The 134194-nt window shown below is 54.7% G+C and overlaps 10 protein-coding genes, 2 long non-coding RNA genes and 1 other non-coding gene across 36 annotated transcripts in view; 7 read left to right on the forward strand and 6 right to left on the reverse strand.

Moving 5' to 3' along the window:
• Positions 1-4870: 4870 nt before the first annotated feature.
• On the forward strand, positions 4871-12480 carry PTOV1 (PTOV1 extended AT-hook containing adaptor protein). The gene is made up of 13 exons (XM_061389088.1): positions 4871-5234; positions 7674-7811; positions 7928-8010; positions 8080-8137; positions 8215-8322; positions 9469-9624; positions 9968-10054; positions 10142-10215; positions 10303-10360; positions 10511-10615; positions 11804-12001; positions 12084-12154; positions 12357-12480. Exons 1-12 carry the CDS (start codon positions 5064-5066, stop codon positions 12093-12095), a joined length of 1248 nt encoding a protein of 415 aa, XP_061245072.1. The 5' UTR covers positions 4871-5063; the 3' UTR covers positions 12096-12154; positions 12357-12480.
• Positions 6832-18768, reverse strand: PNKP (polynucleotide kinase 3'-phosphatase). Its single transcript, XM_061389095.1, has 18 exons — positions 18645-18768; positions 18112-18533; positions 17698-17861; positions 17006-17052; positions 16365-16667; positions 15905-15984; positions 15770-15827; positions 15581-15688; positions 15209-15280; positions 14421-14469; positions 14253-14323; positions 14070-14162; positions 13898-13994; positions 13760-13821; positions 13470-13579; positions 13305-13392; positions 13161-13222; positions 6832-13072 (listed from the first exon to the last, which is right to left on the reverse strand). The coding sequence occupies exons 3-18, from the start codon at positions 17846-17848 to the stop codon at positions 12955-12957; spliced, it is 1569 nt and encodes a 522-aa protein (XP_061245079.1). The 5' UTR covers positions 17849-17861; positions 18112-18533; positions 18645-18768; the 3' UTR covers positions 6832-12954.
• Positions 18769-19181: 413 nt separating this feature from the next.
• AKT1S1 (AKT1 substrate 1) lies at positions 19182-27406 on the reverse strand. 4 transcript variants are annotated; one of them, XM_061389109.1, is made up of 5 exons: positions 27315-27406; positions 22879-23264; positions 21768-21845; positions 21503-21672; positions 19182-20190 (listed from the first exon to the last, which is right to left on the reverse strand). In XM_061389109.1, the coding sequence occupies exons 2-5, from the start codon at positions 23255-23257 to the stop codon at positions 20047-20049; spliced, it is 771 nt and encodes a 256-aa protein (XP_061245093.1). In that variant the 5' UTR covers positions 23258-23264; positions 27315-27406; the 3' UTR covers positions 19182-20046. The 4 variants fall into 4 exon arrangements, with proteins under 4 accessions (XP_061245093.1, XP_061245090.1, XP_061245092.1 ...); XM_061389106.1 differs by lacking the exon at positions 27315-27406 and adding an exon at positions 26664-26732; XM_061389108.1 differs by lacking the exon at positions 27315-27406 and adding an exon at positions 26137-26719.
• A 238-nt stretch (positions 27407-27644) lies between these two features.
• TBC1D17 (TBC1 domain family member 17) lies at positions 27645-36997 on the forward strand. 2 transcript variants are annotated; one of them, XM_061389089.1, is made up of 17 exons: positions 27645-27810; positions 28254-28352; positions 28565-28639; positions 29966-30089; positions 30836-31043; positions 31485-31596; positions 31690-31848; positions 32179-32307; positions 32398-32501; positions 32945-33039; positions 33432-33548; positions 33644-33744; positions 33827-33926; positions 35204-35301; positions 35454-35570; positions 36058-36144; positions 36235-36997. In XM_061389089.1, exons 1-17 carry the CDS (start codon positions 27790-27792, stop codon positions 36445-36447), a joined length of 1959 nt encoding a protein of 652 aa, XP_061245073.1. In that variant the 5' UTR covers positions 27645-27789; the 3' UTR covers positions 36448-36997. The 2 variants fall into 2 exon arrangements, with proteins under 2 accessions (XP_061245073.1, XP_061245074.1); XM_061389090.1 differs by lacking the exons at positions 27645-27810; positions 28254-28352 and adding an exon at positions 30536-30635.
• Positions 36998-37266: 269 nt separating this feature from the next.
• Positions 37267-71337, reverse strand: IL4I1 (interleukin 4 induced 1). Of its 3 annotated transcripts, XM_061389091.1 has the most exons (9): positions 71248-71337; positions 47401-47526; positions 45508-45713; positions 41708-41946; positions 40940-41052; positions 40172-40373; positions 39088-39156; positions 38616-38752; positions 37267-38246 (listed from the first exon to the last, which is right to left on the reverse strand). In XM_061389091.1, exons 3-9 carry the CDS (start codon positions 45542-45544, stop codon positions 37283-37285), a joined length of 1761 nt encoding a protein of 586 aa, XP_061245075.1. In that variant the 5' UTR covers positions 45545-45713; positions 47401-47526; positions 71248-71337; the 3' UTR covers positions 37267-37282. The 3 variants fall into 3 exon arrangements, with proteins under 3 accessions (XP_061245075.1, XP_061245077.1, XP_061245076.1); XM_061389093.1 differs by lacking the exons at positions 45508-45713; positions 47401-47526; positions 71248-71337 and adding exons at positions 42045-42085; positions 42286-43783; XM_061389092.1 differs by lacking the exons at positions 45508-45713; positions 47401-47526; positions 71248-71337 and adding an exon at positions 42045-43783.
• On the forward strand, positions 45713-46879 carry LOC133230970 (uncharacterized). 2 transcript variants are annotated; one of them, XR_009731002.1, is made up of 2 exons: positions 45713-46413; positions 46596-46879. It is a non-coding gene; the product is annotated as an uncharacterized LOC133230970 (long non-coding RNA). The 2 variants fall into 2 exon arrangements; XR_009731001.1 differs by having other exon boundaries at positions 46651-46879.
• NUP62 (nucleoporin 62) lies at positions 48699-71337 on the reverse strand. Of its 3 annotated transcripts, XM_061389097.1 has the most exons (3): positions 57848-62200; positions 55439-55694; positions 48699-51281 (listed from the first exon to the last, which is right to left on the reverse strand). In XM_061389097.1, the coding sequence occupies exon 3, from the start codon at positions 51217-51219 to the stop codon at positions 49657-49659; it is 1563 nt and encodes a 520-aa protein (XP_061245081.1). In that variant the 5' UTR covers positions 51220-51281; positions 55439-55694; positions 57848-62200; the 3' UTR covers positions 48699-49656. The 3 variants fall into 3 exon arrangements, with proteins under 3 accessions (XP_061245081.1, XP_061245080.1, XP_061245082.1); XM_061389096.1 differs by lacking the exons at positions 55439-55694; positions 57848-62200 and adding an exon at positions 71248-71337; XM_061389098.1 differs by lacking the exon at positions 57848-62200 and having other exon boundaries at positions 55439-57256.
• ATF5 (activating transcription factor 5) lies at positions 71233-75740 on the forward strand. Of its 3 annotated transcripts, XM_061389103.1 has the most exons (4): positions 71233-71322; positions 72594-72890; positions 74421-75027; positions 75269-75740. In XM_061389103.1, exons 2-4 carry the CDS (start codon positions 72713-72715, stop codon positions 75288-75290), a joined length of 807 nt encoding a protein of 268 aa, XP_061245087.1. In that variant the 5' UTR covers positions 71233-71322; positions 72594-72712; the 3' UTR covers positions 75291-75740. The 3 variants fall into 3 exon arrangements, with proteins under 3 accessions (XP_061245087.1, XP_061245086.1, XP_061245089.1); XM_061389102.1 differs by having other exon boundaries at positions 74421-75740; XM_061389105.1 differs by lacking the exons at positions 71233-71322; positions 72594-72890 and adding an exon at positions 72900-73755 and having other exon boundaries at positions 74421-75740.
• A 9628-nt stretch (positions 75741-85368) lies between these two features.
• Positions 85369-91656, forward strand: SIGLEC11 (sialic acid binding Ig like lectin 11). Of its 2 annotated transcripts, XM_061386127.1 has the most exons (9): positions 85372-85623; positions 85696-86076; positions 86239-86526; positions 86729-86776; positions 87255-87512; positions 87611-87904; positions 88116-88212; positions 88718-88784; positions 90776-91656. In XM_061386127.1, exons 1-9 carry the CDS (start codon positions 85578-85580, stop codon positions 90965-90967), a joined length of 1671 nt encoding a protein of 556 aa, XP_061242111.1. In that variant the 5' UTR covers positions 85372-85577; the 3' UTR covers positions 90968-91656. The 2 variants fall into 2 exon arrangements, with proteins under 2 accessions (XP_061242110.1, XP_061242111.1); XM_061386126.1 differs by having other exon boundaries at positions 85369-85623; positions 85696-86526.
• A 1974-nt stretch (positions 91657-93630) lies between these two features.
• Positions 93631-129596, reverse strand: VRK3 (VRK serine/threonine kinase 3). Of its 10 annotated transcripts, none has more exons than XM_061386146.1 (15): positions 129459-129596; positions 128164-128226; positions 122939-123072; positions 121308-121481; positions 120856-121050; positions 111799-111863; positions 110485-110551; positions 108832-108916; positions 108455-108560; positions 106025-106117; positions 103142-103274; positions 101669-101789; positions 98147-98205; positions 95184-95332; positions 93631-93999 (listed from the first exon to the last, which is right to left on the reverse strand). In XM_061386146.1, the coding sequence occupies exons 3-14, from the start codon at positions 123069-123071 to the stop codon at positions 95184-95186; spliced, it is 1380 nt and encodes a 459-aa protein (XP_061242130.1). In that variant the 5' UTR covers position 123072; positions 128164-128226; positions 129459-129596; the 3' UTR covers positions 93631-93999. The 10 variants fall into 10 exon arrangements, with proteins under 10 accessions (XP_061242130.1, XP_061242133.1, XP_061242129.1 ...); XM_061386149.1 differs by lacking the exon at positions 129459-129596 and adding an exon at positions 129134-129249 and having other exon boundaries at positions 121308-121457; XM_061386145.1 differs by lacking the exon at positions 129459-129596 and adding an exon at positions 129134-129237.
• On the reverse strand, positions 97621-97693 carry TRNAG-CCC (transfer RNA glycine (anticodon CCC)). Its single transcript has one exon. It is a non-coding gene; the product is annotated as a tRNA-Gly (tRNA).
• On the forward strand, positions 112286-117134 carry LOC133229636 (uncharacterized). 2 transcript variants are annotated; one of them, XR_009730582.1, is made up of 2 exons: positions 112286-112523; positions 114157-117134. It is a non-coding gene; the product is annotated as an uncharacterized LOC133229636 (long non-coding RNA). The 2 variants fall into 2 exon arrangements; XR_009730583.1 differs by having other exon boundaries at positions 114995-117134.
• A 154-nt stretch (positions 129597-129750) lies between the features above and the next one.
• The window catches only part of ZNF473 (zinc finger protein 473), a 12677-nt gene continuing 8233 nt past the window's right edge, over positions 129751-134194 (forward strand). Inside the window, exons 1-2 of one of the 2 annotated variants that reach the window (XM_061386138.1) lie at positions 129751-129889; positions 133600-133803. The gene's annotated coding sequence lies outside the window, so the exon portion shown is untranslated. The remainder of the gene's footprint in view (positions 129890-133599; positions 133804-134194) is intronic. The other variant, XM_061386139.1, reaches the window with a different exon arrangement.

A 134194-nucleotide genomic window follows, 5' to 3' on the forward strand; every position in this document is an offset into this window, starting at 1 on the left:
AGTGCATGGTAGAGTGTCAGTAATCACAGGTGCTTTGTGCTACAGAAGGTCTCTAGAACTTGCTCTGCCTTATTCTGTAGATTACTTTATCTGACAATGTATCTTGCAGGTTATACCAGGGCAAAAAACCTTATATCCTTTTTTTTTTTTTTAATGGACCATTTTTAAAGTCTTTATTGAATTTGTTACAATATTGCTTCTGTTTTATGTTTTGGTTTTTTGGCTGCAAGGTATGCGGGATCTTAATAACTCCTGGACCAGGGATCAAACCTACACCTGCTGTGTTGGAAGCACGGGGTCTTAACCTCTGGACCATCAGGGAAGTCTCTTATCCATTTGTATGGCTGCATAGTACTCCCCCGAGGAATGCCATCATTTTCTCAGTCGGTCTCTTACTGGTTATGTAGAATGTTTCTGGTCTTTTGGGGTGCCCATTTTATTTTTATTTTTTAGCAGGGTGCCCATTTTAAACTGTGACCAAACTGCCCCCTCCAAAAAATATGTGGCATGTCAGTGATTGTACCAACTCATTTCTTGCCAGTTCACCAGTGTGAATGATACTGCAATCGAAGAGGCTGGGCAGGACACAGCCATCTCAAGGCACCTTGCTTCTGAAGGCAAGGAGAAAGCCCTCTGGGCTTTGAGATGGCTGAAGTCTGAGTTTTTCCAATGTGGGAGTGTTCAAACAGTGGGTGTGGGGGGCAGCTGTGGACTGTTGGTTTCCCCATCTGCAGAATGAGGTAATAAGGTGGTCACCCTCATGGCCTAGTGTGTAAGGGTTCAGTGAGCTAAGACATTTATTATTATTATTGCTTTTTCAAGGATGATTTATTTTTAAAAAAAATTTTATATTTTTGGCTGCACCGCACACAGCATGCAGGATGTTAGTTCCCCAACCAGGGGTTGAACCTACACCCCCTGCAGTGTAAGCCCAGAGTCTTAACCACATCAGGGAAGTTTCTCCAAGAATGATATATTTTTAAATTAAGTTTTACAGGCAGGTACCAGCTCTGACAACCAGTCAGCCTCCCAGTTCTCATTCTGTGTCACATGCTTGTATAAACTGCACCCATAAACCATAAAAAGTAATTTATCATTTCCAATTCTTTTTAAAAAGTGACAGGAGAACCTAAAGACACTTACTAAGCAAACTGAAGGGTGGACTTTCCTAGGTTTTTATGAGCTTTTCCGTTTAATCATTTACAGTTACTTTGCTTGCGATTCATCTGGCAGCATTTTTTTAAGGCAACTCACTTTTATTCTTTCCAATGCAGGCAACACGCTTTGCATACAAACAACTCTTTGAATATTTGATTCATTTGATAGAGTGAAGTTATTAACTGAGGCTTAACTGGCATAAACAAGTTTGGTAACAGACAGCTACTCCTCAGGAAGTGTACAGCTTAACAGTTGGGAGCAGAATTGCTTCGTCATAATAGTAGCCAGCTAGGCTGGGCAGATTTTACAGATACGATGAACCATGTCTTCCAAATCGGCAAACTGGGTAAGCTAGATGGTTTCAGAGAGCTGTATTGTACTAGTTACAGTAATTACTAATAGAATTTCACCCTGTGTTTTCACTTCTCACTCTGAAATGTTGCCATTTTGCTCATGCTGGAGTGGACCCTGGCACACCTTTCTCCATGCTTATACAAAATCCTAGGGGTTCATACCAAGACATTGTCCTGATGGGATCTGAAGTATGAGAAGGCATCAACTAGGTGGAACGCAGAAGAGATCAGTCTAGAGACAGCAGCAGGGGTCCCACCATGTGGGGCCTTAGAGGAAGAGTTTGTAGTTAATTCTAAGGGCACTCGGAAGCCATTGGAGTCTTTTTTTAAAAAAACATTTTCTTTTGTATTTCTATTTATCTTCGGCTGCACTGGGTCTTCATTGCTTTGTGCGGGCTTTCTTTAGTTGCGGTGAGCGGGGGCTGCTCTTCGTTGCGGTGCACAGGCTTCTCACTGCGGTGGCTTCTCGCTGCAGAACACGGGCTGTAGGTGTGGGCTTCAGTTGTTGCAGCACACAGCCTCAGTAGTTGTGGTGCACGGGCTCAGTTGTTCTGCGGCATTGTGAAATCTTGCCCGAACGGGGATCAAACCCGTGTCCCCTGCATTGGCAGGAGGACTCCCATCCACTGTGCCACCAAGTAAGTCTCATTGGAGTCTTTTGATGAGTGGAATGAAAGTTAAGGTGACAAGAGCTAAAAGGCTGTTACCCATGCAAGAGATCATAATGGCTTGTACTAAGAATAGTGAGAACTGAGGATTTAGGGAGATTAAGGAGAAGGAGGAGACTTCTGTCCCTACGATTTGCCTTCCTACTACCAGCAGTGAGGTCTCCTGACATAGTCCAGCCTTTGGAGATAACTGTTGATATCTAGCTGGCTGTCTGGGTCCAGAGAGTAGTGATTCCCTATTTGGCCACAATCCAGGTCAGATTTGGGGCTCAGGTTGGGGCTCCAATATGACCTTACCTGGGGCTTCTCCTCCCATCTGATTGCTCCTCATAGATCTGAACTCTAAAGGGATGGAGTGTCCCAGCCTCTGTACACACACACCTCCTCATGATGTCATTCATTCTCATGAAACACTGAAGGTTCTCAAAGTTGTATCTCTAGACCTTCCCCCATTTACACTGTTTAGTCAACATTGCAAATGTACCACATAGATACAGAAACACATTAAGGAAGAGAAGGGGACTTCTGTCCCTATGATTCTCCTTTCTACTGCCAGCAGTGGGGTCTCCTGACATAGTCAGGCCTCTGGAGGTAACTGTTGATATCTAGCTGGCAGTCTGGGTCCAGAGAGTAGTGATTCCCTCTTTGGCCACAATCCAGGTCAGATTTGGAGTTCCATCTCCGCCCACCCCACCCTGCTCCTCCCACAGTTATTTCCCTTTCATGAAATGACACCTCTACAAGCAAAACCCTTGAAATCACTTCTCCCTCTCACTTTCACTCCCCACATAAGTCCTCTGGGTTTCAGCTTGAAAATAAATTGTGAAAGTGTGGCCATACTCCCTGTGATCTAAGCCACCTGTGACTCTCAGCTGGCTTATTGCCATAGTCTCTTATCTGCCCTCCTGCTCCACTAGTCCTTACCTCATATTCAACACAGCAGCTGGAGGGATCTTTTTAAAAAAAGATGTTACTATTTCAAAAGTTTGCATATGGTAAGAATTGCAAATAATCTACAAGAACGAACTGAGTCTCCTTTTCATGTCTTTGACTCTTCCATCTGCTGTCTTCTCTCCTCAGAGGTGACTCTGGATCCAGCTTCTTCTGTAGACTTGTAGAGACACTGTGGGCATGACTCTATGCATTTGTGAATGATTTGTTTAAAATGTAAATGAGACTTTGTCACTTCCTTGATAAAAACCTTTTGATGGTTCCCCAGCAAAGTGAGACTAAAATCCAAATTCCATCGTGAGGCTATAGGACCCGGCTTGTGGCACCTGGCCATTCTGCTTCCTCAGCTCTCCTTCACCCTCACTCTGCTCCAGTCGTGCTGCCCCCCACCTCCCCCCACCCCCCGGTTCCCTTGCATTCTCAGGATTTGCGCCCTGGCTGGTCCCTCATCTTAGCACACTCTTGCAGCCTATGTGGACTTGCAGGCTGCCTAAAGGTCACTTTGCTGAGTTCTCACGGTCATCATCATCCCATCCCCCATAAATAGTGTGCATTTGCTCTATTTGTAACACATCACAAAATGCGATTATTTATTTTCTCCAGTGGGGCTGGTCTCTTTGGTCACCACAATTGGTGCCCAGCACAGAACTGGAAATGGCACTAATAATGATTTTAAAAGGAGAAAAACTATCATTTACGTCGTCACTGTGCCAAATACCGATCTAATGGTTTATCAACTCATTTGATTCTCATAGCCATTTTAGGGATAGCTAATATCCACATTTAAGAAACAAGGAAACTGAAGCAAGAAATGTTATACACAAGAACTAGCATGTGAATCGGAGAAGGCAATGGCACCCCACTCCAGTACTCCTGCTTGGAAAATCCCAAGGACGGAGGAGCCTGGTAGGCTGCAGTCCATGGGGTCGCGAAGAGTCGGACACGACTGAGCGACTTCACTTTCACTTTTCACTTTCATGCACTGGAGAAGGAAATAGCAACCCACTCCAGTGTTGTTGCCTGGAGAATCCCAGGGACGGGGGAGCCTGGTGGGCTGCCGTCTCTGGGGTCGCACAGAGTCAGACATGACTGAAGCGACTTAGCAGCAGCAGCAGCAGCAGCAGCATGTGAATACGCAGTCCTTTAATCTCAGTGAATGAGCGAATCAATGAATGGCCCTGAGTGCCGAGTGGCAAGGAGAAGAGGGAGGCGGGCGGAGCCTAGGTCGCGGGAGCCAATGGGCACGCAGCTATGGGACCGCCGGCTCCGCCCAAGCCGCGCGGAGGCCGCTGGGAGTTGTGGTCCCTCGCCCGCCTGGCCACGTCACTGCCTTGAAACCCTAAGTCCTCTCCTGAGTTTCTGGAACGATCCGTATTTCCGAACCTCTAGGTCGGTTCCCTTGCCTCCAGGCCTATTATTCCTTCCTCCCTCTGTTTCTGACGCGTCCCGACGTAGTCTCCCGGTTCCGCCGCCCGGCATGCCCCCCCAGGCCTGGAGCCCGCTTAGTATCACCCTCTACGTTCATTCCCCGCCTCCCGCCCCGTCTCCCTTCGGTGTGGCCTCCCAGTCCCGCCCCCTGAGGTGGTTTCTTTCACGTCCTCTCAGCCCCTCCATTTCGTGCGCGTGCGGCCCACGGCCCCGTCCAATTGCCGAGTTCCCCGCCCCACACACCCTTTCCCTGGCACCCCCCCTCCGCCCCGTTTGGTACGCCCCGGCCACGCCCCCTCGCGGACGCGGTTGGTACGCGCCGCGCTCCCCTGCTCGCCGCAGTGGTTCGGCCGCGGCGACCCCTCTCCGGAGGCGCGTCCCCTGCGCTTGGTACAGCCCGGCCCGTCTCCCCCGGAGCCGCGCGCCCGCGCCCCTCAGTCGGCGCAGCCCGCAGCCCCCCGTGCGGCCCGTGGCAGCCCCCCAGCCCGCTCGGCCCGCGCCCGCCATGGTCCGTCCGCGCCGCGCCCCGCACCGCTCCGGCGCTGGGGGCCCCCTCGGGGGTCGAGGCCGCCCCCTGCGGCCCTTCACGGCGCGCGCCGCCCGCTCGCGCTCCTGGCCGGCCAGCCCTCGGGGACCGCAGCCGCCACGGATCCGGGCTCGCTCGGCCCCTCCCATGGTGAGCCCCCCGCCCTTTTTCCAGAGCTTTCCACGGCCCCGCCCCCGCCGGCCCCTCCCCCGGGCTGGTGTCTTTGTCCCCCGGCTCCCACCCCCTCGGGGGTTTCTCCGGTGACCCGAAGGGTGGTCCCGCCTGGGACCCGGTCCCCCCGTGAAACCCCCTGGGTGGTACGCGCCGGGCTCTCCCCTTTGTTTCGCGTTCGGGATGGGGTGGCGGGGGTGGGGTACGGGGGTGGCAAGGGCTCAAATTACTGCTGACTCCGCGGCCTGATTCGAACGCTGGGTGGGGGGCGGGCGGACGGTCGGCATGTACTGTTGTTTTTCCAATTGGAAAGTTGCTCTCTCTCCGCGCAGGGAAGCTGGAGATGGGGGAGGAGCGGGGGGCGCTGGCGGGGGGCCCCGCGTCTCGCAGTCGGGCGCCCAGGTGTTGCCCCCGGGGGCGTTCAGCAGGGCGCCCGTGGCGTGTGCGCCCGGGGTTCGTTTGCGCGCTTGCCCAGGTGTGGGATGTCCCCACTGATCACGGCAAGCCCAGATCTTAAACATAAACATAGCTTCGCAGGGACGCTAAGTTAGACACGCTTCCCCAGACCCACAACCTGTACATACTTCTCAAAAATCTTCCTAAGGTTTTTGGGGCGGTAAATTCACACATCCCAACGTTAAAAATCACGCACAGCTAAACTGTGACACGCTTGCTCAGATGCGCCGTTTACCCTAACCTGGGGCTAATTAATAAATACCCTGCCTCACCGTTGTACGTGGCGGGGACCTGTGGCAGCTGCACACCAGCCTTGAGCAGGTTTTCTTGATGTTAAGAGTCAGATGCCCGGACTCTGAACACCTCTCTGCTCTTAAACATCACCCTTGACTCCATTGCTTCCCAGTTTCTTAGCGTTCATGTCCTCTTGTTCACAAGCGTCTCCTGGGTCCTTAAACGTGCGTCCTAAGGCTTTTATCTTTTTTCAAGTACTAAAAAGGCTTCGTATGCAGTGACTAGCAAAACACATGTGGGAGGTACAGCCAGTTTACATGCACACCTGTCCAGATGTGAGATTTCCTTTTAGGATTGCATTTAGGTCTAGTCCTTAAACGTGACCCTCCACCTTGATGCTCATCCTGCATTCGTTGAGAGCTGGGCTTAAGCTTCTCTGATCTTCACCCCCCAGATTAAAGCGTGGTTAGTCTGATGGCTAGAAATACGGCGGAGTTTAAACAGGTGTCCCTGGTGCTCACATGACCCAGGTCCTTAAGTGCGTTTGTCTGGATCCCAAGGGCTTCTACAATTGTGTGATCTAACTAGTTTCTTGGATGTTATGGGCTCTGGCCGTGGTGCCTACGCACCCAGGGCTCCGACGGTCTATCTCCATCTCAGGAACACACACCACCATGTTCTTAGAGCGGGAAGCCCTCTGCCTTTCTTCCTGATCTCACTGGATTGTCTGAATCCCAGAACCACCTGCCCACACGGAGAGCACGCTTGGCTCAGATTTCTTTGCCTTTTAAGCTCTTGCGAAATATAGTTTTTCCTGTCTCATATTCTGGGGCAGAAGACACCTGTGTGCTTTATAGGAAATTTGGAAAAAAATACTCATTAGTAGTAAGATGAAAATAACCACTTTTATTTTTTCTGGCTGCCTGGAGGCGCCTACTAGAGAGGTTTTCGAGAGTTTCTTGCTGCCCCGCAGTCCAAAACTCCCCCTTGTTTGTTTTGAGATGTTTTTGGTGTGTGTGTGTTTAGAGATGACGGGATAGTGCCCCACGAGTAGGATGTGTCCTGCTTGGCTTCGTTCTGCCAACATTGTGGTGTGCTGCAGATGCTCTCAAGACACTGTGTTTGGGAGAACCTCCGTTTGTCGCTGGCTCCCGGTTCCCAGAGTTCTGTTCTCTGTGCTTCCGGTCGCTTCCTCCCGCCTCCCCAGGGTCAGCCTGAAGTGGCTGCAGACTGGGCTGCGTGAGGGAGGGCTGGAGCCCGCCTGGCGGGAGCCGGGGGAGAGCCTGGATTCTCTCTCCAGGGCCGGGGGAACCGTGGAAGAGAGTTCTGTGCTTGGGCGGGATGGGGCAAGCTGGTGTGCGTCTGGCTGTGTGTCGTGGGGTGTTCTGAGAGTCGTATCTCAATAGAGGGACCCAAAATTGATGATCCTGGGAGGATGAGTGGGGCGCATCTCTTGAAGGGGAGGGCATGGCAGGCCAGGGCAGAGCCTGGCCCGAGCAAAGGCTGAAGGGGAAGCAGCTGGTCGCTTTCAGGGACCAGCGTTGAGAGGACAGGCAGGCCGGGCAGAAAAGGACGTGGGGGCCACCCAGTCTGAGTGTCAGCTCTGGAAGAAAGGGTTTGGAGACTGCCTGGGGCAATTTGCCGCAGGGGGCCTGGGGTCTGGAGGTTGGGGTGTCCCTTCTGGGGTGTGTGGGGGCAGCTCCTCAATTGCCTCCCCCTCTCCCGCAGCAAGGTGCTCGGGTCTTTGGGGCCCTGGGCCCCATCGGGCCCTCCTCGCCTGGACTCGCCCTCGGGGGCCTGGCCGTTGGTGAGCACCGGCTCAGCAACAAGCTGCTGGCCTGGAGCGGTGTCCTGGAGTGGCAGGAGGTGAGCACCCGCGGCCTGCGAGTCTGCAGGGTGGGGGCTGATCTGGGGGTCCCGCAGGTAGGCAGCCAGCCCGTACAGCTGGGCTGTGTCCAGAGACCCCTCTGCCCCCACCACAGAAGCGCAGACCCTACTCGGACTCCACCGCGAAGCTGAAGCGGGCCCTTCCCTGCCAGGCCTACGTGAACCAGGGCGAGAACCTGTAAGTGCGGGCAGGGTGCGAGGGTGGGTGGCGGAGGGGGTGCGCCCTCCTGACCCTCTCCTCCTGCAGGGAGACTGACCAGTGGCCGCAGAAGCTGATCATGCAACTGATCCCGCAGCAGCTGCTGGTGAGACCCCACCCTTACCCGCCCCGGCCACGAGCACCTGCCCAGCCCTGACCCTGCTGCCCCCATGTCGCCCCCAGACCACCCTGGGCCCCCTGTTCCGCAACTCCCAGCTGGCGCAGTTCCACTTCACCAACAGAGACTGTGACTCCCTCAAGGGGCTCTGCCGGGTCATGGGCAACGGCTTCGTGAGTGGGGCAGGGGTGATGGGGGCGGGTGGGGACAGAGGCCCTGGGAACACCGTGGTGACCAAGTAAAGTGGTAGGCAGAGCTCTGCTGGGACAATCGAGGCAGGTGGCAGGGTCCGGGGAGACCTCCGGGGGCATCCCCCGTCCCTGTGAACTGGGGTCTCACTGCTTAGAGGGGACAGCAGAGGAACCCAGCTCTCCGCCAGGCCAGGCCGTGGCGGGCATGGAGCACAGGAGCAAAGGGAGGGGCCTGGGCCCGCCCTCCGCCGAGCCAGGAGCTTGTTGGGGCCACAGCCCCTGGCAGGGACCTGGAAGTGGGGGTGATGGGAAAGAGCTGGAACAGGGAATAGTTCTTATCTGCGGTCCCCTAGGGGGAGCCAGGGCATTTGTGTAAAACCGAGGCAGTGGTCTGAGAGTAGTGGGTGCTCAGTAAACTCGAGCTGGTGAGGTTGTTAAGAGTCAGGGTTCAGACATAGCTGGCGTGGGCACGTTTCCAGCAGCTGCCCAAGGGAAGCTGCCCAGAGGGCTCTGCTCTGGGGTCCCTCCAGCCCCCGCCCCTCTGGGACAGCCTGCCTCGCGGCTGCGGTCTTCGGGGACGCTGTGCGGGCCTCCCTGTCTTCGTGGGATGGACAGGTGTGGGGGGTCTCTCCTGCCTGGTTCAGCACTGTTTGCTGAGAGCGCGCCTGCTGCACCCCGGTGGGGACAGGGACGCCTATGGGGCTCAGGTTCTCCTGCAGTCCCACCAAGGAGGCAGTAGCTTCTCACGCAACAGGCGTTTACGTGGCACTTGCTGTGGGCACTGTTGTTACGCCATTGTACAGATCGGGTAACTGAGGTGCAGAGGTGACTTGCCTTGGGTCAAAGCTAGGAGGACGCAGAGCTGGGTCTGCTCCCCGGCTCTGGTCTGGCGTCTCCCCCCGGTGTGGTGGCCTCTGTCCGCTGGGCCCAGGCTCCCGGGACAGGGCCGGCCTGGGGTGGGGGGCGGGCGTGGGAGATGGAGCCCTCTCAGGACCCTCACCCCCCAACATGGGGCCCCTGTCCTGACCCCAGATCACCGTGGGGCCGACACCGAGGTGCGGGTTCTTAGGCCGCGGTGGCCCTGGTCCCTTGGAGGGTTTCTGCCCCTTGATGCCCGCCCTCCCGCAGGCGGGCTGCATGCTCTTCCCGCACATCTCCCCATGCGAGGTGCGCGTGCTCATGCTGCTGTACTCGTCCAAGAAGAAGATCTTCATGGGCCTCATCCCCTACGACCAGAGCGGCTTCGTCAACGCCATCCGGCAGGTCATCACCACCCGGAAACAGGTGTGCCCTGGGGCTGCCACTCACCCTGAGGCTCTGCAGGGCCGGGGGGCACAGGGAGCTGGACGGGCTGGCGGGCACAGCAGTCTGGCAGGACGGGGTGTGTGCGCACCATGCTCCCACCTCATCAGCGGTTCACAGCGTCCCCTTCACCTGAAAGTGTCCCAGCCGAGGGCACGGGGGCAGCGGGGCTGGGCCAGCACTGGGGAGTCCTCTAGGCCTGTGGGCAGCCTGGAAACACAAGCCCGGCAGGGGTCCGAGGCGGGGCTGAGCCTTGGGGCAGCCTCCAGGTTCCCAGGCTCCTCTGGGGAGCCTGGGGCACCAGCCCACCTGTCTCCTCCCACAGGCAGTGGGACCTGGCGGCGTGGCAGGCCCCGTCCAGATCGTCAACAACAAGTTCCTGGCGTGGAGCGGAGTCATGGAGTGGCAGGAGGTGAGGCCAAGGGGACCTTGGGACCAGTGCTTCGTCACTGACCCAGGGCGCCTTCCACTCCTGACCTGAGCCTCTTCCCCCCAAAAGCCCAGGCCTGAGCCCCACAGCCGGTCTAAGCGGTGGCTGCCCTCGCACATCTATGTGAACCAAGGGGAGATCCTGTGAGTGGTGGGCAGGGGGCGGGGCTGGAAGGCGGGGGCGGGGCTGGAGGGAGCCCCGCCTCCTGAACTGCAGGCGTGTCACCGCAGGAGGACCGAGCAGTGGCCGAGGAAGCTGTACATGCAGCTCATCCCGCAGCAGCTCCTGGTGAGCGGGGAGGGGCGCCTGCCTCCACCCCCGGGCGGGGGTGGGGGTGCTGCAGGCCTGGCTTCGAGGGGGTCACAGCCGGGGTGAGGTGCGGGGTCGCCGGGTGGCCACCGGGTGGGGGCCTCATGAAGCCGCCCCTGGGCCCTGCAGACCACGCTGGTGCCGCTCTTCCGGAACTCCCGCTTGGTGCAGTTCCACTTCACCAAGGACCTGGAGACGCTGAAGAGCCTGTGCCGGATCATGGACAATGGCTTTGTGAGTGGGGCGGGCCGCGCGCCGGGCTGACGACCCCAAACAGAGCGACTCGGGGCGCAGAAACCGAAAGGAGACGGAGGGGAGGTTCCCCCAGAACCAGCCCTGGGGAAGCATGCAGTGCTGTTTGCGTGGACATCACTTGTCCTGACCCCGGTTCACAGATGGGGAAACAGGCTCAGAGGCTGTGCCCGCACGTGCGGGGCCTCTGGGTCCTGCTCGCTGTCTGGGTTAACCCCTGCTTCCAGGCCCTTACCTGCCCCGTGTCCTCGCCCTTCCCTGGGTCGGGGTCTGTCTTCCTCCAGCCCGCGCTCTTAGCCCCGGGTCTCATCTGCTGCGCGTCTCAATTGGTCCCTCTGCTCTGCAGGCCTCAGTCTCTCCCTCTGGGAAGCAAGGGTGTTGGGCTCCTGAAGCCACAGCTGTCCGTGTCTGCTTTTGGGTGTTTGCTCTACTGGGTCCGGCTGTCCTAGCTCAGCATTTCTTTCTAAATCAGCTGAAGGCATCATAGTCGTGCTTCAGTGCCTTTGAGGGGCTGGTTGTGTATGCCTTTTGTGGTAAATAAGAGTTGAAAAGCTCAGAGTTCCCTCAGGGAGACCTTACTGTGAGCACCCCTGCAGGCTCTCAGCTCCGGTGGGTGCTGGGAGCGCCTTCCCCTGGCCCTGTCACCGCTGGTCCCCGTGGTGGCGCACAGCCAACGGCGGCACAGCCTCTTCTGGGGGCCCGCGGGGCCTCAAGCTCTCAGCCTGGGAGATAGGGATGGTGACGCCCGGGCCTGCAGAGGGCGAGGATCCGGTGAGATGGGTCGGGAGGCGCTTGGTACCTGTGGGTGCTGTGGTGCTGAGCCACGGGGTGCGTCACCTGCCCAGCCTCCTTGCTCTCGACTGCCTCTAGGGTTTCCCCAGTGGAGGCCGCCCTGGGGCCCCGCTGTCTCTCCCCTAGTGTGGGGTGGCTTGTGTGCGGTGCTGTCCATCACGGCTGTGGCTGGTCCTGGGTGCTCGCCCAGTCGGCGTGGGGGTCACAGGATCACCGGAGCGTGCTGGGAGGACCCTCGGGCAGGCGCTTCTGTCTCAGGTCCCCTCCTGAGAGTGGTGACAGGCTTGGGGACAGCCGGAATGCTCTGTCCTCTGGACACGGGCTCTCAAGGGAAGGAGTGCGCTGAGGGCTGGCTGTGACCGCTCTCTGCGCCGCCAGGCGGGCTGCGTGCACTTCTCCTACAAGGCCTCCTGCGAGGTCCGCGTGCTCATGCTCCTGTACTCCTCGGAGAAGAAGATCTTCATTGGCCTCATCCCCCACGATCAGAGCAACTTCGTCAACGGCATCCGGCGCGTCATCGCCAACCAGCAGCAGGTGCTGCAGCGGAACCTGGAGCAGGAGCAGCAGCAGCGAGGGGTGAGGGCCCCCCTCGCTGTGCCCCTTCTCCCCAACCCGCCCCGGCCCGCGGCTGACTCCTCCCTACTGTCCTTCCCCACAGATGGGAGGGTAGTGGGCCCCCCTGGGGCCGGGCCTCTCCAGGAGTCACAGATGAGGCCCCTGCGAAGACTGGTGAGTGGCAGCCGGCCCAGGGCAGGAGGGCCCCGTGGACACGCCTGCTGTTGGGAGGTGGTGTGACCCTGGCTTACAGGAGATGAGAGAGGGAGAGGCCTGCCCGCCCCCGCTGAGCCCCTGGGAGGCTTCTGGCCTGGGGCGGGGTGCGGGGTCCCCCACCCAGTCCTCCTCTATGCCCCCCACCCCCCACCCCTATCAGATGCTTCTGAGCAGGGGCCTCTGGGGACTGTGCCCGCCCGGCGAGATGGAGGACCACGTCCTGAGATGTCTCCGAGGACAGCCCCCCACCCTGTACGTTTCCCCAATAAAGTCTTTTAAAAGCCGTCTGGCCACTTGGCTCTGTTCAGACTCCCGCCTCCAGAGAGGCCGGGCCCCTCATCTGAGCTGGGAGAGGATGCCACCGCGCACAGAGCTGCCCAGCCTGGGCGGTACCTTCTGCTCCAAGTCTTCCAGGGTTCTTCCTGCAGCTGCTCCCAGGCTGCCCTCCCTGCCCTGTGGCTTCCATGGGCCTCACTCGGCTGGAAGCAGACACGAGGCAGGGCCAGGCAGGTTCCAGCTGCCACCAACATAAATCTCTCCAACCCAGGAGAGGCAGGGGCCCCCCAGGGGGCAGAGTCCCCATTAGCGCCTTCCTGGGACCCTGAGCCCAGCAGGTCTGTGCTGCTGGCCTGGCTGGGTGAACCACACTTCTTCCCAGCAAAATGCTGGCCAAGAGTTAGGAAAAATAGCATTTATTGTGGTGAGGGGCGAGGGCCGGGTGGGGGGTGGGGGGTGGGGGGGGTGCGGTGCAGGATGGCTCAGCCCTCTGAGAACTGGCGGTACAGCCGCTCGAGCTGCGGTGCCACATGCAGCCGAAATGGGATCTCCAGGACGGCCGCGAAGCCTTCAGCCAGCGTGGGGGCCTCGAACTGCTTCCTGGTGGCAGAGGGTGCAGGCTGGAGGCGAGGCCCAACCTTGGGGCTCACCCGATGTCCCCCCCCCCCCCTCACCCTGCGGCCCCTACCTGTAGCCATAAATGACGATGTCGGACACGGGCACGTGGGAGGAGTCTGTCATCTCCCGGAACTGCAGGGGCAGAGGTGGGGCCGGTGAGGCCAGGGCTCGGTGGGGTCTGGGGGGACTGGGGGCGCTAGGGGTGCTCGCTCACCCGGTTGTTGTGGCGCGCCTGCTCCACGGTGGCACTGAAGAGGAAGCAGCGGCAGGGCACGCCCGCATCCCGGGCACACTTGATGTACCTTGGGGAGAGGAGGGCGGGGGGCTTGGTAAAGGGCCCGGGGCCGCCCTCCAGGGACCTTCCCTGGGACCCCGGTACCTGGCCCGGCTCTGGACGTCGGGGTTTGTGTTGTCGATCACGACCGGTTTCCTCTGCTTCAGGGCTGCCTCACATGCGGTCACACAGCGCTGCCATGAGCCCAGAGTGTCCTGGAGACCCAGAGAGAGATCAGGGATGGGGCCTGGGAGACCCAGGGGCACAGGGACCGAGGGCCGGTGGGGGGACACCGAGGCAGAGTGACGGAGAGTCAGAAAGGACAGCTGTCCAGGGAGTGGAGACCAAGAGGACAGTTCTTGTGGGGTCGGGGGGCAATGAAAACCAAGTCCTACCCTGTTCACGTGGACGTATCCGGCTGACACAAGATGCTCCCGGAGGAAGGTGGACTTCCCGGCTGTGAAGGGTGCAGGGTGAGTGGGGCCTGAGGAGTCGGAAAGGGGCTGGGGCTTCTGGGGGTCAGGGAGTCTCACCCCCAGGAAATCCCACGGCGACGACCACCTCCGGGTCTGAGCTTAAGAGGGAGCTGGACTCGGGGAGGCAGAGAGGCCCAGAGCGGGCGACGCTCCTCTAGGAGGGACAGACAAGATGAGAGAGACCCGGCCCCATCCCTGTGCGCCCCCCGCACCGCCCTTCAGGCCTCACCGGGTCAAAGGCTGGGAGCTCGAAGCGGGTCGCGGGCCACTTGAGAAAGAACTCCTCTGGTGTGGTGAATGGCAGGCCCACGTTCAGGGCGAACTGCAGGCGAGGGCGCAAGTTGGGTGGGGTGGGGTGGGATGGGGCGGGGTGGGGGCGGGCTCCGGGGGCGGGACCGTGTGGGGCACTCACCAGGCGGTCTGCACAGGAGAAGTCTTTCTTCTTGCGCCCAGGGGCCCAGTTGGCTGGGCGTCCCGCTGCGTCTGGAACACGGAGCCCCGTCTCCACCCGCATCCTTGGGGGCGGCCCGTCCCCATCAGCGCCCAGAACCCACTCACCTCCCCAGCCCAAGGCCCTTACCTCCCACAAAGACGCTGTCCCCGATGGAGATGGGCACGCCCTCGTTGGCCTGGGCAGGGATGGGGACACATGAGAGGCAGTAAGGGACCCACGCCCACATCTGTCGCACTAACGGGTCCTGCCAGGAGGTCGGCTCCGTCGGTGCCCCGCATTAGGCCTGCCCTCCAGCCTCTGAGACCTCAGCCACTTCTCAGCCGCTTCACCGTCTGTTCCACAAGCGGCCGCCAGAGGGCGCCCGCTCCCACCGGGCGCGGCCCCGGACCCCACGCAGTCTGACCTCCCACTCGCCCCCCTCACCCGCTCAGCGGTAGCCACCCAGGCCTCCTCCCTGCCCGCGAACACACCAGACCCCATCCACCTCAAGATCCTTGCACTTGCTGTTACTCTGCTCTTTCCTCAGATGACACACGGCTCCCTCACCACCTTTAATCAACACCTGGCTGCACCCTCACTGTTTACACATCCATCAACACATTTATCATCGTCCGCGCCCTCCCTAGTCCAGGAGCACCCGGGCGCAGGCAGGTCTGTCTTGTCCACTAATACGTTCAGCTCAAGAAGCTTTGTTTGTTCTGAAGAACAAACCCATGAATGAATCCACAGGTGATTTCTCTCTAGACCACTCCGGTTTTCCGAGTTTAAAAGCACTGGCCTCACCCACCAGCACTAGGACATGATAGCAAAAAAACTGAGGCGGCCAGGCCTGGGGAGGGGGTGACAGGGAAGGTCATGGAGCAGAGACCTGGAGTGGGCAGACGGGCGCGGAGCCCTGGGAGTCGGAGGCTCACCTGCTCCTGCAGGTGGTCCCACATGCCGCTCACTGGCTTCCGGTACAAGCCTGCGTGCGTGGCCACCAGCACCTGTGGGTGGGGTGGGGGTCAGACACCATCCTTGACTCTTGCTCCGACACCCAGAGTCCTTCAAGGGCACCTGAATCCCAAAGACACTACTCCAACCCTCACCAAGGTGAGCACCACTTACAATGCATCTGTCAGCATAACCACCCCTGGGGCTCCCACCCACTCCCCAACTGGCTCACCATGTCACACCTTCTCCCCGGGTCTTTGTTTCCTCCTTTCCGGCCCACCGCGCTATCTCTGGCCCCTGTCTCAGCCTCTCTGTCCCTCTACATAGTCCTTCAGCCTCCCGTGCAGCCATACCTGAAAGGGGACCCCTAGCTTCTCCACCACAGCCTCCACCTTAGCTTTGAACTCCTCCGCTCGCAGCTTTCCGCGCCCGATGCCCATCTGGTTGGTGAAGATCACCAGCTGTGAAGGAGACGGGGTGTCACCCGGGCCCCTCATCAGGCCCAGGCCCGCCTTGTGAGCCGGCCCCCACGGGGCACACACCTTGTAACCCTCGGCGGCTAGTTCCCGGAGCTTCCGCGGAATCTCTAGGTACAAGATCCTAGGGCGGGCGAGGAAGCGCAAGGTGACCTGGGGCCCGGAAGCGCCTCAGCATCCCCTCCTACTGCCTCCAATCACCTCCAGTCACTGGGGCCAGTGGGAAAGACCTTCCCAGAACGTGTGGTGATGAGGGTCCCGTCCAGATCAAAACCAGCCACCTGGCGTCACCCAGAAAAAACAGCAGCACTGTTACACCTCTGGTCCACCTAGCTCACAGGCTGGTTCGCATCAATTCTGCAAGCTGGGACTATGACCGCCCGCCCCTTACAGATGGGGAAACCCAGTCACAGCAGGCCTACCCATCCTATGTAAGGACAAGGATGCCACCCGGACAGCAGAGAGTGAAATCTTCTCTACCACCTCCCATTCCTCCTGAGCCCCTCAGTATTTCAATCTTTAAAATGGGTTTCGTATCCGACCCAGCCTCCTTCCATTTCACTTTTGGGGACTAATAACCACGAAAATCCAAATGGGAGCTAAGTTTTGTTTGGGTGTTAACTGGACTGTGCTAGAGCTCAGTCTTCAGCTTGGGCCTCACCTTGCCCCGAGCCTTCACACCAGGTGCTGTGAACACCAGCAGCTTCTCTAAGGTCTCCCAGCCAGGGGATGACTTCCTTATCCGCTTTTTCTGCTGCTCAACATTTTCCTCCTCTCCCTCTCGGGTCACGGGAGGGGTACTGGGTGGAGTGTCTGGCTGGGATTCTGGAGTGAGGGCCTCTTCCCAGCGCAGGGTCAGCGGGTGGAGGCCATTGACCAAATACAGCGTGTCCCCCACCCCCAGAGCGCCCTTCAAACCCGGTCTCAGCTCCTGGGTCCCGGCAGTTGAGGGGTTAACTCCCAGCTGTAGAAAGAGGCGGTAACTGGAGCTGGCCCCACCCCCCCGGCAACCTCCTCCAATCAAATAACCCGGGAAAGGAATCGCCGTTCTCCACCAGCCAATCAGACCCTCGAGCCCCGCCTCTTCACCGTGTACCGCCAATCAGGCTCTGGGAAGATTAGCAGCCTCCAGTCTTACTTATTTTAAATGGGGATGGATGTTTACCCGGTTGCAGCGGGCTACACCTGTTCCCCTCCCAGAGTCTGGTTTTCCCAATTGGGCCCGTTCCCCGCTGGGTGACGATTCTCCATACCCTCCATCCTCACCCCCAGGCCTGCTGCCTCTTGTTAAGGAATCGGTACCTGTTTCACTGCCACCGTCCGAGTCTCAGGGTCAGCGACCAGCTCCACTGAAGATTGAAGGGGTGGAGTCAGGATCTGAATCCTTGGGTGACTGGTTCCCTCCTTACTGGGGAGCACGCCCCGCTTCAAACCACAGGATGGGGCCACAGCAGCCATTCGGCAGGAGGAAGCAGTTTATTTTCTAAGTAGGACTGGCTCACTCCTTGACATGCAGGAGCCAATAAAGGCCTTACAATTGCCTGGGACACTAGTCCTCGCCTAGGGAGACGGCAGGTATTTTTCTGTGTAGAAATGGCTTCTCCTTGATAATGTAGGACCTTGACAAGATGCAGATTCCGGGCTTGACCCGCAATATGCACTTTTCTCCATAGAACCGGCTCTCTGCTTAACAAGGGTCGTGGCCTCATTCAAGTCTTCGCGGCACTTGTGACTACCCTTCTCTGCCCAGTGACAAGTGTCTCGGGATGGACTCCCTCCGCTCCCGTCCAAGGCGTCTGGCTAAATCCAGGTCAAGTACCCTTTTTCTTTCTGTGCTCTCCACAGGGGGCACCTACTAACTTCGGGGCTGGCCGCACCACGCAGTTCCGCATGGTGGCCAAGCATATTCCCTCCTGTCTTTCCAACTGCCTGTGTTCCCGCTCCTTAAGCACACGCCACACCACCCGGTCCAGCTCAGGCCCCGCCCCGCCTACCCTGGTTTCGGGAGCACTTCCGGTCGGTAACCTGCGTCAAGGGTCCCCGGCCCAGGACCAGAGCTTGCCCTCCTGTGGGCAGGAAGATGGGAGGCGCTCCCCCAGCGGGGCTCTCCAGCCACAGGCGACCCTGGGTCTCCACCCTGGCCATTTTGGGAGTCGGCCTAAGGGGAAATAGGGAAACCGGTTTGACTGGCAGCCCTCAGTTGCCACAGGAAGTCCCGCCTCCTCCCGCCTTCTCCACTAGGAATTCCTTTCTTCCGCTAAAGGTTCCGGAAGTCCCACCCACTCGTCGGCCTCGGGATAGCTCGGTTTCCCAGGCGACGACGCCCCGCTCTACCTCCGGAGACTGGACCCCCGCTTTCCAGGGCAAAGGCCGAAAAATTCGCGCTCTCGCCTCGGCCCCACGCTCACCCCTGCCCACCGCTTGGTTCATTCGCCACTTCCGACCGGGGAGGGCTTGCCGGAGGCGCTGTGCCGGCGACTCGGCTGGCTGCTGTCTCTCCGCCCACGGAAATGACTCTTCCTACCGAGGTGGGCGGGGCATTGGCGCCGCTGCGGCATAAGCCCCGCCCTCTCAGGCCCAGGCACCCTAAGGTCCCTCTGCAGCTCTGACCTTCATCTCCTCTGCTGCAGTATGAGACTCAGGCCTGTAGGGGGGAGTGGATTCCATGCTCACAGATTTTCCTCTTTCCGCGTTGAAGTCTAATGTTTCCTTTTGCCGAAGATAGTTACAGCGGCATGAAGTTCTCTTTAAGGTTATTGTCAGTTGACGAAACCCCGTCGGGACAGCAATGCTGCAGTTTTCTCGTCTAGTGTGAGGATAATCGTTTCCACTTTGTGGAAGGAAAGATAGAGTTAGTACATGTAAATAACTTGTAAAGTTAGAGTTGTAAAAGAGTTAGTACATGTAAATAATTTGTAAAGTTGTCTAGGTAATAGTTTACCCTGTTGAAGTCTTGTCGTTAGCATTCCATCGGTGGTGATCTGATGGGAGACGGGGATTCCGCGTTTGCATCCTCAGACCAGAGCCGTTTGTTCTTTTACCTCCAGCTGTCTTACATTAGTCCGAAACCTCCCGGCCTCAGCTGGGGGTTCCTGGGCACTATGTGGGCTCAGCGGAGAAGGCAATGGCACCCCACTCCAGTACTCTTGCCTGGAAAATCCCATGGATGGAGGAGCCTGGTGGGCTGCCGTTTATGGGGGTCGCACGGGGTCGGACACGACTGAAGCGACTTAGCAGCAGCAGCATGTGGGCTCAGGAGACCGACTCAAAACTACGCTTATTCCGAAATTTACAGCCCTGAAGATTGGGATTCCACGATCACACAGGAATGGAATCCTTTCTTCCACCCTGTGTATCTACCTTTTCTTATCTGTGAAATCGGGACGAGTCCCAATTCCCAACTTTACATTGAGAAGCAATGAGACCTGCTCATTTGGCTTCGAAAAATGTTGAATGAATACCCAGAACACACTTCATATTCATTTGTCAGAGGTAAAACTCTTTAATCTCAGAGCGCCCCTCCCAACTCCCGATCCCCACCCCCGACTCTCTCCCCCCAACACCAGGGCCGGAGAGTGAGGCCCCCTGCCCCCCACCTTGGGTGGACGAGGGCCCTTTAAGGCACCTGTGGGGGTGGGGGGAGAGGGGCGGGAGCTGGTAACGTCCTGGATGCAAGGACGGGTTTGATTGGCAGGCAGTTGTGGGATGTAACCAATGAGAGGGTGTCAGACGCAAGAACCGGGTCAGGCCATCCCTGAGGGTGCCAGAGGGACAATTGTCAGGACTTCGGCGAAAACCAACCCCAGCCCCAGTAGTGTAAAGAACGTAAATTTAACGCCACAGGCCAATCCTGGGCACAGGAGGAGTTGGCTACGCCCCCAGGAGGCTAGAGCCAATCAAATGGGGGAACTCAGCCTCTCGGGAGATTGGTCAAGCCCTTTACAGTGTTCAAGTCAATCAAATGAAGGAGCTGTCCATTCGCTATGCTGAAGGGGAGGACCATTACCCCCAATCCTGGAGCTTGACTTTCGGGAATGGAGCCAAAGCCTTGCGAATTAGCCACGCCCCGGTCGCGGAGCGAGCCAATTCCTTACTAGAAAAAAGTCTGTTGCTGGGCAGAGAGCAGACAGACCCAATCCGGAAACTGGATAGGCCCCGTTCGGCGGCGCGGGAGTTTTCGTGGGCTGGAAGGGTGGCGGGAATCTGCAGGAACTGGTCAATCCTGGTGGCCCGGGGGGTGGGAGGCCGGTCCCGGATCTGACTCGGATTGGCTGGCCCCGGGGGCGGGGCAGGGGTGTAGTGTAAGGGTGGGACGGACGCCGGGCCGGGAAGCTCCTTGGGCCTCAGTATTTCCGCTTCAGCTTCTGGAAGTCGCTGGTGTTGAGCCGTGGCCGCGGCAGGTCCCCGAAGACCTGAGTGTCCTCGGCCTCCCGCAGCACCAGTGCGCGCATGCTCGCCGCGATACGGTCCAGGTCCGGCGAAGAGGGCTGCGGGACCGGCGACACGGACGGGGTCAGAGCCTGCACCCCAGGGCTCCAGGTCCTCTCCTAGCACTTTGCCCCTGCGACGCCTACGGCCTGGTAGGCCGTTCATCCTGTCCTGCTCCATTTAGGGTTCTGCTACCCAACTCAAGGCACCACGTCCTCCAGGAAGCCTTCCTGCCCCTCTCCTCCCCGCATTCTCAGCCTGGTCCTTTGTGCACGCACTGCAGCCTGTCTCACCGCCGTCCTTCCAGAGTGGAAGTGCTGCCTGGGTGCTGACCATCAAGGCTGTGTGCACCCAGAGTCTCATGTCTGAGGACCAGGTTTGGGACTCAGTCATGTTCTAATCAGGCTTCTGCCAGCCACTAGCTGTCAATAGGGATTTTATCTCTTTAGGTTCCTGTCTCCCCTCTGAAAAATGGGGCAGATAGTAGGGTGTGGGCTAATCACCATAGTGATTGCTAAAGAAAGCTGAACGACCAAGTCACCAGGGCTGTAGAGAAAGGAGCCCTCTCCCTGTCAGTCTCCACCAGGGAGGGGTCCTCATTCTACCTGCAGCCCCAGCACCCAGTGCTACCTTCCTTCGGGCCCTGACACCCAGCGGAGTGAGAGAGGCCACAGACAGAAGCCGGACTCAGGCCCTCTTGGAGGCCAGCCCAGGACCTCAGAGATTCGGTTAATTATGTTTCCACCAACAAACAAGGACGGCAGCAGCTAGTGAACCCTGCCAGTCTGTAAAGGAGGACACTGAGTGTCATAGGGAGGGGGAACCACAGGACCCAAGGCCACCTCCCTCCAGAGCTGTTTTCCAAAAGGGTTCCAATCCCAGCTGAGTCTCAGCAAGTCATGTGTACTCTCAGTGCATCGGCTTTCCTTCTGCTTCCGAGCTTTAGTGGTGGGCGATGAGGACCCACCCAGGCCAGCCCAGGAATCCATGTAGGATGGTGTGGGAGGAATGGAGGACAAGAGAGGTAGCACAGACTCCAGGAGGGGCCAGGAATATGAGGGGTGGGGGCGGAAAGCAATCTGACCCCGCTGAGCCTCAGTTTCCCCATCTGGAGGGGACACCAAACACGTGCGCCCTGTCCAGATCAGGTATTCTACTAACAGAGCTGTTTTGGGGAAGGAGAGGCCGCTCTCTCTCTACAAGGCTACGATGCAGTTAAAAGCTGCAGGGCTCTCGCCCGAGAACTAGCCTTGTGAGGAGGGGCAGATCAAATCTGGGAAACGTGGCATCCATGTCTGAGGGCTTCCTGGAGGAGACGCCTCTGAGCCCTTCCCCACACCCTCCTCCCCGCCTCCCCCACTTGCCCCTCACCGGCCCGTTCTCCTCATCGGACGACCGAGCTTCTGTCCTCTTCTCCTTGAAGGCCCAGACGGGCACGGACACAGGCAGGGACTTGGCGTACTGCTGTGTGGGCAGGGCTGAGGCCGGGGGCACCGAGTAAGCTGGGGGGCCAGCAGGAGTCTCCTCGCTCAGGCTGCCATCTGGGAGAGAGTGTGGACTCCAGGCTCTGTCCCCGCCTTGATCCCAGCTCCCCTCACCCCCCCCTCTGGTGATGGGGACAGCCTGCAACACTCACCGTCCGTGCTCTCGGGGTCTGACTCACAGAAGGGGGGTAGGTCCTGCAGCGTGGTGTCCTCGTCCATCACAAAGAGTCCTGTGGGTGGTGTCAGAGGCCCGGCCACTTGGTGCCTGCTGCGCTCTGAGTGCTCTGGACTGCGGCCACTGCCAACGCCTCCCCATCCCCTGCACTGGCCAGGCCCTTGCAAGCCTCGGGCCTCGCACACCTTTCCCCTGGTTATCTGGCTGGCCTTCGGCAGAAATAAATCTAGCTTCTGTCTATCTGGTATCTCCCTGGGTGAAAACAACTGGTTGGATGAACACAAAATCTGTAAGGTTCATTTGGGATGAACTGACTCAAAATACAGGCTGAGAGGGAGATGAGATGATTATGATCCCTGTTTGACAACCAGCACCCGATGGTGCACACAGATGAACTTACTTGCCCTTAGTCTCACCTCTAATAAGGATCTGAACCTACGTCACCTGGCTTCACAGTCTGAGCCCTTAACCCCATGGGTTTGTCCAGCAACACTGAGAAAGTCAGCTGTTGGTAATAACAGTAACAAGCGAGCAACTACTTAGTTAAGCCCTCCATCCACCCGCCGCTGGAGAACTCCTACTCACTCTTCAAAACCCTAATGTTACAGTCCAGTCTCTAGAAAGCATCCAAGCTCTTGTTTCCCCCACTGCAGCCAGTTGCACCCTCCATCGTTGCTTGTGCCCCTGACCCTCTTTAACTCCTGTCTCTGCTCTCACTGGCATTAGGCACCCCAAGTTTGCAAACAAGTCCTGTCCTACTCACGCTCCCAGCTCAGAAGGTTCCCTCCCCACCCGCCCCACGCCCTCCACAGGGCACTGCTTCATGCCAGGACTCTTAATTCCTTGGCCAGACCTGCAGTACCTAGAGAAAAGGCCCTGAGTTGACTTTCTCTGTACCCAGCACCTCCCAGCAGAGCTGGTCCCAGGGAATGATGAAAGGAAACCCAGGCTCAGGGAGGAGAAATGACTTGCTCAAGGTCACAGAGTGAATTACAGGCCAGCCCACAGGACAAGCAAGCTGCACCCCTCCGGGAAAGCCCACTGAGGAGGCGACTGACCAAGAGCCACCCTGGCCCCTGCCGCCTCACCTCCATTATCGCTGACGCCCAGTCGCTCCCCAGAGGTCTCCGTCTCTGTGGGTTCGTCCTCGTCCTCCTCGTCTTCCTCCCTGGCAAGTGCAGGCCGGGGTGGGCTTCGCGCGGGGCTGGGCGGCTGAGGTGCTGGTGGGGGCACAGGGGGCCGGGCCGCGGCAGCCGCCCGGTGGGCCAGGGCGATGTCATGGAGGCAGCGGCGGGCGGCCTCGGCCAGGGCCCCTCGGCCATGGGCCGCGTAGGCGCAGGGGCCAGGGCGGGGTGGCGGGGGTGGCGCGGCTGTCAGCAGCACCAGCTCCGTGCCCGTCCGGGCCCGGAAGCGCTCGGCGGCCCCCACCACGGCCTCCCACAGCTCCTCGGGCCGCCCCGACGCCATCCGCGCCCTGGGGGCAGAGCAGGACAGAGGAGGCTGAGGCCCAGCAGACTTCACTGTCCACCCAGCCCCACGTGTCCACCAGGCCCTGGACTACACACCCAGCCCTGCTCGCCACCTGATCCCAGCTCCCACTCCCCTCCCCCAACCTGACCCCGCCCTCTGTTTCTGCAGGACTCCTCTTCATCCAGACCTCCAGGCCCTGTCCTGGGCCTCCGGCCCATCCTCACCCTGTCCCCTCAGCCCCCGACTCTCCTCTTAGCCCTGCCCTGTCCAGCATAGAAGCCATCAGCCACACGTGACTGGGGAGCACTTGAGATGTAACTGATCCAAAATGAGACGTGCCAAGAGGGTGAAATCCACACCGGACTGTCAAGGCTTACTTAGCACAAAAAGGTAGGATGTAAAATATCTCATGAGCAATCTGAAGTTGATTAAATGTTGAAATGATGACGTTTATTTATGCTGGCTAAATAAAATAAGAGGGTAAAAGTCAATCTCATCTGTTTTCTTTCTACTTTTTTAATGTGGCTCATAGGAAATGTGAAGTTATACACATGGCTCAGATCATATTTCTGATGGACTGTGCTGCCCTGCACCATGGCCCCAGCCTCCAGTCCAGTAGCACCCAGGCCCCGGGCTGGGGGCGGAGGGTCCTTTTACCCCCGGAGCTGACCTGCTCCAGCATCCCATGGACAAGGTCACAGTCCCTCAGCCCAGTACCAGAAGGCCCGCCCCGGCCTCACATACTTCCAGACTCCTGAAGCCCAAGGCCTTCAGTCCAGGTGAACCCCCCACCCAACCCCCAGCCTGGACCACTTGTCCTCTGTACTTGTCACTTCTGCACCCACCCCTATCTCAGGGGGGCCCCTCCCCATCCACAGGCTCCTGCAATGTCTGAATGATCCCCATTCTAGCCCAGATCCCTCTGGGAGCCCTACGTGGATGGATCCACATCCATTTCCCCACCAGTGTGGGAGGCCCTCGAGGCCAGGCCTGTCAGATTCACCTGAGACACCAGCCTTGCCTGACACACGGCAGGTCTCAGCAAGCTGGAGTTGAGCAGAAAATGGGATGCTGGCTGCTTTCTGCACCTGGGCTCTGCCCACAACATCCTTGCACTTCCAGCAGGTCCTCTGATAGTCTCCCCTGATCCCTCAAGATGGATCAGATGCCTCCCCTCGACCCAAAATGCCCTCGGCTACCTCCATTACAGCTCTTGTCACACAAGCTTGTGATAGCTGTACCTCTGGCTGCCTCCTCCATCAGACTATAAGCCACCCGAGGTCAGGGATCTGTGTCCCCAGGACAGGTTTGCCCTAAGTAGATGACCTGCTTGGATGCATCTTCTTACAAGCGGAGAAGAACAAGGGACCAGGAGCCTGACTTTCCGCCCTGACTGCTGTGTGACCTCGGACCACTGAGAGGCCTTCTCTGTGCCTCACTGTCCTCTCCCTGTAAACCAGTGGTTGAGCTAGACAGCTGAGGAGCCTCCCCAAAGAGGCATTCAAGCAGGACTGTGATCTAGCCCTCCCGGGTCGGAGAAGTTAGATTTCAATTCGCATCCTCTTTGGGACTGATGATCAGAGAGGCCAGAGTTTGCTGAGCACTTGCTCTGTGCAGGGACTCTGCACTGGTCATGATCCCTGCTACCTGACCTACAAAGGTGGGAGCTGTTACCTCACAAACCAGACAGTCAAAGCTCACCGAGTACAAAGCCCTTGCCGGAAGCCACATGCAGTCAGAGCACAAGCACTGCCAGTCCGGACAGACCCTGAAGCAAGTTGATACCGCCCCTCCCACGGGCCAGGCAGGAACCTGAGCGTGTCATCCAGTCTCATCCCACCCTCTCACCACCCTGTGAGGGTGGAGCTACGATCATCCCACTTTACAGCTGCAAACTGAGGCCCGGGGAGACTCAATGTCTTGACTGGGGTCAACGTCTTGACCGAGATGGAGGGCTGGGACCTGGATTGGTCATCCTGGATCCAGAACCTGTTCTTAATCCTAAATGCCACCCTGCCTATCTTATGAGGAAAGATTTATGACTTCATAGTCCAGAAGGGAAAAGTGAGGCTCAGAAACTTAAGGCACTGGCCAGAGGCGCACAGCTAGAAAGGGCAGAAGTGAAGTGAAACTGTGGTCTGCTTGACGGACTCCAAAGCCCAACCAAACTGGGAGGTACCCAGGGTCTCACAGCCACTCCTTGGGTCCCAGTTGATGGAGAAAACTGAGGCTCAGGGCAGGAAAGTGAGTGGCCCAAGGTCGCACAGCCTGGTAATGCCAGGCCAGGGGGCTCTTCCTTGGGACATCAAGGTATGGCTCCTCTCCTAGAGAAGATCTGAGAGCAGATCAAACTCCAAGAGCCTGGGAATACCTGGAAAGAGTCAAGTGGGAGTGAGCGGGTCACAAGAGCTCCACACATAGCTCAAAGAGGAGGAGAGTGACTTACGTAGGCCCCTCTGCCAAGGCTTGGGGATCTTGGCTGGGGCGGGCGTCTCTGGCATTGGTTACCTAAAAGGAGAGTAGCCAAGCCAAGTATCGCCCCCCACCCCAGGAGAGTCTCCCAGCCGTTCAGGTTCCAGAGAAAGTCCTGTTATCTTCCATGGAGCTGATAGATGGAAGACCCCCTCTCCCTCCAAATAGAGGTATTTAAGATTAGGGAAGAGTCGGACACGACTGAGCGACTGAACTGAAGATTAGGGAAAGAGGGAGGTGAGACCTGTCCCCCATAGGAGGAAGGGACAGGTAAGGCGACTGGCTTTTTAGGATGAGGTGGGGGGTGAGGTGAGGAAAGCGACTCCAGGAAGAGATGAGGAAAGAGGAAAAGTCCCCCAAGGAATGAGGGATGCTAGCATGCCAGCGAAGTCCCCCCCAATCACCTGTCAAACTGGAAGTAAACCCCTTCCCCGGCCCAAGGTGGGAGGAACTCGGGGATGCACCCTGTGGCCTGGGGCAGGTGAATGTCCGGGGTCTTTCTCTACCGCTCACAGAACTCGCTACTTGGTCCGGGGGCTCAGGTAAAGACCCACTTCTCTAGGAAGCACACAGGAAATCCCGCCCAGGTAGGGGCCAGGACCGGAAGTCCCGCCTTTGGACGGGTGAGGGGCGCCCCGCGGCCTCACCGAGTAACCCCCCGACCCTGTGGACATGGTCCACGCCTAAGTCAAGAATCCTAGTGGGTCTGGAGACAGAGGATAAAGCTGTCCAAGCTTTGCCTAGGGTCAGACACAACGGTTCCCGCGGCCGACACCTTTCCAGCGCTCAGCGTGAGGTCACTGGGCGATCTCTGCCCTCTGATCAACGCAGGCTATACCCTTCCCACGAGCGGCTCGCCCACCCAGCGCCCCTCTCCTCCGGACGGCCAAATCCTCCCCACACCGCGGTTCACAACGCCGCCTCCACTCACGTGCCCGTAGCCAGCATGGCCGGCCCGGCACCGTCGCCGCCCTCAAAAGACATGGCGGTATCTTACGTCACTTCCGCGTCTTTGCCCCGCCTCCACGTTGCACACCCCGCCTCCCTAACACCAGACTCCGGAGACCAACATGGCGGCACGGGTGTTTCGCCGGATCCCAGTGGGGCATTGGCGACGGCAGAGTGTCCATAAGAAAGATGGTGAAAGAAAGGCTTCAACTTTCCCAGACACAAACCCACATTTCGATTTGTCCCCCCAAAATATAGGGAAAATGCTACATGCACACTCAGGACTACAGTATACTAACTCAAGCGAGCTGACGTCCCTCACACTAATAACCTCTTCCACAGAACTAGTGGCAAGCAATGTCCATTAATGACATGGCAACCAGCCAGACATCGTTTGTCCATAACATAAACATAGGCTCTCCAAGCCTATCCCCCTTCAGCACCAAGACTGGCAAAGAGCCAACATGGCAGCCTCTCTTGCTTCAGTTTGCCCAGTTTCAATATGGCGGCTCAGGCCGCTTTCGACGGTGACTTAGGAATTTATCCGGGATTGCTCCGTTCCCGGGGAAACCGACGGTTTCATCCCTTTAACACGAGTCCTTCAGGGCCTGTTGTGATGCACAGCTCCTCTCACCTTTTCTTTTATCCTGTTCTTCCAGGACCCTGCTTTCGCGCCCCGCAGAGAGATGGGACTGCCCCGCATTAACATGGCCTCAGGTCGCCGGCCTTGGCCTTGCCCTCGAGCAAAATGGCACCCTTTTGGCTTCGATGCCAGCATGCAATATGGAGAAAGGACTAGGCCTCTCGGAGCCAGCTTGATCGAGGGGGTGGAGCTCCTGGACCCGCCTCCTTGTTTACTTCGTGGTTAGGAATGTAGTACTGGGCCTGCACACTGGCCGCTCCGCCTCTAGCGTCTGTAGCATGTGACTCAAAACCTCGTGGTTCAAACTCAATCACCCCATTCTGGAAAATGGTTACACCCACTCCTGCTCTAGAACAGATAGGGACGCTACCACTGTCTGGGCTTGCAGGGAGTGTCCAATCCGGATGTGACAGCACGCTGACCCGGAAAAGGAGAGGGCCGGGGCAGTGGGGCTTCGGCCGCGGCTATGGAGGGAGCCGGTTACAGGGTAAGTACCAGAGACGCATTCTTTCTCTTTTTGTCAATGCGAAACTTCCCTCTCCGGTGACCTGCTTCTTTCTCAGGCCTTGCAGGGATTCTGGGAGCCCGGCACATCCTTAACAAGCACACCATTCCCTTAATAAACGCGCTGTCACCCCTTCCTTCCACTTCCTAGGGAGACTCATATCGTTTAGCTCTGCCCCTTGGGCTGCTGAGGCGCTCTTCTGGGCCCCGCCCTCTTTGGAATGCACTTTAGTCCTTCCCCGTCTTCCAGTGTCCCAGAGAAGCGTGGTCGGTATTCAGGCTTCACCTCGCCGACCCCCATCCCCTAGGTAAAGGTACCTCGGGGCCCCGCCCCCTGGTGAATAGCCCCTCCCCTGAGTCTGTTCCCATTGGCTCTCTTTGGGGCCCCGCCCCTTGGGCCCGCCCCTTAATGGTACCTGCTCCCAGGTGGTGTTTGAGAAAGGAGGCGTGTACCTGCACACCAGTGCCAAGAAGCACCAAGACCCGGACTCCCTCATCGCCGGCGTCATCCGTGTTGTGGAGAAGGTGGGCCCGGAGAGAGCAGGGCTTGGGCAGGCCCAGAGCGGGATGGAGGGCGGCACCTGTAGGAGTACAGTGTGGAAGTCAGCGATGGGATCTTAGGAAGGAGAGGTGGCTTTGCTTTCTAAGGCTGAGAGTTCAGAACTGGGAAGAAGTTTGGAAATAGGCTTTGGGGAGTTTGGAGGGTAGCCTTTCCAATCCCTCTTTCCTTCCCACAGGACAATGATGTCCTCCTGCACTGGGCTCCTATAGAGGAGGCTGGCGATTCCTCCCAAATCTTCTTCTCCAAGAAGGTAGGCTTCCCTGGCTTCCCCTTCTCTGCTTGCTTTTTTCTAGGTCGGAGCAGTCGAAAGCATTTGAAGGACTTGAGTAGAATTCCAGACCTACCATTGGGGCATGTATGAGCCTAGTTGGGACTTAAGTTCTCTCTGCCCCCCTGGTTTCCTCTTCTCTGTGAAATGAGGCTGAAGAAGCCCATTCACGGAAAGAAAGCAGACACCATGCGACTTGTGGCTGTGGAGACAGCGCCTGCTACCTCACCCCCTTTGCTTGTTGGGACAGCCCTGCCAGGGTGCAAGAGGACAACTCAGTCTGTGGATTCAGGTTCCAGGGGCTGTCAGCCCATATGGGCTTGAAGGAGCATATAAAAAGGGAAAAGGGGGCCAGTAGAGTACCAGTCACATCTATCCTTCTCATCAGGAAAAGCAAGAGATTTCCCAGAAGCCTTCTATATTGGTTAGGAGTTGCATTTGGGTGTTTGTAAATGAAACAGGAATGCCAGTGGCCTAAGTAAGATAGCAGTTCATTTCTCTTTTTGTACCAAGCCCAGAAGGCAGCAGTATAGGTTTATATGGTGTCAGTGACTCAGCTTCCTCCCGGCTTTGCTTCGTAATCCTTGGCACATGGCATCTCTCCTCAACATATCCTTGTGGCCCAAAAGGGCTGCTGGAGCTCCAGCCTTTTTCACTGTTTTTGTTCACTTTACGTGTGTATCTCAGGTGGGCAGAAGTGCTCTACTCATCATGATCACTCAAGGAAACATGCTGCCAGAGCAGCCACCATCCTAAGGGTCTCCACTCCTAGTGGTAGAAGGAAGTCTCTAGAAGTCTTGCCCTGGCAGTTAAATGGTCCATCTTGGAAGTGATATATCCAGCCCTTTGGCCAGAACTAGGTGCCTGTCTCCACTCAGCCGGTAGAGTTCAGTGAGCTATCATCCATCCTGATGTATGCCTGCGAGATGGACAGCTGCAAACATTTGACACGTAGTGCTACTAATTATCACTGTTTTGTGTAAATGTTGGCAAAAGTATAAAATTCTTGAGGTCACAAAACGGAGGGCAGAAACTACCCAGGGGCTGGTTTGGCAGCTTGTGGCAGCTGTCTGTGCCGCTCCTCCCTCATGGCACCCAGAGGCCTGCCTGAACAGGACGCTCACTCCTGTCGCTGCCTTTTTATCAGGAATTTCCTGAGCTGGGTGACCCTGAGGGCAAGTGCGGTGCCCTCTTTCTGCCTCAGTTTCTTTTGGTTCAGTGGGGCTACCTCCCAGGGTGGCCTCGAGGCTCAGATCTGGAATCTCCGAATCCACGGTCCCTCAGTCTCTTTTCCTGTCTTCCCCCAAGGACACCAGTGGGGGTGACTCCTGCACCTCTGAGGAGGAACCGACCTTTGACCCTGGCTATGAACCCGACTGGGCTGTCATCAGCACCGTGCGGCCACGGCCCCGCCACTCAGAGCCCAAGAGAGGTAGACTAACCTGGTGCCCGGGCTTGGGGGTGGGTGGGCAGGTGGAGACACATGACTTGCCCTCAGTGGTCATGGCTCCATGGGCTTTGCTGCCCTCAGTCAAGATGGCCACCCACACTGGCCTCCAGTCCCCGAGAGTGGGTGGGGGTTCAGGGTGGTCGCCAGCCCATGGCCAGTGTCTCTGGGGTATGCATCCTGGTCCACCCCTACCCCAGGCTCCCTGATTGACTGTGGGCACTCCCATGTAAGTCCTGCCCCTGGAGTCTTCCAGGCTGTGGGGTAATAGTCGCAGGGTGACAGGGTAATTCAGGCCATCCTGGAGTCACACGGGGGGCTGGGGGCACCAGAGGAGGTATCTAACCCCCAGGGAATGGAAAAGCCTTCCAGGAAGAGATGTTGCAAGAGACGGGCTCTGGGGGACGTGTGAGTGATTTCTCTCCCCACAGACAGGGCAGCCGTGGCAAGGCCAGAGGTGTGGGGTGCTGGGAAACCGCAGCCTTTTGCTGTGGCTGGAGTGTGGGATCCGGAGAGAAGAGAGGGTGGGAGGTGAGACACGGGGCGCAGGGGACAGACCTGAGGGGTTGAGGGGAGCCCAGGGAGATTTTAGAACAGGCACGTGTCTCCCCCGGGCTCCCCTTGTTTTCCTCAGTCCTTTCCTGGAGGGCCTGGGTTGACTGGGGTCGGGGCTGGAGTGGGGAGGCCTCTCAGGAGATGTCTGAGCCCCTCCGGCTACCTGTCCCCTCCAGGTGTGGAGCCCAGCTCCCCCCGGGGCTCCTGGGCCTTCTCGGTGAGTCTGGGGGAGCTCAGGTCCATCCGCCGTTCCAAGCCGGGCCTCAGCTGGGCCTACCTGGTGCTGGTCACGCAGGCTGGCGGCTCCCTGCCCGCCCTGCACTTCCACCGTGGGGGCACCCGCGCCCTGCTCCGCGTCCTCAGCCGCTACCTGCTCCTGGCCAGGTGAGCCTGGTCCCGGGCCACAGCCTGACCCCTCGGAGCTGGGAAGGAGATACAACCCAGATTGATTTTCAGGGCAGAAAAAGAGAATCAAGGGGCGTGGCGCGTATAACCCCGAGATAAAGGGTAGTTTGGCATCGGGCTGGACGGGCCCCAGATCACGGAAAGAGTTGGTCTCCTTTCCCTCAGTTTGTATTACTTTCTGGGGGGCCCGGGGGCAGAAAGCGCCTCTAGGCCACACCCCAGCACTTCCTGGGGCTGTCCCTCTGTGGCCTGTGCCTGAGTTGGTCACGCTAGCCAGGCGGTGAGAGGGCCTCGTTGGCCAGCCCTGGGACCCGGGCCGCCCCTGGGGTGCAGTTGTGGTCTCAGGCCTGGGATGGGGGTTCCCCACGGGCCGTCAGGACGCTGCCTGGGGTCGCCCACACGCCCCACTGCCCCCCGCAGCTCCCCGCAGGACTCCCGCCTCTACCTCGTGTTCCCCCACGACTCCTCAGCGCTCTCCAGCTCCTTCCACCACCTCCAGCTCTTCGACCAGGACAGCTCCAACGTGGTGTCTGTGAGTCCGCAGGGCCAGGCTGGCGGGCATGGGCAGCGCAGGGCGGACCGTGCTGGCGGCTAGGCTGTGACCACTCCTCTGCCCCATCCCCAGCGCTTTCTCCAGGACCCCTACTCCACCACCTTCAGCAGCTTCTCTCGTGTGACCAACTTCTTCCGGGGAGCCCTGCAGCCGCACCTGGAGGGGACCTCCCCTGACCTGCCCCCGGCCCCGGACGACGAGCCCGAGCCCGGGTTCGAGGTCATCTCCTGTGTGAGTATCCGCGTGGTCGCCTTTGCTCTCGCAGCCACCGTGGGCGCGGGGCTGCGTCTCCCTAGGCTCGGATTCTAACAGCGCCTCCCTCACCGGGCTGCTTGACGGGCTGTGCGGGAGGCGCTTGTGGCCGCTGCGCCTGGCGCCTGTGGTTAATGGTGGGGGGCTTCTCACTGAGCCACATAGGAGATGCTTCCAGCCCTGCATGTTCTGTGTGTCCGTCCAGCTGAGAGAGGCTCTGAGATGCCTTGGAGGGGGCCGGGGGGCAGGGCTGGGGACTGCTGGGCGGCCTAGGCCCTGGGCTCACCCGCCTCGCCTCGTGTCCCCCAGGTGGAGCTGGGCCCGCGGCCGGCCGTGGAGCGGGCGCCTCCCGTCACAGAAGAGGAGTGGGCCAGCCACGTAGGTCCCGAGGGCCGCCTGCAGCGGGTCCCAGAGCTGAAAGCCCGCATCTTCTCAGGGGTGAGGAACTGGGTGGGGGGGCAGGGAGGGGCAGGGCGGCGGGCAGCCAAGGGGAGGCCCCTCTGAGCTGCCTTCCACCTCTGCCCCCAGGGTCTGAGCCCCAGCCTGCGGCGCGAGGCCTGGAAGTTCCTCCTGGGGTACCTGAGCTGGGAGGGCTCGATGGAGGAGCACAAGGCCCACGTGCGCAAGAAAACGTGAGTGAGAAGGCACGGCCCCTGCCCTGCTGGGCTCAGCCCGACTGCCCCAGCCTCCCGAGTCCACTGGAGGTTTTTGATCAACCGCATATCCCTTGATCAAAGGGATCAGGGACATCAGCCCACACATAGCGGGATGGAGGCAGTGGGCCGGTGTCTGATGCCGTTTTCATCCCTGGGCCATTCCATATCACCGATGTGCAGCGGGCTTCCTCCCCACCGTGCGGCCCCCTCTCCTGGCTTATCTTGTGCCTCTGCTGTGTATTCTGGTCCCTGCCCCTGGGGCTCTCTCTCCACTGGGGCTGACAGACTGTGAGCAAAGCCCACAAGGGTGTCCTGTGTCCCGAGAGACGCCGCAGAGGGGAAGTGCGGCGGTGAGCTGGGCTAAGCCCCGCCGGTGAGGCGGCAGGGGTGTCCTTACTGCTCCCCTCTCCCCGCCTCAGGGATGAGTACTTCCGCATGAAGCTGCAGTGGAAATCTGTGAGCCCCGAGCAGGAGCGGAGGAACTCCCTGCTACACGGATACCGCAGCCTCATCGGTGGGTGGCGGCGGGGATGGGGGTCCCAGGCCAGAAACGAGGTCGTCTAGGGATGAGGGGGGGAGCAAGATGGGCGCAAGCAGGGGTGAGTGGCCAGGATGGCGAGGCGAGGCGCGGGGGGCGCTCCAGGCTTCCTGGGTTCAAATCTCTATTCACTGAGGGATCTCGGCAAGTGATGTGATCTCCCTGGGCTGCCGTGTCCCCACCTGTCGCTGGTTTGGTGACTGAGGCTGGGAGGGCGTGGCCAGCCCTTGAGTGTTGAGGTGCAGCACCTCCCGTGGGAGCAGCCCAGACGGTCTCTGGAGGGCCCACAGCTGCCTAGGCGTGCTGGCGGCCGGCAGGGACCGGACCCCGCTCCTTTCACACCTTCACTTTGTCCTCTGTCCCCGCAGAGCGGGACGTGAGCCGCACCGATAGGACCAACAAATTCTACGAGGGTCCCGAGAACCCAGGGCTGGGCCTGCTGAACGACATCCTCCTAACCTACTGCATGTACCACTTCGATCTCGGTGCGTTGCAATCCGGGGAGGGGCTGGGGCTGGCCTTCCAGGGGGCCGGGGGGCACTGCAGGCCTGGGCTGGGCCCTGACCCCGTGTCCCCCCAGGCTACGTCCAGGGCATGAGTGACCTTCTCTCCCCGATCCTCTACGTCACCCAGAATGAGGTGGACGCCTTCTGGTGTTTCTGCGGCTTCATGGAGCTCGTGGTGAGGCTCAGGGCAGGGGTGGGAGGCAGGTCCCTGACGGGCCCCGGGGGCTCTGACTCCTCACGAGGCCCTCTGCCCACAGCATGGGAACTTCGAGGAGAGTCAGGAGACCATGAAGCGGCAGCTCGGGCAACTCCTGCTGCTCCTCAGAGTGCTGGACCCACCGCTCTGCGACTTCCTGGGTACGTGTCTTGGCGGGTGGGGCCGGGGATGGTGGGGCCACAGATGACATCCAAACGTGTGGACGTGTGGATGTGGTCCAAAGGAGAAACAAGCCCCCAGAACCCAGAAGTGATGTGTAAAAGCAGGACCGCGGTGTGGAGCAAAATCTCGATAAATGGAGATGTGGGCACCCCCCGCCCGCCTCCCCGCCCGCCATGTCCCCACTGCCCAGTGAGGTGGCTTCTCCGTGTCCCGTCAGTTATACTTTTCAGATGAAGGACCCGGGCCTGGTTCCTCACAACTCCCAGCTCCATCTAGCTCTTATCTGCACTCACCCCTGAGCCAGGGATTGGATACTGGTTCTTTGGGCTCCTGAGGGTGGGACTGCTGCATTTTTGGCTTTAAAATTTGTCTGCATTACTTGTTCAGTATAAAAAATGCAGTAAATTCAGGGAAAGGAAGTTGAAGTTGCTGTTGCTAGAACTGTTCTTTTGAACACAGATGGTGATAAATAAGCTAGTTGATTGGTGGACATTTCTTCACCGAAATTTAGGGTCACACTGGGGAGGGGAGACGTAGCTGGCCTCCCATCACTAAAGAGAAAACTACGGCTTAGAAAGCACACACCACTTCCAGGGACACTAGGACGTTAGCTGCCTCTCTCTGTCATTTGGAAGTTTTCTAAACCATCAGTTTTATCAACTATATGGTGTTCTGTTCCGTTTAAGGATGTACAAGAGTAGATTTAGCCTGACTTGCTGGACATTTAGGTTGTTTATAGTTTTTCACCATGATAAGTCTTTATTTGTGGGTAATGCTTTTAAATTCCAAGAAATGATTTCTATCCGCACATGTTTTTACATCTTTTGAAACATGCATTCCCATCACTGCTTTTCTGGAAAGGTCTGCCAGCTTACGTTTTCGCTAGCAGTGTACACCAGGGCCCAGTCGCTCACACCCCTCCCCACCAGCTTTGGGTGTTGACCAGATTGTTATTCTTCCTTTGAGTGGACTGGTTTTACTGCCTCCCTCCCACATGAGAGTGGAGACCAGGAGTGCCTCCTCGCATCTGGAGCCTGGAAGGCAGGATGGGAAGGGTTCCTGCTGACTGGAGCAGCTCCCCCCACCACCTTCTCCACCCCCATGAGCTCTCTATCCACTTGGGAGACTGGTGTGGGTTCTTAGCCACCAGCATGACTTCTTAGAGCCCAATCCAAACGTCAGGTGCCCTGTGAATTAGAGCGGGATTGGGGTTGATAGAGAGCATTGCCCATCCTGCCACTGTCCCCCGCTCCAGACTCCCAGGACTCTGGTTCTCTCTGCTTCTGCTTCCGGTGGCTGCTCATCTGGTTCAAGAGGGAATTCCCCTTCCCGGATGTCCTCCGGCTGTGGGAGGTGCGCCAGCGGGGTTGAGGGGGAGAACTGAGGCAGATAGACTGGAGGGCGGGCGGGGACGTTGACGGGAGGTGGGCAGGGCATGGGGCCGACCTGGGTGGGGCTGGTGGAGGCTTTGCCAGTGACCCCCTCCCCCCCTCGGGCACCGCCAGGTGCTGTGGACAGGGCTCCCCGGCCCCAATCTGCATCTGCTGGTGGCCTGCGCCATCCTGGACATGGAGCGGGACACCCTCATGCTTTCCGGCTTCGGCTCCAATGAGATCCTCAAGGTGAGACCCTGGCTCCCTCCCAGTCCCCTCCCCTGGAGGCACATCAGCAGGGTGTGAGCTCTGTGGAGGTGGGCACCTCCCCTGTGCTACAGTCCTTTTGGGTGGTGGGTCCTCAGAATAGGGTTGTTGAAAGTGTGGTGAGCTAAGCTGTGGGCACAGCGGCTGGGGGCGCTCTGTGCGTTTCCTGCCCCGTCTTATCGCCGGCTCCCTCAGAGAGCATGTGGCCCCTGCAGGAGTGGGCCACCTGCCCCTCCCCCAGTGCACTAGTGTGGGGCGGGCCCTTCCCCTCCTTGTATGCTGTGCCTGGCAAGCAGCCTGAGAGCATGACCTGTCCTGATCCCCGGGCTCCACTATGAACCCTAAGAGGGCCAGCCCCTTGTGTCTTCCCTCCACTGTGTCCCCAGCAAGAGGCACAGAGCAGGCGCTGGGGTGGTGGTGGTTGAGTACTGGCTGGCAGGCAGGCGGGCCTGACCTACCCCTCCCGCAGCACATCAACGAGCTGACCATGAAGCTGAGCGTGGAGGACGTGCTGACACGGGCCGAGGCCCTCTACCGGCAGCTGACCGCCTGCGGGGTGAGTCCCTGACCCCTCCCCAAACCCTCCCCCCAACCTCTAGGAAACCTCTGACTTGACGCTCCTACCCCCCACCCCACAACCTTGCAGGAGCTACCCCACAACGTGCAGGAGGTCCTAGGCTTGGCGTCGCCCGCAGAGCCCCAAAGCCCCTCACCCTCTGCCTCCCCACTGCCGCTGTCGCCCACCCGGGCCCCACCGGCTCCCCTGCCCCCGGCGGACACGGCCACAGCCACGCAGCCTGACAGCAGCCTGGAGATCCTGCCTGAGGAGGAGGACGACGAGGAAGGCGTCGAGTCGTAACCGTGCTGGGTGACCACAGCAGCCCCACAGGACTAGACACTTTATCCAGCTCCCGCCCCACGACCCCGCCCCTGCTGGAGTCTGGGGACGCAGGAGCAGAGGGGCGGGGCCCTCCACCCACGCCTCCCTTCTCTCCGCTGATTTCTTGAAACTGACACTTTCCTGTCCAGGTGGCCTCGAGGGGGTGGAGGAGGAAGGCCACCACGCTGGCTTGGCCCTGGATGGGGATGCGGGTGGTGGCAGCTCATGGTCTCCCCAGACCGCTCTGCAGAGTCGATGTCTGACTGCTGTGACCCTGATCTGGTCGATGAAGTGTAAGAAGTAGCCCCTTGGGGGTGGGTGAGTGATGGGTGGTTGTGGAGGCAGGGCTCCCTTACCTGCCTGAGTTTGGGGCTTTTGGAGGAGCGAGGATGGGGTACTGGTGTGCGGCCGCCACGTAGTAGATGAACTGGGGTAATCCCGGACCTAACTCAATGGGAGGGCCTGCGCTCGGCCCTGCCTACCAGCTTCTTGTTATGAGAAAAATAAACTCGTGTTTCATCCACTGTCAGCTGGGCTTTTACTTGCATAAGGATGCATCGGTGTCGTTTACAACTGTGAAGGGCACTATGATTACCACTATTTACCAGTGGCGCAAAGCGGTGTCCATCCTGTACCTCCTACTACCCCAAGCGGAGCCCCACGGCGCAGGAAGGAGGAGGACCTCTTCCGGGGCTCCCGGACAGGCGCAGCGCCTTCTACCGTGAAGGCTTCAGGTTCTCCTTCCTGCGAACTGGGGAAACAAACGGTTGAGCGAGGGGAGGGGCGGGACCACACGGCTGATTCCAAAAGTACTTTAATACTGGCTCTTCTTTAGGGTCGAGTGCGCGGCGGTTACCGCATGTGAGGCTGGAGAGTGGGTGCCCTGCCCACTTTCGAAGGGGCACCTGTGGTGGTGGTGGTGGTGCTGGTGGTGGGAGGGCGTCAGGTGCCCATGCCCCACCTTGTTGACAATCCGGGGCTCCTTCAGGCTGCTGCTAGAGCCAGAGCCGGAGATCCGACTGTTGATCAAGATTGCGGCCCGCAGCGCCGACTTGACTGCCGTCTCCACCCAACCGTGCGGGTAGGCCGTGTGCTCCCCGGCGAAGTAGATGCGGCCATAGGGCACCGACCAATCGAACTCCCGCCCCTCGTCCTTGTCGGTTTGAAAGAGCGTCGGCGGCTGCACCACGAAGCCGCCCTGGCTGTGCGGGTCCTCCGCCCAGCGCTTGATGATACCGGTGCCGTCCCAAAGTCGGTACGCGATGGGCCCGTGCAGCGCCGCCACGTCGTCGAGCGCCAAGCGCAGCGATTCAGCCAGGCTCCGGCCGGCGAACGGGGCCGCCGCGTCCGACCACGTGTACGAGGCGAGCAGCAGCGCGCCGTCGCCCGGCGCCGGGTAAAAGATCACCCGTGACGGGCGGTCGGTGCTCGAGTGGCCGCCCTCGATGTGTTCGTCGTGCCAGAAGGGCCGGCGGAAGCTCAGGAACACCTTGGTGGCCGGCACGTAGTGCAGCCCGCGCACCGCCTCCTGCCGCCTGCGCGTCAGCGGCGGAGTGAAGGCGATGCGCTGCAGTGCCGGCCCGCTCACAGTCAGCAGCACCACGTCGGCCATCATGGACTTCAGGTTCCGGGTCCGGCGCGAGGGCTTGATGTGCACTTTCACCTCGTGCGTGCCCTGCTTAATCGCCACGACGGGCGCGTGCAGCAGCACCGGCCCCGACAGCGAGCTCAGCAGCGCGCGCGGCAGCAGGTCCCAGCCGCCCACGATGCGGCTGTACCTGCGGGCAGGGCGCGAGTGTGATGGGCTCTGGGGCCCCGCCCCTCCCCAGCGGCCCCCATCCCGGGGAGCTACCCGTTTCAGGTCTCACCTGCCGGTTCCCTCTAATTCCCCGCCTCCTCGTCCACCGCCCCCCTCGCCCGTCCCAGACGCCCCTCGAGGCCGGGAGGTAGAGCGATGTGACCCGGACACGCCATCTCGGCCCCTCTGGACCACGCCCCTCTCCAGGAACCTTCCTTCCTCCAGAGGACCCCAGACGCAGGGAGAGTGCAGGCGGGGCCTAGCGTGTCTCCCCGCCCCTTGTCCCGGCCCCGCCCCATCCACATGCCCCGCCCACTTGTGGCCGCCCGGATCCGCCCCTCAGTCTCACCGGAGCCGGTCGCTGAGGCAGCTGTGGGCCCGCAGGGCCTCGGCGAAGCTGAGATAGAAGAAGCCGTCCTTGGACATCACGTCTCCTAGGAGCCGCACGGCCGGCTGGCTCAGGTTCCCCTCCCCAAGGAGGTATTCCTGGGGACGGCGCGGCCCGCGTCAGGGCCCAGGCAGGCCAGGCCGACCAGCTCCGTCCCTACTCCCGGGGGGCGGGGGAGGGGGCGCTTCCCGCGGAGCCTCTCGCTTTGTGTCGGTTCCCTGGACCTTGGCGATACGGTCCCTCCTCTTGTGACAGATGAAGGAAACCAAAGCCCAGAGAGGGGCGTGTCCAGCCTCGTCAGGAAAGGAGGTAGTGGCAAGCCCAAGCCCGGCATCCCCGGTTCCTGCCTTCTGACTCCGTCGGCGCCTAAGCCCCAGGAGCACCCTCCTTGTCTGACTCCCGCTCAGGTAGCGACACGGAGGCCCCCACTCACCAGGAGCGTGTGCCTTTCAAACTTCATCATTGCCTTCTTGCAGCCCAGTGTCCGGAGGTCTTTGATGGCCTGTGGTGGGACAAGTTGCTGAGCTGTGGGGACAGGACCTGGGAGGCCCTGCCCACCTCTCTTGCCCACGGCCGCCCATTTACTGCTCTCATTCGAGCTCCCAGGACGTGACCCATGCTGTGCCCTCAGCTCTGCCCTCCACTGCAACTCAGTGTCTCCCCCTGGGAAGTCTTTCCGAGTCACAGCGTCACACAGCCCTGGTTGGGTGTTATTCTGCCTGCCTGTCCAGCTCTCGGCCCCTCACAGGCAGGGATGGAGCCGATCTCAGTCGGCCCTGTGTCCTTCTGGTGCCCAGTAATTATTTGTCATCTGGATCGCCGTGCATCCAGACAGAAGCCGAGTCAGCCATCAGCCCTGACAGGGCATGACTCCTCCCGGGGAGTTATTCTTGGCACCTCCCCTAGCCCAGCCTTCCCGTGGCTCCCCAGCGCCTGCAGCCACAGAGTTCCAGCCCTCGGCCTGGCGTTCAAGGCGGCTGCCAGGCCCTTGGTCACCATCCCTTAGGGCAGCTCTGGTCTACAGCTCAGTGTCCCGTGCCCAGACCGCCCTCTGGCCCCCCACCTCCGCGCCCCTGCTCCTGCTCCCCCATATCATCTCTGCAGGGCACCTGAGTGGCCATCGTTCACCGCTCTGTTCCCATCCTGGAAGCCTCCTGCCCCTCTGATTTCAGCCCTCTCTGTCCACCTGGCTTCTCCCAGGTGGCCAGGGAACTCCCCGAAGGTGTCCCTTCACTCACACTCACCCTTCCCCTCATGTTTTCCTGGACTCCCTAAACTGGGCAGTGCCAGGGCACAGAAAAGACCTCCACTAAGTGCCCACCCTTGAGGTGGTCCAGGCCACCGAGAAGGGGATGGGAGATGGGGATCAGCAGTAATTAAGGGGAACCTAAAGACGGAAGAGCCAGTGACGGGAGACCAGAAGGAATGGGAAAACGGCAGCCAGGTCAGGAGGAGGAATGTGGGCCTGGGAGGACGGGGCAGGGGAACGGGGCTGCAGGGCTCGCGGATGCGCCTACCCTGTTGAGAGCCATCTGGTAGATTTCTTCGGGTGAGCGGCCCTTCTCCTTGGGGTTCAGCTTGTAGCCTAGCTTCTCAGGCATTTTCTCCACCACGTAGTTACGCAGCTTCACCTCGTTCACCTCTGTCCACGTGTTCTCGTCGTACTGGGTGAATTTGGTCAGGTTGAGGCCCAGGCTCTTGCAGAGCTCATGGAGGATCCTGAGAGGGTGGAGGTGCCTGTGAGAGTCGGGCGGGGGCGGGGACCCCTCTCCCCAGCAGGGCTTGGAGAAGGGAAGGGCGTAGGTGGGGCAGCTGGTTTTGGGGTTTAGGGATGGGCATGAGCCTGGGGCAGGGCTAGATTGGGGGTCCTCGGTGCCAGGGACCAGGGACTGAAATGGGAACAAGGCTGGAAGGCAGAGGGTTAGGGTTTGGAGCGGGAGTTCAGGGCTTGCTTTCACTGGGGGTGAAGTGGGATAGTGACAGAGTGGGCTGGATGGGGTGGGAGCTGGGGGTGGGGAAAGGACCAGGGTTGGGGACGACAGAGCTGGGGGTCTGCAAGGGCTGGACACGGTGGCCTGGGCGCTTCAGGGGTGCGGTGGTGGGGCTAGAGGCGGGAGGCCAGATTTGGGGGCGGAGTCTAGGCCTGACTTGACCAGGGCGGCAAGTTTAGGGTCCGGGTTGGTCTGTGCTGGCATTGGAGCAGTGATGGAGCCGAGCATCCCACTGAGCCTTGGCTCGGGGCTGGGGTGGCCTCGCACCTGCTTGGCTGCCAGGCCCGGCCTCACCTGTGTGAGCTGGGCATCCGCATGGCCCCCAGTTCCCCAATCCAGCCTGTCTTCCGGTCGCGGTAGGTGAGGATGCGGCCCCCAATCCTGCTGTCTGCCTCCAGGATGGTGACCTGGGGAGAGGCGGCAAGCAGGTCTTCCAGCTCTTCCCACTGGCCCCCATCCCCACTCTGTGGCAGCCCCCCTGCACCCCGCCTTCCATCCCCACAGCAGCATAGACGGAGACCAGAGAAGGACCCTTTTTTATGGGGAGGTAGGGGCTGGCAGGAGAACAGAAAGTCACAGTGAACATGTACAGTGTGACGGTTGGTTTCCAGACTCAGCAGGAAGGCTGCTGGGCAGATTTCAGAGGGACTTCCCAGCTTAGGGAGTAGGGAGATTCCCTGTGCAGACTAAAGCCATTGGCCCGGCCCGTACTCATTCTTGGATTCAGTGAGGGGGACAGTGGTGCGACTTCAGGGGGCACTTCCCCTGTCTGGACTTTCCCTCCCTCTCCACCAACACAAATCCCCCCCAGGAGCTGGGCGGAGGTTTCCAGGGACTTCATTCTAGGATGAGAGTGGGGCAGGGGAAGTGAAAGGTCTCAGCGCAGACGCGCGCAGTCTCTCTGGGTTTCATGTTACTGCAGAGGGTTCCAGGCCCCCGACCCCCAGACCACAAGGAAAGCAGAAATCCCTCTCCCCTCCCCCCATCATCCCCACCCCTCCACCCAGGACTCCCAGCTGCAGCAGGAAAGACTCGAAGTAGACCTCCAGCATCACTTCTCACCTTGTGTCCAGCATCGCTGAGCACCTTGGCAGCCACCAACCCGGCCACGCCTGCACCAACCACAACCACCCTCCGGGGCTTCAAGGTCCGATTGAGGCCCAAGGTCACGACTTTGAGCAGCTGCTCGTAGTCTGGGTCGTGCATGCATTTCTCGAAGGGGTCATAGATGTGGGCCGTCTGCCAGTCCAGGGAGGCCGCCAGGCTGAGGAAGACGGGGACCAGGGCGAGGAGGCGCCAGGCTGGGGGCAGGAGGACAGGGTCAGTGGGCAGGTCGGCAGGTGTGTGGACAGGGGCTGCTGGAGCAAAGCAGGTTCTGCCCCCTCCCCTCCTGACTTACCCAAGGGGTCCATGACTCTCGTGTCTGGGTTGGAGATGTGTCTGGGTCGGAGGGGAAGCAAGGCCACTGTGACAGGAGCCTGCGTCCCCCAAGCCTGGCCCGCTGGGGGCTGCCGGCTCCCACCTCAGCCCTCGCCCCTAGGGCCGTGTGCGTCCCCTAACCCTGGGCTGGCCGGCTCCTGGCTCCTGCCCAGCGCCGCTCTCCTGTCCTGCCTGTCTCTTCTCTGTGCGTTCTGTCTCACCTCCTCTGGTCTCCTTGCTACTCCCGCCTCTGCCCGGCTAGCCCTGTCTCCCCGTCCCCCGTCTGGGTCTGTGGGGCCCCGTCTGTCCGCAGCCTCCTCGCCACCTCGGGCTCCAAGGCGCACCCCTCTCTCCTCCGGCCCCTCTGCTCATCTGCCTGCCACCGTGTCCCCCTCGCTGGCTTTAAACCCAGCGGCACCCCGCCCTCCCCTCCCTTTTGGGAAACCCAGCTGTGGGAAATGAAACTCCGTTCCTGGGCTGCCGGTCAGATGCTCAGAATCTACTCAAGGCTGGAGTGGGTCGGGGTGGGGGGAGCACATCAATCTGTTTTCTTCCTCTTGCCCCAAATAGTTCAGGGGCAGCTGGGCGGCTGCAAGTACACGCTCAGGTGACCGTGCTGAGTGCGGGGGCTGCCCCCGGCCCGCTCTGAGCCCCTGGTCCTCCTGAGCTGGCCCCTGTGCCTGCCCTCTGTTCTGCCTCCTTCTCAAGGCGGGGGCGGGGGCGGGTGCGTTTCTGGCCTTGAGGCAGCATGCTCCCAGGGACAGCTGAGTCCTGTCCTGAGTCCTCCTGGGTGTCAGCCATCTTGGTGCCCTGGAGGGTCCTCACTGGCTCTCCTCCTATCCATGTGGCCGCTCTGAACCTCAGTTTCCTGCTCAGTGAAATGGGCACAGCAGGGGGACCCGTGGGCAGCAGGGAGAGCTCTGGGCAAGCCTGCCCGGGTCCCGAGCCCGGCACCTGCCAGCGGACACTCGGGGAAGGCCTTCCCTTCTTTGTGGCTCGGGCCTGCATCTGTCAAGTGGAGGCCACTGCGGCACTGGTGGGAACAGGCAGTGAATCCAGGTCGGGGCCAGGAACAGCCCCTGGGGTCAGGACTAAAAGCTGCTTCTTAGGAAATACCAATGAGTGCTGCCCAGGGGGAGCCCAGGGGGATTCAGTGAAGACCCCTAAACCCCAGCCCTGCACTGGGAGTGCTCCCTGCGCCTGCACTGGGAACCACTGTGACGCTTCACTCAGGCCAGGGCGTGGGGGTGGGGGCGACCTCAGAGAAACCGCTTGGGTTCTTCTGCCTGTCCCTTCCTTTGGCCATCGCCACTCGCTGCCTGTGGGTGCTCTTCTCCTGAGAGGTGAGCTGCAGGCAGGGAGAAGAGGCTGACCTGCCTCCAAGGAACCCCCACCTGGCTCACGGCTTCAGGGCTTTAGCCAAGGGATGTACGATGGGTCCCTTGAAGGGGTGGGGGGGTGTGGAGAGGCGATTGTGGGGACTTTTCTTGGGGTTGGAGGAGAGAGCACCAGGCGGGCGGGTGGTGAGGAGGAAAGGCAGAGGGCAGCGGGTCCTTTCAGCTGATGGGAAAACCCAAACCTTAAATCAAAGAGGGATGTGGTCTGGTGGAGGTAGGGAATTGGGGAGTGCGCAGAGTGAGTCAGAAGGCATCTGAAACGGGTGGGTGGAGAGACGTGGCCAAGAAGGAAACAGAATCAGTGAACTGGACAGAGCCTCGGAGACAAAGCCAAGGGCGAGTCAGCAGAGACTGGCAACAAGAGGGACTCTCCCCTCTCTGAGCCGGTCTGTGATCAGAGCTTTGCACTGGACAGAGGAGAAATCTGAGGCTCAGAGGGACCGGGGAGCGCCCCCGGACCTGCCCAAGGCCCCAGAACTGGCAGGCCTTCCCGTCGCAGAGCCCACCAGCTCCCTTCAGTGCCTGGAGGGTGGGAGCGGCACCTGGTCAGGCCCTCTGAGGGAGGGAACTGGCTTGTCCCCGCAGGGCGGGGGTGGGCATTTGCACTGGGGGCCCCCATGGGGAACCGCAGAGCTGGGAGTCCAGCTGACCTCAGGTCCCCGTGCCCTGCCCAGAGGCCCCTCTGCTCTACGGCCAAACAGCACAGCGATGGCCCCACAAAGGAAGTGGCAAGAACAGGGACACAGAAAGGGTGGAGGCAGTGGAGCCAAGGGGCTCCAGGGCATGTCTGGGCGTGTCCAGGCGGTGTTCTTAACCACTTGGTTATTAGCTCAGGTTCGTGGACTGGGGGCGGGCCGGCCATTGGGACCATCTTTGTGGGGTGGTCCCATGCACTGCAGGATGTGAGAGGAGTACCACTGGCCTCTGGATGCCAGCAGCACTTTGCCCCTCAAGGCTTAACCCCCACCAATGTCTGCATTCCCAGGCTGGGGGGAAGCACTGGGCTAGGGCTTGGATGATGTTGGGTGAAACGCCCAAGAGCAGCCAGATGTGGTCCAGGAAACACCTGGCAGGAGGAAAAGTCGATCGAACAGGTTACTCTGGGGTCAAGAGATTGTGAGTCTTTTGGGGATTGCTTGGGTAGATACGGGACCTCTCAGAGTCATTCCTGATAATATCAAAGAGATCGGTGTTAGGGTTGATTTCGGGGTGAAAATTAGGGGCAGGAAAATGGGGGTTAGGTTAGCTTGGGTTTCCAAAGCTTGTGAGCAGGAGACACAAGACGCACCAGGCCGCCCACCAAATCCAGTACCGGTTGCTTCAGTTGATTTGGAGGTGCTTTTGGTGTTTCTAAAAACAATGTCAACCCTCTCAGATAAAAATTGTCTTTTGGGAGAAAGCCCTACCTTATTTGACTTGCTTCTGGAACCTTGATGACAGTTCTAACGGGTTTAGGTCACCTCCAGAGCAGCCAGAGACCTGGCTCTCGCCCCCCAGGAGCCTCCATGGCCCCTCAGGACAGCTAACAGTGATGGCGGCCACAGTGATGGGCGGGGGACAGGGCTAGACCCTCACATATGTTCTTTCCTCTGGGTCAACAAAGACCCCGAGTTGTTCTTTAGTTGCTCAGTCATTCTGACTCTCTGAGACCACATGGACTACAGCCCGCCAGGCTCCTCTGTGCATGGGATTTCCCAGGCAAGAATACTGGACTGGGTTGTCATTTCCTTCTCCAGGGGATCTTCCCAACCAGGGGTTGAACCTGCACCCTCTGCATTGGCAGGTACGTTCTTTACCACTGAGCCACCAGGGAAGCCCAAGACCCTGCACAGTCAGTATTAGAACTTCCACCATGTCTCAGAGGAGGGCAGGGCCAACTCGGGGGATGCCAAGGGCCCCAGGAGGGAGTCAGGGGTCCTGACCTGGAGGGGCAGGGGGCACATAGAGTGGAAGGCAGACAGACTTACCTGAGGTCCCTTCCCCTAGGGCGCCCCGCCCCTCCTTCCCTGGTTTCCAGAACCCCAGGGCTACTGTGGGGGCACTCACTGCATGGCTGGCTCTGGCAGGCTCTCTCAGTGCCCATGGCCTTTCTGGTTAGCCCGGGACGGACGTCATCGTCGGGTGAGGGTGAAACCGGGGTGAGTGGCTCTGGCTCTGTCCTGTTTCCCCTGTTAGACTGGAGATGCCAGGGTCCTGGTGTGGGGCTGGAGCAGCTGGGAGGCTGTGGAGCGTAGGCCCTCCTGTCTCGAAAGCTTTTTGTTATGAGAAATTTCAAAAAATAGAGAGACTAGGATGATGAAGCCAGGTGCCTTGATCACCGCCTAGTCTTATTTCATTTACACTCTCTCCCTCCCCCACTGGATTACTTTGACATTACTCTCTCTTTGGAGGTAAATGCTTGAGAGTGTTTCTTTAAGACAGGGATTGGCAAACTTTTTCTATAAACATTTGAAGCTTTGGGGGCCCCGTGGTCTCTGCCTGGCCTACTCAACTCCATCCTTCCACAGTCACATGTAAATGGATCGGTGTGGCTGGGTTGGGTTTCAATAAAACTTTATTTGCAGAAACAGGAAGTGGGGCCATAGTTTGCCAACCTCTGCTCTGAAAGATATGCATTAATTTGTACTAAAATTCCAGTATTATCATCACATTAAAAAATGACATAAAACCAATGCTTATACTTCCCTGATTGACTCAAAACATGTTTGTTTTTTTTTAAAACAACAGTTTGAATCAACATTCAAAGAGCCCACACTGCATCTGAGTGATACTATCCTTGTCATTAATTGTCACTTTCAGCTTAGTGGATTTGGGGTCTGTGTTCCTAGAACTGGGAGAGTTGGGGGGATCTGATGAGACCCCAGGCTTGGCCTGAGCCTGGGAGAGAAGCCCACCAGATCTGATCACTGCTTCAAGGACATTTCTGGACGTCTGAACCAGGATGGGTCTGAGGTGAGGTGTGGGCAGTGCCCAGGTGAGTACTGGAGTCCAAAGAAAGGGACCAGGGCTGAGGTGTGTGAGGGCTGTGGGACAGACAGGCCCAGGGGCGGCTCGGGACAGTTAGGTCTGGGTGGTGTCCATGAGCAGACCTGACTTGTGAGGGTGAGGCAACTCGTTCCTGGGACGTTCTGCAGAGAGCCGCTGGTCTGAAGGAAGACTGAGGCTTTTTTTGGCTGTGTTGTGCACCAGCTCAACTTCCCTGACCAGGGATTGAACCTGTGGCTCCTGCAGCAGAAGCAGAATCTGAGAAAGTCCCAGGAGGGCAGATTTTCAAAGCACCCAGGCGATTTCAAGGTTGACTGAAAACCTCGGGAGCAGTGGTGTGCCAGAGCCAGCTCACACCTTTTCACGAGAACTATTTAATTTGCAGATCTCTTTGCAGTTTTGGTTTGTGAACCATTATTAAAAGATGAAAATATTTACAATGAGTCTTATTAAAAACAAGGGTAAAACTCAAAACCCATCCCTTAAGTATTTGATTACCTTTTACTATTACACATATACTCTCCAGGTAAACTGGTTCTATCTACACAGTGTGCATCCATTTCCCAAATTCGTGTTTGCCAACTTCATCCTGGTGGCTTGAAATCATCCACAGTGGGAGAATTCACACCGTGGAAATGGGCACGTGCCACCTCTGACCCTGGAGGACCAGCTGCTAAAACACTGGCCGGGACGCCACTGCTTGGGGATCATGTTTCAACCTCCCGCTGGAGATCAAGGCTGCTGTCCCTCAGGAAATGTTTCAAACACTGACTTTTTGATGCCCGGCGGTGCCAGAGGAGGCAGGGGCGTTCTCCCGGGGAAGGGGATGGGCCGTAAGCTGTTTGAGGGTGTCTTGGGAGATGAACAGTCATAACCATAAACCCCCAGCTGCTACTCTTCTCCCTAAATAGGGGGAAGAAATGCTGTAACCACTTACTGAGAAGAGAGATTCACCTTTTTAAAAGCCTCTGACTCCAAATTTAGTCACCACACTTGTCTTCATGTTAATGAATGAAGAGGAACTTAAGAAGCCTGCACTGTGTCTGCACTGACAGGGAAACGCATCTGTGTGTTTTCTTCCTGGAAAGGGAAACTGCAGTTACAATGAAGCCGGCATCACAGGGTGGCATCCAGTCACAGCGGCTGGCCCTGTTGCAATCCTGTGGACTCCCTGGTCCCCCAGGAAGCCGTTGGGGGCCATTCTCCCCATGGTGCCTGAGTACCAGGACCACCCCTCCTGCATGGCTGTCGTGCCAACTTATTACAACCACCTGCGTTCTTCAAAAGCTTTGTGCGCGAGACCCCTCGGGGTGTGGGAGGAAATTATTAGAACTACAGTCTTTTTAAAGATTTTTTGACATGAAGCAATTTTAAAGTTTTTGTTACCATGTTGCTTCTGTTCTACATTTTGGTTTTTAGGCTGCAAGGCGTGTGGCATCTTAGCTGCCCACAATGGACTGAACCCACACCCCCGTATCGAAAGGCAAAGTCTTTCAATCTTTCCATCACTGACAGCCAGGAAACTCTGATTAAAAAAAAAAACAAACAACCTAAAAAACTAAGAAAGCAATTAAGCTTCACTTATGTTTAACATGCCAAGTAACAGGTATATGCTATGCATTGGAAATGCAGGCTCAAAGAAATTTGTTTTTCTTATCATGACTATGTGGCCCCTGCCAGGATGACCTCACGGGTGGGCAGGGACCCTCATGGGTGGTTCCATTTTTGAAACCCCTGTGCCAGACTGGGATCTGGTGTGCAGCAAATGCTCCAAAGATGGATGCTGAATGAATACATGTAGGTAAAATACTACTTCCTAAGGGGACTCAAGGGTGTGGGATATGGGTACCGGACGGGGTCACGGCTCCCAGACTACTCAGAGGGCCACTGCTGCAGGGGGTGGAGCCTTTGGAGAAGCAACTGGGGTTGCTGGGGTCTCCCGCCTCTGGTTTGTCCCCCCCTCTCTTCCGTGGCTTCTGCTTGGATGAGACAGTGTTCTCTAGAAGTCCAAGATGGCCTGAGGAAATGACTCATGATCATGACTTTGGGACTGGACCATGTATGTTCAGGAACGAGCCCTGGGCACTCCAGAGCCAAAACACAGCTTAGTGTGCGCGAGCCAAGGGAGGCCGGAGGGCAGACTTCCCGCCCTGTGCCACGAGCAAGATCTGAGCACCTTCCCCCCCAAGCATGACCTGGAACCTACTCTTTTCCCAACCTTTTCCTTCTAAATTACCCACAGAAACAGCAGCTTTTAAATTCCACGTTTTATTTAGGAAAGCAACACACAGCTGTAGGTATTTCAGAGTACAGCAGAGCATAAAGAAAACACAAAAACCACCCAGGACACAGCTGGCTCTGGACACTGGATCTCACTGGAACCGACCAGGCTGGCCTTGACTCTGGGAGGTTCAGAATCAAGTCTGTGGCTGCCCCTGGCAACCTGGCCACTTCCACAGGCATTCATTCGGTGGGCGAGCGTTTTATGCCGGTCTCATCTCTACTGTTCATCTGTTCGATACTGTGACAGGGACTGCTGTGCTGAGCACACAGGGGGGACAGGAAACAGGCCCCGCCCACAGGTGCACAACCTCACGGTGAGGCGGAGAAGCGAGTAGTGTGCACAGTCTAGTGTGGCCAGTGTCACCAAAGGTGTGCGCTCACAGGCTCAGCGTGGAGTGGCCCGCGGACGACACCGACCCGGCTTCAGGGTGGCCGATGCGGTGTGTCAGCCAGGCAAGGAGACCTCTCTTCTCTTCTGACCTGTCTCTCCTCCTCTGAGATCCTACGTCCCACTGTCCGCTCCACCCACAGGCCATTTCTCTGAGCCGCTCACACTCACTCCAGGCGGCTGGCTCCCTGAGGATGGAGCTCTCCTCCCCGCATCTCTGACTCTGTCGGGCAGAGTGGTGGCCCGGCACCCCGCCTGGGAGACAGGCGGCTCTCTGGCAGCTCAGCCCTCCTCTAACACAACTGGAGGCGGGTGGTTGTAGCAGGTGGAGAGGGTCTAGGATGTGGAGAAACCACACCTACAAGGCTGCGGCCTAGCCCAGATCGCTGAGAATACTTTCTATTCACTAAGACGAAAAGTCAAACCACAGAACAGTTCTATCAACAGCACAACTGTTTGAAAGACAGGAGCACACAAACACATATCTCCCTGCACCCCGACAACGCCACAGCCCCCCACCCCCGCCCCGGGCAGCGGGCTCAGTCGAAGGTGATGCGGAAGCTGCGCTCCTGCTCCTTGCGCCGGCCCTCGCACACCTTGGTCACCTCCTCCACCTTCCTCTGCAGCAGCGCTGAGTTCTGGTCGATCCACTGCAGCGAGTCCATGTGCGCGTTGAGGATCTTGCAGATCTGCTGCAGCGGGTCGCTGGTGTCGGCCGGGCCCCCCGACGTGTTCAAGTGCTCGATGATGTCCTTGAGGTCCTGGGCCATGCGCTTGAGCTGTGCGTCGATGTTCTCGGCCAGCTTGTAGGTCTTCTCGCGCTCCTCGTCGGCGTGCTGCAGGTGCACCGTGCCGCTCTGCTCCTTGACCGACTCCTCCAGCGGGCTCAGCAGGTCCTCCAGCTCCTTCTGCTGCGACAGGATGAAGTCGAGCTCCTGGTCCAGCCGCTTCTGGTCCAGCTTCACCTTCTCCACCTCGCGGTGGAGGCTGGTGATCCTCTCACCATTCTCGATCAGCGTGCGGTCCCAGGCATTGACCTGCGTGGCCTGCTGCAGGAAGTGCCGCTCCTGGTCTTCCAGCTCCAGGCTCCACTTGTTGATGAGACTCTCCAGCTGGGCATAGGTCAGCGCAGCACTGCCCGACCCCCCGGCAGCTGCGCTGGCACCGCTGGGTGCACTCCCAGAGGCCGCCGTGTTGCTGGGGATCCCGGCCGGAGTCAGGGGCTTTATGTTAAGGGAGAAGCCGGTGGTGCTGGTGGTGGCGGCGGTCGTGGTCGTGGTGGTTGTCGCCGTGGAGGTGGTGGAAGCTACTCCAGGGGCCTTCAGGTTGAAGCCCACCGTCCCCGCTCCTGCTGTCCCCGTAGTGGTCGCTGGGGTACCAAGGGAGAGCCCGGTGGCGGCGGACGAGGTGGGAGCAGTTGCCAGCGAGGTGAAGAGCGAGGGCCCGGCGCTGGTGGTGGTGGCGGCCGGGGTGGGCGCGGCTGGCTGTGCGGCTCCCGCTCCGGTGGCTGCTGGAGCGGCCGCAGTGAAGGGCAGCCCGCCAAGGGCTGGGGGCTGGGCCGGGCCCCCCAGGGAGCCTATGTTGAAGCCAGAGGTCCCAGTCTGGGATGTGCTCCCACCCGTGAACGAGAAGCCCCCAGACGTGGATGTGGTGGGTGGGGCGGCAGATGCGGTGGCGGAGCCAAACACAAAGCCGCCGGGAGCTGCACCCTGGGCGGACGTGCTGGCGCTGGAGACCGCGCTGCTGAGCGTGCTGCCCCCGAGCCCGAAGCCGCCGGGCTGGGCCGGGGCCGGGGCCGTGCTGCCCAGGCTCAGCTTTGGGGTGTTGCTCCCTAAGGAAAATCCGGTGGCTCCTGCTGCAGGCGTCGTGGTCCCAAAGCTGAAGGCCGGGGTCTGTGTCGCGGGAGTCTGGGTGCTGAGTGAGAACAGGCTGGTGGCAGGGGTGCTGGCGGCTGACTGGGAGGGAGTCCCAAAACTAAACCCGCCAGTGCTGGACGCGGAGAAAGAAAAGCCCGTGGCGGGCGTGGTCGTTGCTGTCTTTGTGTTGCCAAATGTGAACCCTCCTGTGGAGGCCCCAGTGCCTCCAAAATTAAACCCGCTCATGGCTCCAGACTCTGGGGGCAGCAGCTACTCCGGCTCCAAGCAAATCCACCGGTATCTGCAACCTTGGGAAGATTTGCAAAGCAGAGGAAGTGACATGATCAGACAGCAGATCTGGAAAAACCACCTCAGCAGCATGATGGAGCTCAGTCTGCAAGGGGGCGGGACTCAAGTCTGATAAGCACCCCCCCCCCCCCCCCCCCCCGGCTCCTCTTCCTGCTGTGGAACCTAACCGGGCCCTGCTGAACTAGGAAAGACGGACAAGGACACAGCCCCCGCCCTGGGGGCCTAGCAGGGTCAGTACCAGCGAGAGGCCCACTGCTTGGGGTAGGGGGGGCTGAAGAGCAGGCGCCTCTGGCGAGTGGGATTAGACACACACAGGAGCCTTTGAGACCTGCCCCCAGGTCTCCCTGCTGACTGCACATGGGTGAGGGGTAGGCTGATTTGGCACCACCCTGAGTGCCCCTCTGGACCTCAGATACAGGCCCCGGGAAGCTGAGTTACGACAGGGCCTTGGGCGCCAAAGGCTCCCTCTGGTCACACCCCAGCCGGTTTAGGAGGACAGAGGGCACGCGGGCGCACTCCCCCGCCCTAACTTGGGGTGGGCAGGAGACCCGAGTGCTTAGAGCACCTGGGGCCCCTGGCCGCAGGGACTGGTTTCAAGGGGACGTGGAGACTCGAGCTGGCCAAGAGACCGCCCCCACCTGCAGGTGCAGGGCACGGAGGATGAGCACTGGGGGACAGTGAGCGCCACCAGAGCGAGCAGAGAGAGGGAAAGGGCAGAGAGTGAGAGAGCCGCCAGAAATCCTGGTCCTGCTCACTAACCCCGCCTGGTCTTCATAAGAAGCTCCGGGAGCCAGCACATCCCTGTTCAGTGAAAGGTGACTGCTTTCTATCTGAAAAAGCCCCGAGCAAAGCCATCTGGTAGCTGGAGAGTCAAAGGTGACTTGGAGAAGAGAGTTGGAGGGTGTCCTGTGTAGAGATGTTTTCAGGGAAGTGATCACAGGCTAAGCACTGACTGCTGGCGGGCTGCTGTCACGTAACTGACATCTCACTGCTGTGTGGAGGCGGAGATGGTGTCCCCGTGTCTGAGATGAGGAAACTGGGGCTCAGGGGGCTGCGGTGATCTACTAGGAGCTGACCCCAGGCCACAAGCCCAATCCACCAAGCTCCTCGTCCAGCACAGGTACCAATTAGGGGGCAACTGGGCATCAGATATAAGGCAAGCTCTGCATCCTACCTACTGATACAGCCTCTTAACTATACTCAAGAAACGCTGGGAATGACAACACAGAGAAGCACAACACAAAGTTACTACTGCAGTGTGATCTCTGCTATGGAAAAACACAGCTACCCTGAACAAGGAGGGCTGGAAAGAAATACACCGAGATGTGGGACTACACATGGATGGCCTCCCTGCTAATCTGCAATAGTTTCCAAGTGCTCATTCCTGCCTGTACAATAAACACAGGTTTTTGAAAACGACCCTCTAATTATAGAGTGTAAATTCACTCCGAAGAACCAGCGAACCTGTGCAGCTGGGTTCTAGAATCACCATATGAACGGGACAGATGGGGTCACTGAATTAAACCACCTCCCCCAGGCTGGCACTCAGCCACACCTGGTCTTGGTTGTGGGGCGGCGCTGGATCCCAGAGGCTGTGCTGAAGGAAGCAAGGGAGCCAGCGCATGGATCTAACACCAACACCAGGACCAAAAATGTGGCCCTCCGGAGACATGCAGGCCCCGCTGCCCAGAGCCTGGGGCGAACGACCCTAAGTGGCAGAAAGGATTTTCAGACGTGACTAAGGATCTTGAAATGCGGAGGCAGAGACCGGACTAGACAAGAGACCACTGGAAGGTGGAAGCGGAGGCTGCAGTAACATGCCTTGAACTCGGGAGACAGAGGACGGGGCCACAGGCCAAGCAATGCGGGGGGCCTTTACAAGCTGGAAAAGGCAAGGAATGGTTCTCCCCTGCAGTCTCCAAAAGGAACCAGCCCTCCTTGATTTCAGCCCAGTGAGACCGATTCTGGACCCTGATCTCAACTTCAAAAGAATAAATGTGCATCGTTTCAAGCTGCTAAGTTTGGGATATTTGTGAGAACAGCACAGGAAATGAACACAGCTGGGGAGCAGAAAGTGTCTGACGGTACGGGGGGACCTCGTGACTCCTGACGACCCCGAGACCCAGCGCCCTTGTCAGGAAAGTGGAGTGGCCGCTGTGGGCCTGGAGCGTGGCCAAGTCGGGAGGGCACGGTGCTCACAGCCACGGTCCCCACGCAGACACACGCCGCACTGTCACCTCTGGAAGCCGGGGAGGAAGGAAGGGAGCCCAGAGGGGCCGTGAGTCCAACCCAGCTGTGACGTTCTCAGGAAAAGACTGTGGTGGTAGGCAGCCTCAAGTCTAATGCGAACTCACGGTCGGCTGCCACTGCCCACCAGGGCCTTGGGCTACGTGACCCATTCCCCGGTTGAGACGAGCGTGGTCTGGGGGCAGCTTGCTCGGGCACCGACAGCAACGTGTGCCCAGCACGTTGTCACCCCCTGCCCCCCACCCCAGCCAATTTCACACCCATCCTACGAGGAGGTCGGATGATGATCCCGGGGCACAGATCGGGGAGGGCAGGCTCAGACGGAAGTAATCTGCAATCCCACCCCCAGGGGGGCACTAGCCAAGCCCCCGCACCCCGCACTGTAAAGCTCTCATTTCTACTTCATCACGTGGGCCCTCAGTCACGGGGCCAGCGGCCCCGCTCAGGGTGCATGGCCACTATTCTGTACCCGGGCTTCCACTCGACTCCCTCACATGTTTCTTTTCATCTAAAAGCAGCTGCAAGACGGCTCCTTGTTTTCAGACATGAAGTTGGGTTCCTTGTTTTGGGCATGAAGAGACCCCAGCCCAGCTCACTGCAGCGCCATCTCGAGCCGGGTCTGTTACCAGCCAGCGGACAGAAGTGCCTGGACTCCCACAAGGCTCAGTTCGCAACAGCACGCTCAAGAGAGCTTTTGCTATTAATAAGCTGCAGCTAAAATTTTTCCAAAAAGCATTTATAGAAAGTTTTCACTTTTTATATGATTAAGAAACCACAAAGAAGACTATCTCCCCCACCCGCCCCCGCCCCGGTGTCTTGTCTGGTTTAACGGTTCACTGTTTATTAAACGCCTCCTCTCCTTCCAACACTTCGGATGCCAGGGACCTGATGGCAGTTCGTCCTGGGTGTTACTGCTCACTTACCACTGACCCCCAGAACGCTGGGAGTTTCTCAAAGACATGGTGAAACACACGCAAAAAACCCTCTGCCCTTTATGAGGGCTTTTCCACTGTTACCAAAGGGGTGAGCTTTCCTAAAAGAGAAGCGGACGCTGTTGAGGGGAAGTGATGCTGTTCTTGGGAGGAGGAGCAGGTGGCCGGGGGCTGGGTGCTCGGCCTGGGCAGCCACGGCCACAGCGGGTTCTCTAGCCCATTGGGCTACCTTGAGGTCACTGAGGGCAAGACTGGCAGAGCCGCCAGCCGCACACTTGCCCTTGTTCTCCACACCACATCCAGGTGCCTCCACAGCCCCGAGAGTCTGGGATCCCCATGCACAGGCGCAGCCCACCCCCAGGTTCAAGGACGCAGGTTTTGTGCCGTCACTGCCACCTTCGCTCACATCCACCAACCTTCCCTCTGTCGTTAGTTCTTCAGCCTCTCCAAGCCCGAGCTGCACCTACTTTATTCACTCCAGCACTGACTCGGCCCTACCCTACGTACAGCAACAACACAGCAAAACACGGTCCATCCCCGGAGGAAGGGGGCACCAAGAGCACACGACAGGGATATGCGGGCACCTGCTCTGCACAGACACCGCTCAAGGCCCCGGAAATAAGGCTGTGGACGAGACAGAGGAGTCTGCCCTCACATCCCAGCAGGGAAGTACTCGGGGTGTCAGATGAGGCTCAGCGTCCTGGAGGAAAGACCGGGTGGGGCGGGGCAGCGGGGTGCCAGCGCAGGGGCGAGGGGGCGGCCGGGGCAGGCGGCACGGTTCTGAGCCCTGGGCTCCCCTTTCCTTAGATACTCAGAACAGGGGTGTCTGTCTGGGAATGAATACGAGGGGAGGGAAGACCTCAGCCTTGGACCAAAGGGAAGATTAACCCTAATCTCAGAACCCGGGACCTCGTGTGGCAACAAGGATATCACGGATGTGATTAAGGATCCCGAGCGGGCAGGTGACTCTGGCTTACCTGCGTGAGCTTTTGATGTGATCATGAGAGCTCTGAATGGAATCGGGAGGCAGAAGAGGCAAGCCAGAGGGACTGTGACCCTGGAAAGATGTTCTGAGAGCAGCTACACTGCTGCTCTGGAGCTGGAGGACGGGGCCACGAGCCAAGCAGAGCAGGTGGCCTCCGCGAGCTGGAAAAGGCACAGTCCAGACTCTCCCCTGAGCCCACACAAGGAACACAGCCCTGGGTACCCGACTCAGGCTTCTGACCTCCCGAACTGCAAGGAAATATTTGTGTTATCTTAAACTGCTAAGTTTGCCGTCATGTGTAACAAGAGCAACAGGAACTTAACACGAGAGTCGGGGACGAAGAAAGAGAAGGGTTGGGTGTGGTAAAGTAAGTGAATGGGAAACCCGCCCTGGCATGGGCTGAGGAAGGGGGTGCTGGCTGAGGACACGGGGTGCTGCCACCGCTGGGCCTGGCAGCTGCGGGCGAGGGGGTAAGAACGCTGTGATTCTGAGAACCTGGACAGCCTCTGCCACGGGGCGACCTCCTGGGATGTGGATGTGTGAGACGCCCAGCCGCAATGGGCCGTGTATGACAAAGGGAGGGACAGGGTGGCCTGGAGCACTGAGGGGGCTCGTGGAGTGACAGGGTCAGCCCCACGGGGCAGGATGTCCCTGTGTCGCTCACTGGGCACCACCTGTGTGAGCAGGACCGGCCAGGAGCGCTAGGGGGCAGCACACCGAACCTTCCTGGATGGGAGACAGGCTCAGAGAGGTGATGCGACTTCTCTAAGATCACACAGCAGCAAACAGGAGTTCCCGGAAGGGAGCTGAGCTTCTGGGGCAGGAGATGAGCAGGTGTCAGAAATCAGTATTAGAGGGGCGGTGGGGTGCTCGGGCAGACGTGTGGCCCAGGGAGTGAGGGAGTGATGCACCTCCAGCCCGCCGGCCGGGGTCAGGGGCCGGTCATGGAGGAGAACTGGCAGCCAGGCCACACACCCACAGCAAAGCCGGAAAGACCCTGCTTCATGCCCGACCCCCGCAGCCCTTCACCTGTCACCTCAGAAGCTTGAGTGACCCTCCCAAAGCAAGGCTTTTCCACCAGGCAGGGGCAGCTGCCTCCCCACAGGCCGCCTCCTTCCTTCGTAACTAACTCTTCTTCACTCGGGGCAGCAGTGAGTCTGGCCAATGGGCTCCATGCCCAGGGCTGTCTAGTTACCAACGGGCCGGGAGGAGGGCAGCAGGCCCGCAGCGGTCTTGACATGTCCAGCCCGAGCTCTTCTGTCAGCGCCCAGCAGGACATAGCCCAGCACCGAGAAGCAGCTGCTGCAGCCTGTCATTCGGAGCCCCTGCTCCTCCACTCCCAGCCCTGGGATCTTAGTTTTAAGTTCACCTCCCGGGGCCTCAGTTTCATCATCTGAAAACAACAGGATGATGGCTCCAGAATCATATGGTCCCTGGGAAAATGAAGCGGTCAGCGATCTGTGTCAAGCTCTTAGTACTGTGCCCAGTGCCTTCTTGGGGCCCAGGAAACAACCTATCACTGCAGTTAATAATACTGCAGCTGTGGGAAGTGACCCAGCAGCCGCTCCCGGCATCCCGCCCACAGCCACCTGGTGGCGCTGCCCACAGTGCCAAGCCCAGCCGGGCCCAGGCAGGTCAGGCAGCTTCAGTGCCCACTACGCTTTCCCTGCAGAATTAGCTCTTCATTTAAGACTTGGAGGAAGTGCAGCTATGGGCTCGGAGAGACCAGAGGAAGGGAGGAGAGAGGGGAGAGAAGAGAGGGGATCAGACACCAGTGGTTATCAGCCGGGCCGGTACCTCTGCAGTGTGAGTGCAGGGACTGCCCCCACCCCCGCCTGCCCCCACACCTCCCCTGGGCTGTCTCACCACAGGCCAGGCCCAAGCCCACGAACTCCTGCTTCTTAAATCTCTTGAAACAGATCCCCTCTCTTCCTTGAGTCAAAGAAAACCCCTCTAAACCTCAGGGGATAGATGAGCCCAGAGAGCCTGTCCTGCAAGAATGGAAATCAGCCGATCGGGGCAAGCCGCCTGCTACCCAGACCTCAGCTGGGGCAGAGTTCAGCTGTTCCAGGTTCCAGAGCAGCGAGGCGGCCTGCGGGGTCCAACCAGAGCGCGGGGTGAAGCCACAGGAGAGGCTCCGAAGGGACAGGAAGACTCATCCAGGCTGTGGGGGGCGGGGGCAGACAGCACCAGGGGCCGGGCAGGAGCTGCTGGGGACCTGGGCCACTCCACCTGGCTCTTACCCAACCGCCCTGCCCGGTAGGACCAGCCAGTCCCAGGGGCTGGAAACAGAGCCCCGCTACCAGGCAGCTAGAGGCCCTTCCTCCTCCACAGCACGAGGTGTCCCCACTGGGAGGCAGGACAGAGACCAGGGAGAGGCAGTTTCCAGCTGCCCTCTCACCTCCTCAGGTGGCCGGGGCTCTGGTCCTGATTTCTGTGGGCCTGTGCCTCCGTGTGGACGGCACCCCGGAGGCCTCTCACCCTCCCAGGCATCAGACAAACAGGAGGCGTGCCTGCCTGCCTGCAGGGGACGGGGAGGAGGGTCTGTGGGAAGCCTGGCCCCTGTCCTGCCACCATGCCCCGCTCACATGAACAGATCCCCAAATGCCCCCGCACACCAACCCCCCAGGAGGCCTGCGCACACGTGTTCTACTCGTGGGTGTTTTTAAAAACAAAATTACATACTTTTTGTGAATAGTCTGCTCACGTGGTTCTATGTTCAAAAGATACAAGAGGGGTCTCCGTGGTCTCCCCTCACCCCCACAGCTACCTCTCTTCCCTGGAGACAAGCTTTCGGGTTTTTCGGGCCTCTTTCCAGAGATTTTTGACACATTTAAGCAAATGCAGTCTGCACTCTCTCCCCCTGTACACACAAGGCTGCATGAGCCAGGAGCACTTTTTTGTACTGACAATATTTTAGAGGTCATTTTAAACAGGCTTATCATCCTCACCGGGGTTTCCAAGGTGGCACAGTAGTAAAGAATCCACCTGCCATAGCAGGAGACACAGGTTTGATCCCTGGGTTGGGAAGATACCCTGGAGAAGGGAATGGCTATTCACTCCAGTATTCTTGCAGAACTCCATGGACAGAGGAGCCTGGTGGGCGGCAGTCCAATGGGGTCGCAAACAGTCATGCACGACTGAGCACGCACACGTATCATCCTCACCAGATGGAGGAGGAAGCGCTCTCAGAAACCCCTCGGCTTCCTGCCCTTTGAACTGCCTCCAGCTGGTACAAAAAAGCTTCTTGGACCCAGAGGTTCTCAGCTATCTGGCTTCTCCTTTTCTTCCCTGGAAAACAGCCTCTCTACCCCAAGCAATCACCTCACCACTAATGAGCAATTACACTCTCCTTCTCACTTCTCACTCCTGAGGCCCAAACTTGCACCCGAAGGAGCTCAGGTGGTGGGAAATGGCAAATTTCCCCACAGGGAAAACAAATCAGGTTAGATGTGTGGAAAAGTCAGGACAGCCAGAGGGGTAGATTTTAAGGAAGATTCTAGAAACACTCTTAATATAATAGGACTAGACAAGATCTTGTTCTGGTACTGAAAGATTTTTCTCCCTCCACCTAAGTGCATTCAACATTTAAATTTTAATGGAACAATTAATACACCAGTCCTTTCTTTAAAATCTTGTTTTGGCTATCACTGACAAAGCCAAGAGTCCCCGATCACTATCTGTCACTACTGGTCCCCACACCTGTGAGGTACTCAGGTGAAAAGCTATCATATATCTCTTATCTATATACACTTGCACACGTGTTCACATCCAGAGGAAATACTTTTACTCACATGTTTTCTCTACTCCCAAGGGCTCATACTACGTGGGTCACTCCACAATTTGTAGTTTTCAACAGGCTTTTCATTCCTTACAGCTGCTGTAAACCAGTAAGCTGGAAGGAATGATAAATAAAATGTGGTATGACTAGACCACGTTCACCCATGCCTCTAACGATGGGCAAGTGAGTTCCAGAAAAACATCTACTTCTGCTTTATTGACTACGCCAAAACCTTTGAGTGTGTGGATCACAACAAACTGTGGAAAATTCTTCAAGAGATGGGAATACCAGACCACCTGATCTGCCTCCTGAGAAATCTGTATGCAGGTCAGGAAGCAACAGTTAGAACTGGACATGGAACAACAGACTGGTTTCATATCGGGAAAAGAGTACATCAAGGCTGTATACTGTCACCCTGCTTATTTAACATATATGCAGAGTACATCATGAGAAATGCTGGGCTGGAAGAAGCACAAGCTGGAATCTAGATTGCCAGGAGAAATATCAATAACCTCAGATATGCAGATGATACATAGCACCTTTACGGCAAAAAGCGAAGAACTAAAGAATCTCTTGATGAAAGTGAAAGAGGAGAGTGAAAAAGTTGGCTTAAAGCTCCAACATTCAGAAAACTAAGATCATGGCATCTGGGCCCATCACTTCATGGCAAATAGATGGGGAAACAGTGGAAACAGTGACAGACTAATTTTTGGGCTCCAAAATCACTGCAGATGGTGACTGCAGCCATGAAATTAAAAGACGCTCACTCCCTGGAAGAAAAGCTATGACTAACCTAGATAGCATATTAAAAAGCAAAGACATTACTTTGTTGACAAAGGTCCATCTAGTCAAAGCTATGGTTTTTCCAGTAGTCATGTATGGATGTGAGAGTTGGACTATAAAACAGGTGAGTGCCGAAGAATTGATGCTTTTGAACTGTGGTGTTAGAGAAGACTCTTGAGAGTCCCTTGACTGCAAGGAGAACCAGTCAATCCTAAAGGAAATCAGTCCTGAATATTCATTGGAAGGACTGATGCTGAAGCTGAAACCCCAATACTTTGGCCACCTGATGTGAAGAACTGACTCACTGGAAAAGACCCTGATGCTGGGAAAGATTGAAGGCAGGAAGGAGGAGAAGGGGACGACAGAGGATGAGATGGTTGGATGGCATCACCGACTCAATGGACATGAGTTTGAGTAAACTCTGGGAGTTGGTGATGGACAGGGAGGCCTGGCGTGCTGCGGTCCATGGGGTCACAAAGTCGGGTACAACTGAGCAACTGAAACAAACTACCAATGGGCATTTAGGACGCTTCTGGCTTTTCTTCACTATAAACAATGCTGCAACAAGCGCGCGCAGTCACGCTCTCAGGCACAGGCGCAGACACTTTTCCAGGGCAGATCCCCGAAGAGAAGCTACTGGCCACATATTTGCATCTTGGTTTTACTAGGGACAACCAAACTACTCTCCAACCTGCCTCTATCCACTTTATTCTAACTGGCAGTGCCCGAGACAACCATTTCCCTACAACCTGTCAGCACCTTGTTAGCAAAGTTCTGCCGATCTGATGTACCAACAGCATTTATTAAAAAATAATGATAAACGCACCAGCCATTCAGTGCTCTTATGTGCCACGTGTGTGGATAATCCATAAACATACCTCATTCATTCAGTCAACAAACATCCACTGAGACTTGGGACAAGACAGGCCTTGAACTGGGCAAACAAAAGACAATATGGCATGGCCGCCTGTCCTTAACACCCCAGTGTTATAAATGTGGTGAAGGAAAAGCCACTGGAAATGAAAACAGGTATTCACACAAACACTCGTGCGCAAATGTTCTCAGCAGCATTACTCCCAAATGGCCAAAAGGTGCCCATGCGCCAACCTCTAAGTGCCCTTTGCCTCCGTCATGCCACTCCGGTCCCACAAGCCTTCCTGCTGCTCCTCACACATGCCGAGAGCACCCCTGCCCCAGGGCCTTTGCACCTGCTGTTCCGTGGAACACTCTCCCCACGGCGCCATGGCTTCCTCCCTTGCCTTCTTCAGGTTTTTGCTAAAATGTAAAGTGTCACCTGCTCAGCGACGTCTCCCTTGGCTGTCCTGAGGAAGCCAGCGCCACCTGAAATAAGGTACATTCCATTTACACATCTTGTTAGATGTATGTCTCCCCATTAGAAGAGGGCAGGAAGGGCAGGATTTGGGTCTGTGCTCTCCTCTGCTGTACCCCAACGTCTGGGACAGCTGCGGGCTCCTGCAGGCACTCCGCAAATGCTTGTTACCGAGTAAACAGGTCCAGGTTGCTTTTTGCCAGCTACCATTCCAAGTGCTCTTCATGTACTGATGATCGGTTTAGCTCTACAATGTTCCTACCGTGGGGTACGTACCATTAGCATCTCCTTTCTAGAGTTAAGAAACCTGCTCAGCGTCAACATAAATGTCAAAGTCAGGGTCAAACAAGGTCCCGGCCCTCAGATAATTCAGAGCTTACTGAGGGTAACAAAGAATCAGATTATCGGATGGCATGGTAGACACCGTGCAAGGGCTTTGGTGAGAACCTACTAGAAGCTCAGGGGAGGGACAAGGACACTGTCCTAGAGAAGGAAAGGGTGTTTAAATCTGTTTTGAAGGATGTGGAGGAGTTAGGGTGAGAAGAGGTTAGATCAGTAGCTCATTCCAGGTCAAAGCTCAGACGGGCAAGGGTCTGCTGCCTTGAGGAACAGTGGAAAATGCCCTGTGTCAAAACCACGGGATGCCAAAGAAGGTATACCAATAGCTGGTAAGCACAGGGAAAGCATCCTTAGCCATTGGGAAATGCAAATCAAAACCAGGAGATACCAGCTCACGGATGCCACTGCTGCTGCTAAGTCGCTTCAGTCGTGTCTGACTCTGTGCGACCCCATAGACGGCAGTCCACCAGGCTCTGCCGCCCCTGGGATTCTCCAGGCAAGAACACTGGAGCGGGTTGCCATTTCCTTCTCCAGTGCATGAAAGTGAAAGTGAAAGTGAAGTCGCTCAGTCAGGTCTGACTCTTAGCGACCCCATGGACTGTAGCCTACCAGACTCCTCCGTCCATGGGATTTTCCAGGCAAGAGTACTGGAGTGGGGTGCCACTGCCTTCTTCTACAGATGCCACTAGGATGCCAATAATAAAGAAGGTGGGTAACAGCAAGCCTGGTGAGGGTGGGGCAATCTGAACCCTCATTCATCACCAGTGGGGGTGTACGACGGGGCAGCCACTTTGGAAAACAGTCTGGCAGTTCCTTAAACATACAGTTGGCCTATGATCCAGCAATTACATCCCTAGACCTCTCCCAAGAGAAATGAAAACATACACCCATACAAAACTAGCACACAAATATTCTGTAACAGCAAAAAGTAAAAACAACCCAAATGACCATCAGTTGATGAGTGGATAAAATGGAATATTATACAGTCTTTAAAAAACCCTATTGATATATGCTATAAAACGGATGAACCTAAAAAACTAGACTCCTACTCTATGATCCGATTCACACGAAATGCCCGTTACAGGAGTATCTACAGAGACAGAGAACAGAGGAGAGGCTACCTAGGGATGGGGGCATGGGGAGTGCCTGCTAAGAGGTATAAGGTTTCTTTCTGGAGTGATAAAAATGTTCCAAAATTACATTGTGGTAATAGGTTCACAACTCTGAATGTACTAAAACCCACTGAATTTATACAGTTTAATAAATGGATGTGAATTATGCACTATTTCAATAAAGCCATTAAACAAACCAACCAAGCACAGGATGCCAGGGAGGGGCTGGGCAGAGATGCTTCTAAAGGCGGGACTGTGCTTTTTTCTGGGGATGAGTGAAGCTGGTTGAGAACAGGCTGGGGAGGAGACTGGAGCCTAAAAGCTCCAGTCAGCTGAGGCCAGCAGGGGACTCCAGTGGAAACACAGCCTGGAGCAGAGAGACCACTCAGACAAGACTCGGAGAGGGAGACTTGCCAGGGCCAGGGGCTTTATGGGCCCCACAGGTGGACACATGTGTGCGTGCAGCTAGACAGAAATCCACAGCCCTGTGCTCCCCCTGCCCAGCCTCTCTCCTGCAACCGACACCCGAGTCCCAGGGGAGAGGCAGTCGCCATGGAGATGGTTTCTCTGGGAACCAAGTAAAAACCACCAGAGGTGGGGGGCGGGGTGGCTATGACTGAGATTAGAACCAGCCACAGCCCCTACCTGTCCCTGGCTGGCAGTCGCCACACCAACGCCGCTGGACATTTATCCTGTGCCTCGTCTGCAGTGCTTTACTTGTGCTGTTGAGTGTGTGTGCTAAGTCGTGTCCCGCTCCTCTGGCAACCCTATGGACTGTACCCACCAGGCTCCCTTGTCCATTAGATTTCCCAGATAGGAATACTGGAGTGGGCTGCCATCTCCTCCTCCACGGGATCTTCCTGACTTAGGGACTGAACCCACGTCTCCTGCATTGGCAAGTAGATTCCTTACCACTCAGTCACCTGGGAAACCTTTACCTGTACCGACTACAACCCAAAGAGCGGAACCACCAGAGTTTCCATCTCACAGATGGGCAAACAGGAGTGGAGAGAACTTCAGTAACTTGCCCAGAGTCGCCCAGACGGCAGCAATGACTGAGGCCGTCTGGCCCCAGAGCTGAACCGGGGCCTCGGGAGCCTCTCCAGAGGGGCCTTTCCCACCGCCACACAACGCCCCCTTGCATGCTACGCCCAGTACCCCTTCCTGTTCCCTGACGTCATCCCAAGCCATCTCGTCACCTTCCAGACTAGTTCAGTGGTTCGGGTTTCACTCCAGAATCCAGTTCAGTGCTGCCTGTTTCCCCCACTGCAGGCTAGACACCTAGAGACCTGGAGGACAGGGGGCTCAGCCGCTCTTTCCTGCCCCCCGCTCCCTGCCCCGGAGTCTGCTCCTGCTCTGGGTGGGAGTGGGCAGGAGGAAGGGGACAAAGGGCTCTTGAGCAAACCTAACAGGGCTGAGGTCCAGGGCCCTGCTGGCCCGCGAACATCCCCACGGGGCAGTCCCCACGGGTCTGTGGGGGGGCCTGGGAGGTCTCCCCGCTGAGCTCCCCTGCCCCGGCCTCCACCCCTGCCCCATTTCCCCAGCTCTCCCAGTGACCGGCCATCCAGCACTGCTGGCCGCCTTCATCTCGGCCTTGCTCCTCTGCTCTGAGCTCGAGGACCCCAGGGGTACATGTACCCAGGGAGGGGTACAGGCTGCCCCCATTCCCGTCCCCCATCGGGCAGGACAAGCCTATCTGCTGAGACAGGGAAGAGTAGCTCTGACAGCCGCCTGGTGCTCTCCTGCTGGGCACAAACAACTCCACGGACGCATCGGGCAAGGCCACGGAGATCGCTGGATCACTGCACAGCTCAACACAGACCAGAACACAAATGCTGTCCAAAGCATAAAAATGACCAACCACTACCCTCCTGACTCAGAGCTGACAGCCGCCTCTTCACTCAGCACAGCACTGGCTCCACGGATAACTGACGCTGGCCACAGACGCCCCTGCTCCCTGCTGGCCTCTGATCCAGAGCGAAACTTGCCTCCCTGAACCCTCCCCAGTCACTCAGCCCAGCCCAGCCCCTACCTGAGATGCCCCGTGGGCCCCCAGGGTGGGCACCCCCAACTGCAACAAGCAGGAAACCCAAATTGTTTAACTACAAGTGTCCGTGGTGGCATCTGGTTGGGCTATGGATGGCTGACGGAGGCCCCCAACCCTCCCAGATGACTCTTAGAGACCCCTTTCCCTGCTCCCCACAAACACTGCCCCTCACGTCTTTACACAGGACCCGGCAGCGTCTGAGCAAGGCTGGCACCCTCTCAACCTGGGTCAGGCCAGCGGGTGACCCTGCCCTGAGAATTCTCAGTTTCTTTTGGTCTCTGCCCTGGCAGAGAAGGACATATTTTTGGGGTGTGTGATGGGGTGACTCTGCACGCAAAGGTCAGGAGGGCCCTTGGCCCCCACCTCTCCACACTCATAGTTCACCAGAGTTTCTGTGAGTGACTCACCAACCTTTTAAAACTTGGACCTTGTGGAAAAGTCTGTTTCTCATTTCTGTAAAACTTGAAGCTCCGCACCGCCAGGCTGGCACGCGTGCCTGAGGGGCTGGCGTCATCCGAGACCCTTCCGCACTCTCTCGGGTCCTCCGCCCCGCTCCCGTCCCTGCTCCGCTGATGCAGCACACGGGTGTGCGGGGCCCTGCTTAAGGGCACACAGGGAGAAGTGAGTGTCCCGAGGGCCAGGGTACTGTGTTGCCAACTACCTTCAGTTTGCCCTGTCCAGTCTCTGCATGCATGTGAGGAGGGGCACCCCAGGGCTGGTGGCCTGCAGCTCTCAGATGAGGAAACTGAGGCTCTGAGAGGGAGGCGTGGTGGGATGGATACGTCCCCATCCTAATCCTTAGCATCTGTGAGTATGTTACCCTATACGGTCAAAGGGACTTTACAGACGTTACATTCAGGATCTTGAGGTGAAGACACTATCCTGGATTATTGGGGTGTGCCCCAGAGTGCTCACAAGGGCCCAAAGACAAGGAAACGGATTCTCCCCTACAGCCTTGAGAACAGGAGTCCCCAGCCCCCGGGCCATGGTCTTGTACCAGCCCGTGGCCTGTTAGCACCAGCCCGCACAGTGAGATGAGGGGCTGTTCTCCACGAAACCTGTCCCGGTGCCTAGAAGACTGGGATCACTGTTCCAGGAAGACTCTTTTAGACTGCCGGTCTCCAGAACGGAAAAGGAATCGATGTGTGTTGTCTGAAGCCACTAAGAGAAGGGGCTTTGGCGGACTCTGAGCCGCCAGGCCACGTGGCAGACCTGTGCTGTGTGTCTGGCCCCAGCACTGCCCTTTCCCCAGCTGAACTGGCCTTGGCCTTCCTGTCCTTGTTTGCCAGGACGCCCACTCCCAACCCTTGCTCCTGGCCTGCATGATCGAGACAGCTGCCCGAGGGCCTCTTCAGGGAACACAGAATTGAACTCCCCAGTTTCTGTGCCTCAGCAACTCATTTTAAAAAGGAACTGATGTGAGGGCTTCCCTGGTGGCTCAGTAGTAAAGAATCCGCCTTCAGAGGCAGGAGACACGGATTCAGTCCCTGGTCCGGGAAGATCCCACATGCCCAGGAGTAACTTGGCCCACTCGCCCCAATTACTGAGCCCACACGCCCCAGAGCCCATGCCCCTCAACGAGAAGCCACTGCAACGAGAAACCCATGCCCTGCAACGAAGAGCACCCCCCCCCCCCCACTGCAACTAGAGAAAAGCCTGCACAGCAACAAAGACCCAGCAAAGCCAAAATCAGAACTGACGCGGGACTTTCCTGGTGTCCAGTGGGTGGCACTATGCTCCCATCGCAGGGGGGTGGAGCGTGGGTTCAATCCCCGGTTGGGGAACTGAGAGCCTGCAGGCTTCGAGGCGCAGCCAGGCAAAAAAGTTCTGATGCCTTGTGAGGCCACAGCAGAAGGCTGGGGGCTGTGTGGAACAGTTCCTGGGAATGAGGAGGTCCTGACTTATCCTCTAAGTGCTCAGGGAAACAGTCAGGCACACAGACATCTGCTTTCGAGGGGCTCTGAAAGCAGAACGAAGTGTGGTAGGAACAGGAAGAGAAACGACCACAGGCTGGCCATAGTGCCGGGCTTTACCTACAGCATTTCACACAATCTTCTCAGCACCCACGTCTTGGAGAGAAATAATGCTCACACTTAGGCAGGCAGGCCCCGTTCTAGGAATTTTGCATACATTTATGTATTTAATCCTCACAATAAGCCTATGAGGTGGGTCATCTTATCCCCATTTTATGGATGAGGAAACTGAGTCACACAGAGAAGATGCCACCTGCTGAGGGTCAAAGAAGAAGCGGAGTTGGAGCGTGAACCTAGCAGGCTGACTCCAGAGACAATGCTCTGAGCCACCTTTCCTTGATCAAAAGGCCAAGGCGCTACCGGAGCCACTTGTAAGAACGCAGCGGAAGCCCAACAGTCAGGGCCACATCGGCACCCTTGGCCAAGATCAGGTGATGTGGGCATGGGACTGAAACTTGGGTCCATCTGATGGAAACCCGGTGCCTCTTCCATCACACCAGGCTGTCACCGTGACTGGGAAAGCAGTGGGTTCTGGGATAGAACAGGCAAGGAGGGTCTCCTTTGGCGCAGGGGGGCTTGGGGAGGGGCAGGTGGCAACCAACAGAATCTGACAGCAGTAAGCAGCAGCAGACTTGAGGTGAAGGTCCAGGTCTGGCGGCCTCCCAGCAAGCTATGTCCCAAGCTGGGGGTCAGGGACCCCACACGTCTGAGAGGAGACAGGCTCTCCCTGGGGCCTGCAGGCCCTTGGGAGGTGTGTGGCGGGGCAGCGCTCTAACCAGCAATGTGGCCCTGCACAATCCCTCTTGCCTCCCCGGGCCTCCGCCTTGCCCCCTGCAAGCCCCGCGGGTCAGCCTCTGTGATCTGAGCCCCTTCTTGGCATTGAGCCTGATTCCCAGGGTACTGCACAGGCTCTCCTTCCTCCTGCCTAATCCCCTCCCTTACTGGACTGGGGCGTCTCCCCAATCCAGGGTTTCGCTAACCGTTGCCAGGTGTGCAACCGGCCCCCAGAGAATGCCCCCCACTCCCCCTCCCCATCAAAGAGCCGGGGTGACGCAACCTGCCTGCAACCACCGCCTCACTCCCCAAGCATGGCTCCTCCGCAATGAAAAAGAGTCCCCAGCAGCCCCACCCAGGCTCCCAGCCTCAGCCCAGGAGCTGAAGGGCGCAAGGGGCGGGGGCGGCGGGCAGCTGGACCCCAAATACTTGGCCAAGCTCGGGAAGGCGGAGTCATCTGAGTCCCGGAGGGCCCATGGATCCAGATCAGGGGTGGGTGTGGGGAGAGGGCGCAGCGTGCCAAGACCCGGGCTCCCAGGCACCGCTGATGACCCGCTGCCCAGAAGATGGAATAGGCTGGGAAGGGCTAGGAGCGCCGTGTGCTTGCTGGCACCCGCTCTGCAGGACTGAGTCAGGCCGCGTGGGCAGGGTGATTGGCACCAGGACTCAGTTCTGTGGGACCCAGCTGAAGAGAGAAAGAGGCACACGGGGCAGGGACCGCGGCATACCCAGGGTCTTCTCAGATACTAAGTTCATTCTCAAGTTATTAACTGTCTAACCTGACCATCCTCTCAAAACCCCATAGTCCCAGTCTATGCTGCTGCTAAGTCGCTTCAGTCGTGACCGACTCTGTGCGACCCTATGGACAGCAGCCCACCAGGCTCCTCCATCCACAGGATTCTCTAGGCAAGAATCCTGTGGATGGAGGAGTTGCCATTTCCTTCTCCAAGTCCCAGTCTATGAGACAAAACTAAAGAGGAACAGTTCACAGAATACCCAACCTGCACTCGTCAGAAACATCAAAGTCACAGGAGATAAGAAAAGTCTGAAAAGCCTCCACAGACCAGAGGTTGCAGAGGAGACGTGAAAACTAAGTGTAACTCGGCATCCTGGGGGGATCCTGAAAAGAAGGGGTTGGGGAACAACAGGTGAAATCAGAAGATGGGGTGGGCGAGGGGGTAGGTCACAGAAACAGACTGACATTGCCTCCCGAGTTGTGACAAACACCAGTGTAACACAAGATGCCCACGGGGAGGGGGAGGCTGTGTGAGGGGCTCCTCGGGAACTCTGTATTGTCTTGGCAGCTTTGTGGTCAATCTACAGTTACTCCAAAATAAAAAGTTTATTTAAAGAAAAATACTCCACCTAATCCGCCAGTTATAATCTAGACGAGAAGGCTGGGGGATGACTGTCCCCCCTCACTGCCAGCAGCCTGTCCAGTGGCTTCCCCTAATCCCACCAGCTAGTACTCAACACTGAGGAGTGGAAGTCAGTCCTTACTTAAAACACCTTTAGAAGCACTACTGCTGGGCACCGGATATAAAACATATCCACCTTAATAATAACAATGAACCCCTTATGTAACACCTTACTCTGTGCCAGGCACTAGTCCAAGGGCACCTGATGTGGATTAATTCATTTAATCCTCAAAACAGTACTAAGAAATAGGTACTGTCGATGGCCACATACATTGGCCATCAGCATGTTTCTATTAACTCAACTCCATATTTGATTATCGAACTATTCATGGAAAGCAAGACACATGGAAGGGAAATTGCCAGTAAGCTAGTTAAGTGGGGTGTAGTCAGGGGCTGAATCCAACAACTTGGCTCCAGAGTGCGTGCCCTTAAACATTACTCTGTTACCTCAGTAAAAAACATAGCCCCTATAGGGCAAGAGCTCAAATACTGGCAGAGTGGATAAAGTAAGTGGTCAGATCCCAAGGACTTCCGGTATGCAAGAGTAGCCTGTATTAGGGATGCAATATACAATAAACCTAATTAATACCACCATATGTTGTGTATGAAAGCTGTTACAAATCCTAAGAGTTCTCATCACAAGGAAAACAGGATGTATTCTTTTCTATTTCTTCAGTTTTGTATCTGTAGGAGATAATGTTCACTACACTTACTAATCAATTTATGAGGTATGTTCAATCAAATCACTATGCTGTACGCCTTAAGCTTACCCAGTGCTACATGTCAATCATATCCCAGTAAATCTGGAAGAAAAAAAAAAGCATCTGAACTTAGAGGAAGAAAAAAAAAAGCCTGGATGTCTTTATTCTCAGATAACTCTCAAGATCAAGGTCCCCTGTCTTCTCTGGATCTTGATTCAGTCTCATAAGCACCAGGAAAAGCTCAACTCCAGCTGTAATGTCCTGCTGTGGATGAACGGAGGTGGGGAGAGGAGGGGTTTCTGTAGCACAGGAAAGACCCACAACCACTTGGGCTGGGAGGGGATGGCTAGGAAGTCCCATCTCTTTGAGCAATGGATTACAGATCTTCCTATTTCTGGCAGACCTGCACGACTGATGGTGGGGTGGGGGGAGCTGAGGTAGAGGACAGTCTGAAAGGGAGCCTAGGTGGGGGCTATGGAAAAAGAAGGAACCAACTGGCCTCAAAGGAATGCTGAGGATAAGCGTTGAGGGTAGGTGCGCAGGAGACACAGAGAAGATGTCGGGCCTGAGGGCGAAAACTGACTCCCTGCACCAAGATGGGGCTGAGCGTCCATGTTGTGAATGGGAAAGGCCGGGATGGCTGGGAAATACCTTGGAGGAGGTAAAGGAGACACAAGGATGACCTTTTAGCAAGTGCTGTATGGTCTAGCGTCTGGGGTTCCTGCCAGCGGGGTCGGAAAGGGTGACACCAGGCCCCAGGGTTCCTTCCTGCTCACAATAAGAGGTTGAGAGAGCATGTATGAAGTGGGCTCTCAAGTTTCACAGGCATCGACTCATTTCATTCTCACAAATGACCCCACCAGGTAGAGTTGATTATTCTCCGCGTTTTACAGATAGTCTCCTGTCTAGGCTGCTAGAGAATTCAGGTCATTTGCCCAAGGCCACCTTCGCCGGCCTGTGATTTGAATGGAGCGCGCTCTGTGACTCACACCAGGTTCTAAGCCACAGGAAAGGTTCTCAGAGTGGGACGGCAGTTGAAGGATGAAGAGAGTAGCATGTGGCTGGCCGGAAATTCGCGAAGCAGGGGAAAGCAAAGGAGAAATGAAGTGGCGCGAGTCTCAGGGAAGAGGGGTTACCGAGTCACCAGAATAAGAGGGAGCAGAGGGCCGGACCTCAGAGTCAGAGAGAACGGAGGGTCGGAACCCCCGGAGTCGGGAGAAAAGCGGGGCTAGAGATAGCCACGGGTAAAAGGAAGGAGAGGCCTGAACCCCCGGGATCGAAAGCCAGGATCCGATCCCCGAGGGCAGGGGTGCAGGCCCGCCTCCGGGTTGGGGCCACGCGGGGCGGGGCGCGGAAGGATCCGCGCAGGCCGTGCTGCGCCGCCCGCGGTATATCTGTGTCCAGTCCCCGGGGCCGCCTCATTCCCCACCCTCAGAGCACGGGCTCTCCTCACTCTACTGCCACGCCGCCTCCGCCCGCGTACCCCCGGCCATGGCTCTGTAGCCGCGACCCCTCTGTGCCCCCGGCCAGTCTCCGCGCTCACCGCGCCTGCGCTGTCCGCTCCTGCCTTCTCTCTTCAGCCGAGGCCGCCGCCGCCTCTCCTTTGCGCAGCCATGGAGTGAGTAACCGCTCGCCCCTCCCTCTCCAACCGCCTTTCCCGCCCTTTCGAAGCTCGCGGCCCTCGCGACCGAGCCTGGGGGGGTGGGGAGACTGAGGAATCACGGTCGCGCAGGCGCAGAAGAGGGAAGGCGAGCGGTCTCGCGCGACCGAGCATGCGCACTTGGGCGGGTGCGTTCTTCCAGACAATTGGTGTTTAAAGAAGAGAGCCACGTGCGTGTGCGCCTGCGCACTAGTTCCCAGACACGGTGGCTTCCCCCCATCCCCGCCCTGACCGTCTGCGAGCGATTGCTCATGCGCAGCTGTCCACCTGAGGCTGTATTTTTTTTTTGAGCAAAGGGCGGTCATTAAGCAGCCGCACATGCGCACTGCTCTCCAGGAGGGCGGTTGCCTGAGGTAACTGTGGCGCGGCTTGGGAGATGGCGCATGCGCTGTAGCCTTCAGCGAGAGCTCCGCCTCCCACTTTGCTCAGGCGCAGAGCTCATCTTCCCTCCCTTTCATTCAGGCACCTGCTGGGGCGGGGACTGGTTTAGATTGACAGGGGAGAAGGCGGGGATTAGAAACGACCGGTTTAGGGGATGGAGCTAGGATAAGAGGCGTCGCCGAGGACGAGGTTGGGGCGGGGTTACCCATTGTGGAAGGGGCGGGGCTAACGAAACCTTTTGCAGAGGGGGGTGGGGTTTCTGCCTGAGAAAGAGGCGGGGCCTCTGGGGAATCATCGGGGAGGGGTGGAGCTAAAATAAATCGTGGGGGCGGGACTTCGAGAGGCAGTGGAGATCGGCCCCAAAATTCAAAGGGAGAACTGCGATTTGAACGGATAACTTTGACGACCGGTCGGGACAAGGGGGAATTCCCATGGGAACAGATTTGAGCTGGAATCTAGGGAGGGTGTGGGGCCTAAAAGTTATATTTTAGAGGAAGAGATGTGACTGGAAGAAAATTCCCCTGGGATTGAGTGTGGGTTTTGTTTTGTTTTTTAATGAAAGGGAATATTATGGGGTGAGTGGGAAGGACTTTAAGGAAATTTCCCTGGGAGACCATTAGGTTTCTGTATTGGAAGGATTGGGTCTTGGGAATTCTGAGAAATAAGCCAAACGTAAAGAGAATTCCCTTGGGAGTGGGTGGGGCTCAGATACTGGGAAAGGACAGGTTTAGAATTCTGAAAGGATGAGGAATCCTGGGATTCTGCGGGCGTGGTTTGATTTCCCTGTGGCTTTGGCAATAGCAGGTGAGGCTGATCCTGACCCACTCACTTTTGTGTCACACTTGCAGGCCCTCCACTTTTGCCTTGGTGCCTGTCTTCGCCCAGCTGAGCAACCTCCAGAGCCTCCTTCCAGCTCTTGGTGCAGCCTCTTCCATTGCCGTCGGTGCCCAGCGCCCGTGCTGCAGCCATGTCACTCCTGGCGACCCTGGGGCTGGAGCTGGACAGGACCCTGCTCCCAGCTAGCGGGCTGGGCTGGCTCGTAGACTATGGGAAACTCCCCCTGGCCCCTGCCCCCCTGGGCCCCTATGAGGTCCTTGGGGGAGCCCTGGAGGGCGGGCTTCCAGGGGGGGGAGAGCCCCTGGCAGGTAAGAGTAGGTGAAGAATGGAGGTGGGGTGAGCTAGGGGGAGAGGGAGAAGAAAGAAAAATTCATTCATTTGATAAGTTTTTTTTAATGAGTACCTGTAATAGGGCTTCCCCAATGGCTCAGCAGGTCAAGAATCTGCCTGCAGTTCGGGGGACACAGGAGACATAGGTTCAATCCCTGGGTTGGGAAGAAAGCCTGGAGGAGGAAGTGGCAACCCACGCCAGCCTGGAAAATCCCATGGATAGAGGAGCCTGGTGGGCTACAGTATATGGGGTCACAAAAAGTTGGACATGGCTTGAAAAGTTGAACAACTAAGCAACAACAACAGCATAATATGTCAGGCACTGTTTTAGGGGACACAGCTGGGAACAAGACTGACATGATCCCTGCCTTCTTGGAGCACACACTCTACTGGGAAGACACGCAGGAGACAAATTATATGATGCATGGGAATAAGTGGGAAGCACTTAGCTGAGTTTAAAAATGGCAATGAGAAAAAAAAAATAAAAATGACAACGAGGACAAGTTTGGTGGGGGGAGCCAAGAAACCCTCTCCAATCAGTAACATTTTGGCTGAGACCTAAGGAATGGTAAGGAATGACCCATAAAAAGACCCAAGGGAAGAGCTTTTCAGGTGCAGGAAACAGCACAGGCAGAGCCCCTGAAGCAGGAATTATTTTATTCATTGCGTGCATGGGTGCTAAGTCGCCAAATCGTGTCTATGGACTGTAGCCCACCAGGCTCCTCTCTCTGTCCATGGTATTCTCCAGGCGAGAATACAGGAGTGGGTTGCCATGCCCTCCTCCAGGAGATACTCACGACCCAGGGATCGAACCTGCATCTCTTACATTTCCTGCATTGGCAGGTGGGTTCTTAACTTCTACCACCACCTGGGAAGCCCATTTTATTCATTGGTGGTGATTTGATCGCTAAGTTGTGTCTGACTCTTGTGACCCCATGAACTGTAGCCCACCAGGCTCCTCTGTCCATGGCATTTTCCAGGCAAGAATACTGGAGCAGGTTGCCATTTCCTCCTCCAGGGGATCTTCCCGACCCAGGAATCAAACCTGGGTCTCCTGCGTTGCAGGCAGATTCTTTACCAACTGAGCTATGAGGGAAGTGTATCCCAAATGCTTGGTACATAGTAGGGTTTCAATAATTAAAGATGAAACAGGGTGTGTTTACATGTGATCTAGTTTGCCATTTATAATAAACTAGAGAGTAAATCAAGAAACCAGAGATGCAGGGTAATCAGTAAGGAGGATGTTGGAACAGTTGAAGAAATGGCTGGTTGACTCTTTTCTCATTTGGGTCATTGATGGTTGTTGGTTAACGGGTTGGTTAGATGTTTGGTTTATTGATTGGTTGGTTGGCTGGTCTGTTGACTGGTTTGATGATTTGTTGATTGGCTAGCTGGCTGGCTGGTGGTTTAACTCAATGAATGGGATGAATGAGGTGGGCATGAGTGAGATCTGGTTGGGTGGAGGATTAGGAAATCAAGGAGCTTTCTGTCCCTCTGCAATCCTCCAGGAGACGGCTTCTCTGACTGGATGACCGAACGGGTGGACTTTACAGCCCTGCTCCCTCTGGAGCACCCCTTGCCCTCAGGTGCCCTCCCCCCACCTTCCCCACCCCCACCTGACCTGGAAGCTATGGCCTCCCTGCTCAAGAAGGAGCTGGAGCAGATGGAAGACTACTTCCTCGATGCCCCTCTGCTCCCACCATCCTCCCCACCTCCGCCGCCGCCGCCGCAGCCGCCGGCACCGGCACCTTCCCTCCCTCTCCCCCTCCCCCTCCCCCTGCCCACCTTTGACCTCCCCCAGCCCCCTTCCCTGGACACCCTCGACTTGCTGGCCATCTACTGCCGCGGTGAGGCTGGGCAGGGGAACTCGGGATTGGCGCCCCTGCCCCCACCTCCGCAAGCCCCGCCCCCGCCCCGCCCCGCCCCCTACCCCAGTCCTGCTGCCAGCCGAGGGGACCGCAAGCAAAAGAAGCGAGACCAGAACAAGTCCGCGGCTCTGAGGTACCGCCAGAGGAAGCGTGCAGAGGGCGAGGCCCTGGAGGGCGAGTGCCAGGGGCTGGAGGCGCGGAACCGGGAGCTGAGGGAGAGGGCGGAGTCGGTGGAGCGGGAGATCCAGTACGTCAAGGATCTGCTCATCGAAGTGTACAAAGCTCGCAGCCAGAGGACCAGGAACAGCTAGCCGGGCGGGGGCTTCGGGCTGTAGGGGGCGCTGGTCTTCGGCTCCGGGGCGGAGGGGGGAGGGTCCCCAGTCATCCCCCTGCCTCCAGCTTCCTTCCAAACCCTCCCTCCCCCTCCTCTCCCTCTCTCCTCCCTCCCTCTCCCCTTTTATTCTTACCTCCCCTTCCCACCCCCCCAGAATCATGAAACGTTTGGCATAAGTCAGCATTTACACCCTTCAAGTAACATCTGAGGAACAGAGACCCATGAGGAATTTGGGAGGCAGGGGAGAGCTTGGAAACCTCATCTCTCAAGCAGGGAAGTGAGCCCAGGAAGCCCTGCAGAACGTCTGTGCAAAGGAGAACAGGGAAGCCATCTCGAGACCAAGTCAGGGAGGGCTCAAAGAAAGGTGCCCAAGGAATGAGCAAAACAAGCCAAGTGACCTTGGGAACTACATTTGGAGGTGGAACCAAGAGGTAGCCGACTTGGCAGAGCAGGTGCATATTTGGGGGGTCTGGGGGAGTGGCCATAATGGGTGACGGGGTATACGTTTTAGCTCTGGAAGGAAATCAGTGTTTTGTGAAGGTGTTGGGGGAGGTGCGGGAGGGCAGGGACTGATCCTTTTGGAAGGGGGCTTTATGAGTGGAAATAAAAGGAAGAATTTCCTCTGATTATGTGCGTCTGGTCTTTGAAAGGAGAAGCTGGGGGGAGGGCAGTCTTAGACCAAAGGCAATAATGATAATAATGGAAATAACATAATACAGTCAAGCACACACTTTCCACACAGGGTCAAAGCCAAGATGAGACTGATTGAACTGGTAGAGATACAAGACCCGCTTTTAACTTCCATTTAGGATGTAGACAGTGAAAGAAAGAATAGCCAAAGGTGCCAGCTCCCCCTGGTCCTTGTCACCAAAGAGGGTGACACCAAAGGGGCCGGGTGGCTGGAGCACAGTTGTGGGGCACCCGGTGTTGAAGAGCAATCTCGCTGCGCTGTCAGAGCCGAGATTCCAGGGGAAGTCAGGAGGTAAATGAGCGGTGACCTGGTAATGGAGAGTCGGATCTGGGTGCTAACACTTTCTCCATGATAATCTTTCTTTATGAGCTGGAAAAAAATTCGTGCAGATGGGCATCCATTACAGAGTTGGGAATCAATTTAAAGGGTTCTGACCAGTGTTGAAAGATACGAATAGAACAGTAGAAAATACCATGTATCAGTAGTTTTTTGCCAGACTATGTTGATGTAATAGCTTTGCATCACGGTAAGAAAAGTTTGGAAGCCACTGGTAGATGGCAGCCAGCATCATACACTGATTTTCAGACACTGCCACCTAATACAATCGCTATCAACTCTGAGATGCCAGATCCCACTCTGCCCAAAGCAAACGTTTCCTGTGTCCCGGAGGCTCCTGGTCTTGCCCTGAATGTTCAACCATGTTCAAGTTCCGCTTGGAGTTCCCTATGACCATCTTGGGCTTCCCAGGTGGCTCAGTTCAGTTCAGTCCCTGTCTTGTCTGACTCTTTGCAACCCCATGGACTGCAGCACACCAGGCTTCCCTGTCCATCACCAACACCCGGAGCTTGCTCAAACTCATGTCCATAGAGTTGGAGATGCCATCCAACCATCTCATCCTCTATCATTCCCTTCTCTTCCTGCCTTCAATCTTTCCCATCATCAGGGTCTTTTCTTTTCCAAGGAGTCAGTTCTTCACATCAGGTGGCCAAAGTACTGGAGTTTTAGCTTCAGCTAAGACTTCAGAGTCTTAGCAGGACTCTACCGCCAGGGGGCGCCCGTGCCCCGACGTGAATGAGTGATCCTCTATCCTCTACTCAGCCCAAGCGCTTGATCTTGGGGTTCCAGCTCGCCCTGAGGGTCGGGTTTACTGGGACTGAAGCCCTGACCACGAATAGAATTCCCCGAACAGAGCATGGCAGGAGGGCGCAGGTGGTCACGAAGGAATGTGGCCATCCTAAGATACCCACTTATCCCTTCATTCCACAATGTTCATTAAATGCCTCCGTGCATCTCCCAGAGCGCATATTTGGTGGGTGAGGACGGACAGTACCTCAAATTCACCACCCCGCCGGTTCAGGGAGGCCTCCTCGCCTAGACTTGTATGAGACAACCCGGGTGGAGTCCTGCCGGCTGTGTGACCTTGGGCAGCTTGCATAGCCTCTCTGTGCCTCAATTTCCTCTGCTCTAAAATGGGTCTAATAACACCTGCTTCATAGGGTCATCATGAATATTAAATGAGTTAATATTTGTAAATTATTTTGAAGGGTCTGGTATGTTTATTAAATCAATTGCTAAAATTTCCCATTTTACAGAAAAGAAAACTGAGGATCAGAGTAGGGATCACCAAAGCCATATTTTTTTTCTCCTAAGGAGAACTCTTGAGTTGAGCCCAGTGATCCCCAATTCCCAGCCCAGAGGCTTTTCCTTGGCATAGAACTTGGGGTAGAAATAAACCCCATTTCCTTGGTACAGTGGTGGGGCGGAGGAGGGGGCGGTGTGGGTGCTGAAGCCAGTGAAATACTCTAGCAGAGCCTAGGCCCCAACAACACAACAGTCAGTGTTGGAATCACGACTGAAACTAGCTTGGGGCCCTATCTCTGGGTCAGCAGAATAGCCAGACAAGTAAATAAATCATTTTCTTACTGTCAACGACATCCACACTGAAGTATAGATGTACAAGGAAAGGAAAGTGAGCTGGTCAGTAAGATTCATGGAGCTGCCTCTTCAGTTCTGAATTGTGATGAACTATGAAGTAAGGTTGGGCGTGGCATTAGCCCTCTCAGGAGAAGGGGATCTAACAGGGCCAGAAGGTGCAGGCCAATTACACGACCAGGTCCCAGGATACCTGTATCATACCTGCTGCTCTGTGGTCTTGCCCTAAATGTTCAACCATGTTCAAGTTCCGCTTGGAGTTCCCTATGACCATCTTGGGCTTCCCAGGTGGCTCAGTTCAGTTCAGTCGCTGTCTTGTCTGACTCTTTGCAACCCCATGGACTGCAGCACACCAGGCTTCCCTGTCCATCACCAACACCCGGAGCTTGCTCAAACTCATGTCCATAGAGTCAGAGATGCCATCCAACCATCTCATCCTCTATCATCCCTTCTCTTCCTGCCTTCAATCTTTCCCATCATCAGGGTCTTTTCCAGTGAGTCAGTTCTTCACATCAGGTGGCCAAAGTACTGGAGTTTCAGCTTCAGCATTAGTCCTTCCAATGAATATTCAGGACTGATGTCCTTTAGGATGGACTGGCTGGATCTCCTTGCAGTCCAAGGGACTCTCAAGATTCTTCTCCAACACCACAGTTCAAAAGCACCAATTCTTCAGTGCTCAGCTTTCTTTATAGTCCAACTCTCACATCCATACATGACTCATACATGACCCAGGTGGCTCAGTGGTAAAGAAATCCACCTGCCAGTGCAGGAAAAAAAAGTTATGGCTTCCAAAGAAGAAAGCAGGGAGAGGGATAAATGAGGCGTTTGGAATTAACAGATATGAGCTACTATATATAAAACAGGCAAACAACGAGGACCTACCGTATACAGCACAGTGAACTCTGCTCAATATTTTGTAATAACCTGTAATGGGAAAGAATCTGAAAAAGAACATATATATGTATATATGTAACTGAATCACTTTGCTGTACACTTGAGACTGCTGCTGCTGCTGCTAAGTCGCTTTAGTCGTGTCTGACTCTGTGCGACCCCACAGACGGCAGCCCACCAGGCTCCCCCGTCCCTGGGATTCTCCAGGCAAGAACACGAGTGGGTTGCCATTGCCTTCACACCTGAGACTAACGCACTGTAAATCAACTGTACCCCATTTTTTAAAAATCCATAACGTACAATTTACGGTTTTAACCATCTTAAAGTGTGTAATTCAGTGGCATTTGGCACATTCATAATGTGGCACAACCATCACTGCTATCTCACTCCAGAACTTTTTCATCCCTTCCCCCACCCCCAAACAGGAACCCTAAACCAGTTAAACAGTCAGTCACCCCCCAAACTGCCCTCCGCTCAGCTCCTGGACACCACTAATCTGCTTTCTGCCCCTGTGACTTTGCCCAGTTTGAGCACTTCGTGTAAAGGGAATCATGCAATATTTATGTGCAAGAACAGAGCCCTCCAAGGTATCCAGGTCCTTATCTTTGGAAACCTGTGGATGGTAATTTCTGTGGTAGAAAGGACCCTGCTGATGTGGTTAAGCTAAGCATTTTGAGATGGGGCAATTATCAGGGGTTCCCTGAGTTAGCCCTAAATGTAACCACAAGGATTTTCCTAAGAGGGAGGCAGAGGGAGATTTGAGCACAGAAGAGAAAGACGCGTGATGGAAAAGCAGATAAAAGCGGAGTCAGGCAGAGAAAGCGACGCCGTTGGCTTTGCAGATGGCAGAAGGGGCCCGGAGGCAGGAGGATGGGTTCTCCCCTGGAGCCTCTCAGGGGAGCAGGGCTTCAGTTTCAACTTAAAACAACACAAATACATCGTCATATGGTTCTAGAGTCCAGAAGTCTAAAGGGAGTCTCAGGGGGATAAAATCAAAATGTTGGCAGCAGTTGTTTCTTCCAGAGGATCTTAAGGTGAATCTCCTCCTTGCTTTTTGCAGGTTTGGGTGGTGGCGTCACGTGTTTAGTCGCTCAGTCGTGTCCGACTCTTTTGCAACCCCCTGGACAGCAGCCCCCAGGCCCCTCTGTCCATGGTATTTCCCAGGGAGCCACCAGGGAAGCCCTGAAGGTATCACTACAATCTCTTGTGTTGCCGTCTACTCCTTTCCCCCTGCTGTGGTCTGAGTTCCCTCTCTCTGCCTCTCTCTCATAAACCTGTGATCACAGTGAGGTCCACCTGGGGAATCTCTCCATCCCCAAATCCTGAACGTGATCACAGCTGCAAAGGCCTTTTGTCCTGCAAGGTAACATAGTCACAGGTTCCAGGGATTAAGACCAGGATGTCTCTGGGGGCTGCTATCAGCTGGTCACAGACACTGTGTTTTAGAATCCTCCACCTGGGATGGGACTTAAGAAGTGGCCAACTTGGACAGCATTTATACTTTTCAGGCAAAGAAACAATAAATCTGTGAGGAGTTGACAGGATAAAGAGGCTTTGGGGGCCCAATTAGTGAGAATCTAAAGAGAATTTAGTCTTGTGACAGGAAATCAAGGCAGTAACCCAAGGTTTCCCGAGGTTTGTTTGGGCTTCCCTGGTGGCTCAGATAGTCAAGAATCAGCCTGCAATGCGGGAGACCTGGGTTTGATCCCTGAATTGGGAAGATCCCCTGGAGGAGGGCATGGCAACAAACTCCAGTATTCTTGCCTGGAGAATCCCGATGGACAGAGGAGCCTGGAGAGTACAGTCCATGGAGTCACAAAGAGTCAGACACGTCTATGACTAAGCACAGGAAGGTTTGTTTACTCAGGCTTCTTGGCTTGATTCCCTATGTCTGCTGATAAGGGTGTCCTCCTTCAGGTATGGGGAGGATACCTTTCACAGGAGAGATTTATTTTCTGCTTTCAGGGAGAAAGAAAGGGGGGTCAGAGTGTCTTATGTTGGCCATTTTCTTCTTCTTTTTTTAAAAAACATTTATTTTTGGCTGCATCAGGTCTCAGTTGCACGGGCTTCTCTATAGTTGAGGCTTGTGGGTTTAGTTGCCCCGCAGCATGTGGGATCTTAGTTCCCCATCCAGGGATCCAACCCACATCCCCTGCACTGGAAGGTGGATTCTTAACCCCTGGACCACCAGGGAAGTCCTGAAGCATATTTTGAGATGGTCTGTCCTGGGCCCCAAACACACTTGCAGACACGTGCAAGAGTTTACATACACACACATCTGGGATACACTCTCCACCCTACTATTTCTCCCGAGAGGGGTGGAACCCTATATTCAGGCAGCCGAACGTAGTTTTCAGGCCAAGAAGACCCAGAGGCAATGACATCTCTCGCAGCAGAGGAGGAATAGAGTTCCTGACTTGGAGTGACACCTGGGTCCTGAGCACCCACTAAGTGCCCATGTCCTGTGGCCCTGGGTCTCCCTGGAATCCTGCCAGCGGCTGACCTCCCCGCTCCCAGTCTTTCTGGCCATCTATTGGACAAGCAATGAACAATCTAATTGATTTGAAAGAAGGGAAGTGTTCTGGGCCCATTCTGCAACTCAGCAGAAATTGGAAAACTGACTCAAAACAAGACAAAGCAGAGACAGAGGTCCTGGTGCTCCTTCTCCCGAGAGCCTGTGCCCCGAGGGCTGCTCTCCATGGCCCCCAGCCCCGGGTGCAGATGACACAGTAGCAGGGGCAAGGGGAGGGACATGCCGCAGCTTGGTACCAGCGGGGGCCATTCAGTTAAAAGTGATGTAGCCTCCTGTTTGAGAGACCAAGCAATAGGGAAGTAAAGTGAGGAACTAGCCAGAGATGAAAAGGAACTGAGCATTTGTGCATTTTCAGGCTGCATTTCCCCTGTTTCCTTCTAGTTATCTGTAATAAAACTCAGCAGTTTTCCTGGTCAGCAACTCTCCATCCTACACAAGCTCTGAGCTCTGTGAGAGCTGATGATTGTGGGGCAGCAGTGGGGGTGGGGGGCAGGTGGCACCCGAGAATGTGAGTTCTGGTCCCCAGGTTGGACAGACCCTCATAGGGGGGCACCGTCGCCCCCACTTAGGGAAACCATGGCTTTTTGCACCGCAGTCTGAGGAGGGAAACAGACTGTTCTAGTTATGCCCCCAAACCACTCTGGTTTAATTAGTCATTGGAAAGACTTAAAGAATTCAGAGAAATTGTTATACTGATGCTTTGTTACAACAGAAGGATACAGATTAAAATCTGCACACCTGGGAATCCCTTAGTGGTCCAGTGTTTAGGACTTTGCACTTTTACTGCCCAGGTTCCGATTTTGATTCCTGGTGGAGGACCTAAGATCTTGCAAGCCATGTGGCACAGCCAAAGGGAAAAATAGAATGTTGTGTTGTTGTTTAGTCACTAAGTCCTGTCTGACTCTTTTTGTGATCCCCATGGGCTATAGCTGGCCAGGTTCCTCTGTTCATGGGATTTCCCAGGCAAGAGTACTGAAGTGGATTGCCATTTCCTTCTCCAGGGGATCTTCCCAACCCAGGGATAGAAGCCAGTACCCTGCATTGGCAGGTGGATTCTTTACCACTGAGCCACCTGGGAAGTCCATAGAATAGAAGAGAATAGAAAATAGAATAGAATCTGCAAAGTAAAAATTGCCCAAGGCAGTATTGAGGGGAGGCCAGGCACACGCTTCTGGTGGCCTCTTCCACTGTGGACAGTGGTTAATTTTCCCAGTGCTATGGACTGAACTGTGTCCCCTCCAGTTCATAAGTTGAAGCCCTAACCCCCACACATGACTGTAGTTGGAGAGGAAGACAAGGGAGCAAGGTTATTGAAGTCATAAGGGTGGGATCCTTATACAATAGGATTAGTGTCCTTAGAGGAAGAGACACAGACAGGAGCATCCTCTCTCTGTCTCTCCCTCTCTCTGTCTCTGCCGCATGAGGGGACAGTGAGGAGGCAATCATCTCCCGGCCAGGAAGCAGGCCCTCTCCAGGCAGACACCTTGATCTTGATCTTGATCTTGGACTTCTGGCCTCCAGAACTGTGAGAAAGTACATTTCTGGTTTTTTTTTTTTTTTCACATTTATGTTGTATAAGCTGCCCAGAGTGTGATATGTTGCGATGTGCTTAGTCACTCAGTCGTGTCTGACTCTTTGCAACCCCATGGACTGCAGCCCACCAGACTCCTCTGTCCATGGGGATTCTCCAGGCAAGAATACTGGAGTGGGTTGCCATGCCCTCCTCCAGGGGATCTTTCCAATCCAGAGATCGAACCCAGGTCTCCTGAATTGCAGGCAGATTCTTTACCGTCTGAGCCACCAGGGAAGCCCAAGAATACTGGCGTGGGTAGCTTATCCCTTCCCCAGGGATCTTCCCAACCCAGGAATTGAACCAGGGTCTCCTGCATTGCAGGTAGATTCTTTACCAGCTGAGTGGTATGTTACGGCAACTCAAAGCTGACCAATACACCCAGGGGCAACGTGTGACAACGCAGATGGAGCATAGACCTTGGAGTCTAGTGCTTACTGGGGGCCTGTTATAGGTTTGTGTCCCCCCGCCCAACAAAAGATGTTCAAGTCCCAACCCCCAATCCCTGTGAATGGGACCTTGTTTGGAAACAAGGTCTTTGCATGTGATCAAGTTAGATGAAGTCATGGTCGGGGTCGGGGGCAGGGGGGGGTGGGGCCCTAATCCAATATGAGGGCTTCCCAGGTGGCGCTAGTGGTAAAGAACTCACCTGCCAATGCAGGAGACGTAAGAGATTCTGGTTTGATCCCTGGGTCGGGGAGATCCCCTGGAGGATGGCATGGCAACTCACTCTAGTATTCTTCCCTGGAGAATCCCCATAGACAGAGGAGCCTGGAGGGCTACAGTCCATAGGGTTGCAAAGAATCAGACACAACTGAAGCGACTTAGCACGCATGCATGCAATCCAATATGACTGGTAGGTATTCTTTTTTTTTAAAAAAAAAAAAAAAAAAGGAAATGTGGACACCGAGACATGCATGCCAAGGGCTTAGCATTCCCTCACAGTTGCTGGGCAAAGCCCACACCTCTCTTTGGATGAAGGTAATTTTTTTTTTTCTGGCCGTCTTAGTTCCCAGACCAGGGATTAAACCCGAACCCCCTGCAGTGGAAGCATGGAGTCTTAACCCCTGGACTGCCAGGGAAATCCCGAGGTTAATTCTTGACTACGTGCATTGCCAGTCACTTGGGGAGCTGGGTTGGAGCTGGCCAACAGAGTCGCCCCAGATACGCGTCCTTCTTTGCTATTTTGTTCTGACCTTCAGGAGAGGGATGGACACTCATCAACTCAGCCTCTGGGCAGTGCTGACCATGCTCTCCTGCTAGCACGGGTCTCAGTCTGGAAGCTTCTCACTGGAGATGCCTAAATCTTCTGCAGGCCCCCAGGCAAAATGAAAATGTGCGGCCCCTTTGACCAAAAAAAAAAAAAAAGTAGGAAAAACCTTTTTCCTTTTTTTTTTAGCATTAAAAAAAAAATTGATGGGGGATTTCCCTGGCAGTCCTGTGGTTAAGACACAGAGCTTCCACTGCAGGGGGCACAGGTTCAATGCCTGGTCAGGGAACTAAGATCCCACAAGCCATGCAGTGTGGCCAAATTAAAAAAAAAAAATTGTTGTAAAATACCCATCACATAGAATTTACCATTTTAACCATTTTAAAGTATACAATTCCATGACACAAAGTGCATTCTCGATGGTGTGGCACCCTCTCCACCATCTGGTTCCAGAACTTTTACATCTCTCCTAAAAGGAGACCTCATACCCATCAACAATCACACCCACAGCCCCAGGCAACCAGTAGTCTACTTTAAAATATAGTCCCCTTCCAAGTATGTGGCCCTGTGCAAATATATATATATTATAATAAATAATAATAATAAATTATAATGTATATATATATTAATACATTTATCTGGCTGAGCCAGCTCTTAGTTCTTTGATCTTCATTGCAGCATACCAAATCTTAATTGCAGCATGTGGGATCTAGTTCCCCAACTAGACTATGGATTGAACCCCCTGCATTAGGAGCCCAGAGTCTCAGCCATTGGACCACCTCGGAAGTCCCTCTTCAGTGTTTTTAATTTACTAGCTAATGGCCAATTCCTCAGGTTTGACTGGGAGTTGGGGGGCGGGTGAGCAGTGTAGACTCTCACAGGCACTCAACACAGCACGTTCCAGACTCTCTCTATGCCTGAGTAGGGGGATGGAGGTGGGAAGGGGGCTGAGAACCTGTCTCTTGATCTAGGCTGTCCCTGGATCGACCTGGTGTGATCCAAGCTTCCAGTTCCCCAGGTGTGTGCTCCTTATCCCATGAGATTTCACTTACAGAACACAAAGTCAAAGATCAAAATTATTAGCAATTTCAAGATGACCCTCTTAGAGCATCAAACCTCAGTTGGGAAGCCCTTCGGAGCATGGGGCCCTGTGTAAATAGTTCACTTCCTACTGTGGAGCTGGAGGCCTTATGTGGACACAGACATGTCCCCAGGACAGGCGGGGAGATTGTGTCCTTTGGGGATCCTGGGTTTGGGGTCACGCAAACAGTGAGGCAGGATTTGTGAGGTCTTGCCTTCCTCTGCCCTCAGCTCCTTCATGGAGTCGACATTTGCCTGGCAAATGAATGAATGACTGCATCCCTGCCTCTGCAGCCCCTCCCCACCCATTTCCCTTGAGAGCCCCACTGGCCCGAGGCTCACCCAGGGTGGCTGCATCCTGAATTAGAGCTGCCCTGCAACGTCCAAGCAGGAAAGGAGAAGTCAGAAGAGATATTTACCAGACTTCGGCAGCTCCGAGCTTCCTCTTTTGCTCATTTGTGGATGGTCACTCTCCCTGTCCTGTTGGAGCTTCCTTCACGGACAGAGAAGCAGGTCCAGAAACTGGACTGCCCTGGGAACTCCTGGCCCCTCGGACATGGAGAGGCTGCTGCTGCTGCCCCTGCTGCCCCTGCTATGGGCGGGTGAGTGGGTCATGGGGAGAGCGGGTCCCGGGCTGGCTCTGGGGCTGCAGCTGAGCCTCTGTGTTCCCCCAGGGTCCCCGGAGAAGGAATCACTATACCAGCTGCAAGTGCAGGGATCGGTGACAGTGCAGGAGGGTCTGTGCGTCTCCGTGCCCTGTAACGTCTCCTACCCCCAGCTTGGCTGGGCCAAGTCCACACACGTTTACGGCGCATGGTTCCGGAAAGAGGATAGACTCCAAGAGGACGTTCTTGTGGCCACAGACAACTCAGCCCAGGGTGGGAAGAAGAAGAGAAATATCCCATTCCACCTCCTTGGGGACCCCAGGGCCAACAACTGCTCCCTGGGCATCGCAGAGGCCCGCAAGAGGGACAGTGGAAACTATTATTTTCAGCTGATAAGAGAAGCTGCAGAACACAGTTACAAGAATAACCAGCTCACTGTGAATGTGGTCGGTATGGAAGGGTCCCCAGGAACCGGGGTCAGAGAGGGTGGGAAGGATGGACCCTGCCCCTCCATCTCTGAGGGCAGTGGGGGACAGTGGCCCACAGTCAGATCAGGGTGGGCACACACAGGGGTGCCCCTCGGGGTCTGGCCTCTCCATCTCTCCTCTCCAGCACGAACATGGACCCCCAATGTCCACATCGAGGAGCCCCTGGAGTCCGGCTCCAGCAGCCACCTCAAATGCTCCCTGCCCGAGGCCTGTGACTGGGCCAAGCCCCCCACCATCTCTTGGACCGGGGCTGCCCTCAGACCCCCGGGACTGGACTCCACGGAGGCCTATAACTCCTCGGAGATCCTGCTCACCCCCCGCCCGCAGGATCACGGGACGAGCCTCACCTGTCGGGTGACCTTCCGCAGGGCTTCTGTGAGCGCGGAGAGGACTGTCACGCTCAATGTGTCCTGTGAGCACCGGGCCAGGCCCTCGGGGTGCCTGTGGGGCTGGGAATGGGCGCTGGTGACCCCAGGCCAGGGGCTTGGGTGGGGGGGGTCCTGTTCTGCTTTGCTTCTGGTTCTGTGCCTCCGGAAGTGTGGGGGACCCTGGGAAGGGGGCTGGGGCAGGGGCAGCTCTGACTCCCTTCCTCACCATGGCGTCTCTGCCTCCAGATCCTCCCCAGAAGCTGACCATCAGCGTCTCCGGAGGAATTGGCACAGGTAGGAAGGGAGGGCCGTGCAGCATGGCAGGGATCACAGAGAAGGGAGAGCCCCACCCCCCGTTCATTCTGGATACACGTAGATGAACCTCAGAAACATCACCTTGAGGGGAAGAAGCCCGATGTTTACACACCACGTCTGGAAGACACAAATCTAGAGAGACAGTCGTGGTCACATAGGGCTGGGTTAATGGAAGGATTGGGGGAAATGGCTGAGGGGTGCAGAGTGTTTCGGAGGGGGTCGTGAAAATGTTCTAAAATTGACTGTGGTGATGGTTATCCGAGTGACTTTCAAGTGGTATGTAAATGGAATTGTATGGTTTGTGAATTATGTCTCTATAAAGCTGCTTAAAGCTACTTGTGGGATCTCTTGGCAACTTGAAAAAAACAAACAGGATAGAGAAACAGAGACAGGGCTTCAGAGTCTGGGCTCAGCTGTCTGTGCCCCTATGTCTCTCTGTGTCTCTCTCTCTCTCCAGAGCTAAAACACCTGGGGAATGGCTCATCTCTTCCTGTTCTGGAAGGAGACTCTCTGCGCCTGGCCTGCGACACCGACAGCAACCCCCCAGCCACACTGAGCTGGTCCCGGGGGAGCCAGACCCTGAGCCCCTCACATCCTTCAAGCCCTGGGGTCCTGTACCTGCCCCGAGTGGAGTCGGGCCACGAAGGCGAACTCACCTGCCGAGCTCAGCACCCTCGGGGCTCCCTGTGGATCTCCGTGCATCTCTCTGTGCAGAGTGAGCTGCGGGGGAAGGGGGGAAGAAAACCCCCCGGGGAGAGGAAACTCGGGTGCAGGGAGGGGACAGACACCACTGACTCTCCTCCCTCCCTGCAGCACCCCCGCAGCTGCTGGGCCCCTCCTGCTCCCAGGAGGACAAGGGTCTGCGCTGTAGCTGCTCCTCGCGAGCCCGGCCGGCCCCCTCCCTGCGCTGGTGGCTGGGCGAGGGGCTGCTGGAGGGGGAGTTCAGCAACACCAGCAACGCCTCCTTCGAGGTCGCCTCCAGCTCCGCCGGGCCCTGGGCCAATGGCTCCCTGAGCCTCCGTGAGGGGCTCAGCTCCGGCCTCAGCCTCAGCTGCGAGGCCCTGAACGTCCACGGGGCCCGGAGCGGGTCTGTCCTGCTGCTGCCAGGTCAGGGGTCTGTTGGAGGGGGAGAAGCTTAGAGGGGACAGGAGTCATCCTAGAGAAGATGATGCTTGGTGTGGAGAAGGGCCTGGGCAGGAGGGTTGAGAGGCAGGGGTGGGGGCAGAGAACTGTTCTTTGGCTGGCTGGGGACTGAGGACAGGAGAGCTCAAACTCTACAGGAGGAGGGGGCACGTGGGTAAATCTTGCTCGTCTGCAGGGAAGCCCAGGCTTGGAGGGGAATTTTTTCTGGGGGCCATCGGGGGAGCTGGCGCCGCTGGCCTGCTCAGTCTCTGCTCCTGCCTCATCTTCTTCAGGTTAGTGTCGTCTCTGGGGGCCGGGCGAGTGCAGGGTGGGGAAGGGGATGGCCTTGGAATCCCTGGAGGGCCCCCTCTGGAGGAATCTGGACGGTATGGCGCTTTGGAGAACCGGGTCATGGGTCAGGGAATCAGAGCAGGATCTGTCCCCCCCACCATGCACCCCAGCCATTGGTGAAGGATGCCCATTGTTGCTATGAAGGTCATGAGACGAGGTGCGTGCCCTACCTCTTGGCCTTGGTCAGCCCTTCTAGCCTGTCTCTCTCTCAAGTTTTCTTATCTTTTGGCTGCCCCACGCAGCAAGTGGGATCTTAGTTCCCCAACCAGAAATCGAGCCTGCAGTGGAAGAGCCGAGTCTTAACCACTGGCCACTGGCCTGCCAGGGGAAGTTCCAGCCCCTTCTAGCCTCAAGTGGGGATGGGGAGGGGGTTAGGAAGGGGGCAATAGCCACTCTGCAAGCTCTGAGCCAGCTGGGCTGCTCAGAGGTCCTGGCTTCCCCTCTCAGAGTGAAGACCTGCAGGAAGGCAGCCCATGAGAAGGATGAACCTTGCACACTGGGTCCCACCTCCCAGGTGAGTGATGAGCCCTCGGTCCCTCAGGATCCCAGCTGGCTGACTCCCCACCTGGCTGACTGCCATGGCCACAGTCCTCGTGATGACTCAGGTGCTCATCACGACCCACACAGACTTTTCCTCTTAGGTCCCATCAGCATGGGGCTTCCCAGGTGGCTCAGCTGGTAAAGAATCCACCTGCCAATGCAGGACACATGAGTTCTATCCCTGGGTTGGGAAGACCCCCTGCAGGAGAAAATGGCAACCCACTCCAGTATTCTTGCCTGGGAAGTACCATGGACAGAGGAGCCTGGTGGGATATAGTCCATGGAGTTGCAAAGAGTCAGACACTAAAACAACAACCCATCAACACAGCTACTCAGTCCAAGACCTGGGAGCCCCTCCCTTTTGCCCTCTGGCTCCTCTCTCGAGAGCCAAGGACCACTAATCCATCTTACTGATGGCATTTATTTCCAACTGGGCCCTCCTCCTTTCTCTCTGGACCCCAGACCCACGTTGCCCCCACTTCCTACCTCACCTCCCCAAGACAGGATGCCGCAAGGATCTCCCCAAAATAACTACTATGTACTACCAGCAAAATCAATTTCAGGGGTCCCCAAGATACCACCAGGCAAGTTCTGAGACAAACTTATCAGGCAAGACATTTCAAGGGCTTAGAGGTTCCCTCCCAGGTGCCGGAGCAAAAGGTCAAATTTTCTTCAGGCAAGGTTAACTCTTTCCGGCATAAGATCTTTCAAGTATAACACTCATAATGGGGGCTTCCCTGGTGGTCCAGTGGTTAAGGCTCTACGTTCCCAACGCAGGGGGCCCGGGTTCCACTTCTGGTCGGGGAACTAGATCCTACGTGCTGCAGCTAAGAGTTGGCATGCTGTAACTAAGACCCAGTGTAGCCAAATAAATAGATAAATATTAACAAAAAACAAGCAAACAAAAAAGCTTATAATGTAGTTTGGGGATTGTGTTTGCCTGACTCTGTAATGATGAGTGGTCCCTGAGGTCAGTCCAGGCCTGAGCAAATCCCTGACCTTCTTATAACATCCATCCCATTCCGGTCCTATTAGATAGTAATATAACTGACTACAGCTTGAGTGTCTGCTTCCCCCACTGCCACTGCGAGATAGGGGGTGGCATCGTCTTTGTTCCTCACTGAATATCCAGCGCCTGGCACCAGGAGAGCAGGTCCTTAAGGCAGTACTGGAGTCAGAAGGACCTAGCATAAATCTTGACCCTACCAAAGATTAAATGTCGGGCTTGGGGACATTCACTTAGCTTCAATTTCTCCACCTGATGTGTGTGTGCTTAGTCGCTCAGTCATGTCCAACTCTTTGAGACCCAATGGACTGCAGCCCACCAGGCTCCTCTGTCCATGGGGATTCTCCAGGCTAGAGTACTGGAGTGAGTTGCCATGCCCTCCTCCAGGGGATCTTCCCAAGCCAGGGATCAAACCCAGGTCTCCCTCACTGCAGGCGGATTCTTTACCGTCTGAGCCACCAGGGAAGCCCAATTTTATTGCCACAGCCCTCATTTATCTCCACCTGATAAATGAGGATAACAGTGTCTCCCAAGTAGATTGTTGTGAGAAATCCAAAAGACTGGCAACTGATTACCAAGTGCCGGGCATTAATACTCTCAAGCATTGAATGAACGAATGAACGGGGGCCCAGCCAATGTTTGGAGTGAATAGATGAAAAGACTGAACGTTCAGTTTCCTGGTTCACTTGTGGACGCTTCTTGCTCTTTTCCATCTCTTTATCCCTTTAAAAATTTTTTCAATTATTTATTTTTATGTGGCTGTGTTGGGTCTCAGTTTCAGCCTGCGGATCTTTGACCTTCCATGGGGCATGTGGGATGTTTTAGTGGTGGCTCGTGGGATCTTAGTTCCCTGACCAGGGACCCTGCACTGAGTGGGCGGAGTCTTGGCCACTGGCCCACCAGGTAAGTCCCCAGACCCTGTTATCCTAATATGACGCCTTTCTTTCCCCTCCACACAGGGTTACCAGGATGAGTGTCCTCCAGGCAGCCCCCTGGACTACCCGCCCCCAGCCGTGGCCGCCCCCCTCTCGGGGGAGGATCAGGAGCTTCATTACGCCTCCCTCAGTTTCCTCAAGCTGAGGCCCCGGGAGCCTCGGGACCAGGCTGCCACCAGCACCACCGAATATGCAGAGGTCAAGATCCTTAAATGACGACCCCGCCTCCCGCAACCTTCTGCAACCTGCGGCTGGGGGACCTGGGGCTTCTCAGGGAAGAGAGACATCCGGGACGATGCCTGAGAGAACAGTTTTCCATGCACACGGGCTACCAGCTAGCGTATGCGAGTCCCGCTGGTGGCGTGATGGGCAGAACTGGGCTCACGTTTCAGACCTGTCACCAAACCATGCATGTGAGTTTGAGCGAGTCACCTTCCCCCTTCTCAGTCTCCCGCTCCATAAAATGGACACCACAAACCTAACTCACAGGGTTGTCGTGGGGCGTCAAGGCAGTAATTAACGCATATAGTGTCCCACGGGGATGAATGTGCAAAGAGCATCTCACCCAAGCTTAAACCTCTTCCCAAGACAACCTGCTGGGATAAAGGTCTGGCATGCTGGGCTAAATGGGGACCACTCTGCAGGGCTATCTAGCTCCAGAGGTGCCTCCCCCTGCCCCCAAGGCTGAGCAGAGGTTGTCATTAGGCAGGATCCCATCCTTAGGCTCCCCGTAGCCCGCCCCTCTCTTCCCTTCCACTGGGACTCACCCCTGGGGCACTTCCTGCGAACAGACTGCAAACTGGTCTTTCTCTGAGCCTGCTTCCTGTAAACCCAACTTGTCTATTTTCTCAGACACAAAAATCATTCACTGATTATCTGAAATAAATGACAAGGGTTCTTTTTAATTCTGTGTCCTTGATATTGTGGTTCTTAAAGAGGTTTTTTTGTAGAATCTGCTTATAAAATTCCTTGCAGTTCCATTCTGTATCCATTTACATTGTAATATAGTTTTTACAAGGGTCACGGCCAACTGCTTTTGTTCTTTTTCCCACTGAGCGTCCATTTAACTTTTTCCATTGTTTCCATTCATGAGGGAACACGCCCAACAGTAGTGTTATGAGCCAATATAGGAATATGTTGTAGCATACAGTTAATAACTTCAGGCTGTAACTGCTCTACAAACTAGAGGTGTTGAAGGTCCTAATTCCATCTTTCGTGGCACATTTTGCCTTGCCATTTTTCAGGATTATATTGCATCTCTTGATCAATGACCTTTAGAAATGGTGTCTGGACTTCCTGGTGGTCCAGTGGTTAAGAATCTGCCTGCCAACGCAGAGGATACAGGTTTGATCACTGCTCCAAGAACTAAGACCATTAATGCTGAGAACAACACCCTCCTCTTTCAGAAGTTGGGATGAACTGTCAACACCTGGGCTCTGGAGACAGATAGAGGCTGCTTGAGAGACAGGGAGGGAGACTGCCCACTGCCCACACTCTTGCCACTCTGCCTGGATGTGGGCTTCTCCTGTTGTTTGAACAGTGCTGGTCCTGCTGGCTGGGCTTGCTCAGAGAGGGGAGGGGAGGACCAGGGTGAGGAGGGTAGCTGGACCTTGGCCAAGTGGTTCAAGGGCAGGAGGGTGGCGGGGTCGGGGGGGCAGGCGTCGACTGTGACCAGTCCTCCTGCCTGATCTGGGATCCCCAAGGGTGGCTGACGTCCCTCTTCCCTTGTGGACTCGCGAACACAGAGGGGCTGCCAGTGGGAGATTTTCTGATGGTTTTCTCTCTCACTGAGGAATACGTCCTTCTGCAAAGGGTTATACACCCTTCCTTTCAGCCAGGAAATGGTCATCAGTCTGCTCATTCTTCTTTCCTCTCCAGAGAAGGGGGAGAATCGAGGCTTCTCTGAGCAGTTTATCCCTGCTTCTGGCTTCTGATTCTTCCCATCCCAAAGCAGGGTGCATAATTTAAAATATCCAAAGCGAAATTCAAGGAGGCATGTTTATCTCCTCCTCCATTTTTTTTCTTTTTCTTTTTAATTGAAGCTCCTCCTCCGCAATCCCTCCCAGCCTAATTATTTGCACATGCTGCCAGCCAGCCTGCCTTTGAAACCTCTCCCCAGGCTCTCTCTGTCTGTCCTGTGGCCTCCTCCCTGGTCTCTCTGTGTCCAGGCTCCCCCTAAAGGTGCCCTCCAGTCTGGAGGACCCTCATTCTCCATCACAACCCGTGCTTTGTCTTCAGAGTGCCGATCACAGCCCCAAGTCGTGTCCTTCTGCTTGACTGTAGACTCCATCAGCTCAAGGGCCTTGGCACGTAGGTCTGGTTCATCGGGATCCTCTGGGCAGCACAATGGGTGTCGTATAGCATGAACTCAAGACATGTCTGCTGAATGTTTGTTGAATAAGAGGAAGGGTGAATGCGTGGAAGAGAAGAAGGGTAAGTGGATGAGAATGAGCGGTAAATGAGTGGATGGATGAAAGGGTGAATAGATGGATGGACAAGCATATGGACGGGTGCATGGAGAGATAGATGGATGGATACATGATGGATGAATAAGTGAAAGAATGGATGAATGAGTGTCTGCTCGAAAATGTGGACAGATATATGGAAGAGTGGAGGGAATTCCCTGGTGGTCCAGTGGTTAAGAATCTGCCTTCCAACACAGGGGACGTGGGTTCAATCCCTGATCAGGGAACTAAGATCCCATATGCTCTGGGGCAACTAAGCCCTCTCACAGCAACTAAGATCCGACACAGCCAAATAAATAGATATTAAAAAAAAAAGAGTGGATGGTTGGATGAAAGGTTGAGGAGATGGATGGATGGGGAAGAAAAATGAGCTACATTTTTCCAAAAGGAACTTCTTTTGCAGACAGCCGACTCTCCAAGTTCCAATGAAACAATTTATTGTCAAAGCGCAGTGGTGCCAATGGCAGTGTCCCCACTGAGGGGACCAGCCCAACCCCCGTCTGTGAATCGGGGGTCTTCTCCGCCCAAAACCCCAGAGGCTGGCGGGAGACAACAGCTGAAGGGAGGGACAGTCGAAAGGAGGGAGTTCACAGTATCTGGGGCCTAACTCCGGGTTCCCTGAGGCTGATCTAGACCGATGATGAGCAGTTTCACCTGAAGAAGTGGCAGGAATGCACATTTGAGGGATCTTTTGAGAAGCTTATCTGTGATTCTACAGCAGGCCTTCAGTCACATAGCTCCTTTTTTTTTTTTTTTTCTATTTCAAACTCCAGGCTGAAAGTTCTAGAAGACAATAGAAATGGCTGTCAGTGTCATTCATTCAAAGGGTACCCTTTAAGACCCTACGCAGCAGCAGCAGTGTGACAGCAGCTTTCCATCAATACTTTCTAGGGATGGGCAACACCACCACAAACAAGAGGACCAAGGAGGCTTTGCTGGAGGAGAGTTGTGGAGACACGACAGGTTAAACACACGCTTCCCCCAAGAGGGGACAAGGGGTATGCAGAAAACAGGAGACGTGATAAGGGAGGTGGTCAGGAGGCACCTCACTGGGGCGATCTGGGGAGGCCTCGGGATCTGATGGGCGGTGATGTGAAGGAGCTGGTCGTGGCAAAAACAAAGGGGACAATGGTCACAGGCCGTGGGGATGGTGCATGCCGAGGTCCTGAGGTGGGACTGATCTCCGCGTGGGCTGGAATCTGAGGGGAGGACGGGCAGTCAGGCCTAGGCAGAGCCAAGAGGATCCCCAAGTTACTCCAAGGTCCCCAGGCTCCTTAAGGAGCATCTCCTCACTAACTTCCTAACCGAGGGCCAACCCTGCTGCTGAGTGAGTGGTCCTCGGAGACTGAGCAGTCCGGACACTACGGTCCTGAAAGGGGCCGTTAGGTTTGCTTTTAAATTTCCACCATATGGGTTGGATGGGGAGGTACTGTAAGACAGGCCAGCATCGACAGGAAGACCGGATGGCCCACTCGGTAAATATGGGTAGGGCATCTGTGAGCCAGGCCAGCGACGTGCGCGGGGAACGCAGAGATGCAGAGACAGACTCGACCTGGTCCTCACGGAGCTCATCGCCAGCAGGTGACTATGACAAGTGCCCATGCTCCAGGGGATCCCGGACAGAGGACAGAGGCAGAGCCCTGGAGAAGGTGGACTAGAAGGAACTTAGCAACTGCCCGGAGCGGGAGAGAGGGGTGTGGGAGGAGCCAGAGGTCTCTCCGACAGCTGTGCGGGTGGGGACAGAGACTGGGTGGGGAGGGGGTGCGGTCAAGCTGGGTGGAGGAGGTCATGCCTTCATTTTTGGAGAGTGTCTGTGGTTAAGGTGGACAGTGTGCTAGGTTCCTGAACAAACAACCTGGTATTTCTGGAGCGCTCTGTGCCCATCCCATCATACGGCATCAGTGGAGACAGCCATGGGAGCCAGGGACAGGGTTGAGACCCCCCCGGTTCTTCCTGCTGGAACCCACCTAGGGTACCACCTGGAGGTCCAAGGGGTCGTAGGCGGACGCCCGCAGGTCCTGCAGCAGGGCTTCCAGCTCGTTCCTCAGTGTGGAGTAGGGCGGCTTCTCCTCGTACTGGAGGGCCATCACCACCTTCAGGTACTCCTGCAGGGTCTCTGCGGCCAAGACACGGGGGAGGCCTGAGGGGAGCAGCCCCCCAACCCAGAGCCCGGGGGGCCGTGCCCAGAGGGTCTCAGCCACGGTGCTCCTTTGCTCAGTGCTTCCTCTGTGCCCAGCACTGCTGCAGCCACTTAGATTTTAGTTTTTTTAAAACGTTAAACATGAGCACCGGGAAAGTGGTACCAAGAGCAATAGCGTGTCTGTCGCCTAGCGTCACTGATAGGGACAGAATAGGACAGTGTAGGGAAACAACAGCCAGTCAAGACGGCAGTGGTCAGGCTCTCTCGCCCGGCTCCCTCTCACTGCCGTCCCACGGTCCGCTTGCTCTGGTCCACATTGTGTAAATAGTGACTCTGCGTGGTTATGGAACAGCTGAGACCGTTTACAGCACTGCGCAGGAGAATCATGCCTACAGAAGCTCCACCTGAAAAGCCCTTGCCGCGCAGTGGGGTGATGTCAACCATTAGAGAAGAATAAAGCCTGTCTGCCTTTCTGCTGCGAACAAAGCGTGTCTGCAGCTCCTCGAATCTTCTTCCAGCTTCCTATCTGGTGCCTGGCTTGCAGCTGGCCTACCCTGGGCTCAACTATGGCAAGACAGACAGTTAGTCAGGACGATGTAGAAGCCCCAGTAGGGGACTATAGATAGAGAGGAAACCTAGGCAGCTTTTGGAGACCACTTTAAGTTGATGCTGCCTCAAGAAAGCTACTGGGGCTTCCCGGTGGTGCAGTGGTAAAAGAATCCGCCTGCCAACGCAGGGGGCACAGGAGATGTGAGTTTGATCCCTGGGTTAGGAAGATCCCCTGGAGGAGGAAATGGCAACCCACTCCAGTACTCTCGCCTGAGAAATCCCATGGACAGAGGAGCCTGGCGGGCTACAGTCCGTGGGGTCGCAGAGTTGGACACAACTGATCAGGCATACACACACACACACAGCCCGCTTAATTCTGGGGCGGAGCCCACTTGCCTGCTGGCTTGCACCTCTCACGAGCATCCTGTATTAATAAATCTACATCGTGCCCATCATTTTGCCTCTTCTGAGCTGAGACAAAAAGAATCTGAGCCTCGGTAAGTCCAGGCATCAGGTGAGTGATTCCAATTAAAAGACAGTGGGGTCAAGGCCTAATCTGAGGGGCACGGATTTATCATCAGCTATCAACTCACGCCAACCTTGTTTCAGCAAAACCCCTACTGCTTCCCCCTCCTGTATTGTTTTAAAGCAAATCCCAGCTGATTATATGATTTTATCTCTAACTACTTGGTGCATATCTCTGAAATGGGGGCCAACAAGCTTTTACTGTGAAGTGCAGGAGAGTAAATATTTTTGGCTCAGAACGCAGGGAGCCTGTGAGGGGAGGACCAAACTCGGCTGTTCTCCCACAAAAGGCCCTAAGAGGGAGGCCGGGAAGCCAGTGCACCAAGACTGCTTTACTGATGGACGCTGCAGCTTGAACCTCACAGGGTTCATGTGTCACGAAATGATGTTCTTTTGATGTTTTTTCAAAAGATACAAATGAAATTATAAACAAAACAGAAACAGATGTATAATTAGAAAGGCATTTTGTCATATGAAACATGTATTTCGAATTATAACCCGTTACTCACATACATATATATGACTATAAATATGTATCACTGAAGCTAGTATCTCATTAAGCATTTCCTTCTGCAAGGCACTCATACTTTTTCTGTCTTTTAAGTTTTGCTTATCTGTTTGTTTATTTTTGGCTGTCTCGGGGCTCCTTTGCTGTGCTCGGGCTCTCTCTAGTTGCGGCGAGTGGGAGCCTGCTCTCTAGCTGTGGCGCCTGGCCGTCTCACTGCAGTGGCTCCTCTCGTTGCAGAGCACAAGGTCTAGGGTGATTTCAGCAGCTAGGGCTCCCAGGCTCTAGAACGCAGGCTCAGTAGTTGTGGCACAGGGGCTTAGTTGCCCCTTGGCATGTGGAATCTTCTCAGCTCAGGGATCGAACCCACGTCTCCTGCACTGGCAGGTGGATTCTTAACTACTGGACCACCAGGGAAGTCCTTTAATTTTTAAAAAAAACCACCTGACCCTCCATCCCTGAGAATTGCTGTTAACATTGGCTTCACATCCTCTGCAATGCTTTCTTCGCAGATTTTCTTCTCTGATGAGACCTTTTAATAATGAAAATGGGATCTGACCATGTGTGGTTTATATATATATATTTGTACGTATTTGGCTGCAAGGGGTCCTACAGTTGTGGCACGTGGGATCTTTGAGCTTCGCTGCGGCATGCAGAATCTTTAGTTTCAGCATGTGGGATCCAGTTCCCTGACCAGGGATCGGACCCGGATCCTCTGCATTGGGAGCCCAGAGTCCTAACCACTGGACCACCAGGGAAGTCCCTGTCTTTTTCACTTTTAAAATCCCCATTAAATGGATTTCATGACTGACTAATGAGTCACAACTGCAGTTTCAGCTGACATTAAGTGTATTTTACCACAATTTTAAAAATATCCGTAAAATTCTATAAGTATTGACACAGAAAATCTCCAAGGAATCTTCTTAGATGAAAAAGTAAGTCAGAGACAAATATAGGCGATATGACTCTTAAAAAAAAACACACATTATGTGTATGTGGTTACGTGTGTCTGTGTGCATTGCTGTTGTTACTGTTCAGACACACTTCTGAATCTGGGCGGGGGGAAGATTTTGTTTCTACGAGGGGCACAGATACACATGTGATTTGGAAAACTCGAGGGAAATAGAGGGGTGTGAGGACAGGCACCCCCCAGATGGGCCCGAGCCCTGGTCCCTCCGAGGCTCCCGCCTGCTCCCTCCCTTGGGACATACCTGAGGGGGTGATCCAGCGACTGCACTGTCCCACGAGGCCCTCCGGGTTGTCAAGAAACCTGACGGGACAGAGGCACGCGTGAAAGGCCTTTCAGGGAAGGACAGTCACCTTCGGAAACAGGAGGTCTGGTAGACCTGCCCTAGTTTTCCTTATTCTCATTAGTTGTGATCTAGAACAGGGGTCCCCAGACTTCGGGACCTAATAATGCCTGATGATCCAAGGTGGGGGTGATGTCGTAATCATAGAAATAAAATGCACAATACATGTGAGGCGCTTGAGTCATCCTGAAACCATCCTCCCGCCCTCCAGCAGTCTGTGAAAGACTGTCTTCCACGAAACCAGTCCCCGGTGCCTGAAAGGTTGGGGACCGCGGCTCGAGAGAGTCACCGTGGACACTGGATGAGTGAATTCTAAACAAGGCGTTTAGGGGAAGCGCAGTGTAAGTACTTGCAGGCTTCCAACTGCAACATTTTTACCAACTTATCAATACATCACCTGGTTTCACCTGTGTGTGTGCCTGTGCGCATGCTCAGTCGCTTCAGTCGAGTCTGACTCTTTGTGACCCCACGCACCATAGCCCACCAGGCTCCTCTGTCAATGGGATTCTCCAGGCAAGAATACTGGAGTGGGTTGCCATGCCCTCCTCCAGGGGATCTTCCTGACCCAGGGATCAAACTCAAGTCTCCTGAGTTCCAGGTGAATTCTTTACCATCTGAGCCGCCAGGGAAGAAAATGTTCATAATGCAACATGCTCCCTTGTGGGCCCCCAGGTCAGCTGACAGGCTGGGCTGGGGGGTCTAGAATGAGTCCCACATCACCACTGACATTTCCCTGAGGAGCGTCTTCATGTTCCCGGCCCTCTCTCTGTGGCTGTGGTTGGGATCTGGGGTTCTGGAAGGAACTGTTACTTATTCTCTCAGGGTCTCCTCGTAAGAGCAGCTCAGTCTCATCGCTAACACAGCAGAGTGCGTCAAGGAGCAGTTCAGACTTCAGCCACACTAAACACGTCACCGATTGGGCTGTGTCCTCCGACTACCTGTGTCATAATCCTGAGACCCATTGTTTTCACCTAGCTTCATTGCAAAAAACACAAAATTACTGGAAAACTAGAAAATAAGTACAAAAAGAAAAGAAGAAAACAGGGCAATGGGCTTGTGTTACGGCAGGTACTGAGGCTGCCTTCAAATGCAGAGGTTGCCTGCAGAAGCCTGGTTGCTGAGGGCTGCTCTCTCTGTCTCTTTCCCCCTTCTGCAGAGATGTTAGGGCGTATTAGCACCCAGGTGGGACCTCCTCACTCACCTTCTAGAGTCACTTCACCTGTCACCATTGCCACGAGACCTGCCCCTTTAATCTAAAAGAGCAGGCTTGCCCACACCCTGATGCCCAGGGCTCTGAGCTGACTGCCCCACCCTCTGACCTCTGACATGCTTTGTGTTTCACTATCTGTTCACAGCCTCTCCCATTAGCACCTGAGTTCCTTGAGGGCAGGGGTGTCTGTCTTAGTTTTCTGTATCCCCAGGCCCTAGAAGAGCCTAGTGCAGGGAAGTGCTCAGTGAGTATCTGGTGAGTGGAGGGTGGCTGCATCCAAACGCCGCCAATCCCCTGAGATGAGCCTCTCACACTTGGGAGGTACCAGCTTCCAGGTGAAAGGGCCTCCTCGGGAGTCAAAGGGCCTGGGAGCGCCTCTCATCAGCTGTTGACCCAGGCCGATCACCTAAGATCTCTGTGCTTCAGATCGGGAGAGCACTGGCCTCAGAGTTGACACAGGGAAGCGGTGGGCACATTGCCTGGGGCAGAAAAGCATACAGCAATGTCAGCCGTGAACAGGTCGTTACGGGCAGGCCAATGTGACAGGTGTCCCTTCCTCGGAAGTGAACAAGCAGGAGACCCGATGCGGTGGGGGGTGAGGGAAGGGCTCCCTGGGGAGTGACGACTAAGCTGAAACATGACGGAGGATGAGATCTGGGGTGGGGTACCACTTATGGTGGGGTACCACACATATGGGTGAGTGTTCGATTGGCAAAAATCAAACACAATGTGTTTTTCAAGGACACAGCTACATCTAAAATTACTTGAGAAGCACTGAGCTTCTTTAGCAATGTAAAAAGTTAAAGAAATAAAGCATTAAGTGAAAGAAGGAGAATGAGATTTAGAGCACAAGACCATTTATGCAAGTCAAACGCACTCATCACGTTTAAAAAAAAAAAAAAGCTGTTGTTTAAGGACACAGATGTGCCTATACCTTATTTAAAAGCAATAGTCAGAAACAGTATACTTGACAGACATGTAACTGGGGTTAAACTGGAAGTGTTGAGTGAAGAAAGCCAGAAACGGGTGAGATTCGAAGCAGAGTAACATTTATGCGAGTCACATACAGTGCCAGGAGCGTCATGCAATTTTAAGATACAAATACATTTAAGCAAGCGTATCAGTAGGACACATATATATTCAGTATGTATGAGTGGATATCCATGGTTGAGTAAAGGAAGATGGGATAATAAAGGGGGCAAAGTGAGAGGCTCAACATGAACCATCGACACAGCATGCTTGGAACTGAGAAGACAGACAGACTCGATGCTGTTCACTGGAGAGTTTTCTCTCTTTCCACTCTCCCAGGGCTTCTGCAGACAGCTCCTGAGACACTGCTGAACTCTGAGTCTCCGTTTGAACTTCAAGTTTGCACTTCAGATGTGATACCCAACCATCTCCTGAATGGCTCCTCTTGGGGTAGCTCTCCTGCCCCAAGCCTACCCCACAGCTTGAATCCCGAGCTCTGGACCTGCAGAGCTGCCCTGGGTCTAGTTGTCTACTGTCCACACACGCAGCAGCACCTCCCTTTACAGCCAACAGCCCCTCTGTCTTTGGTGCTGAACCGCGCACCCACCCACACGTACCCCCACTGCCCTCTGTCCTTGGTGCTGAACCACACCACCCAACACTTCGGGGTTTATCTCACTGTCCTTGGTGCTGAACATCTAAAACAGAACTAGCAAGATCTGGTGGTTTCACATGCAGAAGAGAGGGAAGTGTGGACACCAGAGGCCAGTGTTGCCAGATACTGAGGCAAAGCCCAGGCCCAACTGCTGAGGTTGCCCGTGTGTCCCTGTGGGAGTGAATGAATCATGGTGTCCTGCACACCGTGAGCATTTTCTACAGGCCAGGCTCTGTGCTGAGTGCTGTGCACCCAACTCCCTCAAATCCTTCCACCCTGAGGTGGGCGCTAATAGGATCCCTGACACTGGAGGACACTGACGCTTGTGGATGTTAAGCTGCACCCCACAGCCTGCAGTGGTGGGTGGGATGGGGCCAGAGTCTGCAGTGATGAGCCAGAGTCTGACCCCAGGCAGTGTGGCTCCAGAGCCCATGCTCTGGTCCGCTGGAATTGACGCAGAGCACGTGCCTGAGAACTGCAGAGGCCAGAGGCTGCCTCCCCCCTTTCTGTCCCCTCTTGGGTTCTGAGCTTCTGCCCCACCTGCAGGGGTGGTGGGCCAGCACTGGGCTCTGCTGACCCCTAGACTCACTTCTGTTTCAGCTTCACGATCTCCTCGGTGTTGGGAAGGCAGTTTGTCCATGGCAGGGTCCCATAGAGCCACTTCAGCAAACAGTAGCCCAGGGTCTGGAGGTCACTGCGGCGGGAGGGCCCTGGGGAGGAGGGAAGGAACGTGGCCACTCAGGCAGACGTTCTGACACGCCCACCCTCATCGTTTCTCTCTCTCACCAACTCAAGCATGTGCTCACACACGCAACCATCCACATATACTGGCTCTCAACTGTTCATCCACTTTTCACTTGCCTACTCTCACTCTTTCATGAGTCAATTACTCATTCACTCCGTTGGTCATCTCTTCATCCCTGGTTTCACTAGCTCACTCCCTCACCTACTTGTCCTTCATTCATGAACCTATTTGTTCCGTGAATCCTCAGAGCCTCAGGTGACAAGCCCCTTCCCCCATTCTTTTTCGTATTTATTTATTTAGCCTCACTGGCTCTTAACTGGCACGTGGGATCTTTGATCTTCATTGCAGCGTGTGAACTCTTTAGTTGCAGCATGTGGGATCTAGTTCCCTGACCAGGGATGGAACCTGGGGCCCCTGCATTGGGAGCGTAGAGTCTTTGCCGCTGGACAACCAGGGAAGGCCTCCTTCCCATAGTCTTAAATTCCAGACAAGAGTTTGGTTGGGTCCCAGCCCTTGACAGTCCTTGACAGTCCAGTGGAGAGATGTAACAAGGCATGAAGGTACCTAGAAGGATGGCCACTGACCTCAGCCTCACTTGGTAGGGAAGAACAAACAAAGCAGACAGCGGGGTTTGGTTTTCTTACACTTCCTCAATCACATGATTTAAACACTTCACATAAGCATTCGACAAACACTGCGAGCTGACTGTGTCGGACCCTCTGCCACCTGGTGCTGGGGACACATGCACCATCCCGTCCCTGGGGGACTTAGCGTAATGGGAGGATGCGGGCAGGGACTTGGATGGCCATGGTTTCAAGGGGTTTGGGCGAGAGAGGCCAAGACCTCCTCAAGGCATCTCCTCAAAGTGCGCTCTTCTCTCCCCGTGCACCTGCCCGGGATAATCTCACTCCTGGGCTTCAACTGACAACTTCTGAAATAGCGCTGACATCTGGGTCTCTGTCTAGACCTCACTGGTGTGCTGCAGAGACGGATAGTCAATGGTTTACAACTGGTGTTCAGCACCCCCTCCTGGATGACGTCAGAGCCCCTCTCGCCTTCTAAGTCCACACAGGTCCTGAACGCGAGCCTGGGGACTCGCAGGGCTTCCTGGTAGTCCACCGATCACTGGTGTCAGTGCTGCCCCACAACGCCTGACGCGCGGGGATGCTGTCCGTGGTTCTGACCCCCACCATGGCTGCCCGCCTCAGCGTGACTCCTGCGTTTGGCCACCTGCTGTCCATGGCTGTGACAACCGGGAGCTGCCCTCATCTGAGCAGCATGTCTCCAAGCTCCTGAACCCCTTCTCTGGCCTCTTACCGCATCCCTTGTGCAGGTCCATGCTAATGAACTCAAGGTGCCCCTCATGTGGGCTCCTGCTGCCTTCGGTGTAGGCCACGTGTCTGCCACCCGGTGAATAGCGGAAGGTGAAGCCATAGCCTGCCAGGGTCACCTGTGTGCACGTGGGAGAAGGCATACAGTTTGAAGATTAGGAATCTGTATTCTGGAGTCAGAGATTTCAATTGTGGGTGCAATTTGAAACAACTCAATGCCAAACAGTACAGGAGGATGTGGAAAGAACCCAAACCAGTCATTCCTATCACTGCTCAGTCCCAGTTCCCAGAAGTAACCACTAATAGCTTTCTTATATGTTCACCTTCTTTAAATAATCAGCAAACGCATGTGGATAAGGAGGATGCACTGTACTTCCTGTTGGGCACACAGCTTTCTGCACTTTAACAGTGTATTAACTGCAGAGCCAGACAGACCAGACTCCAGTGCCAGCTTGGCCCATTAGTGCCCATACAACTCTGGAGAAATTATGAAACTCTTTGTGCTTTGATTTCTCTATTGGTCAAATGAAGATAATCATAGTCCTTACCTTGCAGGGCTGTGAGGAGGCTTAACTGAGTTTAAAACACAAAGTACTTAGCCACCAGACACTCAGTCAGCCACATCGGCTTTCTAATGGCTACCTCTTATTCTGCTGAATGGAGAGGGGACACCTGTTGGCTTTGTCCATGCAAGACCTACATTCTTCTGGTCAGTTTGTGATGGTTACTTTTGTGCATCAACCTGACTGGGCCACACGGTGCCTAGACGAGTCGCCAAAGGTTAATCTGGGTATGTCTGTGAGGGTGTGACTGGAGTGGATGGTAGACTGCCCTCTCTAGTGTGTGGGCCTCATCTCATCAGTTGAAGAACAGAACGCAAAGGCTTAAGTGAAAGGGAATGCCCCTTGCCTGTCCACTTGAGCTGAACACCAGCATATTCCTGCCTTTGGGTTTGAACAGAAATACCAACTCTTCTCAGGTCTCGAGTCTGCCACCTTTCAGACTGGAACTCACACAGGTTTCTTCGGGCCTTTGGACTCTGACCAGAAGCACACCATTAGCTCTCCTGTTCTCCAGCTTGCCAACTGCAGATCTAGGGACTCTGAGCTTTTTGAATTTGAGTCTCCCTCTCAAATTCAAAAAAGTCCTCCCTCCTTTTTGAATTCTTATAGTCTCCCTCTCTCTGTATAAATACATAGATACATATATATGTGTATGTATACACACACACACACACACACACACACACACATTCTGTTGGTTCTGTTTCTTTTTTTCTTTTTGGCCTCCTGCTATGTGGGATCTTAGTCCTCTGACCAGGGATCAAACCCATGACCCCTGTATTGGAAGCTCAGAGTCTTAACCACTGGACTAACAGAGAAGTCCTAGCTTTGCCTAATATGGTTCTAGGATTTTTCTCTGAGACCACCCCTCTCCAACTCAGTCCAAGTGACTGAGGTGGGGCTCACCCAATCTATGTCCACTGGGGTGGCTAAATGGAGGGGACTTAAGCCTCATTTGCTGGTGGTTGTCATCATAGCAAAGAGGGACTGCCTGATAATGAGCAATGCAAACACAAGAAGAGCCCAGAGACGAAGATCCAGTTTCCTAATGACAGGCTCTGAATTTTTAGAATCAGGCACGCCTGAAGCCAGTGAAGTCCTGGATTTTTTCACTCCAAGAAGCAATAAATAGTACCTCCCTGTTTTTAAACTAACCCCCTCTTTTTTTTTTTTTTTTTGGCTTAAGGCATGTTACATTTGGTTTCTATCATTAGAAAGAGTAATTATGATTTACTGTAAATACTAATCAGTACGCTATCAGGAGTATATATTGAGGTTTTCCCATTTTACTGTCGGAATCAGTGTTGTCAGGAACACTTTGTACGTGTATCTTTCTTTTCCTCTTATTTTTGGCTGCATCAGGTCTCAGCTGCGGCACTCGGTATCCTCATCGCGGTATGCGGGATCTTTCGTTTGGGGCTTCTCTCTTGTTGTGGTGCATGGGCTCAGTTGGCCTGAGGCACGTGCGATCTCTGCTCCCTGCCGGGGACTGAACCTGTGTCCCCTGCATTGGAAGGCGGATTCTTAACCACTGGACTACCAGGGAAGTCCTTGTAATATATCTTTCAATATATGGAATGGATAAATTCCTCACAGAGGAACCGGTAGATCAAAAAACCTATGCAGTTAGCTCCATCAATCTTGCGCAACCAAATGACAGTTGGTGGGCTCTGCTACCCAGGCCCGCTGCTACCTCCCACCCCCACAACTGGCAGGGGAGGGGCCCTCTTCTGTGCACTGACTGCCTGTGGAAATGGTGACCAATTAGTGTGAAATGCATGTTTAGCAAATGTTAGGTACTGTATTTGAACCAATAAATGTGAATCCTGCAAAAAGCAAAACAAAAATCCATATACATTTAAAATTTTGACTGCTATAAGAAATTACCTTCCAAAAAGTTTGCCCAAGTACCCTTCCAATAAGTAAAGAATTCCTGTTTCCTCACATACTTATCAGCAAGAGATATTATTTTTCTTTTAATTTTGTCCACCCAAAAGGTAAAAAGTAGTAGTTATTTTAAGTTTAATTTCCATGATTACTAGAATCTAATAATAATTGCGGGAGGTTGAGCATTTTTTCACACATTTAACTGACTTGTGGATTCCTTTTTCTATGAACTGCTTTTCCTATCCTTTGTCCATTTTTCTACTAAGTGGCTTCTCTCTCCTCATTTACTCGAAGAAGCACTTTATACATGATGGATAGCAATTCTTTGCAATAAGCGTTGTGAAACAAAGGCAGGTTTTAAGACAGGCGAGCCTGGGAGCCCAGAGAGCCCCCAGGGAGGGCGAGGATCTGGCAGTTACCTGGCACAGGTTCTCTGGATTCACAAAGATATTCTCAGCTGTCACGTTGCCATGGACGTACTCATTCTCATGGAGGAACTCCAGGGCATCCAGCTAGGGGAGGAAAGCAAGTGTTTCTGTGAGAAGCGCTGACAACACAAAGAGGCTCTGATGCGAAGCCCTGGAAGGAAACCCCACTGTTGGGCCTGGGGTCACGAGGTCCTGCTTGTCAGGGGCTTGGTAACACTGGTAGATTGCCTGTGTGTGCGCTCAGTTGCTTCAGTCATTTCCAACTCTTTCCACCCAGGACTGTAGCCTCCTCTGTCTGTGGGGTTCCCCAGGCAAGAATACTGGAGTGTGCTGCCATGCCCTCCTCCAGGGGATCTTCCCAACCAGAGACTGAACCCGTGTCTCCTGAGTCTCCTGCGTTGGCAGGCGGACTCTATACCCACTGAGCCACCTGGGAAGCCCCGGTGGTGGATTGAGCCTGACTAATTCTGAGTGAAGCATCTGGATGCCCGCTGTGACAGCACACCTAAGAATGTCTTAGAAGACATTAGGGTTTTGAAAAATTCTGTATTAAAGCTGATATTTCATTTCCCATCAATCTCTTGTATCTATTGGGTTGGCCAAAAGTTTGTTTGTCCTCAAGCTGGTACAGGAAAACCCGAATTAACTTTTTGACCAACCCATTATTTCTTAGTTGATCAAAATCTCTGGAGGGGAAACAGTTGGTTACTTATTGGTTACTTATTGACCCTTGCAAAAAAAACCCAACTCACACTCATATATACCAAAGAGGTTTTCTTATTTGTTCAAAGAAGCAGAAATACATTTAGTTGAGCACTTTGTATTTTTATTTCTAGCCCTGACTTTTCCACTGAGCTCTGATTGCATATATTGAACCCCCAGGTGCTCGCCATATCTTGACTGCAACCCCCTTGACTCCAAGGCTTAACTGCCCACCCCATTCTGCTGCTTCCACAAACATTCCATCCCCATAGCCCAGCTCCTCCTCAGGCCTGGTCCTCTCTCCTGCCCACCTCACTCAGCCTCCACTGTACCCTCCCCAGCCGTCCCCACGTGGCCCACGGGGTCCTTCTACACCCAAAACTGACGCTGCCCCTCCCCTGTCCTCAGTCCTCACGTGGGTTCCCGGTGCCCTCGGGACAGGGGTCCCCGCCCCTCAGCTTGGTGTTCAAGGCCCTGGGTCCTCTGGTCACTGCTGAGCCTCCACACCAATCGCAGCTCCTGCCTTTCACCCTCGACACATCACACGGCAAACACTGCATGTCATACCTTTGGGACCCATCCCGCCAGCTGTTTATTTATATTTCTCATTTATTTTTATTTATCTTTGGCTGCCCTGGGTCTTCACCACTGTATGAGGGCTTTCTCTACTTGTGGCAGCCGAGGGCTACTCCTTGCTGCAGTGCCCAGGCTTCTCACTGCGGTAGCTTCTCTTGTTGAGGCGCACAGGCTCTAAAGCGTGGGCTCAGTAGCTGCGGTGCACGGGCTTAGCTGCCCTGCATGGCATCTGGGATCTTCCCGGACCAGGATCGAACTCACGTCCCCCGCGCTGGCAGACAGCGTCTTAGCCACTGTGCTACCAGGGGAGTCACTGTGTGTGTATCTGGCTGTTCCGGGTCTCACGTGTGGCAAATGGGATCTTCGTTGTCACATGCGGGGTCTTTAGTTGCGGCATGCGAACTCTTAGTTGCAATATGTGGGATCTAGTTCCTGGAGCAGGGATTGAACCCTGGGGGGCCCCTGCGTTGGGAGGGAGGAGCCTTAGCCACTGGACCACCAGGGAAGTCTCCCCTCCAGCAGTTTAAGTTAGGCCCTCTTCTCCGTCACAGCATGGGGACACTTCTCTCCAGAGCACTTTTCACTACTGGTGCAACTGTGGCTTAAACTCACCCTGTCCCAGCAAACATAGAAACCATGTCTGTGCTGCCCCGCACTGCACTCCCAGGCCCTGGGACGGTATCTGACACTCAGCAGGGACAGCATAAATATTTCATGGAAGGATGGATGGAGGAAGGAATGAATGACAGATGTCCTGTGCACTCTCCCCCACACGAGCCTTTGCCTAAGCTACTTCCTTGGGCTAGAGCGCTCTCCCCATGCATTTCCACTCCCATTCTACCCAGCACCTTGCTATTCTCCACTCTTGGCTTAGAAATAAACTCCACCAGGAAGCACAACCAAACCCCTCAATTTAGGCTGGGACCCTTCCTCAAACTCCCACAGCCTCCTGAACATCCCTCATGGCAATACTTATCACTCTGGTTCTAATGGTCTGGGGTTCAGCTGTGCCAGTCACCCTGCATGCCCCAGTGCCCAGCAGGGGCAGATGCGGTCTGAATGTGTCAAAGGGCAAACAGACTGATAAACTAGGACCCGGGGCAGCATGCCCTGGATGGGAGCCTGAGACCCTCCAGTACCTACCAGCCGGCAGGCCATCTGGAACACAGACCTCACCGACATCACGTGCTTTGGGAAGTCATCCAGGATCGACTGAAGGCTCCTCCCCAGGGTGGGAAACACCAAGAACCTGGAAGACACGGGCGTCCCAGGAGGTGGGAGAGAGGACCGGGGCGGGGACAGAGTATCATTCACCAAGGAGGGACTCTGGCTGGGGACTACCAGGTCCCAGTCCAGGGTGAGATGAAGGGTTGGATGGGTGGGGGATAGGTCTGGCTCAAAGCTGCGGGAGGAAGGAAGCGACTAACTGGCCAGTGGCTCTTGGGTCCCAGCCACACCTGGGCATGAGACAGAGAGACAGGAAGCAGCCAGCAAAGCGAGTGCCAGGTGAAGTGACTCACCTGTACTTGTCCTGGTGAACGCCGAAACCGATGCAGGTGGGGATGGCCAGCTGGGGGATTGAGTACAGCTTCTTCCACTTGTTCACTGCGGGAGGTAGGGGCCAGAGAAGTCAGGGCCCACCTGGCCCCACACCCACAGCAGACCACAGCCCATTCTGAGACTTGAAGCAGAACGCACCTGAGTCCCGGCCAGACCCTGGGTCTCCTGGTTAGAGACATTGTTTCTCTGGGTGGGTGAGGGCTAGGGGGGAATGATGGCGGGTGTGAAGGTGGTTTTGAGAAAGCACTGACAAGTCTGGAGTGAATGGAGTGGGGAAGAGTGACCGTGTAACCCATGAATTCTCACACAGAGCTAATGAGATCGGGAAAAGTGTAAACTGGTCACTGTGTCACTAGATGTCTGACCACCTTTCAGGATCTCAGCTGGATGGTAGACATGGAGCAGTGTGCGGATGAAAGTTTAATAACTGGGTTGTTCAGGAAAAAAAATAGCCCTGATTTATGTTTGTGGACTTTCGTGGTGTAAATGTTTCCCAGGACAGCCAGTTACAAGCTACCAATGTGGTATCACCGAAGATAGAGAGTTGGGGTGAGAGGCAGTAGCATGCCCTTATATGGTATTTCCAACACACGGATACAGTGAATGGAAGCAACTTCAAGGGATAGATAATAGGGACTTCCCTGGTGGTCCAGTGGTTAGGGCTCCGTGCTTTCACTGCCAGGGTCCAGTTCAATTCCCGGTCAGGGAACTAAGATCCTACATGCCACACAGTCTGGCCAAAAAAAAGCACAGATTATAGATGACAGGTAATGGAAAATGTAGACAAATAATAAGGAAGTGATAAGCTTCGAGTGCTTATTACCCTTGCTCCTCTCTTTTTTACATTTTATTTCTGGCTGTGTGGGATCTTGGTTGCTGTGAGGTCTTTGCTCTAGTTGTGGCGAGCTGGGGCTCCTGTCTGATGTGGAGCACAGGCTCTACGGTGCGGGCTTCAGTAGTTGCGGTTCCCGGGCTGTAGAGCACAGGCTCAGCAGTGGTGGTGCATGGGCTTAGATGCTCTGCAGCATGGGGGATCTTCCTGGGTCAGGGATCAAACCTGTGTCTCCTGCATTGGCAGGCGGATTCTTTACCACTGAGTCACCAGGGAAGCCCACTCTTGTTCTTAACCTGATTGTAAATTGATATAATTAATTATTTATTTGGCTGTGCCAGGTCTTAGTTGCGGCATGGGAATTCTGAGTTGAAGTGCAGCATTCAAACTCTTAGATGTGGCCTGCGGGATCTAGCTTCCTGGCCTGTGGGATCTAGCTTCCTGACCAGGGACTGAACCTGGGCCCCGTCCACTGGGAGTGGTCTTCACCTCTGGACCACCAGGGAAGTCTCTGGTACAGTTAGTTTATGACGGCTGTGTTTTAATAACTGGCTTACAGTATTTTTGAAAACGTAATACTCGGCTCTCAAGAGCTGGGACGATGAGCCAGCCTCAGGCCATGTCTGTTGTCTGTCCCCCGAGGCCCGAAGGGTGATGGGAGCAAACCCGGGCCTTGAATTTCACCTCCACCCTTCCCAAACCTTCAGATTATAGAGCCAGTTGTTCTGACCAAGCTGGTACCACCAAACTCACCCCACCTGCCCACTTCCCTGAGGAATACCTTGCAAAGGCTTGGCAGCCCGCTGGAAGAAGTTCTGTTCATTGAACAAGCGCCCATCCTTGGCATCCTAGTGGGGGAGGGGAGGGGAAAAGGCTGTCACACTGGAATCTCACAGGCAAGGGCTCCCAGATCATCACTGGCCGTGGGTCATCCCAGGGTAATGCCAGCAACACCCTAGGTTGCTTCATGTGACCACGTATCAGAGACTTTGAGTTACTGCTTAGGTTCTTTTTCTTTTACGACAGGATCCACAAGTTTTCCCTAGATACAGGCCCTTCAGCTAAACACTACATTTTTGCAGTCTCCCTTGCAGCGAGGAATGGCCACACAATCAAGTTCTGGCCAATGGGGATGTGAGCAGAAGGGAGATGGGCAACTTTCAGGTTATGCTCTTAAAGGGCTAGGGCAGGCTCTCCCTTCTCTTCTCCTGTTCCAGCTGGCTGGAATGCAGATGAGATGGCAGGAGCTGGAGCAGCCATTTCAGCCCATGAGATGATTATAGGTTGAAGTTTGGAGCAACAAGAGAGAAGGAAACTAACCCTTTGTTTATGGAACCACCATGTCAGCCCTGGGCCACAGCCCCAGACTTTTAAGTGAAAGAGCAATAAAATATTATTTTTGTGTAAGCCATTACTAACATTGGGTCACTTTTCCCAAGCAGTCAACCCAAATACTTTAATTAAATACAACTAGTAAAGCTGGGTTCTTAAGAGCACAGGATCAAAGAGAGCTGAATTCAAATCCCAGCTCTGACATTCATTCATTCTTTCTATAAAGCACCTATTATGTGCCTAGTATTCTTTTGGGTATTGGTGATACAGCAGTGAACAAAGCAACTTGCCCACTGGTGCCCCTGGGCAAGTGACCAAGATTTTATTTTCTCATCTGTTAAATGGGGGCACACGGTGACTATCCTAAAGGTTTGATTATGAACCAGGGCTGGGCACAGAACAAGATCTCAGCAAGTAGGTGCTATTACTCATCTGTGAGTCTGGCTCCGGAGCCCTCACTCCAAATCACTCACAGGCCCTCCATCTAGATCCAAGGGAGGGCACCTGAACTAGCTGTCCCAGTTTTTGGGTGCTTGTGAAGATCACACGGCCAGAAAACATCCGAGTCAGGTCTTGGGGACCTGACTGCAGCCTCTGGGGGCTCCGTGTCGGAGAGCCCGAGGCCAGAGGAAGGTGTGCCCCGCCCAAGGCCCCACTGCTCCCTGCTGGCCAAGCCTGTGCTCTTTGGCCCGTCCAGCCCAGCCCAGCCCAGCCCTCCCCTCCGCTCCCCTCAGGGCTGCCCACCCCACCTGGGCCCACTCACTAGTTTAAGTGAGAATCTTTGTTTCTGGGGACTTGACTCGCTGCCAGTGGTGGAGTCAGACTCAGCTGTGGATGGACAAAATGAGCGAGGTTATCATCTGCAGGGAAGATGAGGGTCACTGTCCTCCGAGTAATGAGCAGCAGTTGTGGTTAATGAGTTCCCACGGGGTCAAGAGACCCGAACCTTCTCATTTTCAAACAGCTTCTTTCTTTCTACCTCTTTCTCTAATACACAGCTGTGCACACTTGTGGGTTCCCCTAGCGAATCACTGAGCCTGGGGGGTGGTCCTGAAGCCCCTGACTCAGCCGCTGTATGCATGTGTCTGCATATACGGGTGTGTGGCTGAACCACACTGACTCCATCTTGTCAGGGCCATCTTAGGCCCACTCTTCTGCCCCCTCCCCTTTCTTAGCCACTGAGCTTTTGCTTATGAGGAGTGTACCCAAACCAGCTGCGTTACTCATTAACTTTAACTCTTGCCTTCCTCTGAAAACTGGAAGAACACCTTCTGCTGACACAGATGGTTAATGGTTCATGAGGAATAATGGTCATGAGATCCCTGGGGGAGGAACGCCCTGGTTCCTGTTGGCCTAGATGTGCTTCTCCCTCAGTAGCCGGATTCTATCTTTAGCTTCGTCCCTTTTAAATCCCTCTGCACCCCTCTGGCAAAACACAGCGCAGTTGCAAATGCTTCTGGATTGCTGACCACTGAATCCTATCCATATGTAAGTTACCCACGATAATCTTCATAACTGTACTTTATGTTCCTTGTTTTTTTTGGCGGTGCTGGGTCTCAGTTGCCACACTCACACTCTCTAGTTGTGGTGTGTGGGCTCGGAAGTTGCAGGCTTAGCTGCCCCGCAGCACGTGGGAACTTATGCGATCTTAGTTCCCAGACCAGAGATTGAACCCGCATCCCCTGCATTGGAAGGTGGCTATCTTAACCACTGGACCCATAGGAAAGTCCCTCCACTTCGTTTTACTCTTTTTTAAATCTCAAGGTTCCTTCTCAGGTCAGGGGATACTATTCATTATTCCTGTCTTTTACCACTATATAAGCTCCCTCCCCTTGGGGGAGGGCCCCTGCAGCAGCCTTCAGCCCCTCAGGGATCCCCTGAGCTCCAAGTGCCAGGGCGGCCGGTATGCAAAGGCTGATGGCGGGGGTGGGGGGGGTGGGGGGGTGGGTATGGGATAGGAAGGCCCAGTGGTGGTGGCCTAGCACAGAACCATACTGAAGGACCACTTCTGCTCCAAAGCCCAGAGCTCCAGCTGAGGCCCCCCTACCCGTTTCTCCCGCTGCGTCCCCACTTCCTTCCCTTCCCATCTTTAGGTGTCGATCTCCCCTGGGGCACTTCCTCGTAAACATTCTTCGAGCTCGGCCCTTTGTGCTTAATTACAGACCCTGCAAGGCTTCTGTCCTGTGCCAGGTGTGCACTTTGCACACATTGTTTCCTTTACGGCTCGTGACAGCCCAGGGAAGGTCTGTGTGCTCAGTCGCTCAGTCGCCTCCGACTCTTCTGCGACCCCATGGACTGTGGCCCGCCAGGCTCCTCTGTCCATGGGGTTTTTTAGGCAAGGATACTGGAGCGGGTTGCCATTTCCTCCTCCAGGGGATCTTTCTGGCCCAGGGATCAAACAAGAATCTACTACCATAAAATTATGGTGGTTGTCATTAGCTATATTAAATATATATATAGGCTGCATTGGGTCTTAGTTTCAGTATGCAGGCTCAGCTGCTCTGCGGCATGTGCGATCTTAGTGCCAGGGATAGAACCCACGTCCCATCCATTGGAAGCGCAGTTTTAACCAGTGGACCAATGGGGACGTTCTCATTCTTTTTTTTAAAAAAAGAAACAGAAAAATTTTATCCAAGCCAAATTTGAGGATTACAACCTGGGAAGAGTATCTCAGAAAGCTCTGAGAACTGTTCCGTGTCCCCACTTCACGGATGAGACCAGAGAGCTGAAGCTTAGAGAGGCCACGTGACACGGGAGGCTCTGTGCCAGGCAGATCTGGGCTCAAGCCCAGGCCCTCTGTCAGCTCTGTGTGACTTGGTGTCACCCAGGCTCACCCCCTGGGCCTCTCTGTTCCACGTCAGTAAAGCAGGAGCAATGAAGCTCACCCCGGAGAGTGGATGCAACGGTTCAGAGGGCAGGAACAACAGTGGTGCCACTGAGCAGGAATCGCAGCCAGCTTCCTTTCTTCCTGGCTGTGCTGCATGGCTTGTGAGATCTTAGTTCCCCGACCAGGGACTGAACCTGGGCCCTCAGCAGTGAGTGCAGAGTCCTAACCACTGGGCCGCCAGGGAATCCCTCAGTGTCACTTTTTTTTTTATATATATTTATTTGGCTATGCCAGCTCTTAGCTGCAGCACATGGGATCTAGTTCTCTGACCAGGGATGGAACCCGGGCCCCCTGCCTTGGGAGTCTTAGCCACTGGACCACCAAGGAAGTCCCAGCTTCACCCTTCATATGAGCCACTCAATGACCCTCTTCCCAGCCTCAGAGCCCGGCACCAGTCTGGGCATGCCGGGAGCACTCAATATGTGGCAGCTTTTAATATCATCAGCTGAGGGCCCACAGCTGGTAAGTGGCAGAGCGGCCTTGGCCGAGACACAGCTCATTCTGGAGTTTGTGAACTGAACTATCGCCCAGGGTCCCAGGGGCCCTCTGCATCATCCTTTTTTCTCGTCTTCCCCACCCTTCCTAACCACCCAGGCTGCGGTCGTCTAAGACACTGAAATAAAGGGCAGGGAGGTGGTAAAGTGACTGAGAAGCCACGCTTGCCCACAAGAAGCTCCGGCTGGAGCAGGGCGGGAACCAGGGCTTACTGAGTCAAGGCCGAAGGTGACCTGAGCTTGGCCTTTAGGAGGGAAACTTAGGAAGGTGCTGGATCTCGGGGGAAAGGGGGTCCTCCTCACCTGTGAGGAGGGGGCTGGGAGAATCTTCGAGGGGCAACCAGGAAATGGCCGGGGCACCTCATAGGCGTAATAGCAGGATCTGTCTCACAGAGTCACCTCGAGGTCTGAGGGTAAGTACCACTCAATCAACCACTCGATGAAAGCGTTATCCTACGTGCCCAACACTTGGAAGCAGGTAGGAGAGCTGGCAATTTAAATACATTTTCCCTGCACTGCTCTGCAGATTACAAAGGGCTTTTCTCCTCCACTCTTCTAACCATCCCTCCCGCCGACAGCTGGAGAGCCAGCTGGGAAACTCCCATTACAGACAGGAGCGAGCAGAGACCCAGGAAGGGCAGTGGACGTGGCCGAGGCCCCTGGAGAGCCTGGATGTAAACCCCTGGAGCTCCAGATGCTGTGACCTGGGAGACCCCTGATGGATGTATGGAAGGTCCCTACATGTGCCAAAGGCAGACAAGAGTGTGGCAGGCAGGCAGGTGAGAGCCTCCGATCGCCAAGAGACAGGTGACCTTGAACTTGGAGCAAGAATGCCATGCTGGCATCCATCATAACCACAATAACTGAGAATTCCCTGGTGGTCCAGTGGCTAGGACTCGGTATTTCCACTGTGAGGGCCTGGATTCAATCCCTGGTTGTGGAACTAAGATCTTGCAAGCCTCTCAGTGTGGCCAAAACCCCCAATCCCACCCCACCAAAACAAAAACAAAAAAAAAACCAGAATGACAACAGGCAGCACTCATATGCTGCTTGCTGTCTGCATTATTCTACTCATTTAACTCTCCAACGACAACCCTGTGAGGTCAATATTAAAGCTCTCCATTTTGCAGGTGAGCCGGGTTGGGAATCTGCCTTCCAATGCAGGGGACGCGGGTTCGATACCTGGGTGGGGAACCGGGATTCCACATGCCGTGGGGCAACTAAGCCCGTGTGCACGACTAAGACCTGACGCAGCCAAGTGAGTGAGTGAGTGAAAGTCGCTCAGTCGTGTCCGACTCTTTGCGACCCCATGGACTGTAGCCCGCCAGGCTCCTTTGTCCATGGAGTTCACCAGGCAAGAATACTGGAGTGGGCAGCCATTCCCTTCTCCAGGGGATCTGCCCGACCCAGGGATTAAACCCATGTCTCCTGCATGGCAGGCAGATTCTTTACTGACTGAGCCACCAGGGAAGCCCAAGTAAATAAACAAATGTGCGTTTTTTTTTTTTTTTAAAGAACAGTGATTCCACCTGAGGATTACTAGCCGACGGTCTCTCCGTCTTTGGAAGGTACTCTGGGACAGCCTGACTCAGTGGTTCTCAACGGTGGGTGGTTCTGCCCCCACAGTGGGCATCTGTCAATGTCTGGGGACAGTTCCAGTTGTCATGAGGAGGACAGGGGACTACTGCTCCTGGCAGCTGGTGGGTAAAGGCCGAGGATGCTGCTAGACACCCTATTGTGCACAGGACAGTCCCCACAGTGAACGCCAAGGGTGCTGAGGCTTAGAAACCCTGGCCTAATTTATAAGAGGGTAAACGGCATACTTAAAACAAGCTCTAAGGGACCCCAGGGGGAACCCATGGAAAAGACAGGCAACAATTCCCCCCAAAGCAGCTGAAACTGAGGACCAGGGAGAGGCTCAGGCATGCTGCTGGGAGAAACACACGGGTGTGTTAAGGGGCTGCAAGTGGAGGTTCTAGAACCACACACTTTGCAGGTGTGAGTAAATTAAGGGCCTTGTGCTGTGGGGCTGTCCCGGAGGATCCAGGGGGGCCCCGGTGTAATCAAGGGCTTTCCAGGTGGCACTAGTGGGTAAAGACCCCGCTGGCCAATGCAGGAGATGTGGGTCCAATCCCTGGGTCGGGAAGATCCCCTGGAGGAGGAGATGGCAACCCACTCCAGTATCCTTGCCTGGAGAATCCCATGGACAGAAGAGCCTGGCGGGCTATAGTCCATGGGGTCTCAGAGTCGGACACGACTGAAGCAACTTAGCACGCACACACACAGGGTAATCACAAGGGTCCTTAGAGGGAGGCAGGGGGAGATCTGACCACAGAGGAGGAGAGGGCGATGTGATGGCAGAAGCAGAGGCTGGGGTGATGTTGCGCTTTGAGGATGAAGGGGCCACAAGCCGAGGAACGCAGGCAGCCTCCAGGAGCTGAACAGGCAAGGAAACGGATTCTCCCCTGGAGCCTCTGGCAGGACCAGCCCTGCCCACATCTTTTTATTTTTTTGGCCACGCCGCAAGGCATGCAGGATCTTAGTTCCCCAACCAGAGACTGAACCTATGCCCCCTACAATGGAAGCCTGGAGTCTTAACCCCTGGACCACCGGGAAGTCCCTCTGCCCATGTCTTAACTTTAGCCCCGTGAGACCGATTTCAGACTTGGGACCTCCACAACCAGAAGAGAATAAATGTGTGCTGTCTTCAGCCATTAAGATTGTGGTGATTTGTGATGGCGGCCACAGGAAGGGACTACAAGGCGTGTATAGGCACAGAGCCGGAGGGTGGGCCTGAACTTGAATCCTAGCTGCTTCTAGGGAGCAGCTCTCCACACACACCGCAGTGAGCAGCTGCAGAAACGGATGTAGAAGCCTCTAGACTGGTCCTCCCAAATTGTGCCAGGGAGACCAGGGAGGGTGATGTTACAATTCAGTGTTTGACAAAGAGAGAGTGCCATCTCACAGGGCTGTTACGGGAGTAAGACGGGAGTAAGACGAGTTGGTGAGTTAACAGACATAAAGGACTTAGCAGGGGGCACCCAGAGGAGGCCGGGAGTGGCGGCTGCTGTAATACAAATCACCATTCTGGTTGCTGCTGTTGTTTTACTGTCAGTTTTCAACTACGTCCTCCCGACTGGTGCAGACTGGCTGAAGCCAGGGGCACCATCCTGGGGTAACACCGCCCTGAAGCACATCCACACGCAGCCCCCCGCCCCACTGTGCCCACGCCAGCACCTGGGCCTGGCACCAGGTGGGTATCTGCAGAAGAATGATGACACTGGCAGGCTGGGAAGGGGTTTGCTCTTTTCATCAAACAACCCGAGCCACGAAGGTGAAGACACGCGGCCCAGAGCCTGACCTTCCACTGCGGGTGCTGGGGTGAGGGCATGGGTGGCTTCCGCCTTCAGACGCCTCCTGCCTTGTGTGCCTTTCTCCCTCTTCCCTCCCCGCCCCCTGGGGCTCTCCCCATCTTTCTCCCTCCAGCCGAGTCTGCCAATCTTGGTTACTGTTGAGCGGCACCACTAACAGACACCTGTGGCTGGGCTTGTCCTTCATGAGGTTCACTACCCTGACCCCACACAGATCGCGCTGTGCACCCAGCGTCCCTCTCCTCCTACACTTTCTGTAGCAGCCTGCATTTCAGAAAGAAGGTCATGGGCTGATAACTTCAGGGACACCACGCCCGGCTGCTGAGCTGCCTGATGTTAGCTGCAGTCGTTTTGAAATTTTGCAAAGAAAGAAAAACAAAAAGGTAAGATCTTCACTGGGATATAAAACCTCTCCCTATTCACCAGAGAGGGGAGCGCAGTTCTTGAAGTGCTTGCCTGCTGTGATAAAGCTAATTCTTCTATTTCCTTCAAACCCTGTCTCTGTAATTTTTTTTATCCAGCATCGATGGACAGAGGGGGGTCAAGATTTTGGTAACACTCCCTCTATCCTCTTCTCACTCCTTCTCACTCAGATTCCCTCCTCTTCCCTCCCTCCCTCCCCGTCTTGTGGTGTAATGCTTATGAAGCCAGAACACCTAGGTTCAAGTCCCAGTTCTGCCACTTTGAGGCCATGTGACCTTGGGTGAGTGGCTTCCCCTCTCTGTGCTCCAGCGGTAGGATGAGGTAACATGAGTGTCTCCCCCTAGCATGGCTAGGAGCAATAAGTGGCCCAGAACAGTGTCGGGCAGGGAGTGCAAGCTCCCGAGTGTCCCTTTACGCTCCCCTCTCTCTCGCCCGTGCCTTCTGTCCCTCCACGCCTAACTCTGCCTCTGCCTGACAAGATCCCTTTACAGTTTTCCAAGCTCACTGCCTCTGTCCCTTCTCGTGCTTTGGGGTCAACAGCCCCAGGAGGCGGGCAGGACACTCTCTCTCACTTTTCCAACGGGGATGCTGAGGGACAGCTGCTTGCCCAGGCTCACTGGGTGCACCAGAGCCGAGTCACGGCTCTATCCGGGTCTGTCTCCAACGCCCAGGCTCTATGGCAGGACAACCAACCTGAGGCTCAGAACTGCCTGCACGAGTGTCTGCCTGGCACTTCCAAGTCCAAGGTTTCCTCTCCAAATCCAAATTTCTGGCTTTTCCTGACAACTTGGAAGCTCTCTGGAGCCAGGGCTAGTCATTAACACCTCTGGATTTCATTTTCCTCATCGAGAAAACAGGGATGATGACCATACTGACATCATGAAGCTGTTGTGAGAATTAAACTGATTAATGTGAAGCAAACATATGTCCATGTGAAAACCTATACACACACATGTTCACAGCAGCATTATTCATCACGGCCCAAAGCGGACACACTTAAAACCAACCGATAGATAGAACCAGATGTGACACAGACACATCTTATTCAGCCATAAAACAGAAGGCAGTTCTGACAAAGGCAACAGTGTGGGATGGACCTTGAAAACATCGTGCTGAGGAGAAGTCAGACACAAAAGGCCACCCAGTGTATCACTTCATTTGCCCGAACTGTCCAGAACAGGCAAATCCATAGAGACATAAAGTAGATTAGTGGCTGCCAGGGGATGAGAGTGACTGTTAGAGGTACAGGGTTTCCTTTTGGGGTGACAGAAACATTCTGGAACTAGATGGCAGTGATGGTTGCACACCATCGTGAATCTGCTAAAACCCACTAAATTGTAGACTTTAAAATGGTGAATTTTATGTTATATGAATTTTATCTCAATTTTTTAAAAAGGCAAAAAAAAAAATCTCACAAAACCACATAAAGTTCTTACTTAGACAGGGTCTGGGTCTGGAGTATGTACATGGTAAATGTCAGGTTAAGACTAATATTTCCAGCACAGTTATTTTTTTCTTCATTGAAACAAGGTGTCGGACTGCATTTTTTTGTTTACATGCTGCTGCTGCTGCTAAGTCGCTTCAATCGTGTCTGACCCTGTGTGACCCCATAGACGGCAGCCCACCAGGCTTCCCCTGGGATTCTCCAGGCAAGAACACTGGAGTCGGTTGCCATTTCCTTCTCCAATGGACTGCAGCGCACCAGGCTCCTCCGTCCATGGGGGTTTGTTTACCTACTGACAGTTTTTAAGCTCGGCCCTGCTTCTTCCCCTTCTGCTGATAAAGCCTGGAGCTCCCTCTTTTGCTAATGGTGGAAATTCAAACCACACGAAGCTCTGGCTCATGTAGACTCCTCACCCCCACCTTACCTCTTAACCACAATAAAAACCTGTGCTGGGTGCTTGTCCTTGTTCTTGTAGAGCTGTTCCCTGCCCCTGACCTCATATCATAATGCAAGCAATAAACCCTTCATATTCTCATTCACTGATTCCGACCAACGTTTGGGGGCAGGGTCCATCCTATCTCTGGTGGCAGAGATGGGCTTCCCAGGTGGTGCTAGTGGTAAAGAATCCGCCTGTCAGGGCAGGAGACATAAGAGACGCAAGTTCAATCCCTGGGTCAGAAAGACCCCTTGGAGGAGGGCATGGCAACCCACTCCAGTATTCTTGCCTGGAGAAGCCCATGGACAGAGGAGGTCAGTGGGCTACATTCCATAGGGTTGCAAAGAGTCAGACACAACTGAAGCGACTTAGCATGCATGCATCCATCCTATCTCTGCAGGGCGGACAGAACAGTCATCAGTGTCCTTATCTCCCAGCCACACTGGGCTTGCACTCCCGTGTGAGGACAGGAGCAGCCTCTACACAGGGCACAAGCTCTGTGGTTGGCCATAGTCCCCACCACTCCCAGTCGCCTGACTCCCCACCTGCTGCTCCTACCTACTCTACCTGCCGGGTAGCTGCAGGCACCTACGCTGTAGGTGACTACGTCTGCAGTCCCAAATCTACGAGAAAGCTGCCTTGAGGCAGGTCTGCTGCTGGGATACACTTTCATCTCTGTTCTCAGAAAGGGGTTCTCTCCCCTCTGCCTGGGCTCCAAGACGGCCCACCCAGCCCAGCACCTGCCCGCCTGTGCACACAGAATACCTTCATAGAGAATGCCCTGGTCATCCCTGGTCTGCAGGCATCTCAGCTTCCAGTGCTGCCCACTCTTGTCTGTCAGCACCGTCCCCACTGGCAAAGCCTCCAGTGAGGCGGTCATCCGGCTTCGCTTCAGGGTCTGAGGGCTCTGTCTGGTCGTCTGAGGGCTGCTACGGGGAGTTGGGGATCTGCTCAGGTGCCCTGCAGGAGGATGGTCAGAATAAAGCAAAGGCAGCCGTGGGGATGGCAGGGAGCTGTGAGCAGGGAGGGGAGAGGTCAGCTCCGGCCATGGAGAGATGGACTGCAAGGGCAGCCTGTAGGCAGGGCGGCGGGGGAGGATGCTGGGAGGAGGGTCCAGCAAGGGGGATGCAGGCCTGAGCAGAGGCATGATGCCCCACTGGCAGATGGCCCTCCTCTCCCCTCACCGAGAGTCAGGCCAGGTTGAGTAAAACTCTCACCTCTGGGTTTCCCACTGGTACTCAAGGTGTCTTCAGATCCAGAACTCTTGCCTTCTGAGGGGAGGGGTAAGGAGGGGGAGGCAGCATAGCTGCACCATTTCACTTTCTTGGAAGATGTTTCAGAACCGGTGTTCGTCTTTCTCCTTGAGCCTAGAGAGGCAGCCCGAATGCAGACTGCAGTTACAAAGGTCCTTTCCAGGAACCATTAGGCCAGAAACCCTGAGATCATATTCAACCACTCTTTTCCCTTTGACCCTCACAGCCAACTTCTACTTCCATCACCTGAATCATCTAAGCAAACTCTCCCTCTTAGTTATTCTCTTCATGGGTCGGAACCCCTTTTATACCCTAGAGCACTGTGTGGTCTCCTTTATATAATCTCTTCAGATCTATCTTCCAATTCACTATTCTCCCTTAAGCTGTGTCTAGTCCACAGCCTAAACCATACTATGAGTTTCTGATTGCCATAATGTTATTTATTTGGTTGTGCTGGGTCTTAGTTGCAAGAAGGGATCTAGTTCCCTGATCAGGGAGTGAACCTAGGCCCCCTGTGCTGGGAACACAGAGTCTTAGCCACTGGACCACCAGGAAGTCCCAATATTTATTTTTATTATCATAGATTTTATTTGGTTCTTTAAAATTCTGCCTAATCAATTCTAACTAGTTTTTGTTCCTTCATTATCAATAAGATTTCTCTGGACCCAAATCTGTGCCAGGCATGGTCCTGGGTGCTGTGCAAACAACAGGGTTACAAACCACAATCAACGGAGCTTACAAACCAGGATAAACTCCTCTCCTTCCAGAGCTCAAAGCTGCACAGTAATATAAATGAGTAAAACAATATATTTAGGGCTTCCTTGGTGGCTCAGTCGGTAAAGAATCTGCCTGTGATGCAGGAGACTGTCTGAAGTGCAGGAGATGCAGGTTCGGTCCCTGGGTTAGGAAGAGCCTCTGGAGAAAGAAATGGAGCAGCAGGAAAGTCCCCTGACTTTGTTTTAATAGGATCCTTTGGACTGCCACTTGAAGAGAACCGCAGGTGATGGAGAAGCAGGGACAGCAGGGAGAAAAAAGCTTCTACGACAATACTGGTGTGGGTGAGATGGACCAGGGTGGTGGGAGAAAGTGGTCTGATTCGGCCGTGATTTTTAAAGGGAGAGCTGATGAGATCTGCTGGAGGGCTGCAGCTGTGGGGTGGGATAGAAAGAGAACTGGAGGATGACTCTAAGGTCTGAGAAATTGGACAAACTGAGTTGCTGTTACCTTGATGGAGAAATCTCTGGAAGGGGCAGACGGGGCGGCAGGCCTATCAAAAGGTTGGTTCTGGGCACGTGGAGACATGTATGGGACATCCAATAGATGTCAAGCGGGCAGTCTGATTTATATGGATATAGATTTCAGGGGAGGAGTCAAGCTGGAGACAGAAATGAGTCAATGTCTAGTTTAGAGTCGTGAGTCTGCTAAAGATACCTGAGTAGAGAGAGACTGAGTAGAGAGAGTGAGCCTGAGCTCTGGGCTTTAGTATCCACACGGGGTCTGGCCAGCTGCAAAGGCGTCTGTGGCCTCTTCCTAGATGCACGCGCACACACACATCACCCCTCCTCCAGGGAGAAGCACGAAGGCCCGGTTCTTACCTTGGGAGGATGATGTAAACGGTTTGACAAAGGACTGGGACCCCTCATGCTTCTCTGCAGGCAAAGGTTTTCCGCAGTAGGGGCAGAATTTGAATGTTGCTTCAATACCTTTGCCACAGTCTGGACAGATCATGCTACAAAACAGAATGGTGGGGGGGACAGGAAGCTGAAAAACTTAATCTATTGCTGTCGAGTAGTCACCTGAGTTCCTCATGGTGACAAGAATGCAGAAGGAAGAAAAGTTATCATACCTGGAATACCCTCTCAGAAAGTAGACTTTTTTTTTTTCCTGGCCACACCCTGTGGCATGCTGGATCTTAGTTCCCTGACCGGGGCTCGAACCTGTGCTCCCTGCAGTGGAAGCACAGCATCATAACAACTGGACTACCAGGGAATTCCCACAAAATGGCCACTTCTAAAATGAGTTCCTGCCCTCTGCGTCCAGTCTCTCCCCAAGGGCCCAGGGCAGGTGCAAAGTAGAACAAATGCAGAGTGAAAATACAGAGCTCACAAAAGGTACAAGAACGCCCTGAGGTCAATAAAATTGGGCAGGAGAACTGCTCCAATCATGGAAGCATGGAGGGTCTTCAACTGTAATTGTGACGCTCACCTCTTGAACCACGTGATGGGGATGGGAGAGATGGTTAGTGCTCACCAGAGAGCCACATACTCCCCCTGCAATTCCCAGGGTTCCTTACAGTGAGATTAGGGCCACATGACTAGTTCTGGCCAATGCGGTGTGAGCAGAAGTCATTTTCCGGCCAAAAAGTTAGGGGCCCCAGTACCTCCTCTGCCAGCCTTCCTCTGCAGGGATGGCCCTGAGGCAGCAGAGGTACGAGATGAAGGGCAGCTGCCCGGTCCACACTGCAAGCCCGTGATTGGCAAATAAACTTTCCTTCTACAAACCACCAGGATTTCAGGGTTTATTTGTTACTGCAGCATAGTCCACCGTATCCTGACTAACTTAGTCAGATAATGGATGGTCACTATGATACACTCTAAGCCTTGTGTATTTCTGGAGTATTTCCTAATACTTTAAACAAAAATCAAAGCCAAAATCACATACAGCGCTTGTGACAAATGAGGACACAGCGTATATTCACTAGCTTGGGCAGCCACAACTCACTCCCACAGACTAGATGGTTTAAACAACAGGAATGTATTTGCTCACAAATTTGGAGGCCAGAAGCCTGACATCGAGGTATGACCGTTTGGTCTCTTCGGAGGCCTCTCCTTGGCGTGCTGACGGCCACCTTCTCACTGTGTCCTCACGTGCTTGTCCCTCTGTCTGTGTTCTAATCTCCTCCTCTTATAAGGATACTGATCATATTGGATTAGGGCCTACCTTAGTCTGTTTAAATGGCTATGATCAATATTATAATAATATAATAATCGTAATAAATATAATAAATATTGCAGACATGGGACTTCCCTGGTGGTCCAGTGGTTAAGAATCTGCCTTGCAATGAAGGGGATGTGGGTTTGACCCCTGGTTGGGGAACTAAGATCCCACATGCCATGGAGCAACCAAGCTTGAGCACTGCAACTAGTGAGCCTATGAGTCACACTAGAGAATCTGCATGCCTCAACTAAGACCCAACACTGCCAACAAAACTAAACAAAACAAAAAAGCCCATAGCCTGGTGGCTTACAAACAATAGAAACTTACTTCTTACAGTTCTAGAGACTGGGAAGCCCAACATCAAGGTGCCACTGTGGTTGGGTCCTGATAAAGGCCCTCTTCTGGGCTACAGACTGACAACTTTACCCTGTGTCCTTATATGGAGGAAGGGGCTGGGAAGCTCTCTGGGTCTCTTATAAGGGCAGTAATTCCATTTATGAGAGCTCCACCTTCTCCAGGACTTCCTTGGTGGCTCAGTTGGTAAAGCGTCTGCCTACAATGTGAGAGACCCAGGTTCAATCCCTGGGGTGGGAAGATCCTCTGGAGAAGGAAATGGCACCCCACTCCAGTACTCTTGCCTGGAAAATCCCATGGACAGAGGAGGGTGGTAGGCTACAGTCCATGGGGTCGCAAAGAGTCGGACACGACTGAGCGACTTCACTTTCACTTTCCACCTTCATGGCCTAACTACCTCCCAAAGGCCCCACTTCCTAAAACCATCACATTGGGCATTTCAACATATGAACTTTGGGAGGACACAAACATTTAGGCCATAGCAGGCCGACCCTAAAGACCTCATTTTAATTGCCTCTTTAAAGGCCCTATTTACAAATATGGACACATTCTGAAATACTCAGGTTGAGGGTTTCCGTGAACGAATTTTTGTGGGACACAACTCAGGTCATGAGAGCAGGATGAAACTAGTTCATAAGACAAGTAGAGAAACTCAACAGGGATAACAGTACAACAGGCATTTTCAATGAATATATTTTAAACAGCAAAAGGAAAAAAAGCAAAATTATTTTATTTGTTCTTAGTGTACAGTCCGGGTTATTAGCTGGGATATCAAAATCAAAGTTAAAATAAACTTTTGCTCATGACTTCATTTAACCTTGCAAGACAAAGGTTTTTTTCTTTTTACTTTTATTTATCTTTGACAAATAACTGTCTATATTTAAAGTGTAAAACTTGTGTGTATAAGTATATGCCTGTGTGTGTGCTCAGTTGTGTCCAACTCTTTGTGAGTCCATAGACTGCAGCCCACCAGGCTCCTCTCCCCATGGGATTTCCCAGGCAAGAATACTGGAGTGGGCTGCCATCTCCTCCTCCAGGGGATCTTCCCGACCCAGGGATTGAACCCACCCCAGGGACTGAACCTGTGTCTCTTGGGTCTTCTGCACTGACAGGCAAATTTTTACCCGCTGAGCTATCAGAGAAGCCTATATATATATATATGAGAAGGCAATGGCACCCCACTCCAGTACTCTTGCTTGGAAAATCCCATGCACAGAGGAGCCTGGTAGGCTGCAATCCATGGGGTCGCTAAGAGTCGGACACAACTGAGCGACTTCACTTTCACTTTTCACTTTCATGCATTGGAGAAGGAAATGGCAGCCCACTCCAGTGTTCTTGCCTGGAGAATCCCAGGGACGGGGGAGCCTGGTGGGCTGCCGTCTATGGGGTCGCACAGCATCGGACACGACTGAAGCGACTTAGCATAGCATATATATACATATATGACAAATTGAGATTAAAACAGTGATCATAGTTCAGGCATAAAAAACTACAATTGGGTGGTCACTGAGGGTCTGTGAGAACTCGAACTTTCTGTGACTGCTGCCTAACCCAAGGACACAACCCGTGTTTGAAACATCTGCTACCTGGCATCTTGTGTGTCAGGGTTGTTTCCCCTGTAACCAAACAACCATTTTGGATCCCAACTAATTCTTGCTTAACAAGCACCCTTACTTCTTGCCAGCTCCAATTGTAATTTTTGATAAACAACTCATGTAACTAACTGTGGCCTTGCAGTTTTTGCCTTTAGAAGCCTCCTCCACTTGTAGTCCAACAGAACACAATTCAAGTTGCTTCTTTTTATTATTTTACCAAAATACGAATATATGTATACCTTTTTAAGATAAAAGTGTTTATTGAATTTTTCACAACATTGTTTCTGTTTTACGTTTTGTGTTTTTTGGCAGCCAGGCACATGCGATCTTAGTTCCCCAATAAGGAATTGAACGTGCACCCCCTGCACTGGAAGGCGAACTCTTAACCACTTGACCACCAGGGAAGTCCTGATGTATTTCTTTATTAGGATGTTCTCAAGTGCTTCTTGAATCTGGGTCTCCTGGGCTGCAGTCCTAACAAACCTCAAATAAATGCCTATTTTAATCAGGTCCCCATTTCTGAAATTTTGGTTATCAGTATATATTATGAAACAATTACCATAATAAAACTAATTCAAATATCCACCACCTCTCATAATTCCAACTTGTGTGTATGTGTGTGTGTGGTGAGGAAACTTGCAATCTACTCTCTTGGCAAATTTCAAGTATACACTCACATTATTATTTGGAGAAGGCAATGGCACCCCACTCCAGTGCTCTTGCCTGGAAAATCCCATGGACGGAGGAGCCTGGTAGGCTGAGTCCATGAGGTCGCTAAGAGTAGGACAACTGAGCGACTTCACTTTCACTTTTCACTTTCATGCATTGGAGAAGGAAATGGCAACCCACTCCAGTGTTCTTGCTTGGAGAATCCCAGGGATGGGGGAGCCTGGTGGGCTGCCATCTATGGGGTCGTACAGAGTCAGACACGACTGAAGCAACTTAGCAGCAGCTGATGCACATTATTATTTACTATAGTTTCCATGTTATACATTAGGTCTCCAGAACTTAATCATCTTACAATAGGAAGTCTGTACCCTCTGATCAATATCCCTTTTCCCCACAGCTTCTGGCAAGCACTATTCCACTCTGTTACCACGAGTTTGACATTTCTTTTTAGATTCCACATACATGTGGGATCATGGAGTACTTATCCTTCTGTGCCTGGCTCAATCCAATTAAAACATTTTCCTTTATTCACTTTAAAGGCTGGTCTCTATTGCAATTGCAAGGAGAGGAGTCCTTACAGTCCCAGGCTTTAGTCCCAGGCTGCCTGGATTTGAATTCCAGATGTGCTCTTTGCTGGGCCTGTTACTTAGCCTCTCTATGCCTCAGTCTTCTCAATGGTGAAATGGGGCTTTTAACAGTTTCTATTTGACAGAGTGGCTTCCTGGGTGGCTTAGTGGTAAAGAATTTGCCTGCCAATGCAGGAGATACATGAGACGCGGGTTTGTTCCCAGAGTTGGGAATATCCCTGGAGGAGGAAATGGTAACCCGCTCCAGCATTCTTGCCTGGAAAATTCCATGGACAGAGGAGCGTGGCAGGTTGAAGTCCATGGGATTGCAAAGAGTCAGACACAACTGAGCCTGCTCACATTTGAAAATGGTTGGAGGCATAAGTGGAATACATTTCTATCAACTGCAAAGAACAGGAAAGTCCTTTATGTTACTGGTTATCATCTTCCATTTGTTAATATTTCGATTCCTCCCTTTCCTCTTTCTATATCTTAAGCTCTGAGCCTCTCAGATCTCTCTAGTTCCTCTTGGGGCAGACTCATGAAACTCCAGTGTTTGCCCTTGAAACCACTGCCATGCCCATGATAACTTTCCTCCTGGGAATGAAGTCTGAGAGAAGCAACACACAAGAGATGGAAGAGGAATAGGCTGCTGGTGGGGAATAGGCTTTCAGGGGCATGTGTCCGAGGGGATGGTACCTTTATGGGGTCACGATCTGGCCCTCAGATTCACTGGGCTGGAAACTCCATCTTAACTGTGTCCTGTAAATGAATAAACGTGGAGAGGCTGACTCAGGCTTGCTGTACGTGGGAGTAAAAAATAATGATTGATGTTTATTGAGAATTGGCTATGCAACCAACACATGCTAAGTTCATTCATTTATTCAATTTTTCACTGAACTCCTACAGCAGCAAAGGAAACCAACAGCTCCTGACCTGACAAAGCTCATTCTAGTGGGGGAACACAAGCTTAATAAACGAATAAGTAAGAAACTTTAAAAAGTCACAAAAGGAAAGAGCTATAGTAAACTCTCAATAAATATGTATAGAAGAAAGGAATCCGAGGGCTGAAGTCACCATTTCAATGTCATCTGGCTAGCTCAGGACTCAAAACCAAGGCTCCAACACTCAAGTCAGTCTTTATCATTCATTCATACATTTTCTTTATTGATTTGTTCAATATTTACTGAACATATGGAGTGTGTTAAGTATTGTATCCCTCCTGGCAGGTCCTGAAACGCAGCACAGCAAAAGAGCTAACGGCTAGACTCCACCTTCGGGCAGGAGGAGTAACAGTGAAATGATTTGCCTCGGCCCCTCCCTTTGCAGGGACCACGGATGACGTAGTACCAAGGCGGGGCTTCCGTCACACTCTCCGTTAGCTTTGCCCGTCTCCGTTGTATCCACGCCCACCACCAAGACCGGACAGCTGCAGCTGACAGGTTATCTCGGAGGCCAGAAGATTCTCTCATCCTGACCCGCGATCCCCGCTCCCGAGGGCTCAGTCTCCCACAAAGGGTCGCGCTGACGTCACAGGCACCACGACCGAACTGTGGCTAGGCCCCTACTCCGCCTCGTCTTCCCCTCACCTCTGGATTTGGCGAGCTGTGTGGGCAGACAGATATTTGCAGCCAGACTCTCTTGACCCTCCAGGGGAACTGGGACTCACCTTCTCAGTTGCCCTGCGGAAACTTCCGCTAGGGCGGGAGGCGCTGCGCGCGCATCCTCTCGCCAGAGGGAGGACTGCGCCCGCGCAGCCTATGCCGACTTCCCGACTGCCTGTGGACTGTGACTGCCTGGGAACTCCATTTCCCAGGCACCTTTGCGGCAGGCCAGTCCGCTGACTCAAGGCTGGGGGATGGATTATTCCCTCATCGCCCAATCCTATTCCACCTTTAGTGGAACGCTTTCTGGTTCTATTGCGCATTCCGAGGCATTTTCCCGCCAATCAGAGGTCACAGTCTCATTTCTCCCGCCTCAACTCCTCCTCTTACCATCGCGCGTCCCCTCAGGAATTGTTTCCTCCTAAATGTGTTTCCATGGTGACACTCTGTCTCCTTCAGAAATGGAAAACCCTTTCAATCTCCTCGAAAAGGCAGAAGACTGATTTGGTTGCCTATCAAAACCTTGTCTACAATACCCAAATGCCATCTGGGGCCGATTGTTTTTCTAGTCTATTTCCCAGCGTGCTCAGCGGGCCGGCTAAAGACAAGGGGCTGTGGAGATGGGAAGACAAGGGAAGGCCTTCGCACAGCCCTCTGGGAAACAGTCCTGGCTCTGGCGCAGAGGCTCTTGGGTGAAGTAGTCGTGAAGATATTCGCCCGGCACCGGAAGTGGATACGAGGAGGCGCGTGAGAGCAGTTGCGTCTCCGCCTCCCGCCTGGCTCCCGTCGTGTCTGTTAATTCAGTGGATTGCAGTCTCGAGGTGAGGATATACCGGGGCTGGGCTCACTGAAGACTCTGGAGCCTTGTGGGCAAGGTCCTTCCCGAGGGATGACGGAATGCTTCTGGGGCGATTTCGGCTCTGGGCGCGTCGCTTTGGGCTGTGGTTATCTAGGTGGAGCCTCGAACGCTGGTTCGGAGTAAAGGATCAGGATCTTGCTAACGTGCTTCCCTGGTAGCACAGTTGGTAAAGAATCCGCTTACAATGCAGGAGACCCAGGTTCGATCCCTGGGTGGGGAAGATCCCCTGGAGAAGGGAATGGCAACCCACTCCAGTATTCTTGTCTGGAAAATCCCATGGACAGAGAACCCTGGCAGGCTTCAGTTCTTGGGGTCGCGAAGAATCGGACGCGACTAAACCACCACCGCATCTTGCTAAAGTGCTTTCCAACGCTAACCGGCCGCCCTGAGAGGAACGATTCTATTTCATTTTATTTGGATGATAAAACTGATACTGAAGGAGGTGGTGAGTTGCCTGAAGTCTTTGGCAGAGCTGGGCAGGATCTTGGGGGATGAATGAATGAGAGTTCTTTAGGAATTCAAGATATTTACCATTCATTTGAGCGCTATCTGTGTGCCAGGTGCTATTCTCACATTTTCTCTTGTAATCTCCGCAGCAGCTACCCCGTCATCAGAATTTTCTAGACTTTAGCAAGTTAATAGTGTGCGTATTTCTTAACTGGGGCTTCCCAGGCGGCTCAAGGCTTCTCAGTGAGTGGTTCAGCGGTAAAGAATCTGCCTGCCAATTCAGGAGACGTAGGAGACGCGAGTTCTATCCCTGGGTAGGGAAGATCCCCTGGAGGAGGGCATGGCAAGCCACTGCGGTATTCTTGCTTGGGGAATCTCATGGACAGAGGAGCCTGGCAGGCTACAGTCCCTAGGGTTGCAGAGTCAGACGTGACTGAGCACGGGGGCACGCAGGTGGCTCAGTGGTGAAGAACCCGCCTGCAGATGCAAGAGATGCGAGTTTAATCCCTGGGTGGGGAAGGAGGAAGAAATGGTAACCCGCTCCAGGGTTCTTTTCTGGGAAACCCCATGGACAGAGAAGCCTGGCGGGCTACAGTCCATCTAGTCGCAAACCAAACAACAGTATTTCATAATTAGGCCACACCCCCAGTGATATTTGGGGCAATTCTTGGAAATTGAATATTTCTGCTGGAAAAGGCGTTAATCACACTGAAGGAGAATAAAGACTATGCATAGCCTGTGGCGATTTGGGTTCAGTTTGACTACCAATTTATGAATGAAGTTCTGGTTCTAAGCCTTTTGTTTTTAGAATTGTAGATAAGAGATTGTGGGTTGCTATTTTTCTGCTTTATTTTGTACATGTAGAAAGTGACACACAAAAAGGGTGAATGATGTGGCCGTGGTCCCACACCAGGAAGAGGCAGGACTCCCTGGCTCCAGGGCCTAAGACTTTCCAGTCTGGTAATGATTTGCCTTAAGTTACTATGACAGAGTGGGTGACCTTGAGCTTCACCTCAGGGCTCCAGTTTCTTCCCTCCCAGGTCTAAGAGTTTATGAGATGTGGACAGAATGGGATTTGGAAACTGTCCATAGAGTTCTCAAATTCAGATGTCTGAGGGCCAGGCCGATAAGGAAATGAAGAGAAGAGTCTGGGTGAGGACTGTGCGGCCTCTCAGAGGGATCATCCCATCTAAGGGGTGGAGAGCTCGAAATGGCTTCCAACAAACTAGCTCTGTGGGAATGCAGACCCCATGTGGCCAAATCCTAGGATTTTTCAGAAACTGGAAATTGAATTTTTAGGTGAAATCTCCCAGCTTTTGAGTTTGGGATTACTTAGAAGAATTTTCTGTCAAAGCATTCTGTGCCGGGGCTTTCCTTGTGTCTCACTGGTAAAGAATCTGCCTGCTAATGTAGGCGACCTGGGTTCGATCCCTGGTCTGGGAAGAGCTCACATGCCATGAAGCGGCTGAGTCTGTGTGCCACAACTACTACTGAGCCTGCCCTCTAGAGTCTATGAGCCAAAACTGCTGAGGCCTGCATGCCCTAGAGCCCGTTCTCCATAACAAGGGAAGCCACTGCAATGAGAAGCCCGCACACCACAGCACAGAGTAGACCCTGCTTGCCATAACTAGAAAAAAGCCTGCACAGCGATGAGGACCCAGTGCAACCCAAAATAAAAATTTTTAAAGAAAAACAAACCAAACATTCTATGCCAACTCAGGCCAGATAAAACATCTGCGGATCAGACATAGAACAGACCTGTGGTTGCCAATTGGGAGGGGGACTGAGGGAGGGATGGATTGGGAGTTTGGGATTAGCAGATGCAAACTACTATATATAAGATGGATAAGAAGATCCTACTGTATAGCACAGGGAACTATATTCAGTATCCTATAATAATGGAAAAAATATGAAAAAGAATATACATATATACATATAACTGAATCACTGCTGTATACCAGAAACTAACACAACATTGTAAATTAACTATACTTAAAAAAATTTTTTTAAATCTGTAGATTGACTTACACTCACAAGTCAAGTCTTAACCTCTTTGTGAGGAAAATCCTTGTTGTGTAAAACATTAGCTCTTTTATAGGCCTGAGGTTTCTCTGGTGGCTCAGTGGTAAAGAATCTGCTTGAGATGCAGGAGACCCAGGTTCGATCCCTGGGTCGGAAAGATCCCCTGGAGAAGGGCATGGCAACCCACTCCAGTATTCTTGCCTGGAGAATCCCTATGGACAGAGGAGCCTGGCAGGTGACAGTCCATGGGGTTGAAAAGAGCTGGACATGACTGAGCAACTTTCACTTCACTTCACTTCTTAGGCCTATCACATTCCATTATCTGCAGTCACAAAATCTAGAAAGCTCTGAAAACCAAATATTTTTTCCATGAATTTGATGCCTGAACCTGACTAGAAATGCTGTGATTTATTACTTTTAATTATCCTAGCTAGAGTGGATATTTTTACCTCCACTCTTGGAATATTGAAGTGTTCAGTTATGAAATGCTCCCCTTGTTCCTCTCCCCTCCCCCTTGTACTGGGATTTTAATGAACTACGCCATGTATGGTGGATTACCTTTTATTATCTGAAAATTTCTGAATTAAAGCGTACTTGGCCCAGAAGCTTAAGAATTATGGACCTGTGGTGTGGCTTCATGACGTGGAATGCTTTCAACACCCATAGATATATGCCACTTAAGGAAGTACATAGAGGCCACACCAGTGTACAGTGTTTTGCCTGTTATGAGTTGAGAATGACCCAGTGGGCAGTGACCGTATATGTATTTTTTTAAGTGAAGTAAATAGAATGGTAAACATCCTAGTCCACCCTACTTTGTAAGATGAAGTATTGTTTCACGAAGCTTTTGTTCAGTTATGTATGCAAATGAGAAGTCATAGTATATATTATCTGTGTTACTGTGGGTCATGGTTTAAAAAAAAAGTTGAAATCATGCTGTTGTAGAAATAGCACAGTCTTGGAGACTTGCCTGAACTCTAGTCTTAGAGATGATACAAGTCCCTCCTGTGTGTCAGGCACTGTGCGCACAGTGGTGAGCAAGACAGAAGGTTCCAGCAAGGTGAGAGATCTGAACGTCCACATCTCCCACATGGATATTTACGGACTGTACTTAACCCTGACAAGTGCTAAGGGGGCGCTGTGTAGGCTCTGCAGCACTGGGGCTGGGTGCTTTTAGTAAATAGAATTGTGTGATTCTTGCAGGGAGACGCACGTCCTCACTCTTCCTACTTCCGGACGTTTTGGGAGCTCCTCCAGCATGGCCAGAGAGTCAGCTCTAAGAGGAAGGCACACTTTCTCCCAGTTTCCTAGTCCTTTCTGCCGCCCTGCCAGCCAGGATTGTGGAGGGGAAGGAGGGGGAGCTTAAATGAGGAACTGGTTGTTGGGTCCCCATCAGCTACAACTGAGGTGAGTCAAGTGTCCCTCTCATCCCAACCTGTCATCCCCAGAGGCTGCACATCTGGCCTGCCTTGTTCCAGCTCACTGTCTTATGATGCCCGCCCCCTGCCCCCAGTCAGTCTCAAAGGAAAGCTCTCACACCATCACTGTCTTGCCCAGCACCCTTCCAGGAATCCTTATTGCCCAGTACCCTTCCAGAAATCCTTATTGCCCCCTGGATAAAATCCAGGTTTCTCAGCCCATCCCTGCATGGCTTGGGTCCTGCCCTCCTCTTTCCTCTTCTTCCATTTCCCTCACACAAGCTGTACTACTCCCTTCTTGGCCTTGTGTGAAAATATTACTCCATACTTTCCAGCTTCCTGCCTTTGATCAGGCTCCTCTCTCTGCTAGAATATACTGC

This window comes from Bos javanicus, chromosome 18 (genome assembly GCF_032452875.1).
Source record: "Bos javanicus breed banteng chromosome 18, ARS-OSU_banteng_1.0, whole genome shotgun sequence".
NCBI classification, from domain to species: domain Eukaryota; kingdom Metazoa; phylum Chordata; class Mammalia; order Artiodactyla; family Bovidae; genus Bos; species Bos javanicus.

Excerpts from the sequence above, each read along its gene's own strand:
- PTOV1 (XM_061389088.1), top strand. The coding sequence starts at position 5,064 with ATGGTCCGTCCGCGCCGCGCCCCGCACCGCTCCGGCGCTGGGGGCCCC. Across the intron at positions 9,625-9,967 it reads TCATCACCACCCGGAAACAG|GCAGTGGGACCTGGCGGCGT; the intron begins GTGTGCCCTGGG and ends CTCCTCCCACAG. Across the intron at positions 10,361-10,510 it reads TCATCCCGCAGCAGCTCCTG|ACCACGCTGGTGCCGCTCTT; the intron begins GTGAGCGGGGAG and ends TGGGCCCTGCAG.
- PNKP (XM_061389095.1), bottom strand. The coding sequence starts at position 17,848 with ATGGCCAGGGTGGAGACCCAGGGTCGCCTGTGGCTGGAGAGCCCCGCT. Across the intron at positions 17,053-17,697 it reads GAAGTGCTCCCGAAACCAGG|TGGAGCTGGTCGCTGACCCT; the intron begins GTAGGCGGGGCG and ends TTCAATCTTCAG. Across the intron at positions 14,163-14,252 it reads TCTCCTGTGCAGACCGCCTG|TTCGCCCTGAACGTGGGCCT; the intron begins GTGAGTGCCCCA and ends CCTCGCCTGCAG.
- AKT1S1 (XM_061389106.1), bottom strand. The coding sequence starts at position 26,716 with ATGTCTTTTGAGGGCGGCGACGGTGCCGGGCCGGCCATGCTGGCTACG. Across the intron at positions 23,265-26,663 it reads GCCATGCTGGCTACGGGCAC|GGCGCGGATGGCGTCGGGGC; the intron begins GTGAGTGGAGGC and ends CTCTGCCCCCAG. Across the intron at positions 21,846-22,878 it reads GGGCGTCAGCGATAATGGAG|GACTCTTTGTGATGGACGAG; the intron begins GTGAGGCGGCAG and ends CACCACCCACAG.
- TBC1D17 (XM_061389089.1), top strand. The coding sequence starts at position 27,790 with ATGGAGGGAGCCGGTTACAGG. Across the intron at positions 33,040-33,431 it reads CGGATACCGCAGCCTCATCG|AGCGGGACGTGAGCCGCACC; the intron begins GTGGGTGGCGGC and ends CTGTCCCCGCAG. Across the intron at positions 33,927-35,203 it reads ACCGCTCTGCGACTTCCTGG|ACTCCCAGGACTCTGGTTCT; the intron begins GTACGTGTCTTG and ends CCCCCGCTCCAG.
- IL4I1 (XM_061389091.1), bottom strand. The coding sequence starts at position 45,544 with ATGGGCACTGAGAGAGCCTGCCAGAGCCAGCCATGCA. Across the intron at positions 41,053-41,707 it reads TCAGCGATGCTGGACACAAG|GTCACCATCCTGGAGGCAGA; the intron begins GTGAGAAGTGAT and ends GCCTCTCCCCAG. Across the intron at positions 39,157-40,171 it reads ACCAGATGGCTCTCAACAGG|GCCATCAAAGACCTCCGGAC; the intron begins GTAGGCGCATCC and ends GTCCCACCACAG.
- NUP62 (XM_061389096.1), bottom strand. The coding sequence starts at position 51,219 with ATGAGCGGGTTTAATTTTGGAGGCACTGGGGCCTCCACAGGAGGGTTC.
- ATF5 (XM_061389102.1), top strand. The coding sequence starts at position 72,713 with ATGTCACTCCTGGCGACCCTGGGGCTGGAGCTGGACAGGACCCTGCTC. Across the intron at positions 72,891-74,420 it reads GGGGGGAGAGCCCCTGGCAG|GAGACGGCTTCTCTGACTGG; the intron begins GTAAGAGTAGGT and ends GCAATCCTCCAG.
- SIGLEC11 (XM_061386126.1), top strand. The coding sequence starts at position 85,578 with ATGGAGAGGCTGCTGCTGCTGCCCCTGCTGCCCCTGCTATGGGCGG. Across the intron at positions 86,527-86,728 it reads TGTCACGCTCAATGTGTCCT|ATCCTCCCCAGAAGCTGACC; the intron begins GTGAGCACCGGG and ends CTCTGCCTCCAG. Across the intron at positions 88,785-90,775 it reads CACTGGGTCCCACCTCCCAG|GGTTACCAGGATGAGTGTCC; the intron begins GTGAGTGATGAG and ends CCCTCCACACAG.
- VRK3 (XM_061386146.1), bottom strand. The coding sequence starts at position 123,071 with ATGATCTGTCCAGACTGTGGCAAAGGTATTGAAGCAACATTCAAATTC. Across the intron at positions 121,051-121,307 it reads TACCAGTGGGAAACCCAGAG|GGCACCTGAGCAGATCCCCA; the intron begins GTGAGAGTTTTA and ends ATCCTCCTGCAG. Across the intron at positions 108,917-110,484 it reads GGCTGCCAAGCCTTTGCAAG|TGAACAAGTGGAAGAAGCTG; the intron begins GTATTCCTCAGG and ends TACCTCCCGCAG.